Source organism: Haliotis rufescens, unplaced genomic scaffold, assembly GCF_023055435.1.
Source record: "Haliotis rufescens isolate VD_foot unplaced genomic scaffold, xgHalRufe1.0.p SCAF_58, whole genome shotgun sequence".
Taxonomy (NCBI): domain Eukaryota; kingdom Metazoa; phylum Mollusca; class Gastropoda; order Lepetellida; family Haliotidae; genus Haliotis; species Haliotis rufescens.
The window spans coordinates 1698619-1802602 of record NW_025964312.1 but is presented as its reverse complement, the minus strand read 5'-3'; the positions used below and the strand labels follow the sequence as shown (position 1 = coordinate 1802602).

The 103984-nt window shown below is 41.6% G+C and overlaps 1 protein-coding gene across 4 annotated transcripts; it reads right to left on the bottom strand.

Annotated features, from left to right (window-relative positions):
- Positions 1 to 7848: 7848 nt before the first annotated feature.
- LOC124149602 (trichohyalin-like) lies at positions 7849 to 85512 on the bottom strand. Of its 4 annotated transcripts, none has more exons than XM_046521294.2 (13): positions 85436 to 85512; positions 34332 to 34394; positions 32250 to 32388; positions 30825 to 30918; positions 28277 to 28433; positions 26812 to 26908; positions 21597 to 21714; positions 20164 to 20199; positions 18242 to 18394; positions 15911 to 16368; positions 14684 to 14862; positions 12416 to 12502; positions 7849 to 9308 (listed from the first exon to the last, which is right to left on the bottom strand). In XM_046521294.2, exons 1-13 carry the CDS (start codon positions 85437 to 85439, stop codon positions 9115 to 9117), a joined length of 1779 nt encoding a protein of 592 aa, XP_046377250.1. In that variant the 5' UTR covers positions 85440 to 85512; the 3' UTR covers positions 7849 to 9114. The 4 variants fall into 4 exon arrangements, with proteins under 4 accessions (XP_046377250.1, XP_046377248.1, XP_046377249.1 ...); XM_046521292.2 differs by lacking the exon at positions 85436 to 85512 and adding an exon at positions 81372 to 81557; XM_046521293.2 differs by lacking the exon at positions 85436 to 85512 and adding an exon at positions 81372 to 81557 and having other exon boundaries at positions 26824 to 26908.
- Positions 85513 to 103984: the final 18472 nt, after the last annotated feature.

Genomic DNA, 103984 nt, shown 5'->3' with positions numbered 1-103984 from the left:
GAAAGCCCGAAGTGATGCAGGTCTCAGACGTTTACCACTTCGGTGAAACCCACGAGCACGGGTATGGTGCTGACAAACCTAGAAACATAATTGGGGCGAAGTGGGATTCGAACCCACAATCATAGGTTTCTGGCGTGCCCAAGGGACGCACCTCTGCACAGCGAATCGCGGCGCCTTAGACGACTGGGCCACCCGTGCCCCCGGATGAAGGTCAAGGTCAGACATCCTACACAGCATTTGAGTGACATGATACACATATACATTATTGCTGGACTGAACTACAACTTGAAATTCATGTAGCAGACAAGAGTGAGTGAGTGAATATTGCTTAATGCTGCATCAGCAATTTTGCAGCTATTCGCGGCGACTAGCAGACAAGAGAATTACCTGATTAAAACGACAACATTTTTGACATTTTGACCATTACAATAAATTACATTATCTGTGTTTAACAACGCAAGGAGTTTCGGGGATTTCAAATCCTAAACAAGACCAACTTATTATCTTGATTTATCAACTTTCTTGGGCAATATATCTAAAGGTAGGTGGCAAATTTAGGTTTAAATATTAATATTAACACCCAAACATATCAAAATCAAATCATCTTTCAAATTTTTTTCATTTTCTAATCTTGCGAACTTGAGATCATTGGCAATACGGATAGAAATATACTGTTCCAGCCAATAATTCATTTTTAAATATTGCATGTATATTTCACATTGCTTCTTAATCAATTATGATGACAACAAAACAGTAACAAACATTGGTAACAAATAACATTAACAATCTTAAATTCATTGCTTTGTTCATAAATGCATATGTAAGAAAAATACTGAGACAAAATTTATTTGAACAAGTATTGGGCCCCTTTAGGTTTATACAGTCTAACTTGCTGGAATTGGCAAGGGAAGATAATTATGTGAATACTTTTGTCCATGTAAGCAAGGGAGACAATTATGTAACTACATGTACCATCATCCATGTAACCATGGTAACAGGCTCAACCAGTAGTAGGGACTAATTTACATGTTAGGATGTTTATTGTTTAAATCTAAAATGAACACCAAGTATAATTCAAAACAGAAAGATTTCCTAAATAAGTAGGATTTAACTTTTCATCTCATTATATCATGAAATAGTGAGCGAGTGAGTTGGGTTTAACACCGTTTTTAACAGTATTCCAGTCATATCACGGCGTGTCAGCTTAATGTGGGAGGAAAGCCCGAAGTGATGCAGGTCTCAGATGTTTACCACTTCGTTGAAACCCATGAGCACGGGTATGGTGCTGACAAACCTAGAAACATAATCGGGGTGAACCGTGATTCGAACCCACAATATATCATGAAATAACATATTCTGGTTCCATACCAACTTTGGTACTCATCGCCTTACCAGAGAAATGACTTTGTCAAGAATCAATCACATCATATATACTACTCAACTTTTGATAAGGACATTTATGTTTTTTCTTTATTTAAATATATGTCCTTATCAAATGTTGAGTAGTATAATACATTCTAATTTTAGTCCCATTCTACGATGGATCTGGAAAATTCTGCTTGATCAATCAAAGGTTTCAATTGACAATAATCCCTTTCAACAAACCATTCTACTTGGAAATTGTTTTACCATCAACACATTGCATTTAATTTGGCAGATACAGAATAACAAACCTTAAACATTTCTTGAGTGATGTGGTCTGACAGTGCTTCAAACATTATTTCAATCACATCCTGGCATGTCTAGTTAATGTTGAAAAAAGCCCACAGTGATGCAGGTCTCAGATGTTTACCACTTTGGTGCTGATAAACCTAGGGAAATGATAAAGGCATACCAGGATTCAAACCAACTATCATACGTTCCTGGCACACCTAAGGGAAGCAACTCTGCACCTTATTTTATTGGGCAACCCCCAAACATCTCTTGAAGCATGGTTATGAGAGTTGTGCAACTTGCCTATATTTTGTCTTCGTTGCATCTTTTCAAAATACGCTCTTCATCAGGCAGCCTCCATCAATAAAGACGTGTATCCCTATCTTATAAAACAGGACTGAACAATATACATTATTTACCTAGAGTTACAAGATATATCTTAAATGAGCCTGTTTGTCTATACATGTATTCTGTTCACTTAGGAAAATGAAGAAGCAAAATACATTTTTTCAATGTCCTTAATCAGATGCAACTTCAAATAAGGAGAGCTAACATGGGCAAGTCTGACAGCATGCAAGGTGCCCTCTCTACAAGTACAGTGTGTCAATCACTCAACTACTGCATGATTGACAATTGCATTGGGGTAACGAAGCTCACCTTCAGAGCATAATATCCATGTCGGCAGTCCACATACTTGCAATGGGTACACCTATGTATATTTTCATCCACGAGTGAGTTGGGCTTAGTCTATCTCTTAAAAGCAGTTAAATTTTGAATTTTATTATCAAAACATAAAAATACAGCATTCTGAAAAAAAAGAAAAAACCCATTTTCAACTAAATGATAACTTTCAGAATGGCATAACATTTTTAAAATTTGTGCACTTTTCATTTTAAGAGAATTTCACTGCAGGATCAATGATAAACTTTCAAAATGGGTGCCGTGGTGCCAATTATAATTGGTAATTTCAATGTGACCTTCTTGAATAAATCGTGGAACGATCCTTATTTGGAACAAATATCAAAAGGTCATCGGGCCACTGGTCTTCCAGGAGTGGGTGCTCACAGAAGATGCCAAGAGATACAGATGCTGAACAAGCAGGCCATGAAAGAAGCTCACCTGGCCTCATTCCAGGTGAGCTAAAAGTCACAACATGTTTATAGACACATTTACATATATACATGCTCATTGGTCAACATCTCTTTGTTATCATGAGCGTGACATTTGTCAACACAGCATCTGTACATAGGTTGCATACACGTGAAAATAGGTGTAAAAATATGTACAAAAACACATTTCGTCTTATAAATATTTTCAAATAAAACAACACTTTTCTTTCTCAAGAAAACCTTACAGATTAATGTTGGCAGGTCATGTATAGAAAATATTTGCTACTCCAATATTAATAAATGTTGCCAAAGTATTTACATTTCCTCACAGGAACCTAAAATACACTGATAGATTTTCAAAGAACCAAAAATTAATGTTTTTTGCTTATTCTGCAAAACGAGTTTGGAACTTAAATGACATAGAATTTTATTCCATTTTCAGTTCAAACAGCATGATATTGTTCTGAATAGTGACAGGAAATATAAAACAGACTTAGTCAGTATTTCAAGTATTAGGAATAGTACCGAATCGAGAGAACACAAGTATCCCGCCATTATGAAATCATGTGTTCACATTAAAATTGAGAAGAAGCATTAATGTGACGGGGATGACATAATATCATTGTCAGAGTGATATGTTACGAGTGACGAGAAACCTTGTGAAGAATATTGCACATAGAGAGAGATTTAATAATACACTTTCATGAGATTTTTGTTCTCAACCCTTTCAGGAAGCTATGAATAGTATTCAATGCCTTGCCTAGGTCTTGTAGAAAGTTGTGTTTGAAAGCCATGTTGAAATGTTTCAGTTATATCATGGTGTCTTAGCTTGAAAATCCATAGCGATGCAGCTCTCAAACATTTCCAAATTTGGTGAAACCCCCAGATGGGTTTGGTGGTGACAAATCTGGGATTCGAACCCATGATGAGTTTCGGGCATGCTTTGGGACACAACTTTCAACAGCAACGCAGTACCTTGGATGACTAGGCAACCCATGATGTATATTTCCGTGTCCACAAGACAATACTTCCATTACCGTAACCGACGTAATAAGCGCCCAGGGTGCTCTCATAATTAGAAATAAGGGGCTCTTATTAGAATATTATTTAGGTGAAAAAACAGAGTTGAAAGATAAATTTTGTGGTTTATGCTGACAGCCAGAAATGTTGATATACAACAGATATATTTTTCCGGAATTTAATTACCCATAATTAAGGGTGCATATAACACACAAGTGCATATTATACGTGAATAAATAAGTCTTGTGTACATTGATCAATCGGAAGGGGTGCTAATTGGGATTGTTCACTAGCTAATATATTAGCAAATATCGCCGTGGGCGCTTATTATGTCGAATACGGTATTTGTGGAATGTCTTCAGCCACATTATAACAAGGCTTTGCTTAATGAGTAGAGACAGGCTTCGCCATCATAGCAACAAGAAGATATGTTTCAATGACACTTGGGATCCAAGAACAAAGCCAAAGCCCAAACAAGGAAAACTTTACAGTTCCAACAATGCAGTAATGCCCATAGAATCTAGGATCATCCAAGAAACATCCAAAATATTATCCTGAAACAGGAGAGGAAAAATAGTCCTATTTATATTTTTACTAAAACAAACAAGAACAAATAAATGGTGAGGCTGTGGTTCCCTTGGAGCAAGAACATTGTTGTAAAATATCAAGCTGATAATTCAGGGAGGAACAACATGGAAAGGCGCGGTTGTTAACAGCAGGTTGGGAAATCACAACAACGAACACAGGCTTCAGTGGCCTAGATGACCATTCTACCCTTTCAACAACTTGTGAGAGTATGGTTGACATGATCTAGAACTAATGAACGAGTCACAACCTTATGTAATGGTGCCAAGCGGCAAGGGGAGATAACCCTGGTGTATGTAATGGTGCCTAGCAACAAGGGGAGATAACCCTGCTGTCTGTAATGGTGACTAGCAACAAGGGGAGATAACCCTGCTGTCTGTAACGGTGCCCAGCAACAAGGGCAGATAACCCCAGTTCTGTAATGGTGCCCAGCAACAAGGGCAGATAACCCCAGTTCCGTAATGGTGCCTAGCAACAAGGGGAGATAACCCTGCTGTCTGTAACGGTGCCCAGCAACAAGGGCAGATAACCCCAGTTCTGTAATGGTGCCCAGCAACAAGGGCAGATAACCCCAGTTCCGTAATGGTGCCTAGCAACAGAGCAGATAACCTAGCTGTATTCATGGCAGCTACCAGTTATCTCTGTATGCCAACAACTGACAAGACCAACAGAATTCAAAGTCAATAGTATTCAAAGCAATGTGAAAAACAAAGATACAAAATATATGTTGGAGAACTACAACCATGGCTTCACAATGACAATACCCTTCCACACCTTGTACTTCTGAAACACATTTTCAGATGTAGACACTTGAGTTTAATCTTGGCTGCAACTACACACAAATTCGCAATACATTGTTTCGATACATCTTGATAGGACACTTTTCTTGATAGTAGGGTTTTGATAGGGCACTTTTCTCGATTACAAGGTCATGAAACAATACAAATGTCAATAGCTGGTTGGTTTGTTGTTTTACGCCGCACACAGCAATATTCCAGCTATATGACGTCAGTCTGTAAATAATCAAGTCTGGACCAGACAATCCAGTGATTGACATCCTGAGCATCGATCCACGCAATTGGGATACGATGACATGCTTCAACCAAGTCAATAGTAGGTCACAAGATGACAGAAGATGACAGAAGATACACAAATACTCATCACTCTGGAGACATTCCATCATCAAATGGAGTGAAGACCAAACCCAAACATGGTTGGTAAGTTTTTGTCAAAAAATAAGAGCTGATTCATATCGCTTCAACCTACTGACAGAAAATAGACACAGTAACCCCGATTGGCTGATTAGTAGGTCCACCTGCTGTGATCTATGGAGAGACTATCATATCGGGCTCAAAGATTTGTCATTATGAGATTGGAAGACAGTTTTTTACAAGTCATTATCAAAACATTTTACACCTCACATTCATATAAACAACACATTCTTCGATAAACCCAGTCGCCTACACCTGACTTCACTGTTATCCACCGTGCTTCTTTCTAGTCCCGTTTATGTATTGAAATCTTTTTTTTTTAGTTTGTCTGATTTTTCAAACCATGACAGGCTCAAAACATTTCAGAATAATGAGATCCCATGCTCTCAGTTGCCCCCTTATGTTTCCATGGAAACTGAACCATTACGACCTCATTTCTTCACAAGGACGTTTTAAAAATACGTCTATTAGCGCATACATATTTCTATTTAAATATGCAACTATTTTTTATGTAATTTGATAATCCTGATATGATAATTCTACACCATATACATTTTCCTACAAACAAGGACTACAGTGCTAGGATATATTACAAATACATAGAGACCAATATACAGTTTAAATTATCAAATAAATATAAGGTGTCGTCAGATCTCCATGCACCAAAAATGGAGGCACATTTGTCTGCACGCCTCAGTGAGCATTTGTTTGAGAGTAACCAAGGCAACCTATTGTCGTGAATGCATAGTTCCCGGACCAGAACCCTGTCTATAATATGCAAGGAAGCAGAAACGAGGGCAAAACACTCCGCATGTCATCAGCACACATGAACTTGACCATCAATAGAAACAGGACCCATATCCTCCTTAAATATTGATCGGAACAAATAAGGGAATTACCACAACCAGAATCCTGCACTTGGCATGATATTTCACATGTACCCTGGAGAGTGAGTGAGTGAATGGACGAGAACAGTATTACACAGCTGTAGGGAATAGTGTGGCACCGCATTGCAGGAACACAAGAACCACTGTACCCATGTGGTAATCCAATTCCGGTCTTCGGTTGAACGAGAACGGTATTACACAGCCGTAGGGAATAGTGTGGCACCGCATTGCAGGAACACAAGAACCAATGTACCCATGTCAGGAATCAAACCTGAAACCCTATCTAGTCCACCACCCAAATACCTTGCCGACATCAAGAGATTACTTGGCAATGTAGTAACACACCAGACACTATCATATACAAGAAAACTCAGTCAGGAAAAACTGCCTTCTGGACAATCTTGTCTGGACATCTGAAGAAACATAATGAGTGAGTGAGTGAGTATGGTTTTATGCCGCTTTTAGCAATATTCCAGCAATATCACGGAGGGGGACACCAGAAATGGGCTTCACACATTCTACCCATGTCGGGAATCGAACCCGGGTCTCAAACGTGACGAGCGAACGCTTTAACCACGAGGCTACCCAACCACCCCTGAAGGAATATAACTTCGTATCGATGGTTTATTAATCAGAAAATTTGGTTATCTGGATTCCCTGGGAACACGTTCATCCCTATTATTGAGTTTCATTGCAGTCATTTTCTCTGAACACAACAGTCAAACTCATTCGGACGTATTGCCATACGTTCCCTTATTTGTTTCCCTCTGCACCCAGAACCTCTGTTGGATGACATACAGCTTATCTGCTTGACCACTTGAGAGTTTACTGGACTTCTACTGATCCCTATGGGTGCACACCACTTAAACAGCCCGTGCCAAAAACTTTTGAATCTACCAGCTCGAACTTGTGTTTGGAAAATATTAGGCTGGGACGATACACCAACTTTACGATTGGATATATTTCACAATATCTTGCTCACGATTTGATAAATATCACAGTACTTGCATGTGCTGTTATCTGTTGTCCTTATGCTATATTTTTCATAGACAGGATGGCCAAACACCTGGCACACTGACGATTTACAGTCTGCAGTGTCAAGTAGGGCCCAAAGGATGAAAATATTTACCTTTTCACTGCTAGTTCTCACTACTAATAAGCGTTTGGTGTAAAAGCAAACACTGAAGGTAAGAATCAATATTTTTTACCAAGCATGTGACTGTGATGAGTGAGTGAGTGAGTGGGGTTTAACGCCGCTTTTAACAGTATTACAGTTATATCGCGGCGTGTCAGCTTAATGTGGGAGGAGAGTCCCAAGTGATGCAGGTCTTAGACGTTTACCACTTCGGTAAACCCACGAGCACGGGTATGGTGCTGACAAACCTAGAAACATAATCGGGGCGAACAGGGATTCGAACCCACAATCATAGGTTTCTGGCGTGCCAAGGGACGCAACTCTGCACAGCGAATCGCGGCGCCTTAGACGACTGGGCCACCCGTGCCCCCATCGAGAAGTAGAAGATGCTTTGGTGTATCCTCCCACCACTAGTAATTAGTTTCTTAGTATATGGACTAGTACAAGCTGCTCTTACTGGATCATAAGATATCTTACTGGACACTTGCTTCACATTAGATGCTAAACTGCCAGGCTGACTGATTGACAGTCAGCCGGTCTTCAGGCTAATGGTTAAAGGTGCACAGCAACTGAAAGTCAACGTGTCTTCAGGTTAATGGTTGTCTGTGCACATCAACTGAAAGTCAACGTGTCTTCAGGCTAATGGTTGACTGTGCACATCAACTGAAAGTCAACGTGTCTTCAGGCTAATGGTTGAGTGTGCACATCAATTGAAAGTTAACATGTCTTCAAGCTAATGGTTGAGTGTGCACATCAATTGAAAGTTAACATGTCTTCAGGCTAATGGTTGAGTGTGCACATCAATTGAAAGTTAACATGTCTTCAGGCTAATGGTTGAGTGTGCACATCAACTGAAAGTTAACATGTCTTCAGGCTAATGGTTGAGTGTGCACATCAATTGAAAGTTAACATGTCTTCAAGCTAATGGTTGGCTGTGCACATCATTTGAAAGTAAACATGTCTTCAAGCTAATGGTAGAGAGTGCACATCAATTGAAAGTTAACATGTCTTCAAGCTAATGGTTGAGTGTGCACATCAATTGAAAGTTAACATGTCTTCAGGCTAATGGTTAAAGGTGCACATCAACTGAAAGTTTTCATGTCTTCAAACTAATGGTTGACTGCACATCAATTGAAAGTTAACATGTGTTCAAGCTAATGGTTGACTCTGCACATCAATTGAAAGTTAACGTCTTCAAGCTAATGGTAGAGAGTGCACATCAATTGAAAGTTAACGTCTTCAAACTCATGGTAGAGAGTGCACATCGATTGAAAGTTAACGTCTTCAAACTAATTGTAGAGAGTGCACATCAATTGAAAGTTAACGTCTTCAAACTAATGGTTGACAGTGCACATCAATTGAAAATTAACTGTTTTCAGCATGTTCAGGCTAGTGGTTAAAGATTCAAACGAGTCTTCTTCTCCTTCTAAACTCCATTGGTCCTCTTAAGCCAGTTTTAATCTCAACTCTTAAATGCACACATCAAGTCTCCAGCTGGTGTGATGTACCACATGTTACTGCTGCTTACAGCTTCCCTTCGATTCCTTCTTGGTCGGCCGAGCCTCTTGACTCTGCCGCTTGGACTTCCGAGACTTGTCCAGCGTTGACCTCTTCTGACCTTGAACCGGTTGCCATGGATTTATGACGGGTCCCTCAGGACCTGGTTCCTCATCCATCCGACTCAAGGTGCTAACTGTGCCTGTGGACTCTGCAACACATTACCAGGATGTCACTACATGAAATGAGCAAACTATATAACCATTTAATTGCTTCATCAGTCTGATGAGAGCACCCCGCTCGAAACTAGTCACTTAGATTGCTCTTGGGTTTTAGCCCCAAACTCTCTATTATCATGTAATTTTTATGTCTTAAAGTCAGATCTTGCGCCATTGTTTAGCACCACTGTCAGTCTAAATCTAGAAGTTGTCATTACTATGTCTGTGGAAGTAGAACAGCCACGGCATTGGAGTTATGGACCTACCATTTAATATTCAGTCAGGATGTGTGGAAAGGGCTAGGTAGGATTTTTGTTACAGAACATTTTGGCTTTAAGGAGTAAAGAAAACGATTCAGGACTCTCGTGAACATCAAGAGAGGCAAAAGTGTCTTTTAAAAGAAAGCCCTGGCCTCGCTCCCAAGAAAATCAAACAGTCGGTCCATCAATTAATTGAAATACTAAGACAAACTTGCTGAGACTGTCATCTGACTTGAGCCTAGATGCCTGAAGAGTTAAAACTTTAGTTTTAAATATGAGTTGTGACAATAGATCACAGACAGTCTACTATTCTTTGATTCAATATGATGCTTTACAACTAGACAGAGAAATAAAAAGAAATCTACCAGGTACCTAGTCGTTATAATGAGTTATTGGTTATTCAAGATTGCAAAATATTAAGAATAATTTCAGAATCCCTGAAAGTAGGCCCTGAAAAAGGATACATGAAAAAATAGTTCTGTGGGTGATTACAGCAGCAAAAGCAAAAGCTTAATCTCACTCCAAGCGAGTGGTTCATTCAATGCTAAAACAACGGCAAAAACTTGTAGTAATTAGATAGTGTCCCGATCCTTACTATGTTGCTGATATCCCCACCCTTACTACCTTGACAGTGTCCCCTCCCTTACTACCTTGGCAGTGTCCCCTCCCTTACTACCTTGGCAGTGTCCCCATCCTTACTACCTTGGCAGTGTCCCCACCCTTACTACCTTGGCAGTGTCCCCACCCTTACTACCTTGGCAGTGTCCCCACCCTTACTACCTTGACAGTGTCCCCACCCTTACTACCTTGGCAGTGTCCCCACCCTTACTACCTTGGCAGTGTCCCCACCCTTACTACCTTGGCAGTGTCCCCACCCTTACTACCTTGACAGTGTCCCCATCCTTACTACCTTGGCAGTGTCCCCACCCTTACTACCTTGACAGTGTCCCCACCCTTACTACCTTGGCAGTGTCCCCACCCTTACTACCTTGACAGTGTCCCCACCCTTACTACCTTGGCAGTGTCCCCACCCTTACAACCTTGACAGTGTCCCCACCCTTACTACCTTGGTACTGTCCCCACCCTTACTACCTTGACAGTGTCCCCACCCTTACTACCTTGGCAGTGTCCCCACCCTTACTACCTTGAAAGTGTCCCCACCCTTACTACCTTGGCAGTGTCCCCACCCTTACTACCTTGACAGTGTCCCCATCCTTACTACCTTGGCAGTGTCCCCACCCTTACTACCTTGACAGTGTCCCCACCCTTACTACCTTGGCAGTGTCCCCACCCTTACTACCTTGACAGTGTCCCCACCCTTACTACCTTGGCAGTGTCCCCACCCTTACAACCTTGACAGTGTCCCCACCCTTACTACCTTGGTACTGTCCCCACCCTTACTACCTTGACAGTGTCCCCACCCTTACTATCTTGACAGTGTCCCCTCCCTTACTATCTTGACAGTGTCCCCACCCTTACTACCTTGAAAGTGTCCCCACCCTTACTACCTTGGCAGTGTCCCCACCCTTACTACCTTGACAGTGTCCCCACCCTTACTACCTTGGCAGTGTCCCCACCCTTACTACCTTGGCAGTGTCCCCACCCTTACTACCTTGACAGTGTCCCCACCCTTACTACCTTGGCAGTGTCCCCACCCTTACTACCTTGACAGTGTCCCCATCCTTACTACCTTGGCAGTGTCCCCACCCTTACTACCTTGACAGTGTCCCCACCCTTACTACCTTGGCAGTGTCCCCACCCTTACTACCTTGACAGTGTCCCCACCCTTACTACCTTGGCAGTGTCCCCACCCTTACAACCTTGACAGTGTCCCCATCCTTACTACCTTGGTACTGTCCCCACCCTTACTACCTTGACAGTGTCCCCACCCTTACTACCTTGGCAGTGTCCCCACCCTTACAACCTTGACAGTGTCCCCACCCTTACTACCTTGGTACTGTCCCCACCCTTACTACCTTGATAGTGTCCCCACCCTTACTACCTTGACAGTGTCCCCACCCTTACTACCTTGGTACTGTCCCCACCCTTACTACCTTGACAGTGTCCCCACCCTTACTACCTTGGCAGTGTCCCCACCCTTACTACCTTGACAGTGTCCCCATCCTTACTACCTTGGCAGTGTCCCCACCCTTACTACCTTGACAGTGTCCCCACCCTTACTACCTTGGCAGTGTCCCCACCCTTACTACCTTGACAGTGTCCCCACCCTTACTACCTTGGCAGTGTCCCCACCCTTACAACCTTGACAGTGTCCCAACCCTTACTACCTTGGCAGTGTCCCCACCCTTACTACCTTGATAGTGTCCCCACCCTTACTACCTTGACAGTGTCCCCACCCTTACTACTTTGGCAGTGTCCCCACCCTTACTACCTTGACTCTGTCCCCACCCTTACCACCTTGGCAGTGTCCCCATCCTTACTACATTGACAGTGTCCCAACCCTTACTACCTTGACAGTGTCCCCACCCTTACTACCTTGACAGTGTCCCCACCCTTTCTACCTTGACAGTGTCCCCACCCTTACTACCTTGACAGTGTCCCCACCCTTAGTACCTTGACAGTGTCCCCACTCTTACTACCTTGGCAGTGTCCCCACCCTTACTACCTTGACAGTGTCCCCACCTTTACTACCTTGACAGAGTCCCCACCCTTACTACCTTGACAGTGTCCCCACCCTTACTACCTTGATAGTGTCCCCACCCTTAGTACCTTGACAGTGTCCCCACCCTTACTACCTTGGCAGTGTCCCCACCCTTACTACCTTGACAGTGCCTGTTCCCTTGCTACAACACAAGGCCAATCACAAGGCATTGTACTACCTTGATAGTGTCCCATCACTGGGTTCCAGTGTCCCTTGGGCCGACGGAGACTCCCACGGAGCCCAGGATCCCACTCTAGGTCCACATCTGAGGGTGCAAGTGCAGCAGTCACCACTAGTTAGTCAAGCTATAGCACACGTGGTTAGTGCACAAAAACAAACACTCACAGGGCTCACACTAGCACAGGGACCCGTTCCACAAGCGATCATAGCGCTAAGACAATCATAACTCAAATACTTTAACATGCACTTACGGCGGTCACAGTGCTAAGATGATCGTAACTCAAATACTTTAACATACACTTACGGCAGTCATAGCGCTAAGACAATCGTAACTCAAATACTTTAACATACCCTTACGGCAGTCATAGCGCTAAGACGATCGTAACTCAAATACTTTAACATGCACTTATGGCGGTCATAGCGCTAAGATGATCGTAACTCAAATACTTTAACATACACTTACGGCAGTCATAGCGCTAAGACAATCGTAACTCAAATACTTTAACATACGCTTACGGCAGTCATAGCGCTAAGACGATCGTAACTCAAATACTTTAACATGCACTTATGGTGGTCACAGCGCTAAAACAATCATAACTCAAATACTTTAACATACACTTATGGCGGTCATAGCACTAAGACGATCGTAACTCAAATACTTTAACATACACTTACGGCCGTCATAGTCAAGTTATGTTTTACGTTGCTTTGGACAGTAGTTTAGTGACATCAGGATGTCATGTAGGGAGGAAAGCCCAATAGGTCTTAAAAGCCAGGACACATTAGATCTGTCTGACACACTAGTTGAGCCCTGGAGTGGTAAGTACAAACTGATACAATGTTAACATGTTAAAACAGCTTAAGGCCCAGTAGCTCACCTAACTAAGGTGTGTGTGTGTGTGTGTGTGTCTCTGTGTGTGTGTGTGTGTGCGTGTGCGTGTGCGTGTGCGTGTGCGTGTAGTTTAACGCAATATTTCAGCTATCTTACAGACACCCGTAAATAATCTGAACCAGACAAATCAGTGATTGACCTTATGAGCAACAGTTCATGCTGACTAGGTACGATGACACGCCATCAACCTAATCACCGTGCCTGACCAGTCAGCCACCTCTTATAGGTTGACCTCACACATGATGTAGGAGTGAATGAGTGTGTTTAACACAGTATTAACAGTATTTCAGTTATGTCATGGCCTGGCAGCTGGATGAGGAATGTGAGTGAGTATGGTTTTACGCCCCCAGCAATATCACGGCGGGGGACACTAGAAATAGGCTTCACCCACTGTACCAATAAAGGGAATCGAACCCAGGTCTTCGGTGTGACAAGCGAACGCTTTAACCACTAAGCTACCCCACTGCTCCTGATATGGAAAGAAAGCGCAAACTGACACAGGAGTTTACCACTTCAGCGGAACCCACGAGCAGGGTATGATGCTGACAAACCACGAAAAATAATCAGGGCGAACAATGATTTGTATCCATGATTATAGATTTCTGACGTGCTGAAGGGACGCAACTCTGAACAGCGAATTGCAGAGCCTTAGATGATTGGGCCATCCTTGTCCCCACATTGTCTGCTTAGAGAAATGTTCTGTGCTTAAATCAACTGGAACAACCAAGCCCTAAGAAGGAAAGAACCGATTCAATCAGTCCGGGACATTTACTGTTTTGGTAAAAAAAACCCAGAGGCAAAGCCCTTTCCATAAGGACTAACATTCCTTAAGAGTCCATTGCATCATTTTCCATTTCCATCATCTGACAGAACAAGGATCATATGTGGATGGAATCAGGTACACTAACCCCAACCTGTGGATCCTGGCACAACAAAGGTACATAACTCTCCACACATGGGAACCTCAGATTTAACATGCAGATAATGATGATGATGATGATTTTGAACATGATTTAACTTATTACACACAAGTTTTAATTCAAAGCAACTAAAATTGTTCCAAAATCGATTTAAGTAACTGTAAGATTAAGTATCCGACTTGTGTAGACCCAAAGCATGTAAATCCAGCACATGAATTCATTGTATTCTGTATGAAACATAATCTATCAATGTGGTCATTCCTGATGCAATGCTTGATAAATCAAAGGGAATTTTAAAGCAGGGTTTTACATGATGCATTATTCCTGAGTATTTGACACAATAATTTCCTGAAATACTCGCAAAAGTCTTTGATACGAATCATAAAAAAAATCTTCACAAACATCTGACTAGTTTATAGGAGTGTGGTATTTCATCTAAAGCTGTAATACATACCATCGGTCAAAGGCAGTGATCTGGAAAGCGGTATCTGTGTTTTGACTTCGGTCTGGTCGGCCACGTGGATGTCTTGTTGTCGTCTCTTGTAGGTCGGGTCAATGGCTGCGGCAATATTAAACTGTACAGGCGTGCTGACAGCATGACTGGAACCCATGGATCGATCTGGACTAAATGATCTGTGGACAAGCAGGGTGAATATGTCAGTCAAATGTGTGAACAGTTTCAAAATGCATTTAACATATAAAACAAAATTCCTTTGCTGTTGTGTCTTCAAATTTTACCTGTCAATTATTTTGGTATTCATCAAAATAGGGAGGTGAGGCAAGCATTGGATACTGGAGACCCATTCTTCCCCGATTCCCTCGGGGGGACGAACCTGGGATATTGGATGCCATCTCTGTTCCAATTCCCCAGAGGGAAAAAGGAAGGGATACTGGAGACCTTTTCTGCCCCGATTCCCCAGGGGACAAACCTGGGATATTGGAGGCCATCTCTGTTCCAATTCCCCAGGGGGAGCAGGGAAGGGATACTGTAGACCTTTTCTGCCCCGATTCCCTCGGGGGGGGGGGGGGACAAACCTGGGATATTGGATGCCATCTCTGTTCCAATTCCCCAGAGGGAAAAAGGAAGGGGTACTGGAGACCCATTCTTCCCCGATTCCCTCGGGGGGACAAACCTGGGATATTAGATGCCATCTCTGTTCCAATTCCCCAGAGGGAAAAAGGAAGGGATGCTGGAGACCCATTCTTCCCCGATTCCCTCGGGGGGGGGGACAAACCTGGGATATTGGATGCCATCTCTGTTCCAATTCCCCAGAGGGAAAAAGGAAGGGATGCTGGAGACCCATTCTTCCCCGATTCCCCAAGGGACAAACCTGGGATATTGGATGCCATCTCTGTTCCAATTCCCCAGGGGGAACAAGGAAGGGAGACCCTTTCTGCCCCGATTCCCCAGTGGGGGGGTACATAAGCAATACTCACTTGAGACCTATTCTGAACAAATTCCTCAGGGAGGGTAAGCAAGGGATTCTCAAGGCCAACTCTGCTCCAATTCCCCAGTGGGGTGGAGGACTCACACGTGCTACTGGGGTCTTTTCAGCACCAGAATCCCATGGGGACCCAAGCAAGTACTGGAAACCTTGTCTACTTCTAACCTAAAGGAAAATGAAAAAGCTTCAAAGAAACTAAGAGAAACAGACTTCAACATACAAACACTGCCACTGACCTACTGCCATCCTCGTCGCTATGGTAACTCCCCGGCGGTGAGGGTGATGGCGCCATATGCTCCTCCTGCGACACCCGTCGACCGCGTTGGTGAGAAGGCACATGGTGCGGAGACATCCCGTCCAGCCATCGCTGCATGTCTCGCGCTTGATCCACCGGCATGTCCCCCGCTGGGGGGTACCTGACTCCCGCACCCCGCTCCTCCTGGATACGCTGATGGGTCTGGTAGGAGGGGGGTTCCCGCGGGGGGAGATTGGGGGGAGCAGACGTCTGCCTGGCGACGGCTTGGTGATGGACAGATTGTGATTCCTGTGCTGGTGTGTTGCTGTTTGAGATGGAGCGTGTGTAGCTGTCGCGGCGGTACCGGTGCCCGGGCGGGGACTCGCCGTTCGCCTCCGGGGTGATAGATTCTACTGCAGCAGTCATGTTCATTCCCGACGCCATTGCTTCCTGAGCCATCTGAATAATAAAATGAATGTGTTTGGCTATTACTGTTTACAGTTAAGTGGGCATTTCGGGTTGGTTTGTTGTTTAACACCTCACTCTGAAATATTCCAGCAATAAGATGGCTGTCTGTAAATAATGAAGTCTGGACCAGACAATCAACGTCAGCAAGGGTTGCATCGTCACAAGTGGGGAATTCCATGTAAAAACAAAGATCGCCAGCAACCTATGCTTGTTGTAACCTGATGAATGCTTCTTGGGTATCTACATATCACCTGTGTCTGATGTTTGTTTGTTTGTTTGTTTGTTTGTTTGTTGTTCAAGGCTGCACTCAGCAATATTCCAACTATATGACGGCTGTCTGTAAATTACAGCGATAGAAACTAACATTTTGGTCCACTACTCCTATATAGCAAAACCCTTAAAAATGGCAAATGTCTACTGGTCCTTATGATACCTTAACCATTGGGCAGTTTGGCAAGGACTAGTGCCAGTTTCTAACCCTGATTTGATCGAATCTGGACCAGACAATCCAGTGATTGACATGAGCATTAACCATCGTAATTGGGATACGATGACATACATCAACCAGGTCAGCGAGCTTGAACACCCGATCTTGTTAGCCACCTCTTATGACAAGCATAGCCGCCTCTTAAGACAAGCATGGGTTGCTGAAGACCTATTCTAACCCGGATCTTCACAAGTCGTGTCTGATGTAGGATGGGTCTACTACCCATGGAAAGTGTGACCACGAGGTCTGTTGTTTTTCACACAGTACTTTGAGTTCACCAAATGGACTAGAACATTAACAGGTCTTCTTATTGTCTGTTTGTCTTAAAGTCGACACGTATAGATGAATACTCATCTGTCTTGCAGGGAAGATTCGGGGTCAAAATAAATGTCTGTACCAACCTAAGCTTGCCGAGAGGCGACTAAATGGATCGGGTGGTCGGGCTTGCTGACTTTGTTGACTGCATGTCATTGTATCTCAATTGCAGGGATCGATGCTCATGCAGACAATCACTGGATTGTCTGGTCTTGACTTGATTGTTTACAGAAAGCCATCACATAAACTGTAATATTGCTGTGCTAAACATCAAAGAAGGGTTTGCCCTTCAAAATGTAGGTCATATTGTAGTGTTTGTTTGTTGTTCCCTTTCAATAAGGACTAGCAATACTTAAGTTGGTTGGTTGGTTTGTTTGATGTTTAACGCCGCACTCAGCAATATTCCAGCTATATGATGGCAGTCTGTAAAATAATCGAGTCTGGACCAGACAATCCAGTGATTAACATCATGAGCATCAGTCCACGGAATTTTGATTGATGACATGTATCAACCAAGTCAGCGAGCCTGACCACCCGATCCCGTTAGTCGCCTTTTACGACAAGCATAGTCACCTTTTACGGCAAGTATGGGTTGCTGAAGACCTATTCTCCCTCGGAATCTCCACGGGTCTCATATTGTAGTGTAGGCCATGATGCAAAGAATCAAAAGATATCTTGAACAACTTTTGCAACTCATAACGTTTAAGTACTGTTGTATTAATGCTTTCCAACAATCTATTGCAACAGATAATAACCAGACGATACTGTTTTGTATCCCCATTGCGTGGATCGATGCTCATGATGTCAATCACTGGATTGTCTGGTCAAGACTCAATTATTTACAGACTGCCTTCAAATAACTGGATTATTGCTAAGTGCCGCACAATACAGTTATTTATGACTAAATGACTTCAACACGGACACAATCAGAAACTTAATCACAGATTTCCAACATGAACTGAACGAAATTTGCAGCTTTCTAGCACCACAGTGTATGTAACGAAATCTTGTGATATTTTGATTAAATTAGCCTCAGAGCTAGCTTCAGTTCCCATAACCAACCTGCTGCTGTCGCTGCTGTTCCCGTAGTTGCTGCCGCCGCTGTTTGACCTTCCTGGCCTTGAGTTTCTCCTGTTCCTGGATGACCCTGGCCAGCTGCTCGTCCTGCACCTCGATCTCCCGCAACTTGCCCCGGTCAACCTCTGCTTTCGTCCGCTGATAAAACAACAACGATATATTTAGTGAGTGAGTGAGTGAGTGAGTGAGTGAGTGAGTGAGTGAGTGAGTGAGTGAGTGAGTGAGTGAGTGAGTGAGTGAGTGAGTGAGTATGGTTTTATGACGCTTTTAGCAATATTCCAGCAATATCACCGTGGGGCACACCAGAAATGGGCTTCACACATTGTACCCATGTCGAGAATCGAACCTGGGTCTTCGGCGTGACGAGCGAACGCTTTAACCACTAGGCTACCTGACCGTCCTAAGGATATATTTACAAATCAGGGACTGACATTTGGGGAAGAAGAGGGAACCAGGGAATATTTTTGATAAAATTGTTCCAGAAAAAAATGAAATTAAATATTGCTAAGGTTTTACTTAAAATATCATTGTTTTCTGGACATGCTGAAACTCCTCATTTAGCAGAATTATTTTCTATTATTAGCCAATCAGGAAACAGTAGTGTTATTAGGCATGGACCAGTCTTCAGAAAACCATTCATGCTGTAAAAGGCGACTGTATTGGTAAGGTCGCTGACTTAGTCTAATGATGCATGTCATTGTATCTGAATTTCATGGATTGATGCTCATGATGTCAATCACTGGATTGTCTGGTCCAGAACTGATTATTTACTTACCTCTGTCATATACAGTCAAGTCTCGTTAATCCGACAATGGGCTTTATCCGACACTAATGATGGGAACAGATTAAATCAGTGCTATTTAGACCCGTTAATCCGACAGTCTCGCACTCCAACTCCAACACACCTCATTTGCAACAAATTACCGAAATAACTCATTAATCAGTCTCGTTAATCCGACACAGTTGTCAGCATACTTCGTGGTTATCTGCTCGCAAGTACACAGCCCGTGTTTTGATGCGAGACTAGTCGGCTTGTAGCTGCATATTGCAACGGATGCAGAGATAAACTTGCTCAACAATAAACAATTATTTAATGCTTTAAATAAAGAAAACAGGATTAATCACATGCTTAGATTAACTCATTCTCATTAAAATCAGATACAAGTTCTCGCTATCGGCAAGGACATCCCTTTACAGGTCACATCAGAACAACCTTTCGCGAACTATGACCGACTAATGAAATGACTAACAGGAAGTCAACGTGAGCCACTAAGAAAGCAGCTTTCTTAAGCTTTGCGGTACCAGTTTCAAACTTGCCACTTCAATTCCAGACTATCCTTTTTAAAATATTTTGAATAAGTCATACAGTCTGTAACAGTTGTTTTGTGCTAGGCTTTAGAGGTTGCATGAATAGAAAACTGATGATTCCGATAACAATGTAGTATAACAATATGAATATTTCATTTTTTATTTTTTATTATGTGTTTGTATCGTAACCTATCGTACAGTTGGGGGCGGTCGGGTAGCCTAGTGGTTAAAGCGTTCGCTCATCACGCCGAAGACCCGGGTTCAATTCCCGACATGGGTACAATGTGTGAAGCCCATTTCTGGTGTCCCCCGCCGTGATATTGCTGGAATATTGCTAAAAGCGGCGTAAAACCATACTCACTCACTCACTATCGTGTAGTTGTCCGATTTTCGATCACGAACGTTGATTCTACTTAATTTCGTTTATCCGACATACTCGTTAATCATAATAATATGCAACCAACGATGTCGGATTAACGGGACTTGACTGTAGCTGGAATACTGCTGAGTGCGACTTTAACAAACAAACAAAACAAAAACAAAACACTGTGAACACACATCCACTTAAGGGAGATAACTATGTTTGCACGATATCTCACCTTGTGTTCTTGGTCCTGGAGTAGCCGTGCAAGTTCCTGGGCAAAACAAAAAGTAAACAAACCTTATATATGAAAACAAATAACCAGTTATCAAATTCTATGTTAGAGCCAGCTAAGGGAACATATGATAATCAGGAGGGGTGCAAGGGTGCACCCCTCATTCTTTAACCATACTAATCATTAGGGCTACAACGAATACACTATGAGGTGAATACGATTCATATCACGAATATAGGGTAACGAATACGAATATTTATACACGAATACAAAAACAAGTCAGCAGTTGATGTACAATATATTATATTCAATGAAAAATAACAACATTAATTATTTGACATGGTTGGTTAATTATTAATATATTATACATTCATATACTGCATTTATCTAGGTACTAGTATCTGCTCAAATACCACAATGACCGATGACCACAATACTGTCAAATCATATATTTGAGTGTTGTCTTTAAAGAAATCTCTGCATATAATATGTTCTTATGGATATTTTTAGGTACAGTGTATGTAGATGCACATGACTGCATATTCATAAATATTCGATTCTAGTGACCACGAATAACAAATTCAATTCATGAATGGATACGGTTCGATTCTTCGAATACACGATTGAATCGTAACAGCCCTACTAATCACATTAACATATTAAAAACACTTAGCTGAATCATCTGGTGACCTGAATTTAAATATCAATTATTTGACAAGTCTTTGGCTTTCAAACATGAATTGTTTCCTCAATGAATTATCTGCATTCATACATCACTGTTTTATTAAAGTGCACCCCCCTTTAAAAAAAGCTGAGCCCTGTTTCACATAGCATTCTCAGCACTATGACAGTCGTAAGTCTAGGTTAAAATATGGGAGTTACAATCACCTTAGCGATACGAACACTGTGGAAGGGAGCCCTTTGTCTGCAGTTCACAGTTCACAGAACACAGATAAAATAACTACTTGGTTGAAAAAAGAAAATATAATTCACATTGAATACTAAATGGTCATGTGACCTGTACAAATAATTGGCAAGATATCAAAGGGCCCGAGAATCTGTATAGCTAAGAGTGAGTGAGTTAGTTCAAATTTAACGTTGCATCGGCAGGGGTAGAAATTAACATTTTTAGTCCACTAATCCTTATAATGATAACATATAGCAAAATCCTTAAAAAAAATGGCAAATTTCTACCAGTCCTTAGGATACCTTAACTATTGGGCAGTTTGGCAAGGACAACAAGACTAGTGCCAATTTCAAACGCTGTGTGGCAATATTTCAGCCATATATCTAAGAAGATAAGGGTCATTTATATATTTAGGAGTCAGTCATCACTGCTCATCAGAAGCACAGTACAAAGACAAAATTTGGACCTTTTACCAGTGACAGAATGAGTCGGACACCAGTGGTTCCACTCAGATAAGAAGCGGCCTTACCTCATCTTGGAGTTCTTGTATTGCTCGATGTTCTGCAGGGTTGACTGTCCTATCACTGGGCACTGTGTAGAAGTCGCTGAAGTCACCATCATCCTCAATACGACCTGCAGGCGTTACCCTGAAACAGAACAGTCTGGTATTGACGTCTGCCTGTCTGCCAGCACTGGTCTCAGATGGTCAGACAGAACACTATCAACACAGGGCCTTCATCAGCTGGTCAGACAGTACACCATCAATACAGGGCCTTCATCAGCGGGTCAGACAGTACACTATCAACACAGGGCCTTCATCAGCTGGTCAGACAGAACACTATTAACACAGGGCCTTCATCAGCTGGACAGACAGAACACTATTAACACAGGGCCTTCATCAGCGGGTCAGACAGAACACTATTAACACAGGGCCTTCATCAGCGGGTCAGACAGTACACTATCAACACAGGGCCTTCATCAGCGGGTCAGACAGTACACTATCAACACAGGGCCTTCATCAGCTGGTCAGACAGAACACTATTAACACAGGGCCTTCATCAGCGGGTCAGACAGAACACTATTAACACAGGGCCTTCATCAGCGGGTCAGACAGAACACTATTAACACAAGGCCTTCATCAGCGGGTCAGACAGAACACTATTAACACAGGGCCTTCATCAGCGGGTCAGACAGAACACTATTAACACAGGGCCTTCATCAGCGGGTCAGACAGTACACTATCAACACAGGGCCTTCATCAGCGGGTCAGACAGAACACTATTAACACAGGGCCTTCATCAGCGGGTCAGACAGAACACTATTAACACAGGGCCTTCATCAGCTGGTCAGACAGAACACTATTAACACAGGGCCTTCATCAGCGGGTCAGACAGAACACTATTAACACAGGGCCTTCATCAGCGGGTCAGACAGAACACTACTAACACAGGGCCTTCATCAGCGGGTCAGACAGTACACTATCAACACAGGGCCTTCATCAGCGGGTCAGACAGAACACTATTAACACAGGGCCTTCATCAGTGGGTCAGACAGAACACTATTAACACAGGGCCTTCATCAGATGGTCAGACAGAACACCATCAACACAGGGCCTTCATCAGATGGTCAGACAGAACACTATCAACACAGGGCCTTCATCAGATGGTCAGACAGAACACTATCAACACAGGGCCTTCATCAGATGTATTGACGTCTGCCTGTCTGCCGGCACTGGTCACAGTTCGTCAGACAGAACACTATCAACACAGGGCCTTCATCAGATGTATTGACGTCTGCCAGCACTGGTCACAGTTGGTCAGACAGAACACTATCAACACAGGGCCTTCATCAGATGGTCAGACAGAACACTATCAACACAGGGCCTTCATCAGCTGTATTGATGTCTGCCTGTCTGCCAACATAGGATTTGTGACAACAACTTTGACATTTTCAGAACAAAGTGTATGAAGAAGTCTTTCATGACTGATGATGTTTTCTGTCAACTGTCAATGGTACATTAAAATGTCTGACAAATTGGTTGGATATGTTATTGCAAATAAATAAATGGATTCATAAAGACTGACAAATGAAGGAATGATTTGAATATAAGAGATGACCAATTACTTCTTCAAGTCCTAAGATGATTGCCATAAGATAAAAAAATGAAAATAATATTAAATGAAAAAGGATCGCACGTTATTTCATTTGAGGCATTCTCACAACAGAAATCTTCGAAATCCAGGTGTGTAAGATCTGCTACTCACACCACATCTCATCCTTACAAAAGATTAACATAACAAGTACCAGAAAATATGCACTTGGTTCCCCAGTATGAGCAAGAGGTACATTTACCGTAACTAAGTCATCGGAAATTGAATCAGAGTGAGTGAGTGAGTTGGGTTTAACGCCGCTTTTAACAGTGTTACAGTTATATCGCGGCATGTCAGCTTAATGTGGGAGGAAAGCCCGAAGTGATGCAGGTCTCAGACGTTTACCACTTCGGTGAAACCCACCAGCATGGGTATGGTGCTGACAAACCTAGAAACATAATCGGGGCGAACTGGGATTCAAACCCACAATCATAGGTTTCTGGCGTGCCCGAGTGACGCAACTCTGCACAGCGAATTGCGGCGCCTTAGACGACTGGGCCACCCGTGCCCCCAAATTAAATCAGAAGCAAATAGCATTGTCACAATGGTTTAGAAGAATCAAATGGTTAGAAGAATCAAATGGTTTAGTTTTCAAGGTGATTTTAATTCAAAGGCATGCACAACCATGTTAAACATGTTAGACGACAAACGACATATAAAAAAAATTTGTATATGAAAGTTCTTCCTGAAAAAAGGCTTTCCATCATAATTTTTTTTAAAAATAGTTCTATTTATAAGTTTCCATAACCTAAATAAACATAAATAAATAAATCAAGATTTATAAAAAATATTTCAATAAAAAGAAATACAAAAAATAAAGATTTATACAAATTTAAGAAATGTATCAATATTCAAATATATATATTTCAATTGAATACTTGTACTTCTCATTTTATATACTGCATTAACATTATAAATATTTGCTAACTCAACATAAATAGTTAGTATGCGTGAGTTGGATGAACATGGATCATAATCTGGACCAACCTGCAGATCCTGTTCACAAAGGGACACAACTCTGCACACAGTGAGGTCTAAGACCTCCACCATGCCCCAGTAGTTAGTATGGGATGAACAATGAAGGAACTAAGACTAGTTCTACATCTACAAGCAGTGCACAACCAGACAGGGGACTCAACACACAGGCACACTGACTGACTCACACCAGACAGGGGACTCGACACAAAGGCTCACTGACTGACTCACACCAGACAGGGGACTCGACACAAAGGCTCACTGACTGACTCACTCACACCAGACAGGGGACTCGACACACAGGCACACTGACTGACTCACTCACACCAGACAGGGACTCGACACACAGGCACACTGACTGACTCACTCACACCAGACAGGGGACTCGACACACAGGCACACTGACTGACTCACTCACACTCACTCACACCAGACAGGGGACTCGACACACAGGCTCACTGACTGACTCACTCACACCAGACAGGGGACTTGACACACAGGCACACTGACTGACTCACTCACACACTCACTCACACCAGACAGAGGACTTGACACCCGACTCACTCACTGACTCACATCAGACAGGGGACTCGACACAGGCTCACTCACTCACTCACACACTCACACCAGACAGGGGACTCGACACACAGGCTCACTGACTCACTCACACACTCACTCACTCACACCAGACAGGGGACTCGACACACAGGCTCACTGACTGACTCACTGACACACTGACTCACTCACACACTCACACCAGACAGGAGACTCGACACCCGACTCACTCACTGACTCACACACTCACACCAGACAGGGGACTCGACACAGGCTCACTCACTCACTCACACACTCACACCAGACAGGGGACTCGACACAGGCTCACTGACTCACTCACACACTCACACCAGACAGGGGACTCGACACAGGCTCACTGACTGACTCACACACTCACACCAGACAGGGGACTCGACACAGGCTCACTGACTCACTCACTCACACCAGACAGGGGACTCGACACACAGGCTCACTCACTCACACACTCACACCAGACAGGGGACTCGACACAGGCTCACTGACTCACTCACACACTCACACCAGACAGGGGACTCGACACAGGCTCACTCACTCACTGACTCACACCAGACAGGGGACTCGACACAGGCTCACTGACTGACTCACACACTCACACCAGACAGGGGACTCGACACAGGCTCACTCACTCACTCACTCACTCACACCAGACAGGGGACTTGACACACAGGCTCACTCACTCACTGACTCACACCAGACAGGGGACTCGACACAGGCTCACTGACTGACTCACACACTCACACCAGACAGGGGACTCGACACAGGCTCACTCACTCACTCACTCACTCACACCAGACAGGGGACTTGACACACAGGCTCACTCACTCACTGACTCACACCAGACAGGTGACTCGACACAGGCTCACTGACTCACTCACACACTCCTTCACTCACGCCAGACGGGACTCGACACACAGGCTCACTGACTGACTCACTGACACACTCCTTCACTCACGCCAGACAGGGGACTCGACACACAGACTCGCTCATTCACTCACTCACTCACTCACATATCTGGTGTAAGTAAACATGGCAGAATACAGTATTGACTGCTCTTCTGAAAACTATTTCCATATGGTGTTTATTGAGTAGCAGGGCATAACAGCTGGGTAAACACATGTATTGATGTCCACCACGTCTGGAGTGAACGCTACAAAGCAAAATGAAATGAAACTAAAAATTATTAAGTTCAAATCTGTTATTAATCACAGTGACTGACCATGGACCACTCAAGGTTAGGCTAAAAAAACCCACATAATCTTGGTTCTCAGGCACTGCCCGCATCATTATAAAGTTTGCTGCATGAACACCCCCACCCCCCCCAAAAAAAACACACAAAAAAAACACCGCCCACCTGAACTATATTTTCAAAAGCCATTGCCTGAGAACCAATTATGTGTTTCTTTGTAAGCCGTCTAATCTCTACCAAATGTTATAACATTAGGGAAACACAGGAAAGATGCTGACAGAAGTTCTCTGTTAATTGAATAACAAACAAAAAACAATTCCTCTTTGGAGAAAACGATATACATAAACATACCTCAACGTGTATTTCCTGAACTTATTTTCACCAAAGCCAAGAAAATGTATGATGAGCGAAAAGTATCCAGTAATAATGCACATGTTTCGGAATTTATCGTTACTGATGTAAATACGTTTTTGTGTGTCACACTTGTCTAATGTGCCTTATTCATCATTTGAAAAAAGGGCATTAGCAAGATGAGATAATTACAATGTGTATTGAACTTCTGATCATGGCAACACGTAGAAGCTGAGGTAGTTGCCTTTTTTTTTTTTCACAGATCAATAAAAACATATCTAGCAGGTCTAAAACATCAGGATAAAGAATAAAAGAAGTTGCTTTCCATAAAAAAGTGTCATGTATTCATAACATATCCAAATCATATAATTGGCATAAATTAAAATCCAAAATGAATAGTTAACCAGAACCAAAATTAAGAAAACCCAGCCCATCCCAGAAAAAACAAGAGAACTCTGTCAGGGTTAGTAAGAGCAAAGCACTACTACCTTCGTTTATACCTAGAATGTCCATTAGCAGTTGTCCCCCTTTGACCACCGCCGAGATTCATGTCTTCAACAGCTGAGCCGAGTTGGCGCAAGCTCCCTGAAACATCATACAAACAATCAGCTCAAATCTCGGCATCACGGGAACTCTAAAATACTCTCAAATTCAGTAAAATGACGGAATGAATATCAACACTTAAAGAATTCACTGGCAGTGCAGTGGGACTTTATACCATTTGTAAACCTATTGAAATACTACTACAACTACCAGTAATAATAATGGAAAATTAAAAAAAATAATTGATGTATAAAATGCCTAATATCTAACGTGTGCTGCTACCACTACCACTACTGCTACTGTTATTACTACTACTACTACTACTAATAATAATAATATTAATGGAAAAATAAAAAAATAATTGATGTATAAAATGCCTAATATCTGCTGCTCAGTTTCGATGTTACATATTACTGACAAAGTAGGCACAATTTATGGATAACAACTTCTTTAATACTGTAAAGGCGACGACATGTCGCCTTTACAGTATTAAAGAAGTTGTTATCCATAAATTGTGTCTACTTTGTCATCTGTCAACTTCTAAGTAATGCCTATCAAACAAGTTATTATTTCCTCAATTATGGATCAGTGTGCACTTCATATTTATTCTGGGCGTATACAACCCAAGCTAACTGTGAGGTGCTAGAAAGTTCACAGCCACATCACCATCTCATCCTACCGGGTACCCATTCACTGGGATGAACAGGGGCATATTACAAACAAAGTCACTTGCCTAAGATGACACAATGTGTTAGATGTTCAGTGTGAGGCAAGACAGACGCCCTTGAAACTCTCAGGGGTCAAGCTGATGAACACGGTTAACCGTCCAGCTACCAACGTTGGTAAACTTTACTTGATTGTGACCACGCGCATAGTATTTAACGTTAATGTGAGAGGAAAGCCCTATGTCATGCACATTGTAGACATCAACTATTTTGGCGAGTACGCCTACGGTGCTGACAAACCAAGAATCATCATCAGGGCGAATCTAGGCTTCGACCCACAATCACAGGATTCTGGTTTACTGAGGGGATGTAACTCTGAACAGTGAATGGTGGCCTTAAATTACTGGGCTATCTGCGCCCCATCTGGTATGAATCATAATCATCGGATACTGGCACGGCTAGGGATGTAACTCTGAGCAGTGAATGGTAGCCTTAGACTACTGGGCTATCAGCGCCCCATCTGGTACGAATCATAATCAACGATACTATCATGCCAAAGGGATGTAACTCTTAACAGCAAATGGTGATCTTAGGCTGCGGGGATACCAGTGCCTCCTCTGGTACGAAGCATAATTATCGGATACTGGCACGCTTAAGGGACACAACTCTTCATAATGAATGGTAGCCTTAGATTACTGGGCTACCCTTCCCCCCTTCTACCCAGAACTCCACCACTGTCACTGACCCCCATCGGCAGCGATGACGAGCCGCGCCTCCTCCGTATGCTGCGCCAGCTGCCGCTCCAGCTTCTCCCGCTGCTTCTGGAGCTGCTTCTCCTTCTTCTTCTCCAAATACTTCTCGTATTTCTTCTTCTCTCTCTCCTGAATCTGTCTTGCGATTTCCTGTAATGCAAGAGTATCATCAGTCACCATACCTATCATTATGTATGGCTCCGGGGGGGGGGGGTGTGTGAGTGAGTGAGTGAGTGAGTGAGTGAGTGAGTGAGTGAGTGAGTGAGTGTTGTTTGACGCCGCTCTCAGCAATATTACAGCTATATGACAGCGGTCTGTAAATAATCGAGTCTGGACCAGACAATCCAGTGATTGACGTCATGAGCATCGATCCACTGGCGCAAGTCTGTGTCCAGTATCACAGATTCAACAATCATATTGCTACAATCACTAAGTGAAATGAGGCTGACAAACCAGTGGTCAATAATGACAGCACCATCACAGCAGGGTTTGATGTCTCATCATTGTCAAGTTTGTTTGCTGTTTAACGCAGCTCTCAGCAATATTCCAGCTTTATGACAGTGGTCTGTAAATAACCGAGTCTGGACCAGACAATCCAGTGATTGACGTCATGAGCATCGATCCACGCAATTGGGATACGATGACATGGGTCCATCAAGTCAGCGAGGCTGATCACCCGATCCGGTTTTACTACACATTTAGCATGGTTCAAGCCCTGTCATGGCAACTTCACACATTGTAACCATGTGGAGAATCAAACCAGGGTCTTGTCAGCTTTAACCATTTGCCTAGCCTCAGCACCTGAGATGGTCTGCCAAAATGTTTTGAACACATCTGGGCTTCAAAAATCTATATAAAGCTCTGAAACAGTGTGCAGAGTGTCAAACAGCAAGGGATTTCTTAAAAATAGCTGTTTTTCTGTAATATTCAAATTAGGATTCACTAATAGAAATTACTCAAAAGTGTACCACAAAAAATATTATTGCATAATCTCTGCATACATATTACAATCTCGTTAAAATCAGATCTTTTACCCTGGTGAGATACCACCCTGTCAAGGTGGGGAACAAACCTCCGTATCTCCATACCTTATCAGGAACTGATGCCATCTTGTAGCAGGCCTCTCTTACATACCCTCACAGGACAGAGAGGTGTGGGATACGGCCCATATATCACTGTCCACATCAAGGTCAAGTTAGGCCCTGAGAGCTGGGATTGGTCTTTGAAGCTGACAAGTCTGACTGACCTGGTCTGTACAACTGTCATATCATTCAGCTTCTAGAAATGTTTCACATGTCAAATGCGTAACACACCACTTGTGATCCTACCCGTAACTCCGTATCTGTAGAGCCCTCATTTCCCCTTCATAACACTCACTCCACATTAGCCCCTATCTTCACACAGCTGAGTTCACCCCTTCCTTCATCTTCCCCAGGCAAGAGAGTTGACTGACTATGAAAGTCCAGTTTCCACCCTTGCCAAACTAGGCTGGTATTATGGCTGGACTAACAAGTCTATGCATAGTCCAATCAAAATCGCGCACCGAAATCGAAATCTGGTTCGTAAACTGTTGTGCAGCCTCTTTAAGGATGATGATAAAACTTTGAAGCTTTAAAAATATTTACCCGTATTTTCATAATGATGACTCCATCAATAGAATCCGACCTTGGCAATGTCGGATGTATGCACAGGTGGGTATTTCCCGCATATTCTCACAATCCTCATGTTGATTATCTGTATCTTTGCTCTCATCACTGATTGTCATATCTCTCCCGCTTTTCGAATCAATTTTTTGGTAATTGCGTTTATCTAACGTTTTGAGCAATTGAGTTTTTACTCTAGGGTTTCTATTCTAATTGGGTTGTTACATTTTTCATTGGGTAACCAATATTTTTTCACTCATCTATTTATCACTCTATTGGGTTTTTCCGAAAATTAGAGAACATTTTAAGATAGAAAAAAATGAAATAATGTTTTAGATGTATATATCTGTTCTACATATATAGGCTTGACTCGGAAAGTTAATTAGCTCGTAATTGTGTTTTGGAAATTAGCTCTTTTGTACGCATGCTGAAAAAGCTTCATTGGGTATTTACGCGTGCTGTATTTATTGTATGAGTTTTTCATTTAATGCACGTGTTTCTGTATGCGAGTTAATTGAAAATAATTGGGTTTTTAATATTTTTTGGGGGTATTTTATGCAAATACGCAGCTGATCTGCAGTTCTTAGTACACTACATCAAAACGATCTTGAAGCTTGGATATTGAATTTTCCAGGCTTGCACATGCACAGAGGGCAACGGAAGAAAGATGCTATTACTTGCACAACTAATTATGGATAGTTGATGGTGAAGAGACGTCTGTTGAAAATCTGAAGTGTCATGGCAAGCCCTATTGCAGGAATATTTCACTGAAGTAACAGATGTCGAGTTTTTACAAGAATAAGGGGTAATGTTGCTGCCTTTCACTGAATAGTTTTGGAATAATCACATTTCATTGCAATCAAAAAGGATGATGAAGCAGGTGGGGTCTAAAGCTCACCTGGTCCTCCACTTCACGCATCTTCTGTCTCTGAAGGTCCTCCACCTCCAGCTGCACCTTCATCCGCTGTGCCACCTTCTCATCCTCCTCCGCTCTGCAACATGACCACCTCATGTTGACTTCTTGATACAGCACAGATAATTAACCAATGTCACAGACTTCACTTATGTTCACAAATGTCAGTACTCACTGAGCACTGAGAGCAGGCAACATTGTGTTAAGGTGTTGGTGAATGTCGGTACTCACTGAGCACTGAGAGCAGGCAACATTGTGTTAAGGTGTTGGTGAATGTCGGTACTCACTGAGCATTGAGAGATGGCAACATTGTGTTAAGGTGTTGGTGAATGTCGGTACTCACTGAGCATTGAGAGATGGCAACATTGTGTTAAGGTGTTGGTGAATGTTGGTACTCACTGAGCACTGAGAGCAGGCAACATTGTGTTAAGGTGTTGGTGAATGTCGGTACTCACTGAGCATTGAGAGATGGCAACAATGTGTTAAGGTGTTGGCGAATGTCGGTACTCACTGAGCATTGAGAGATGGCAACATGGTGTTAAGAGTGTTGGCGAATGTCGGTACTCACTGAGCATTGAAAGATGGCAACATTGTGTTAAGGTTTTGGTGAATGTCGGTACTCACTGAGTATTGAGAGCTCTGAACATTGTGTTAAGGTGTTGGTGAATGTCGGTGCTCACTGAGCATTGAGAGATTGCAACATTGTGTTAAGGTGTTGGTGAATGTCGGTACTCACTGAGCATTGAGAGATGGCAACAATGTGTTAAGGTGTTGGCGAATGTCGGTACTCACTGAGCATTGAGAGATGGCAACATGGTGTTAAGAGTGTTGGCGAATGTCGGTACTCACTAAGCATTGAGAGATGGCAACATTGTGTTAAGGTTTTGGTGAATGTCGGTACTCACTGAGCATTGAGAGATGGCAACATTGTGTTAAGGTGTTGGTGAATGTCGGTGCTCACTGAGCATTGAGAGATGGCAACATTGTGTTAAGGTGTTGGCGAATGTCGGTACTCACTGAGCATTGAGAGATGGCAACATGGTGTTAAGAGTGTTGGCGAATGTCGGTACTCACTGAGCATTGAGAGATGGCAACATTGTGTTAAGGTTTTGGTGAATGTCGGTACTCACTGAGTATTGAGAGCTCTGAACATTGTGTTAAGGTGTTGGTGAATGTCGGTGCTCACTGAGCATTGAGAGATGGCAACATTGTGTTAAGGTGTTGGTGAATGTCGGTGCTCACTGAGCATTGAGAGACTGCAACATTGTGTTAAGGTGTTGGTGAATGTCGGTACTCACTGAGCACTGAGAGCCGGCAACACTGTGTTAAGGTGTTGGTGAATGTCGGTACTCACTGAGCATTGAGAGATGGCAACATTGTGTTAAGGTGTTGGTGAATGTCGGTACTCACTGAGCATTGAGAGCCTGCAGCTGCTGGTAGCGGTTTTCCTGCATCTGCTTCTCCTCCTCACTCTGCACAACCTTCGCCACTGGAATGTCTTCTCTCACCGTTCGCCGGTTCTTCCGATTCAACCCATAGTGGAAGTCAACTACAAGACACAGGTCGTATCATGTGAGACACAAAATCATTTTCATACTGTAGGCAAAACAATCCCTTAATGCTTGCCAAAAAACAAGTCATGACCTGCAGGTTGTGAGTTCTAATTCCCCCCCCACACACACAATGTGTTTTTTAGTATGAAACGAGTTCACTCTTCCATGCATCAGTGCATCTGTCCATCCACACAAGATATCGTTTCCGGAGCAGACCTTATAATATTTCTTGACCAAACTTGGCAAATACATAGGCCCAGTAGTAAACTGGTGCCTTTTGACAGTTTGGGATGTTTTCAGTATTTTCTTTTGACATGCAATCAACATAACAAACTGATGTACTGATGACACGCATTTACCAATGCGGGCATATCAATAACTCTGTCCTCTTGTTTTATCTGAAGATACCTCTAAATAACGTTAGATTGCAGGAGGAGAGTGATGGACGAATGTCTTGTCTCTGAACTACCACACCTACAGCCTCGTCACTGTGAACTACTGAGTGAGTGAGTTTGGTTCTACGCCGCTTTTAGCAATATTCCATCAAAATCACAATGGGGGACACAAGAAATAGGCTTCACATATTGTACCCCTGTGGGGAATCGAACCCAGGTCTTCGGCATGATGAGCAAACGCTTTAACCACGAGGCTACCCCACTGTCCTAATCATTGTAAATTACTGAGCCATCAGATAACTACCGACTTTGTGGTGTGGTGGATAGGGGGTCTGCCTCAAGAACAGATCTCTGGCTACTTCACACCAAACCATGTTAAGCGGTTGTTAATGTTATTGTTGGTGTTCAGCATTAAGGTTATAAAACAAGGACTAATCGGTTTCCAGTTTGGACCAATTGGGGTATCCATGTTTTATTGTGGCATGGTATCCATGTTAAACTGTGCCATGGTATCTCTGTGCGCAAAGTTTAGACAAAGGGCATTAGTCCCAATTTGCATGTGTGCCCACTCATTCACATATCGACGTGCAAGCACGCACACATGCTCGCACCTGCATATATATCACTTTATAAGTGCAATAATCTTGAACGCAACGTTAACCCGAATCACTCACCTCTGAGACAAGGTGATCGTAGCACTAAGACTGGCGCAAGTCAGTGTCCAGTATCACAGATTCAACAATCATATTGCTACCAACACTAAGTGAAATGAGGCTGACAAACCAGTGGTCAATGGTGACAGCACCATCACAGCTGTGTGGGTTTGATGTCTCATTATTGCAAAGATGTTTACTGTTTAACACCGCCCTCAGCAATATTCCAGCTATATGATGGCAGTGTGTAAATAATTGAGTCTGGACCAGACAATCCAGTGATTGACATCATGAGCATCAATCCACGTCACTGGGATACTATGACATGCATCAACCAAGTCAGGGAGCCTGACCACCCGATCCCGTTAGTCGCCTCTTACGACAAGCATTGTCGCCTTTTACGGCAAGTATTGGTTGCTGAAGGCCTATTTTACCCCGTATCTTCACGGGTCAATGATGATGATGATGATGATGATGATGATTAACAAACAGTTAAATGTCTGATTTTGTTTGTTTGTTTGTTGTTTAACGCTGCACTCAACAGTATTCCAGCTATATGATGGCAGTCTGTAAATAATTGAGTTTCGACCAGACAATCCAGTGATTAACATCATGAGCATCATGAGAATACTATGACATGCATTCAGCAAGTCAGTGAGCCTACCACGGTAAGAGTTGGGCTCCCTCAGTGTCACCTCGTCCTAACAGTAATAACTCTTCATGCTCTCTAAGCAATAGTAGGAGTTTCAGCAATCAGTCTTGGATGGTCACAGATATCAACCTCTGCAGCCACTGTGTCCAACCAATCCCATGACACGCATTGGTTACATCCTTGTATTACATGTCATGCACATATGTTGCCATAGTAACAGCTAGAAGTGAGCCACTTACACTCCTCGTTCTGCATCTGGTACGCCGTCACGCCATCTTCATGGACCAGCCACTGGCGGCACACTGAAACATACAAGGGACATAACAATGTACTTGCCGTCTCATGTACCCGGAAACATTGACCTATACACATGAGGGTGGGGGGGGGTAATAACACACTTGGTGTGTGATATGATGCTTATCACCCGGAAACATAGACCTATACACATGAGGGTGGGGGTAATAACACACTTGGTGTGTGATATGATACTTACCACCCGGAAACATAGACCTATACACATGAGGGTGGGGGTAACAGCTCACTTGGTGTGTGATATGATACTTACCACCCGGAAACATAGACCTATACACATGAGGGTGGGGGTAACAGCTCACTTGGTGTGTGATATGATACTTATCACCCGGAAACATAGACCTATACACATGAGGGTGGGGGTAACAGCTCACTTGAGTTGTAATAACACTTGGTGTGTGATATGATACTTATCACCTGGAAACATAGACCTATACACATGAGGGTGGGGGTAACAGCTCACTTGGTGTGTGATATGATACTTACCACCCGGAAACATAGACCTATACACATGAGGGTGGGGGTAACAGCTCACTTGGTGTGTGATATGATACTTATCACCCGGAAACATAGACCTATACACATGAGGGTGGGGGTAACAGCTCACTTGAGTTGTAATAACACTTGGTGTGTGATATGATACTTATCACCTGGAAACATAGACCTATACACATGAGGGTGGGGGTAACAGCTCACTTGGTGTGTGATATGATACTTATCACCCGGAAACATAGACCTATACACATGAGGGTGGGGGTAACAGCTCACTTGGTGTGTGATATGATACTTATCACCCGGAAACATAGACCTATACACATGAGGGTGGAGGGGGGGGTAATAACACACTTGGTGTGTGATATGATACTTATCACCCGGAAACATAGACCTATACACATGCGGGTGGAGGGGGGGGTAACAGCTCACTTGGTGTGTGATATGATACTTATCACCTGGAAACATAGACCTATACACATGCGGGTGGGGGTAACAGCTCACTTGGTGTGTGATATGATACTTATCACCCGGAAACATAGACCTATACACATGCGGGTGGAGGGGGGGGTAACAGCTCACTTGGTGTGTGATATGATACTTATCACCTGGAAACATAGACCTATACACATGCGGGTGGAGGGGGGGGTAACAGCTCACTTGGTGTGTGATATGATACTTATCACCCGGAAACATAGACCTATACACATGAGGGTGGGGGTAACAGCTCACTTGAGTTGTAATAACACTTGGTGTGTGATATGATACTTATCACCTGGAAACATAGACCTATACACATGAGGGTGGGGGTAACAGCTCACTTGGTGTGTGATATGATACTTATCACCCGGAAACATAGACCTATACACATGAGGGTGGGGGTAACAGCTCACTTGGTGTGTGATATGATACTTATCACCCGGAAACATAGACCTATACACATGCGGGTGGGGGTAACAGCTCACTTGGTGTGTGATATGATACTTATCACCCGGAAACATAGACCTATACACATGCGGGTGGAGGGGGGGGTAACAGCTCACTTGGTGTGTGATATGATACTTATCACCTGGAAACATAGACCTATACACATGCGGGTGGAGGGGGGGGTAACAGCTCACTTGGTGTGTGATATGATACTTATCACCCGGAAACATAGACCTATACACATGAGGGTGGGGGTAACAGCTCACTTGAGTTGTAATAACACTTGGTGTGTGATATGATACTTATCACCTGGAAACATAGACCTATACACATGAGGGTGGGGGTAACAGCTCACTTGGTGTGTGATATGATACTTATCACCCGGAAACATAGACCTATACACATGAGGGTGGGGATAACAGCTCACTTGGTGTGTGATATGATACTTATCACCCGGAAACATAGACCTATACACATGCGGGTGGAGGGGGGGGTAATAACACACTTGGTGTGTGATATGATACTTATCACCCGGAAACATAGACCTATACACATGCGGGTGGAGGGGGGGGTAATAACACACTTGGTGTGTGATATGATACTTATCACCCGGAAACATAGACCTATACACATGCGGGTGGAGGGGGGGGTAATAACACACTTGGTGTGTGATATGATACTTATCACCCGGAAACATAGACCTATACACATGCGGGTGGAGGGGGGGGTAACAGCTCACTTGGTGTGTGATATGATACTTATCACCCGGAAACATAGACCTATACACATGCGGGTGGAGGGGGGGGTAACAGCTCACTTGGTGTGTGATATGATACTTATCACCTGGAAACATAGACCTATACACATGAGGGTGGGGGTAACAGCTCACTTGGTGTGTGATATGATACTTATCACCCGGAAACATAGACCTATACACATGCGGGTGGGGGTAACAGCTCACTTGAGGTGTAATAATATACTTGGCATGTGATATGATACTTATCACCTGGAAACATAGACCTATACACAAGCGGGTGGGTGGTGGGTAACAGCTCACTTGAGGTGTAGTAATACACTTAGTGTGTGATATGATACTTTTCACCTGGAAACATACATGTTCATTGTTTGTTGTTTAATGCCACGCTCAGCAATATTCCAGCAATATGACGGCGGTCTGTAAATAATCGAGTCCGGACCAGACAATCCAATGATTGATATCATGAGCATCGATCCACCCATTGGGATACGATGACATACATCAACCAAGTCAGCGAGGTTGACCCCTGATCCCGTTTGTCGCCTCTTACAACAAGCATAGTCGCCTTTTACGGCAAGAATGGGTTGCTGAAGACCTATTCTACTCCGAATCTTCACGGGTCACATACATGTACACACATGAAGGGTGTAACAATACACTTGGCATGTGAAATTATACCTGTCATGGCAACCACCTAATCCTCGATTTAGTCGGCTCTTACCAGCATTGGTTACCACGGTGACTGGTCAGAGAGTAACGCAGTGAACATCCTAGATGTTATAGATCCAAACACTTCACCCAACGTCATGGTCAAGGTCGAATTATACCTTATGGTAGGCTATACCATACATTCTATTTAATACAAAGGCTGTATGTACCTTTCCTTTCAATACAGGCTATACTGTTATTGCTTGTAATGATTTATGCCAACGCTTGACACAAACAATGTACAACTGCAGGAAACGCCCTCCTGCTGCACGCAAAGTCACTCAGTCAGCACAAACGGCTAAAATCTATTTCAGCTGTTTAAAATTGAATTGGCAAATCGAACATATCTATACTACTACAAATTAAACAAAAAAAACCAGCATTATCACTATCCCCCGCCATGGTCCACATGAGAATATTGCCTGTTCATATACAATGATGTAGTCGTGAATATAAACTACAATAAGCCTTAAAAAGAGATAGGCACTAGAGTGGCTTTGTATCATCAGAAAAAATTATACTTGTGAAATAAATAGACACAAAATGCCCCTTTTCTGGAAAAAACAATTTATGGCACCAGTTCTCTTAGATAAGCATGCAAACTTTTATTCATGTAGCGTCATGTTTCTGTGAAAACTTGTCCCCATTTCACGCAGTATGAAAAGCATTGAGCAAGGGCCATAACTCTTTATTTAAAACATCAGTTTCCGAACAAATATAAGATCAAGAATATCAGTGTGTAAAGTTTTATTTCTCTGACTTAAATAGTTTGTGAGAAAATTTGTCCCCTTTGAGAAGCGAGCAGAGGGACAGATAATAACACCCACGAATGAAAGGCAGTGTGTTGCAATGCCCAACAAGCATGACAGCTTACCTATAGTCATATGAAAAATAACTGTGCTCTTTAACTTCTTTTGAGTAGTATATTTGAGAAAGCAATATCTTCTTTCTAACTGGACACTTTTCATGATGAACATGGTTAACATTTATACTAAGTTATCCTATAATAATTAGATCCACATCAAGTGCTTTTATGAGTTATCATGGTGTAATATTTATACATCATTTCATATAATTATAGTTTAGCAAGTAATATTTATCATCAGGTAAAATGTATATATAAAATATTACACCATGATAACTCATAAAAGCACTTGATGTGGATCTAATTATTATAGGATAACTTAGTATAAATGTTAACCATGATAATACCAAGTGAGTGAGTATGGTTTTACGCCGCTTTTAGCAATATTCCAGCAATATCACGGCGGGGGACACCAGAAATGGGCTTCACACATTGTACCCATGTCGGGAATCGAGCCCAGGTCTTCGGCTTGACGAGCGAACGCTTTAACAACTAGGCTACCCGACCGCCCCCCTGATGATACCAAGTGGGTGAGGTCCCTTTCAGAGAGTGAGTCAGTGATGCTTTTATTCCGAAAAGACATGAGTGATTGAATATGGTTTTACGCCGCTTTTAGCAATATTCCAGCAATATCACAGCAGGGGACACCAGAAATGGGCTTCACACATTGTACCCATGTCGGGAATCGAACCCAGGTCTTCGGCTTGACGAGCGAACGCTTTAACAACTAGGCTACCCGACCGCCCCCATGATGATACCAAGTGGGTGAGGTCCCTTTCAGAGAGTGAGTCAGTGATGCTTTTATTCCGAAAAGACATGAGTGATTGAGTATGGTTTTACACCGCTTTTAGCACTATTCCAGCAATATCACAGCAGGGGACACCAAAAATGGTTTTCACACATTGTATCCGGTTCTTTGGCATGAAACGAAATGATCAACATCAGTTCCATCAATCAGCCAGAATGTCCAGAAATACAAGGAATGATTGTTCACAGTCTTACTGATGGTAAGGGGGAGTGAGAAAGTCGGTTTTATCATAGGTTTCTGGCGTCCCCAAGGGACACAACTCTGCACAACAAATTGCAGGACCTGAGTGAGTGAGTGAGTCTGGTTTAACGCTGCTTTTAACAGTATTCCAGTCATATCACGGCGTGTCAGCTTAATGTGGGAGGAAAGCCCAAAGTGATGCAGGTCTCAGACATTTACCACTTCGGTGAAACACACAGGCACGGGTATGGTGCTGATAAACCTAGAAACATAATCGGGGCGAACCGGGATTCGAACCCACAATCATAGGCTTCTGGCTAGCCTAAGGGACGCAACTCTGCACAGCGAATTGCGGCGCCTTAGACGACTGGGCCACCCTTGCCCCCTGCAGGACCTGACCTGACTGGGACCTGAGATTTGAACCCAGATAATACTGACAGCAAAGGGACACAACTCTGCATGGCAAGCTGTGTAACTTTTGACATGAAGCTATCGTCGTCGTCACTGTGATCTAAAACCAGGGTGAGCTGCCAGTCAGGCGTTGGTTGAATGGCTGGGACACTACAGACCTTAATCCAGCTTAACAATAGGTACTGAATATCTTTTTCAACTGTCTACGAACTCGTCCAGTATGACAATCCTATTTCCCTGTGCTACGTGTCAATAAATATTCCTGTACACAAAGCCAAGCCTGACAATAGCTGTGACTCATCTCAATTTGATGACAATCCTATCACAGTGAACAGGTAGAAACCAGACCAAGTCTATAAACAAAGTTACATATCCTGTAAACCAGTCAAGCATGTGGGCTGATACGTGTCGTATACCCGTGTTTACATAAGCACTGGACGGCCTGGAGAAACAGGCCAAACTTGTTCCACCTGATGTTACACCAACTCACATTCAACACTGGTGAATGGATCTAAACACTCCCACGCTCCCAAACGTCACCCAGAGCTTGAAGTAGGAGATATGTGTCTTAATTGTCCATTAACAGTATGATCTTGAGAAAAGCCAAAAGGAAGAAAATATTATCAGTTTAACCACTTTAACTGCCAAAAAATTGTTCATTTTTAAGAATTATGAAACTGAAAAAACTAGGAGCGCCACTCTACATCATGCAGCTATGATGGCTGTCATTTACGTTTCGCCTGTCATGTGTGCTTGTTCAGTCCTTAGGGTTTGTTGCATCAGGGTTAGGGTAGGTTAACCCTTTATGATGCCCAGAGTTGGGTGCCCCTTGCCAGTCAAACAGTTACACAATCTTCAGGGTTAGGTGCACGTGCCCCTCGTCTATCAATCACCCTCTACAATCCTAAGGGTCAGGCGCCCCTTGTCTATCAAACAACTTCTACAATCCTTAGGGTCAGGTGCCCTTGTCTATCAAACACCCTCTACAATCCTTAGGGTCAGGTGCCCCTTGTCTACCAATCACCCTCTACAATCCTTAGGGTCAGGTGCCCCTTGTCTATCAAACACCTTCTACAATCCTAAGGGTCAGGTTCCCCTTGTCTATCAATCACCTTCTACAATCCTTAGGGTCAGGTGCCCCTTGTCTATCAAACACCCTCTACAATACTTAGGGTCAGGTGCCCCTCGTTTCAATCACCCTGTACAATCCTTAGGGTCAGGTGCCCCTCGTCTATCAAACACCCTCTATAATCCCTAGGGTCAGGTGCCCCTCGTCTATCAAACACCCTCTACAATCCTTAGGGTCAGATGCCCCTCGTCTATCAAACACACTCGACAATCCTTAGGGTTAGGTGCCCTTGTCTATCAAACACCCTCTACAATCCTTAGGGTCAGGTGCCCCTTGTCTATCAAACACCCTCTATAATCCTTAGGGTCAGGTGTCCCTCGTCCATCAAACACCTTCTACAATCCTTAAGGTCAGGTGCCCCTCGTCTATCAAACATCCTCTTCAATCCCTAGGGTCAGGTGCCCCTCGTTTCAATCACCCTCTTGTTTCTTCCAGTTAGTAAGGTAAGTTTTACCACCTGTTAACGACTGTTTCAAAATTAATCATATATATTCCAAGGGACATCTGCCATATTAATCATCAAGTTTTGAGTTTCGGGGTTAAAAGCAACTTAAGCAAATGCACACTTGATTGCTACAATTGTGTGCATGTGACTTAATCAGGTTCTAAACAGTACTGGGAATACAAGCACTGATTATGTGTGATAGCGCCCATGGTCCTATGTTAAGTGTATGTGACTCGTTAGTTTAGCCCAGTCAACACAAATCCACCTTCCCCTACACAAATTGGAATCAGAAAAGTGTGCATGGTCAAGTGCATTCAACAGAATAATTTTTTAACAAAAAGTAACTTTCAAAAACTTTCAAAACAATAACTATCGAATATTGTAGTTTGGGCCACTGTAAATACAACGCACAAATAAGCTGAGCTAATAAAAGATATGGCAAGACTAAAATCTACTGAAAGCCACGTTCGGACTAGTATACCATGGTATACTGACATGACAAACCCAAACATTTGCAACAAAGTAACACAACAAATCCAACAGTTACAATACGGCTCTGTGTCACTCTGGCTTGGAGCCCTAAGTATGGAGCTTCTTAGCTTTGTCTTCCTGTTATTACCCCATGTACCTAAGCTGAACAGTCCATAAACCAGAAAATAAAATAAACATGGCCAAAATAAAACATCCTTTGACAAAATCACATGAAGAAAATCTTCAATAGAAATTGCCATACCCATGGGATGAATCCAATAAAGTTAACCTCCACTGTTACTTGGACTGCCTCCGTGGTCTAGTGGTGGAGTGTCCACCCAGAGATGGGAAGGCCCGGGGTTCGATCCCCGGCCGCGTCATACCAAAAGACGTTAAAAGATGGTACTTGTTGTTACCCTGTCTCGCAATCGGCATTAAGTGGCTAAAACAAGGACTGGTCGGCTCGGAGTCAGTTTTCTGTGTCTGAGTGGGGCCTTGTATCTCAGTGGGCTAGCACTATAAATCGGCATCAGTCCGGTCTAGTACAAGCAGCCACACAAACACACACACGTGCATGCACGTCGCTATATAAGTGCAATAATCTTGGGCGTGACGTTAAACCCCATTTCACCTCACCTCACCTTGTATCTCAGTGGGGTAGCACTATAAATTGGCATCAGTCCGGACTAGTACAAGCAGCCACTGACACACACACATGGATGAACGTCGCTATATAAGTGCACTAATCCCATTTCATCTCATCTCTCATCTCAACTGTTACTCAAAAAGTAGTCCTACTAGACACATGCTTTGATAACCTTTCGACCCTCTGATTTCTATCACCAAATTCAAATTAAGTCTACCTGAGCACGTTCCAAAACTTAAACCGGGATGGTGGGGTAGCCTAGTGGTTAAAGCATTTGTTCGCCACACTGAAGACCAGATTCGATGATCCACATGGGTACAATGTGTGAAGCCCATTTCTGGTGCCCCCCTGCAGTGATAATGCTTGAATATTGCTAAAAGCGGCGTTAAACCATACTCACTCACTAAAACTTAAACCAACATCAAACTAACCTTTTCAAAACCTGCTGCATATCTCCATCTGTTTGATGAAAGTTTCATTTGTTTATGTCCTACATGCTTTATTTGCCACCATGTTCCCCCGAGTCGGGACAATCATGTGGTTTAAAGTTCGAGCCCATCATAACATTAACATTCTTGTCATGACATTCAAAGGTCAGACAGCTTGTAAACCCATCACAGACACTAATCCCTGCCGTGTCCTCCATCCCCCTCAGTCCCCACTGTATTTTAAACACCACATAAAACTTCTGCACTATACAGTATCAGTTTATATTCATATTCCAATTCCAATTCAGGTGAGGTGAGGTGAAAAGGGGTTTAACGTCGCGTCCAAGATTATTGCACTTATATTGCGACGTGCATGTACGTGTGTGTGTTTGTGTGGCTGCTTGTACTAGTCCGGACTGATGCCGATTTATAGTGCTAGCTCACTGAGATACCATGCCGCAGTTTAACATGAATACCCCACTCAGGCACAGAATACTGACTCTGAGCCGACCAGTCCTTGTTTTAGCCCCTTAATGCCGAGCGAAGGGTAACAACAAGTACCATCTTTTAACGTCTTTTGGTATGACGTGGCCGGGGATCGAACCCCGGACCTTCCGCTCTCCGGGCGGACGCTCTACCACAAGACCACGGAGGCGGTCCCCAATTCAGAAGATCCTGAGCTGGGGCAGGGGGAACAAGTGGGTATCAGTAAAATTTAGGGCTGGCTATCGATATAGATTATAGAGATGGATAATCGCTAACTAAATATCGATCAATTATCGATGAATATCGGAGAAGTAACTTTAAGCAAATATGCAAGAAAATCCCGAAAGGATTTAACATATTTCACACCACTGGTAAGCAGTGACACATTTATTCATAGATTACTATGTTGACATTTGAGATGTAACAAAAACATTGCTTTTTGTCTTCGACAATTGACATTATTGACAATAACAAGTCTGTTTGGGTAAATCTAAACTTTTTTCATCATAACAGTTTATGTTGTTTGTTCGTTCGTTGTTTTAGGCCGCACTCAGCACTATTCCAGTTATATGACAGCGGTCTGTAAATAATCGAGTCTGGACCAGACAATCCAGTGATTGATATAATGAGCATCGATCCGAGGTATTTGGATCGATGACATGCTTCAACCAAGTCAGCGAGCCTGACCACCCGATCCCGTTAGTCGCCTCGTATGACAAGCATAGTCACCTTTTACGGATAGCATGGGTTGCTGAAGACCTATTCTACCCTGGAATCTTCACGGTTCTAATAGTTTATGGAAGTTATTATTAATGACAGCAATTTCATAATGATAATCGTTAATATTTCTTCCCATCGACGATAATTCCAATTATTGATCTTTTTAGCCAGTCCTAGTAACATTTGGGGCCTTTAATCAGTTGTCATTATATTTTCAGTTCTTCAGAAACAACAGATGAATTGCGGACACTCCATCAAAATGCAATCTCATCTCGATGCGAATTGTCTATCTGTCTGAAAGGAAACATGGTGACAGCTGGTTCTGCTTTTGTTTTATTTCTGTCATTTGTATTTTGTAAACACCAAACACAGAGAGATAGTTTTGCATGACTCACGAGACTTTAGCATGATAACGTTGGTTTGTTGTTTAACGCCGCACTCAGCAATATTACAGCTATATGATGGCGGTCTGTAAATAATCAAGTCTGGACCAGACAATCCAGTGATTGATATCATGAGCATCGATCAACGCAATTGGGATACGATGACCTACATCAACCAAGTCAGCGAGTCTGACCACCCGATCCCGTTAGTCGCCCCTTACGACAAGCATAGTCACCTTTTACGGCGAGCATGGGTTGCTGAAGGCCTATTCTACCCTGGATCTTCACAGGTTAGCATGATAACGATAAACAGTCAACTCTTAATTTACACTAAACAGTTGATCTTCTACGACAAAAATTTGAATCATCTCACGTTTACGGAAATTTTACAATTATTGGTTGTTTTACGCCAAACAGTATTCTTCATCAGGACCCTCAATTCACCTTCACGAGACTTTAGCAAGATTACGAGAAACAGCAAACTTACATTAAACAGTTTTTTATATTTTACGATAAAAATTTGAATCATGTCACGTTTAGAATAGGATATTTTTCATTTATTAGTTGTTTCACGTCAAACAGCATACCCCATCAGGACCCTCAATTCATTGTCTGATGGAGAAGAGTGTGAGGGATGTTTACATATACTCCAGTGGCCGACTCGTACACTAGAGCTGTATTAGGAACAAAACCAATGGTATTGATCTGTGATAACCATATCACTGTCACTAACAGTTTCAACACCTTGCTTAATAACATACAGCTTCTGGCTGTCTAGACGGACCGCTAGGTATGGACATGGCTGTATGGTGCGTCTATCATCACCATGTGATCACATCATGACGGCTCTAATTGACAGATGAGTCGATTTATATCAAGTTAATCCTGAGAATATCTGGGATGGATGAAATGCTGAGTAATAGCGTTAGGAATGATGTGGTCTTGTTGTACAGCGTTAGCTTGGCCAATGGTTAATGCTCTTGGTCTATATATGGCTTAAATAAAAGAATTGGTTCTTAGACAATGACTTTTGAAAAAATAGAGTGGGCGGGCAGCGGTTTTTCGTGTTTTTTTCGCTTGTTCAAACCAAAGGGCCTCCCTACATAAACAAGCATACAAACTCCTATTGCCGCCATGACCATAACACGAGATGCACAGTAAAGCACAAGTCAGCGAACCTGACCACCCGATCCCGTTAGTCACCTCTTACGACAAGCACAGTCACATTTTACAGCAAGAATGGGTTGCTGAAGACCTGTTCTACCCCGGCTCTTCACAGGTCGGCTGGACTAAAGAGTCTATGCATAGTCCAATCAAAAACATTGTAATAGCCACTGGTGGCACTACAATAGAGCCCAGAAATTCCAGCCTAGTGCGGCAAGGGTGGAAGCTGGACTATAGTCTGTTAACACCCTTGCCTCGGTCAGATGAAAATCACTGACATGATGGCGACATGGTCTTCAACAGTGGACAAATAAATTTCACAGTTTACCTGCTTGTGGGCCAGTGAACGCCAGTTTCATTATCGACGTCCATGTACATGATGTATGCTATGGGGGATATACATGATATACAACAGGCTAGGGTCTAATATATTAGGTGTATATATATATAACGATGTATGGCCTGTTGGTATTTACTTTCTGTACGGTATGTCTTCATCGCAGCCATGTTTTTTAATCGTGTGCAGCGAGAGCAGCTGCCATAATGGTAGCGCCGGTGATGATGTCTCTCGCCCATGTCTGCGTGTCCTTGGCAACCTGTTAATTCACTGAACGTAGAAAATGCAAGCTAAGGGAAACACTGCATTATTCAAGGGCTTTTGAAATGTCATGTTAAATGTTGCACCACACATGTATTCTGTTGATTCTTGGCCCTCAAATCAACACAAACGCATGGCGCTTTATTGACAAGGCATGTGAACACTAAGACATGTGAACTATAAGACATGTGAACACCAATGCATGTGAACACTAATGCCAATGAACATCAATGCATGTGAACACCAATGCATGCGAAAACCATTGCATGTGAACACCAATGCATGTGAACACCAATGGCAATGAACCAAAATGCCTGCACAAAACCAATGCATGTGAACACCAATGTCAATGAACACCAATGCATGTGAACCCCAATGCATGTGAACACCAATGAACCCCAATGCATGTGAACACCAATGGCAATGAACCCTAATGCATGTGAACACCAATGAACCCCAATGCATGTGAACACCAAGGCATGTGAACACCAATGGCAATGAACCCTAATGCATGTGAACACCAATGGCAATGAACCCCAATGCATGTGAACACCAAGGCGTGTGAACACCATGGCAATGAACCCTAATGCATGTGAACACCGATGGCAATGAACCCCAATGCATGTGAACACCAATGCATGTGAACACCAATGCATGTGAACACCAATGAACCCCAATGCATGTGAACACCAATGGCAATGAACCCTAATGCATGTGAACACCAATGGCAATGAATCCCAATGCATGTGAACACCAATAGCAATGAACCCTAATGCATGTGAACACCAATGGCAATGAACCCCAATGCATGTGAACACCAATGGCAATGAACCCCAATGCATGTGAACACCAAGGCATGCGAACACCACTGCCAATGAACACCAAGACATGCAAATACCAATACATATGGCTTACTGAAGGCACTTTAAGCAACATCCAGGCACAGGGTTGTTATTTTATCAAGGACACATCACAGAAAGATGACATCACAGGAGTCTGTGAGTGAATGAAGTTTACACCACAGTCAGCAATGTTTGGGCCAGAAAAACCAGTGATTGACATTCCGAGGAGACGACACAGCCAGAGCAAGGTTACAAAGTTTTGTATTCTCACAATTCCATCGAGTCAAGATACACACACAAATGTAACAATAATTTTATTTTCAGCTCTTCATAATGTGTAGAAAGATGCTGAAAAGTGAAAACTGTGCTCTGGCTGAATCTAACAGAAATGTTTGTTTGTATGTTTGTTTGTTTGTTTGTTTGTTGTTTAATGCCACACTCAGCAATATTACAGCTATATGACGGCGGTCGGGATAAAATCGAGTCTGGACCAGACAATCCAGTGATTGACATCATGAGCATCGATCTATGCAATTGGGATCGATGACATGCATGAACGAAGTCAGCGAGCCTGACCACCCGATCCCATGAGTCGCCTCTTACGAGAAGCATAGTCGCCATTAAGGTTGCTGAAGACCTATTCTACCCCGGATCAGTTTAACAGAGTTAACATGAGTGACATCATCCAACATTACGTCAAGATGCTGTCTGTGTCATATAAACAATGGTCTTCCCTTACGTCAACAATACTTTTGAGCATGTAAAAATATTATAACACACTTAATTGACTGTTATAAACTCGCTTATAGTGAACCTCATGGTTACTAAAAGTTCTTATTTGACATGAAATAAAACTATACTGAACAAATAAAGTTAAGGATCATTTTGGGGATTTTTTTTAGTGCAGTATGAGCACGCAATTTCATAAAAAAAAAATTAAAAAAATTATTTGTGCTCCCTAACTTTCTTTGTTCAGTATAAGACCACACCAAAATTCAAACAACCTACACCAACTAAGGAGGAGTAAGTATGGTTTAACGCCGCTTTTAGCAATATTCCAGCAATATCACGGCGGGGGACACCCGAAATGGGCTTCACACATTGTACCCATGTCGGGAATCGAACCCGGGTCTTCGGCATGACGAGCGAACGCTTTACCACTAGGCTCCCCGACCGCCCCTACACCAACTAAGGGAGACAACTCCACTGAGCCTCCACTACACATGTTGCAGACAAATTCCTTGCCTGAAGTAGGTTCAGCTCTGATGGCAAGCAGCAGATGTCAGGGAAAAGTCAACACCAACAGATGTGTGGGCCTGCGCTATGCAATATCAGCTCGTTTTTGTCATCTTCATAATTCAGGCAGACTCGGCTGTCTGGTGATAACCGTCAAAACCCATTGCAAACACTGCCGACAACGCTTAGCTTGCAGCCATACAATAGGGTCATTGTTTACTGCAAAAGAACAGCCACGTTTACTGAACCTACAAATTTTACACAGATATAATTAAGTGAGTGAATTTTGTTTTATACTATACTATTCCAGCTATATCACATGGTCGGTAAATAATGGAGCTAAGGGCAATGACTGAGCAATGAGCAATGATTTCAACCATCAGTGCATGATGACTCAGCTTGGTCACATATTACCATATTTCTTCTATTAGATGCCTGGGTGTAAATTAATTTCCCACAAGCCGTTGACCCACGTCTATTAGAAGCGGGCACCTATTTTGTTTAATGTTGCATAGTGGCAACTCGCTACCAGTCACACATTACCGTATTTCTTCTATTAGATGCCTGGGTGTATATTAATTTCCCACAAGCCGTTGACCCACGTCTAATAGAAGCGGGCACCTATTTTGTTTAATGTTGCATAGTGGCAACTCACTACCGGTCACACATTACCGTATTTCTTCTATTAGATGCCTAGGCATACATCAATTTCCAACAAGCTTTTGACCCACGTCTATTAGAAGTGGGCACCTATTCTGTTTAAATGTAGCACAGTGGTAACTCACTACCGGTCACACATTACCATATTACTTCTATTAGATGCCTGGGTGTACATCAATTTCCAACAAGCTTTTGACCCACGTCTATTAGAAGTGGGCACCTATTCTGTTTAAATGCAGCACAGTGGTAACTCACTACCGTTCACACATTACCGTAATACTTCTATTAGACGCCAGGAAACGTTCATTAATAAGTGAAATGATTAATCACTACATACCATAGTTAATGTGATAATCATCAATTGAAGAACCTGTCATCCAACATCAAGCTAGAGATTTTTGTTTATTTTTTGGACACTGCATAAAAACCAGTGTCAATTAGTTGAAATACAGTATATGACCACCTGATCTGCATTTTGGTGCGTTTATAGGACCTTTAAATGTCTTGTCAAGAATTTGGAACAATGAATCTTTAATATTGTGCATACTGGATGCACATTTCTGCAGCGTGTACACCCTGGTAATACCCCTTGTCCAAGGTCCACAGTCTGGTGTTAAAAATATTCTAGAAATGTTCATGGAGTACTGGGAAAAATAGGTCATTGATTCCAAGTGTCTGGAATCTTCACATGAAATCTATTAAAAGAATAAGAGTTCAAATGGAACAACAGCGATAGAAACTAACTGTTTTAGTCAACTTGGGTTGTATACTCCCTAGGGAGCTGAGAATGAAAATCAAGTGCTCACTGATCCATTGACCGGGGTAATAATAGTGTAGCGCTATGAGCATGATGAGCATCCACTTGGTGAATGGAATCTGACGCACTATAAATGCACTTATTATTTTTAACTTGTCCTTGTAATGATCACATATAGAAAACCCCTTAAAAATGGCAAATTTCTACTAGTCCATATTAACTATTGGGCAGTTTGATAAGGACTAGTGCCAATTCCTAACACTGAACAAGAAACACATCCATGTCATCCAGTGAAACACCCCTGTCCTTCCATTTTTTCCAAACCGACATCACAGAAAACTGACAAGCTACGACTCAGGAATTACCTATCTCTAGCAAGTCTGGCCACAATCAACTCATCATGTCTAGGTATGCCTGGACAGGGTCGGGGAGTCCCAGTACGGAGACCTACTGGAGGACTGGGATCATTAGTGCCTGGAGCTCTGTGTATGAAGTCCATGTAATACAACACCCTCCCAGGAAAGTCGGACAAGATAAGGTATGCCTGGACAGGGTCAGGGAGTCCCAGTACCGAGACCTACTGGAGGACTGGGATCATTAGTGCCTGGAGCTCTGTGTATGAAGTCCATGTAATACAACACCCTCCCAGGAAAGTCGGACAAGATAAGGTATGCCTGGACAGGGTCGGGGAGTCCCAGTACCGAGACCTACTGGAGGACTGGGATCATTAGTGCCTGGAGCTCTGTGTATGAAGTCCATGTAATACAACACCCTCCCAGGAAAGTCAGACAAGATAACAAGCTGGCTAATTTGGAAGCCTTGTTTAAATATTGTAGTCCTACCTTCCTAACAACCATATCCATGTCAGTATTGAAAGTCAAGGTCAAATTGGGAATTCGAGCCTTTGTGATTTTGTTTTCATAAACTCCCTTTATGATCATATTCAAGTTAGATGATAAAAAAAAATTAATTGGTTTCTGGAATTTTGTTTTGTTCTTATAATGTCAGTGGTCCAAAAAATATATTAAAAATTGTCACAAGGCACATGAGTGTTGCCATTTTCTCACCTAAATGACTGCATATGCAGGTATTTCATATTGAGGGCTGTAACTCCATCTACACTGCTTTAAGCTTTGCAGTTAACATTTCACTATGTATTTGGTATTTGCAATGAATCAAAATCAGCATCAGGCAAAAAGAGGAGAGAAGTGTATTAGTGAGTGAGTTGGGTTTAACGCAGCTTTTAACAGTATTCCAGTCATATCACGGCGTGTCAGCTTAATGTGGGAGGAAAGCCCGAAGTGATGCAGGTCTCAGACGTTTACCACTTCGGGGAAACCCACGAGCACGGGTATGGTGCTGACAAACCTAGAAACATAATTGGGGCGAAGTGGGATTTGAACTCACAATCATAGGTTTCTGGCTAGCCTAAGGGACACAACTCTGAACAGCGAATCGCGGCGCCTTAGACGACTGGGCCACCCGTGCCCCCGAGAAGTGAATTATGTAATATAAGACTTCATAGACTATATTTTACAGTGTCCTATATATATACAAAAATACGCACTGAAAAAAAATAGGATGCAAAAAAAAACCATACACGAGTAAAAAGTTTATTTCACACATAACTTATTGTTGTTTTGTTTCAAGTTTCTCTCGCTCCCCAAACCCATGTGATAATGTGCATCCAATATTTGCTAGCCAGATTTCTGTGTGACCGCGGGAAACTGTGAAGTATCCAATGACGTTTCTCTTCCATGTCGTGTCCGTAATGGCATCGCTGATTGGTTTACAAGTCAGAAATAGAAATGTAAGCCAATCGCAGACCTTGTTAACAGTATTTGGTCACTGTCAAGGACTAAGGTAAAAATGGCCTCACCGAAACTTTGTCAAAAGAAAAATAGGTTTCAAGAAAGTTGGCTTGAAGAGCCAATGTACTCTTTCAACATCGTAGGCCATAGGCTTCATCTATCACATAAGAGTCTCTGGGAACTTGATGTCACAGCAGTTAAAGCTTTTGGTTGACTGGTGTTGAAAGAGTCAAGTGGCTAATCTATGAGGATTCAAAGATATTTAGTGTACACACATAAAAGCAGACACTTAAAAGTTTTAACCACATAACCACACATTTTACTTATGCTCAGAATGGTCTAAAGTTCACCATTACAGGTCCACATTTAACAAAATTTCTTTGGGCGGGGGCCATGCCCCCGAAACCCCCCTACATAGCTTCTCGCCTATGGTGCTGGTGGCTACCGCAACCAAGGGGACCCCATTATTTTGGAGATTCATGCAAACACTGTGTTAGTCTACCTTTTTCAAAACAAACTAATTTCAGTGATATTTAATGTTGAGTTTTTTAAAATTTATTTTGTTGAACCCTTAGAGTTCGTGGTTTTGAAAATATATCAGAAAAGTCATATTAATTTTATTTTCATTTTTCAATTCAGTGGATATATAAACCAACAACAAAATCAGTTGGGGAGCTGGGAATTTTAATTTTAATTTTAATTAGAGATGATATGTTTCTATCACTGTTTCAAGACACTCAAGGAGCAAAACTCTTTTGGGGGAACCCAAAATATTTTTCACTGAACCCAGCCAATAGTTGTTTTGGGGGTTGAAACCAGAGCCTAAATTATTTTTTTTCCCCCCAGTATTTTACCTCATGTACATCTACAAAAAGTTGGTGAAACAAAAAACAAACAAACTGTGTCTTCAAGGTCATAATAGCTGTAAGACACAGATGTCAGAGGTAAGATCACACTCATGTCTTGAGTCAGTGAGTGAGTGAGTTGGGTTTAACGCCGCTTTTAACAGTATTCCAGTTATATCACGGCGTGTCAGCCTAATGAGGGAGGAAAGCCCGAAGTGATACAGGTCTCAGACGTTTACCACTTCGGTGAAACCCACGAGCATGGGTATGGTACTGACAAACCTAGAAACATAATCAAGGCGAACCGGGATTCGAACCCACACTCATAGGTTTCTGGCGTGCCCAAGGGACGCAACTCTGCACAGCGAATCGCGGCGCCTCAGACGACTGGGCCACCCGTGCCCCCACTTATGTCTTGATCTTAAGATATGGAGTCATTAATCTGTGCCTTCTTACATGTGTCTCAAAAGATTATGTAATCTGCTCTCTCAACGTGCTCAATGTGATCAAGTTTCATTGTCTGTATAAAGTATCATTTTTTGACCAACTCCCTGGCATGGTTGTCTTGTATAATGATGACATCTGTTACTGAAGTTTGTCTGTTTGTTTGTTGTTTAACGCTGCACTCAGCAATATTCCAGCTATATGACGGCGGTCTGTAAATAATCAAGTCTGGACCAGACAATGAAGTGATTGATACCATGAGCATCGGTAGGTAGAAAGGTTGGTAGTTGGCTCGTTAAGAAGGTAGGTAGGGTGGACAGGTAGGCAGGTCAAGCAACTGAATCTGGACCAGACAATCCAGTGATGATTAACATGGGCATCGATCCACACAATTGGTATATGATGACATGCATCAACCAAAACACTGAGCCTGACCACCTGATCCCGTTAGTCACCTCTTATGACAAGCAAGAGATGCCAAAGACCAATTCTAACCTGGATCTTGACTCGGGGTTGAAGTATTGACAATGCAACAACTGCTGATGCCTGAATTTTTTTCTGTGAGTGAATAAAGACTAAAGATGCAGCACCACAAAGTTACACAGCACACAATAACCATGCATACATTCAACAGGACCACTTCAGTGTCTCGGACAGACATCACAGAAAGGATACAGGTAAGCCGCATGTCCCTCCCAACTTCAAACACTGGGTCTGGTGAGCAACAACTTTTGAAAACCTGTTATTCTAGTTTTTAGATCCAAGTTGACAAACCTGCAACAGCAAGCTGATCTCTCTGAATGTCACAACGTGATTTAATACTCTCAAACTTTGTTTTCGTTGTGCACGGATCCTTTTGGCGAATAAATATGCGGCAGTGAGATACAGGCGGATGTGCAACTCTTGCACTTCACAATGAGCAGTCCACACCAGAGTTACTCTTGAAACAATCCCATTTATCCGGAAAAAAAAAATTCAACAAAACTTTGGGTCCATTTTCAAAAATTCAACGTCAGCGTTTGATTTTATCCACAAGCAAATCATCCCATTGCTATGAAGTGAGTTGGGTTCTGAACAGTATGTCAGTAAAATCACAGCGTTCCTAACACTAATACAGTATTTCAGTTATATCACAGAGTTCCTAACACACCATACAGCTGATACAGTATTTCAGTTATATTACAGCGTTCCTAACACCCCATAGTATTTCAGTTAAATCACAGCGTTCCTAACATCCCATACAGTATTTCAGTTATATCACAGCGTTTCTAACATCACGTACAATATTTCAGTTATATCACAGCGTTTCTAACATCACGTACAATATTTCAGTTATATCACAGCGTTTCTAACATCACGTACAATATTTCAGTTATATCACAGCATTCCTAATGCAAAAAAATTGTTTGGTTAAACACTGTTTTGTAAAAGTCTTTCAGTTATATCACAGAGTTCCTAATGCTCAATGACTGTTCACTATTTATAAAAGTATTTCAGTTATATCACAGTGTTCCTGATGCTAAGGAAGTGTGTTTAGCTTAATAAGTCTTTGAATAGTATTTCAGCAATAAATATTAAAGACTTCTTAATGCAGAGTGAGTGAGTGAATTGGTTTTAACACTGCTTTGAACACTACTTCAGTTAAATCACAGCACTGAGGGTCATACATAGAAAAGGCAGGCCAAGCAAATCGTCTGTTCATTTAAACCTCAATCTTCAACATCAAACCTCCAAATCAAACTTTGACTGAAGCTTATTGTTTGAACTGCCGTAAACATTTAGGAAGACTTCAAAGTTCACCTGTCCTGGATAATTGTGGAGTTTCTTTGACAACCTCTTTACCCCCAGGCCTGAAGTAAATGTGAGGGTTTGGTGATGTTTGGTAAAGATTGGTTCAGGGCAACCAGTAGTCTGTCATATCTAATACAGCCCATGCAAGTCTATAATGTTTGGCAAGTCTAGATTACTGCAGTATCTGAAAAGTCTCTGGGCTCCTTTTTATTATATTTTATAACTATAATTTAACAACTCAGTGGTTTTAGCTATAATGTCCTTTTTTTTAAAAATATCCTGAAGTTCAGTAAACTAAAAGATTCACTTAACCATTGCCCCATTCAATTGAATTGAAAATGGCTTAAATCCACAGATCTTTGTATGATAAACAATATATGGAAGTTAAGTTTAGCTGTCAGGGATCCACTCTCTTCCACCCCTTATCAAGTGACTCAATATAAGTCATATACCCTTCCTTACATAACCAAATAACAAACTGTAGTGAGTGAGTGAGTGAGTGAGTATTGTTTTACGCCCCTTTTATCAATATTCCAGCAATAGCATGGCGGGGACACCAGAAATGGGCTTCACACATTGTACCCTAAACTGTCCTGAGGTGTTAGGTTTACCATCTACACACAAACACACTATTCCCTTCCAATGATTTGTCCACTGAGACGAAACATGTCAGAGCTCGAGTTGATGTTTACGTTCTTCATCAGTAAAAGTAAGCGATGTCAATGAATCCCATAAGACAATTTTCCTGGCTTGTTTGAACAAATCACTTCAAAATTCTGATTATTATTCCATGGTCATCAGTTCTCCTTCCACAAAGGCTGGCGACTTCTTCAACAGCCTATGAGCTGGGCCCTTTCCCTGTGTAATATTTCCACACTGAACATGCTTCCACACAATCAACGTACAACGTATGAAAACACCTTTCTGTTACATGTTGCCTCGACTCTGCAAAATATGGGGCCAATGTTCATCCAAAGCATCATTGATGCAATGGCAGGATTCGTTCACATGTAAATATTGCAAAATTCATATTATTCATTATCAAAAGGTCTCCAAACGTAACCACCGATTCCTACAAAGAGATACCACCGTCAGACCATGTCTCCTGACTCCAGTTAGCCTTCTCAGGTCGATTTACAGAAAATATCAGTGATATTTTTCATTTCCAAATTTGACAAAAATCTGTCTAAAGTGGGTGACACTGTTATTAAAACCAAATATAATAATCTGTTCCAATCCTGAACAAGAAATTTCCCGCAGAAGAGCTACCACTGTCAGACCATGTGCCCTGTCTCCAGTGAGTCTTTCTCAGGTCGATTTACAGCGAATATCAGCGATATTTTCTTTTCCAAATTTGACAGAAATACGTCCACAGAGGATGACACTGTTATCCAAACCAAACATAATCTGTTCCAATCCTGGAGAAATATCCAGAAGTGTCCACACACCAGATAGGTAGGTATCCGAGAGACAAGTATCCAAATCTTGACACGATCGTATCCCCAAGAAACTGCAGGATGCTGTCTTCACAGGAGGCTCTCATCAGAACAGTTGCTTGCACCAACCAGAGAAGCTGCCCCCCCCCAACCAAAGCCTTACCCCCTCCACATACTTCCTCACCCCGTTCATGTTCCAGCCTGGTTTAGATTATCTCTCTTGTCAAAGGTAGCGGCATGTGTGCCATCTCCCTGATTTGCTAACAACATAATTACAATGGATCCCCCAGACAGAGTCCCTCATGTAACGCAGTTTATATCCTCCTCATGCGCCACCCCCTCTTACAAATTAAGCAGGGTGCCAAAGGTTGTGGGGAGCGTCATGGTGGGAAGTGGATCAACCTGGCGGAATGTGCCAGCTTTATATCACACCACGTTTTGTCATTTTTTACACAAATACCCAGGGCTCCAGATAATGTTTGTAAGCCATTGAGTATCTACTGCCATGTTTTTGTCATTTTTTACACAAATACCCGCGCTCAAGATTACTTATTAAGCCATTGGGTATTTCCTCGTATGTCTTCATTCACTTTGGGTATTTGATAGTTTTCTGTTGGTATTCAATATTTTTACTCCCGTGTTGGGTATTTTCAAACCGATGAGGAGACATGTCTAAAAATAACTCTGCTTTGGAATATTGCAACAAACAAACAAGTAAAAAACAAACTCATTATGCTGTTTCGGGTAACTTCTAATTTTCTTCTGTTCATGTGATGTCCTAAGTTTGTGACATGTAAAACAAGCTGACAACAGTGATATGTGTCTCTGTCACAACAAGCTAGACGTAGCCCTCTTGTATTATTCACTGCAGTAGAGTTATGAATAGACCATGACTGCATTCGATCAGTGAAAAAAAATGTGTAAAGATATTCTGGTATGCAAGCTGAAAAGGCTACATTAGTTAATCAAGGCCTAGGTTTTTTTGGTTTTAGTTATCTGGATTTTGAAGGCTGTTTCTTCATGGAATGTTATGCAATAAATAGCTTATCTTTTATCATCTGATCATATTTTTATCTATATATTTATACATCGATTATCACATTATACTTATCCACATATAGCTCTGCCTTACTATCCACCATTATAATCTTCATCAATTTGTTGCCATTAATCTGATGTTTTTAAAGTTTATCAATATTTATTGTTTCTATCATTTTGTTCTTTTTATTATTTATTCATATATTAACCTGGTTACATTTTACGTTTTAAATCTTTAATTACTTATATTTTATATTTACACTTTTACAGTGGTATTTCCTTTTGTATCCTTATCAATTTCTTATCCTCAAATATGTTCTTGTTTTGTTTTTTTGACGCCACACTATATGCAATATTTCAGCATTATGACGGTGGTCTGTAAATAATTGAGTGTGGACCAGACAATCCAATGATTGACATCATGAGCATCATCTTTTTAATTAGGATACAATGACAAATATCATGAATATTTATTAAATCTGTAAATATACATAACAGCATGATGCCTTGAAGTATGCTAAAAATAATAATTAACATAAGGATTACAGAAAATATCATACAGCATTCTTTATTCCCAAATCACCAATCATCACTAACCATCATTCAAATATCAGTGTCAAGTTATCTCCCTTGACAGGGCTAAAGTTGTCCCATGAATCACCCTGAGAGAACAGCTGGTCATGCCTTCTGCATCTGTAGCCAAGGATGCTTCGGCAATTAACATGGAATCATCTCCGTCATGCTCAAAGTGCACATATGTGTTTGTCATTACCAAACTATCGTATTTCCAAACAAATCGTCTTTTGAATATCTCAGACCATGGTTGAGTTATGAAACTAATCCTTGTATTGTGTACCGACTTGCAGTGTAGTAATATATGTGCAATTCAATAAGAGGGAGAGTGACTGGATAGGTGTAAGCCCACAGTATGAATATGACATAAGGTCAATAAGGTTCACGACCTATGCACCCTGTGCATATATTGGAGGTGTGATGATGTGGTGGGGGTGCGATATGATACGTATCCTGATACTCTGGGTGTGATATAATTTGCATCCCGATACAGTACTTTTATTTCATCAGTTGATATTCTTTCTTTTTGCAAATGAATCACAACCCTGAATCATTTGTATTTGATATTTCAGAGATTGAAGATGGGCTCAAGTAGGGCAGAAACATTAGGCTACAGTGTACTGTCGATTCTGTGCTATTTCTAGCAAAACCAGGAAATACAAGAGAATCTGTGTAGGCTGGTTGTTGAACATGTTGAACGGTTTCGTTTAGCTTTTTAAATATGTTATCATTGACATGTATTTACACCAAAGGGCCAGTCGGGTAGCCTAGTGGTTAAAGCGTTCGCTCGTCACGTCGCGGACCTGGGTTCGATTCCCGACATGGGTACAATGTATGAAGCCCATTTCTGGTGTCCCCTGCCGTGATATTGCTGGAATATTGCTAAAAGCGGCGTAAAACCATACTCACTCACTCACTCACTTTTACACCAAAACAACTTGTAATTTAACATAATGTATCGTGATTCAGGGCTTGTAAATTGATGTATTGTATCATGGGCCTTGTATCAGGATACCATACTGTATCGCCGTATCGTTACACTACTAGTAGGATGGTAAGTACTCACTCACTTGAAGGGATCACGGCAGAACAGGATTCAAGAACCATCATGTTCTAGAGTGAGTGAGTGAGTATGGTTTTACTATGGTTTTACGCCGCTTTTAGCAATATTCCAGCAATATCACGGCGGGGGACACCAGAAATGGGCTTCACACATTGTACCCACGTCGGGAATCGAACCCAGGTCTTCGGCGTGACGAGCGAACGCTTTAACCACTAGGCTACCCGACCGCCCCTCATGTTCTAGAAGCTGACTGACGACAATTAGATGGTCCCAATGGGCGCCCAGGATGACTCTTGCAATAGTCATCTGATACCTTTGGCGAACTTTGATTTACGTTTAAGCTGAGACCCTTGAAGACCCGGGGTAGAATAGATCTTCAGCAACCCATGCTTGCCGTAAAAGGCGACTGTGCTTGTCGTAAGAGGTGACTGACTGGATCAGGTGGTCAGGCTCGCTGACTTGGTTGAAGCATGTCATCATATCCCAATTGCGTGGGTCGATGCTCATGATGTCAATCACTGGATTGTCTGGTCCAGACTCGATTATTTACAGACCGCTGTCACATAGCTGGAATATTGCTGAGTGCGGCGTTAAACAACAAATAAACAAAACTTACAAGCTGATTTTTCTACAAATGCAAGAGTTGGCAAAGTTCACTCAGGCGAATCTTTCTTTTGTTGTTTATCACTGATCTGCCTGGTCGACAGGTCGCTGTGCTAAAACTGAATACCCCTGCTTAAATCTGTGTGCAGACATGGATCAATGAATAATGTGGCCACAATGATTCTAAACAACTGTTTTGTAGGAGGTGAGGTGAAAGGAAATGGGGTTCAATGTCGTGTTCAAGATTATAGCACTCATATTGCGACGTGCTGGCACGTGTACACACGTGTGTGTGGCTGCTTGTACTAGTCTTAACTATGCCGGTTTTATTATGCTAGCCACTGATATACCCCAATCAGACACAGTATACTGACTCCAGACTGACCAGTTCTTGTTTCAACCCTTAATGAGACCACCAGGCAGGGAAACAAAAAGTATTATCTTTTAATATCTTGGGTATTTGTAGGATGAATGCAGCCTTATAAACTCACATTAAATAAAGATTCTTCCATTGAGAAACTTATATATATATATATGGATATTTTGTATCAACATGTATCATGATACAGGTCTGTATGTATCACGAATCGTGAGTTTCTGTGTCGTTTCCCTCTCATAACAAAATGAGGGGCGGTGGGGTAGCCTAGTGGTTAAAGCGTTGTTCGTCACGCCGAAGACCCGGGTTCGATTCTTGACATGGGTACAATGTGTGAAGCCCATTTCTGGTGTCCCCCGCCGTGATATTGCTGGAATATTGCTAAAAGCGGCGTAAAACCATACTCACTCACTCACAACAAAATGCAGATACTAAGTGACCTGTAGTACATATGTCTGTGTGTGTGTTCTTCAAAGCAGCATTCGACAATATTCCAGCTTATGTTCAATTCTGGACCAGACAATCCAGTGATTTATATTGTGAGCTATGATCCATGTCATAAATGAAGTGACGACTCTGTTTACTTTTTCATAAATATAATAAAAACAGACAATTTAACTAAAAAATCTCAAAACATTTTCAGTTAAGCTTTTTCATATCAAGAGACAATTTAACAAAACAAATATCACAATATTTTCTCTTCAGTGAGTAAACATTGGCCTAGTGCAACCTAGAAATCTGAAAGAGGTCTTGTCATCTGAACAAACATCTGCCGAAAATATATATAACAGCTTGGGCATCGTGACTCTACTCAGATACAAATATACATATATACATAACCTATCTCAAACATTGACTGATCCGACTGCGATCTAACTGATCTTGACATTAACTGATCTGAGTGGGATCTAACAGATCTTGACATTGACTGAGCTGATTCACATCTAACCTATCTCAAACATTGACACCAGCCATGCAGAGATCAAAACGGTTCACCATTAGTACTAGCATAACACAGATGGTCATTGCTATTCCATGCAGAGAAAACTACGGACAATAAATGGAAGTTATGAGAACATAAATCAGTGGTTTTCTTTGACTCGTCAGCTGTTGGGAATAGATAAAAGAATGTCTGTCAGACAGTCTGAGAAGCTGAGTGTCTCCTAAAAACACTCTCAAGCCAAATGTTTACGAAAAGATTTCACGCTCTGCTTCTGTGGGTGATTGAGATTTCTTGGAATTTATTTTACATGATTTACAATAAATACTGTTTTTTTACACATGGTAAAAAACTAATCATCCTCAATTTAACAAGGTTTGAAGACACAAATATTGATAACATGCAATTTGTCAGTTGCTCAAATACTGAGCACAACATGACAGAGAAGTTAACATGAAACAATCATTATCTGCATCATTTGACTCCATAACAACAACTCCGGGGAAAACAGAAAAGTATTCCTACCCATACCTCACTGAATAGCACAAACCTGAGAAGCTGCTTGACAACTACATTACTGTCGGGACATTCAACAGGGACGAGTGAGTGAGCTGGATGCAGGATTTTAAACAGTTTTGAACAAGCCACCAGCCTCCATCCCTCTAGCCCGAGAGGATGGGGCACCTGCAATAAGACTCTATCCTTCTGTAGCCTGTGATAGTGGGGCACCTAGTTGCCAACAATCCCCATGTCCCAATAGCCTGTGACAGAGGGGGCACCCACCTACAGTCTCTATCACTCTGTAGCCTGAGATTCAGGGGCACCTGCCAACAACCCCCATGTCCCTACAGCCTGTTACAAAAGGGGCACCTGCCAACAGCCTCCATGTCCCTACAGCCTGGGACAGAAGGGGCACCTGCCAACAGCCTCCATGTCCCTACAGCCTGGGACAGAAGGGGCACCTGCCAACAGCCTCCATGTCCCTACAGCCCCGGACAGAAGGGGCACCTGCCAACAGCCTCCATGTCCCTACAGCCTGTGACAGAAGGGGCACCTGCCAACAGCCTCCATGTCCCTACAGCCTGTGACAAAAGGGGCACCTGCCAACAACCTCCATGTCCCTACAGCCTGTGACAGAGGGGGCACCTGCCAACAACCTCCATGTCCCTACAGCCTGTTACAAAAGGGAGGAACCTGCCAACAACCCCCATGTCCCTACAGCCTGTTACAAAAGGGAGGAACCTGCCAACAACCCCCATGTCCCTACAGCCTGTTACAAAAGGGGCACCTGCCAACAGCCTCCATGTCCCTACAGCCTGGGACAGAAGGGGCACCTGCCAACAGCCTCCATGTCCCTACAGCCTGGGACAGAGGGGGCACCTGCCAACAACCTCCATGTCCCTACAGCCTGGGACAGAAGGGGCACCTGCCAACAGCCTCCATGTCCCTACAGCCTGTGACAGAAGGGGCACCTGCCAACAGCCTCCATGTCCCTACAGCCTGTGACAGAGGGGGCACCTGCCAACAGCCTCCATGTCCCTACAGCCTGTTACAGAGGGGGCTCCAGCCAACAACCCCCATGTCCCTACAGCCTGTGACAGAGGGGGCACCTGCCAACAACCTCCATGTCCCTACAGCCTGTGACAAAAGCAGCACCTGCCAACAACCTCCATGTCCCTACAGCCTGTGACAGAGGGGGCACCTGCCAACAACCTCCATGTCCCTACAGCCTGTTACAAAAGGGAGGAACCTGCCAACAACCTCCATGTCCCTACAGCCTGTTACAAAAGGGGCACCTGCCAACAGCCTCCATGTCCCTACAGCCTGGGACAGAAGGGGCACCTGCCAACAGCCTCCATGTCCCTACAGCCTGGGACAGAGGGGGCACCTGCCAACAACCTCCATGTCCCTACAGCCTGGGACAGAAGGGGCACCTGCCAACAACCTCCATGTCCCTACAGCCTGTGACAGAGGGGGCACCTGCCAACAGCCTCCATGTCCCTACAGCCTGTTACAGAGGGGGCTCCAGCCAACAACCCCCATGTCCCTACAGCCTGTGACAGAAGGGGCACCTGCCAACAGCCTCCATGTCCCTACAGCCTGTGACAAAAGCAGCACCTGCCAACAACCTCCATGTCCCTACAGCCTGTGACAGAGGGGGCACCTGCCAACAACCTCCATCACTCCATGTGACATAGAGGGCACCTGCCAACAACCTCCATCACTCCATGTGACATAGAGGGCACCTGCCAACAACCTCCATCACGCTGAGGCCAGAGACTATGCCAGGGATACTTCATACAAGTTCTACTGGCTTTAAAGAATGAAGGTAAATACCAAATATTTGCCCTGTCAACGCATCAGGTCAAGCCGGGTCAGGATCCCCTGTCCTGGTAGCTACTAGTAGGTTGGGGTCGGTGACAGTTGCTGCCGTCAGGTCAAACAACACTGAGAGAAGGGCTTCACTACCACAGCAAGTATTACCTCAATCACCTCACAGCTGCCTGCTATGTGGGACACTGTCGCTCAGTGAGGTGAGGTGAAATGGGGTTTAACGTCGCGTCCAAGATTATTGCACTTATATAGCGACGTGCATGTACGTGTATGTGAGTGTGAGTGTGAGTGTGAGTGTGTGTGTGTGTGTGTGTGTGTGTGGCTGCTTGTACTAGTCCGGACTGATGCCGATTTATAGTGCTAGGTCACTGAGATACCATGCCGCAGTTTAACATGAATACCCCACTCAGACACAGTGTACTGACTCCAGGCCGACCAGTCCTTGTTTTAGCCCCTTAATGCCGAGCGCCACACAGGGTAACAACAAGTACCATATTTTAACGTCTTTTGGTATGATGCGGCCAGGGATGGAACCCCGGACCTTCCGCTCTCCGAGCGGACGCTCTACCACTAGACCACAGAGGCGGTCGTCGCCCAGTGAGGAAATGCCGAGTCAGCTTCATCCCCATCAGGGTCTATGTGTTTGTTGTTTAACGCCTCACTCACCAATATTCCAGCTGTATAGTGTCAGCCTGTGAATAATCAAGTCTGGACCAGACAATCCAGAGATTAACATCGTGAGCAATGATCCACGCTGTTGGGGTCTGATGACATGCCATCAAACCAAGTCACCCGCCCTATGAAACAACACTCACTTCAGGAATTTTGTAAAGTTTAAAAATCTCTCTTTTCTTTTTCACCCACATCAAATAATTGTTCAGAATATGTTTCAAGAAAAAGAGAACAAGAGTTTGCCACTAGCGTGGCTATATCCCCCGCCCCTGTTGCAGAATTTATGACATAATTAAATCTAAACAAACCCTAACCTTTTTTAACCGAGGTGGAACTTGTCATGGAAAAATTGTAAATAAAAGAAGAGTTTGGAAGTCCATCTTGTTGCCATGGAAACATAAAAAATAAACATTTCTAAAATTTCTAAATAGCAAAAGGCACCAGTTCAGCATGTACTTGACAGACCTGCAAAGTTTCATGAAAAAATATTGAACGGTTTCTGAGTTATGCTCCGGAAACGAAACATGACGGACGGACGGACGGAGCCCATTTCTATATCCCCCGCTAACTTCGTTGTGCGGGGGATAAAAAATTAAACCTGAGAACAAAATATTTTTCCAAGCATTTTGGGGAACAGATTTATTTTTTATCAAATGCCCACCCCATTCCATCTCCAAGAATATCAAATGGACTTCCTGTTATGTAAGTTCATGCTTATTGTCACAGCATAATAACCTTTAATAAACACTGGGTCTTCAATAAACACTGGGACTAGATTAAAGATCTGGTTGTTTTTATGCACGGAATTCTCATTATTCTTTTTGCGACCCAAATGCTGTGGGGGGAAAAAAGTTTCTAAAAGAAAAATAAGCCTGGGCATTTAATCAAGGAAATACAGTACTTAAGGCAATCCAGAAGCCTCAAACTCAAGATGATCGGAATACATGACTCAACAAGGCTTCTCTATATTAATATCAGTACTTGTATGTGTACACAAATACTTTACATAATAGTGTTTGAATAATGTAAACAATTGAAATGAAATATCCCAATTTTAAAATCTGTTTGCTTAATACTCTGTATTCACCCCCTTGTATATTTTCCCTTAAAAAAACACCCTTAGACTAACATATAGTCTCTGAAATGAACATATCATACAGAAAAAACAGTTATAAATCTTAATAAAAATATAATAAAAAGGAGCCCAGTAATTCTCTTCATTTTCTGATACTGATACTGCAGTAATCTAGACTTGCCAAACATTATAGACTTGCATGAGCTGTAGTTGATATATTTGTATCAGGGTCTGTAAGACAGACTAAACCACCCTGAACGCCTTTCTTTTCAATGTTTCAGCACTCTCGTGACTTCTCCTGTGTCAGTCGGAACAAGATGTTGTCGACATATTCAACTTCATACAAAGATTACAAAAACATTTCCCTGCGTCATTCCACACGAATGCTGTTTTACATGTTTTATATGTGACGCTCAAAGACACGTCAGACACAAAGCAGTTGTGCCAGCCTGGGGCTACACAATTTAAATATGGGGTCATTAATCACAGGTTTTTCTTTTTGTTTCAAACTATTTTGAAACTTTATGTCACGATTACGTAGAGGACCTTAACTTCAAATCAACCTATTCTAACCAGGGGAATCAATACTCTAGTATATTCTTGTCATATCATCGTGATGCCGGGAACTAGTCTCTCATAGACGTATATTTGGTCCCAGAAATAAAATTATCTTATTAACAAGAGTCATTAGGAGATGAGATATCCCCCCGGTCTGGTGCAGTTCGGAAATGGAGTTTAGCTACTTATACCCCCTGATCAGTAGGGCAAGTTTCATCCAGAAATATTCTGTGGTTTTGGAGTTCTGCTCCAAAATCAAGCACTGCCTTCATTTTCAGTCAAGTCCATCTTGTTGTCATGGAAACAAAAAAAACTTAAACAACAAAAGTCCAAAATCACAAGTTCACAAGTAGACTAATCTGTATAGCAAGTTTCCTCCAGAAATATGAAACAGTTTGGGAGTTCTGCTACTCTTTTTTAGTCTAAGTCCAACTTGTCCTCATGAAAACAAAAATGAAAAAAGAGAGAGAAAAATACCAAATCATCAAAAGGTACCAGTTCCCAACTAGACTGATCTGTATAGTAAGTTTCAACAAAAAATATTTAAAGGTTTTGGAGTTCTGCTCCGGAAATGGAAAACAACTTGTTTTCATCATGAAAAATCATGAAATAAAACAAAATAAAAAGAATAAAAATCCCAAATCATCAAAAGGCGCCAGTTCCCAACAAGACTGATCTCTATAGAAAGTTTCAATAAGAAATATCTAACGGTTTGAGAGTTCTAAGGAAACAGAAAACGGACGGCTGATGGACAGACATTCTCATCGCTACATCGCTATATCCGCCCACACCCCGACCCTCATTTTTTAAACCGGGGGGAATAAAAATATATATCTACAAAATAAAAGTAACATCCAAATGGAGCCCAAAATGATGCTTAATTTACAGCTGAGGCAATCTTGACTTGCCAAATCATTTAAGACTTAAGTTGGATTCATGTCATGAAATTATTCCCCAGTAGGGTGAGGGAAGTAGGCTAACAGACCATGAAACAAAAATATCAGAAAAATTGCCAAGCAAATCTACATTACTTTGGCAAGGCTAGATTTCTTCAGTTTCCAGAAGAGATGCTCTGGGCTCCTTTTAATCTATATTATGAGACAATTACATACAAAAAATCTATAAATATTTCAATGTCAGAGACTAAATATTGGCCTCGTCGGCAACTTCCCCTTTCAATTTCGTTCAGGATTGTCAAAAAATCCCCAGGTTTTGCCAACCATCATTAGTCATATTCAACCTGCAGACACACCAGTTCCCCATCTCCGCATCTCACCAGGAAGTGAACACGCCACTGCCTCTGTTTGTATTACTCTGCTTGTATTTACAGGGAAAACATTCTTTCTTAAAATACATACTTTTGATTTTACAATAAGGACCAGCTCTCCATCGCTGTGTCTTCCAACTGATGCTAGCTGATGTATGTCTGAGGACGTCTTAAGACTTATCCCAGTGAAGATTCCAGTCAGATTTTGTCTTCAGCAACCGATGCTTGTGGTGAGAGGCGACTAATAAGATCGGGTGGTCAGGCAATTACTCTTTTGTCGACCCGTGAAGATCGAGGTCAGAATAGGTTTTTAGCAACCCATGCTTGCCGTTAAAGGCGACTATGCTTCTTATAAGAGGCGACAACAGGATCGGGTGGTCAGGCTTGCTGACTTGGTTGATGCATGTCATCGTATCCCAATTGCGTAGATCTGTGATCATGATGTCAACCCCTGGATTGTCTGGTCCAGACTCGATTATTTACAGACCGCTGTCATATAGCTGGAATATTGCTGAGTGCAGTGTTAAACAACAAACAAACAAACAAAACAGTTTAGAATATAGCTGAAACTATGGTTCTGCATGTTCCAAACTAGTTTCAGATCAAAGGTTAGTGATGCACAATCAAAATGAATTTGATCACCAAATACAAACATATTGCTGTTAAATGTGTCGATGATCAATCGTAAATGTGTCCTTAACTGAATGTGGAGAAAATACGATTAGTTTTTTTCAAATGTTTAACGACAAATTTACGGTAATAAATTGGACTTCAGTCATGTCGCTAATGACACATGTCTAACCTACAATAAGCAAGACGTAGCAATCTTGCGCATTTTTCACTGCAGTGGAGTTCATTTTCGCGTGATGCCAGCATTCTATTACAAAACAGAGATCTGTAAAAAGACATATGTGCCCAAGTGGAAACACAACATGGGAAATTACGCTGTGTTGTTCTACTATTGGGTTCTTGAAGTTGTTCATGCATATTTGTCAGAAAAAGACCCAAAATAAATCATGATGTAGTGATTTATTTCGCATGTTTTACGCAAATGCTCCGCTAATCTGGAGCTCTGGTAGAATTTGTAAGTCTCAGGCCCTGTACACATGATAGCAGCGGTAGAAACTAACATTATTAGCCCCCTTGTCCTTATATAACATATAGCACAACCTTTAAAAAAGGCAAATTTCTACTGGTCCTTATCATGCTTATGATACCTTAACTATAGGGCAGTTTGGCAAGGACAACAGGACCAGTGCCAATTTCTAACACTGTGATAGATAATTAAGTGATGCGTGAGTATTGTTTTACGTCGCTTCCAGCAATATTCCAGCAATATCACAGCAGGGACACCAGATATGGGCTTCCCACACTGTACCCATGTGGGGAATTGAACCTGGGTCTTGAGAGTAACAAGCGTACACTACAACCATGAGGCTACCCCATCAGCCGATAGATAACTGAACAAAAAAGGTAGACAATTTATGGATAACGACTTCTTTAATTACTGTAAAGGCGACAATTCGGTATAGATCCTTATACCGTTGTCAAGTTGTTATCCATAAATTGTGTCTACTTTAACATCTGTCAACTTCTAAGTAATGCCTAGCAAACAATTTAACTGAACAAACCTTGAGGTGATGTCGCCATATATCAATAATCAGATCACAGCAATAACTCCTGGCTATAACACCCGTAATTTAACAAGCTTATTGCAGTCACAGCAAAGCTGGCCATCACAAGCCAATTATGTGCCATTCATAAACCTAATCACTGACAGAGTGCAGAGGCTGGCATTAATATGACATTAATCTATCTCTGTAGATATTAAGTAAGACTTCCAAGAATGCATAACAGCTGTACACTGCCTTCATGAACCACTGTCACAGTTAACCCTTGAGGTGAGGTGAGGTGCGGTGAGGTGAGGTGAGGTGAAATTGGGTTTAACGTCGCGTCCAACATTATTGCACTTATATAGCAACGTGCATGCACATGTGTATGTGTGTGTGTGTGTGTGTGTGTGTGTGTGTGTGTGTGTGGCTGCTTGTACTAGTCCGGACTGATGCCGATTTATAGTGCTAGCCCATTGAGATACCATGCCGCAGTTTAACATGAATACCCCACTCAGACACAGCATACTGACCCCTTATGTTTTAGCCCTTTAATGCCGAGGGCCAGACAGGGCAACAACAAGTACTATCTTTGAACGTCTTTTGGTATGACGCGGCCAGGGATTGAACCCCAGACCTTCCGCTCTCCGGGCGGACGCTCTACCTCTAGACCACAGAGGCAGTGTTAACCCTTGAGCATGTTGACGTATAATCACTAATGCCACAAGAACATTGGCAGCATGTCGGGAAGTAATCTCATACAAAAGATGGTAACAGTGAGTGAGTATGGTTTTACACCACTTTTAGAAATATTCCAGCAATTTCACAGTGGGGGACACCAGAAATGGGTTCACACATTGTGCCCATGTCAGGAATCGAACCTGGGTCTTCGGCATGACGAGCAAATGCTTTAACCACTAGGCTACCCGACCACCCCTAAGATTATAACAATGGTGTCAAAGTGGCCATAACAATATTTACAGCGCTAGAAATTAACATTTTTAGCCGTCTAGTCCTTATAATGATAACATATAGCGAAACGTTTAAAAAGGGCAAATTTCTAGTCATTGTTATACCTTAACTATTGGGCAGTTTGGCAAGGATTATAGGACTAGTGCCAGTTTCTACCGCTGATTCATTACCAAAAGGTGACACAAACTGCCAAAGCTTTCAAATAATCTCCTCAATGTCCATAAATACATGTAATATGTACATAGGTTGTTATTCAAGACACACTTTCCCGTGAAAGTACCACTTACACAGGGATTGTCTAGACCTGCTCAGAGGCCGATATTCAGCCCCAAGTCTGCAGCAAATGTCAGTAAAAATTCCCAAATTCGAACTAAAAAATTTCCAATTCACGTTAATATGTTATGGCTTGTAGAGGTTAAACTTGCATATCACTGACAACGGGGGCCAATAAAGTGGAACAGGCATTAATGCTTACTCCTTCATTGCAATATTCAAGTTTATACAACGAAACATTGTGTTCCTCATAATAAAGAAGTTGACATCTATAAATTATCTTCCTAATGTGTATCACTTCCAAATGCCTTTCAAAGACTTGACACATTATTATATTCAGGATTTTGTAGCAAGAAAGTTTTCAAAGTGCCATGTTTTATGATAGTTTGTCTGAACGATTTCCAAGCATCAAATTTAACCACCATCACTAAGATCACATCCCATCCCAATACTGCAGTTTTTCAACCAATAAGAACGGAACACGCTCACATTTGTTTTCCAAATTGTTGCGGCCTAAACTCTACAAAAAGTAATTAGGTTCAACACAGGCAACAGTGAAGCACAACTGTGAGACCCCAGCTAGGAATTCCACAGGGTTGTCCACTTTCCCTGCCTCTGTTAATGTTAGAGTGTAAAATGTCCAGTACCAGACAGGCAAGTCGTTCTCACAGGGGTGTTACTGTTAACACGGTCCCACTGCCTCATCCCCGTGGCATCCCCCGAACCCCGGCCTGGTTCAGCCTACTTTCTAGCACAGGACAAGACAGCATATAAGGAGGGTATTTACCGAAAACGTCTCGTGTCAATATTTGCCTATATGATTCATTCAGGGGGACATGGTTAAAAAAGAAACTGCTTCTAGGCTACCAAGATATTGGGGACGCCATTTCTTTCGTCTATCTATGTGTTTCTGTCTATTTGGAACTAAATAACTAGGCCATAAAGAACCTTCAAATAAGTGCTTTGTTTGTACACGGCAAAGGTTAACATGCTTAAGTCTTAAGAGGTGTCCGAGTTAGTCACTGAGTAGAGTTACACATCACTTGAAGCAGCTTGGCACAAACAGCTTAATATAGGGGATCCCCCAAAGAAATTATTGTCATAAATTGGTAACAACAGCTGAAAGCTGAAATTGATGACATTTCTGATAATTGACAGGTGAGGTGAAATGGGGTTTAACAACGCATCCAAGATTATTGTACTTATATAGCGACTATTTAGTGCTCAGACACAAGTGGTATACTGACTCCAAGCCGACCAGTCCTTGTTTCAGCCCCTTAATGCCGAGCACCAGGCAGGGTAGCAACAAGTACCATCTTTTTAACGTCTTAAGGTATGACGTGGCTGAGGATCAAACCCCGGACAATCTGCTCCCGAGATGGATACTCTACCACTAGACCATGGAGGCGGTCGAGAATTGACAGAGCTGGTACCGATGATTGACAAAACAGGCCACTAAACGTCAGTACTACTGGGTCATCAGCAAATATTTACCTGCACAAAATTTCATAGAAGTCCCCAAAAATATTCATGATCCTGAAAAAAGATTTTTCACTCACAAACATTAGAAAAGTTCTCCATAATTGTTTCATGCCTTCTGACAAGAATTTGGTCAACTATTATAATGAAACAACACTGCATCAACTGATCTATGTTAATTGTACAACATGGTTCAGCTTTAATTAAAGTTATGAGTGAGGGAGATAGTATGGTTTAACACTGCTTTGAACAGTATTGCAGTTGAAATATCCTGGCGGCCCAGCTTGGTGTGTAAGGAGAGCCCAAAATGTTACATATCATTTACAAGTACTGCACGGTATTACTGGTATGAGTGAGTGAGTGAGCGAGCATGGTTTTACACTGCTTTTAGCAATATTCCAGCAATATCACGGCGGGGGACAACAGAAATGGGCTTCACACATTGTACTCATGTCGGTGAACGCTTTAACCACCAGGCACCAGATCGCTCAGTCGGCGTATTGTCTCAGCCCAAGGTAGCACAGTGGTCAAAGACCCGAAACCCGGGTTCAATTCCCCACATGGGTACAATGTGTTATTTCTGATGTCCCCCTCCTTGAAATTGCAGGAATATTGCAAAAAGCAGCGTAAAACCCTACACACTCACTAGTACAGCTCAACGCTGCATTAAACAGTAATTAAAGCAAATATATCATGGCATGGCAGCTTGATGAGGGAGGAAAACGGGAAGTAATTCAGCCTGTTTACTGCACGGAACGGTGCTGACAAACCTAGAAACATAATCAGGGGGAACAAGACTTGAACCATAATCACAGGCTTCCATCACACCTAGGACTGCTGAGGGATGTGTCTCTGCACAGCGATTTACGACCAACCATACCCCTCAACTTTAGTTATGACATCAAAGTGCACGACTACATACTCGTGTAATAACAGAAATTCAATTATGAAATGATCCCAATTCTTCAGCAGGATCAGATTTCAAAGGAAATTCAATTCTAAGTTCAACGTGCCTCCTCCGTTTGTCCTCAGGCACTTTGCCAAGTTTAATTAATTTGGTACAGAGTGTGCTTCTGCGCTTGGCTGACTGAAATGAAATTACAGTCAAGATGAAGGAATGCGTTTAATGCACATGTAAAGCATGACACATTGAGACTGTTACAGGCGTGGATGTGTCACAAAGAATGTTTGCATTTCCGGGGGGAAAAAAGCAGGGTGGATATTTGTCATAGCTGACATAAACGCTGTGGCAATTTTTAATCCAGTAAACCCTTTCAATCTTTAGTGTTAACATTGGGCGGTGACAAGGACCCTATTCAACTTACATGCTTAATCTTGAACGCTGTAATCACGATAAATAATTCTTAGGAATATTCCGGGCGTATCACAGCTGAGAACACGTGAACAGGGTTTCACACATTGTACTCATGTGGAAACATCAACCAGTGAGCTGTCCCTCCTACCCAATGAAAGCTGAAAGTGTTGACTCAAAGAATTCCAACTGTCAGCACAATACATGTAACATGCAGTGTAGGAAGTACAGGGCACTGTGCCAGTCAAGGCTGACTGAACATGATTACAATAACACCATATTGAAGTGAGTGAGTGAGTGAGTGAGTGAGTGAGTGATCCAATAACACATCTGGGCATATTGTGAGTGAGTGAGTGAGTGAGTATGATCCACTAACACAACACATCTGACCATATTGTGAGTGAGTGAGTGAGTGAGTATGATCCACTAAATACATCTGGCCATATGGTGAGTGAGTAAGTGAGTGAGTGAGTGAGTGAGTGAGTGTGATCCACTAACAATACATCTGGCCATATTGTGAATGAGTGAGTATGATACACTAACACAACACATCTGGGCATATTGTGAGTGAGTGAGTGAGTGAGTGAGTGAGTGAGTGAGTGAGTGAGTGAGTGGAGTGGAGCAGTGCAATGCAGAGTGAACAAGGGTCTCGAAGGAGGGAAGGAGGCAGAAAGGGGAAGGATTAGAGCGGGAGGGATGGATCCACCAGTGCCGGGTTCTGGGAGGAGCTGGGTTGGGTTTATCACTGCTTTGGTCAGTACTTCAGTTATATCACAGCACATCAGCCCAATGTCAATGGTTCATGAAGAACATGCTGACTAGTCACAACCAGTGAGTGTTGCCATTCTGGAGATCTTATGACATACCTAATTTGTCAGGTGTCAAAAAATGTCTATAAAGAAACCTATATATTGTCCAGTATCTGTAACAGCAACAACTCCATGTCTTCATCCACATCCCTACTACCACCATGTTAAATGTGTCTTGTTCCCTTTCACAGGGTAAAAGGCGACTAACGGGATCGGGTGGTCAGGCTCGCTGACTTGGTCGATGCATGTCATCGATCCCAATTGCGTGGATCGATGCTCATGATATTAATCACTGGATTGTCTGGTCCAGACTCGATTATTTACAGACCGCCGTCATATAGCTGGAATATTGCTGAGTGCGGCGTTAAACAACAAACCAACCAACCAACCAACCTTTCACAGGCAACAGAATTAGAGGTTCCAACCTGAGCAGCTTACTTCATGCTGGAATTAGTTGACAGGAAAAGTGTTTCATATCACAGGCATTTCAGACAGGATGACAGCTTTGTAACAGTGAGGTCCCCCAGTGCAGTTTGGTCTATACCTCTACCAGTGCCTGATTCTGCATCACCTGGCTCCCCCACACACACGGCAGTTCGCATCTGCTCTACACTCTTGCATACACACATAGCAGGAGAGTGGACCAGTCCATTCATTAACTAGGTGTGACCAGCATGGCCCAATTAATTAGTGAGGTAATTTTAACTGCTTTTTGGGAGATCTGCATTTTGGAGGTCTACGTTATGGGAGGGAACCACACCCACACCCACACCCACACCCACCCACACCCACACCCACACCCACACACACAGACACACACACACACACACACACACTCAAGCAGAGCTCCAGATAAGCTGTGTATCTGCGTAAAATACGCATCAGAAATGCAGAAATACGCAGTAAAATCAAATCCAAGCGTATCAAATACGCAACGAACATTACAGATACGCTATAAAAATAAAACTTGTGCATATCATCAATTTATTGTGAAGTAACCCTGCGTATTCAACAACTTATTTTGAAATTATAAACGGGCATTCCGTCAACCTTGCCAAACTCCACGATGACAGTTACATCACGATCATGTGCCATCACACTCTCTTGTGGAAGTATCGTGGTATTTGAGTCCTATAAAGCTCTAGAAACCCACACAACACCAGTTTGCAGGGACTAGATGAATAGTGTTTTTAAATATTTAACTTAAATACCCACATGTGTAAAAACTAGTGGGTAACAGAAATTTGAATACCCAGATAGAATACTGATACCCAATGATTTTAAAATGCATGGGTAAAATACCCACAACACCAAAAGCTTATCTGGAGCTCTGACTCAAGTATGGCAACATTTTCGCGGCAACAGAAATCCATATCGTTCAGTCTCAATCCACACAGAGACAATTGATGATATTTAAGTGCCAATGGGACGATTAAAATCAAAATTAAAATAAACTCCCTGTGCTTTAGGGCACTATCAGAAATCAGTTCTTGTTTCTAAAATAGTTTTTTGAGACCATTATATATTTTGAAAAACCAATGAGAAATGTACTCAAGTAAAGGGGGCAAGTGAGTGAGTGAGGAGGTTGAGGAGTATGGTTTTACGCGGCTTTTAGCAATATTCCAGCAATATCACAGTGGGGGACACCACGAATGGGCTTCATACATTGTACCCATGTCGGGAATCGAACACGAGTCTTCGGCATGAAGAGCGAACGCTTTAACCACTAGGCTACCCGACCGCCCCGAGTGAGTGTGTGAGTGAGTGAGTGAGTGAGTGAGTTGGGTGAAATTCAGCATTGAACACTATTCCAGTTATATCACGGCATGTCAGCTTAATGTGGGAGGAAAGCCTGATGCAGACGTTTACCACTTTGGTTAAACCCACAAGCACGGATATGGTGCTGACAAACCTAGAAAAATAATCAGGCGAACCAGGATTCGAACCCACAAATATAGCTTGCTGGAATGCCCAAAGGACTCTTCACATAGAATTGCAAACAAATCAGGTTAAGCAGTTTCACCCTGCGTTTTTCCCATCTAACACTTCTGATGATTAATGCAAACAGCCGTCATTGACTTAAGTAGAATACACATTCTTCCTGTGAGAACTGACACAATTATAATATACACTTCCTGCAATCTCCTAATACCAACACAACACAGGCCAAGACTTGGAGCAAACACAAACGTACACAAAACACTGGCAACAATTCAAGAAGGTCCACAATTCCCCAGGATCAGAGAGTTCAGACTTATATGTAAAACAGGTCACACACTGTCTGACATACAGCCCTGTCAAGTGATGTCGGCTCTTACAGGTTGTCTGCTGGGAGATTTTAATGAATCAACCATTTCATTTACCAGGGTGCGGCTGGGATTTTTGCTGAAAAATATTGAGACCGTTTTTTTATTTCTCTATACATATACCCCATATAGCATGTATAGTAGTGAAAACACAATAATGTGCCCTTTTTCTCTGAAATTTATGTTAACGTGCCCATTGATCACAGTTCGTTATTTTCTTTTTTAAATAATAATTGAGCACATGTTTATGTTGGGAAAAAATGAGCTCCTAAAAGTCCTGATCTGAAACCAAATCTAACGGACCCCCTGCAGATCAAATGGACGCTCACTCAGCTTCAGGGATGCGGCAAGATGCAGATCATAAAAAAGAAAACGTGTACGATGTAGATGAAAGTAATGACAACTTAGGCGACTAACAGGATCAGATGGTCAGGCTCGCTGACTTGGTTGATGATGCAAGTCGTCGTATCCCAATTGCGTGGATCGATGCTCATGATGTCAATCACTGGATTGTCTGATCCAGACTTAATTATTAACAGACTGCCGTCATATAACTGTGATATTGCTGAGTGCAGCGTTAAACAAACAAACAAACAAAAATCTATCGTGAAGTGCCATGTTTTTAGACTAGTGCCATCAACTGCTTTGGCAATCCCTGGTCACTATGGGATATCACCACAATTACTATAGTGATTTATTTCAAGATATTGTTTCATTCCTCAGGATTCAGATCAATGTATAAATGAGGAGCCTTATATCTATATAGAGAATCTCACCCTCGTGTCTTTTGATATCAAATATATCAACACGAGTTGATAAAAGTGGAACAATACTGAGGCTTGCCAAGGATTTTTGCCACTTTTATCAACGAGTGTTGATATATTTGATATCAAAAGACACGAGGGTGAGATTTTATTTATCATCCAACATCATTCTTCCAGCTTTTTCAATTTGTAGACAGTAATTAGCAGTGTCTGTAGCGTAAAAAGTACTGCTAACAGCTTCAGTAGCAGAGCCATCAGTGATGTCATTTGATTGTGACATCATGGTAACCAGTGACGTCACAATGGTCTGCAAAGCATTGTGATGTAATTTCATTGCAGCGAGCGATATCTACAGTGTAGATATCGCTTGATCTCATCCAAGTGATATCTCCTGTGGGAGACAGTTTTGGATGATAAAATGCAGTATCATCCAAAGGCAGCTATAGGTTTGGGGAAAAGGAAGTATGCATTTTGTGAATTGGAAATTCTTGTATAGTACTAGTGTTGAAAATTTAACCCCAACTGAAAAAGTCATAGTGTTGTCAAATATTTAATTATAGTACATCTGGTCGCCTGTAACATTTTCAAATGTTTGAACTTCAGTATGTTGCAAAAAAGAAAGGGTGTGCACCCCCTACCCCCATCTCCCGGGACCCAAGATACAACACCCAATCGGTGCAAGAAACACAAATGCTGTTCACATCAAATTTGAAAAAATAAGGGCAGTGTTTGAAAATGAAAGTGGTGTGGTTCAAATTACCCAACCTTCTCATGCTGCAAACATTTATATTAAACGTTAACATGGGGTATGTCTTGGTCATGTTTTAGCTGCATATAACCAGGATGAAACACAACTGGTAATAAAACGTGATTTATCCAATCTTATTGATCCTTTAACATTCATATTATCATGATTATTAGGGCTGAAGTTAATCATAAGTAGTTACTAAGCGTGAATAAGGTGATTGGAATGTTATCTTGTTGTCGGAAAGCACACGTGTTGGTCACCAAGAATGCCTGAGGTTAAAATGGTACGCCTGAGGTTAAAATGGTACATACATTAACCACATCACAGATTCATTACTTTGAAAGTGGCTACATGTATGTATTTCAAAATATTATGAACAGGTGAGGTGAGGTGAAATGGTGTTTAACGATTTATAGTGCTAGCTCACTGAGATACCATGCCGCAGTATAAAATGAATACCCCACTCAGACACAGTATACTGACTCCGAGCTGACCAGTCCTTGTTTTAGCCCCTTAATGCTGAGCGCCAGACAGGGTAACAACAAGTACCATCTTTTAACGTCTTTTGCTATCCACGGCCGAGGATCGAACCCCTGACCTTCCGCTCTCCGGGCGGACGCTCTACCACTAGACCACGGAGGCGGTCCTATTATGAACAGAAACAAATGAGTGGTTATACCATACTGACTACATGGACTAGCCCTGACTTGTTAGGACTGTCAAACAAGAAAGATATTTTTAAAATTAAATGGTGAGGTGAGGTGAAATGGGGTTTAACGTCGCGTCCAAGATTATTGCACTTATATAGCGACGTGCATGCACGTGTATGTGTGTGGCTGCTTGTACTAGTCCGGACTGATGCCGATTTATAGTGCTAGCACACTGAGATACCGTGCCGCAGTTTAACATGAATACCCCACTCAGACACAGTATACTGACTCCGAGCTGACCAGTCCTTGTTTTTAGCCCCTTAATGCCGAGCGCCAGACAGGGTAAAACAAGTACCATCTTTTAACGTCTTTTGGTATGACGCGGCTGGGGATCGAACCCCGGACTTTCCGCTCTCTGGGCGGACGCTCTACCACTAGACCACAGAGGCGGTCCTATTATGAACAGAAACAAATGAGCGGATATACCATACTGACTAGCCCTGACTTGTTAGGATTTTCAGACAAGAAAGATATTTTTAAAATTAAATTATCAAAATACTACAAATTTAGTTCAATACATCTCAATGTAGTGTAGTCTTAGTCTAGCGTTGCAGCAGTTATGAATGGTAACTCATAGGGGTGTTACGATAAATCGAAATATCGACATATTACTATTGGTAAGCACTTTAAGTCAATCTATCGATTGTTTAATCAGTTTCCAAACAATAGTATCGATTTCAGTTAGGAATATCGATAGTTTCGATTGTATTTACCTTATTAATAAAATACATGCAATGCTGTACAAATCTGTTTTTCTTTTTATCATGAGTGGTAGTAATTTACACATGGTAATGTGGAAGTTTCTTTTTCTTAAATTAGAGTAAAGAAAAAACAAATCAGTCATATCTCAAACTTTACTTTTTATTTGTTGTTATGGTTATCACATTCAAAGGAAACTTCAGTTCCAAGGTTTAATCCAACTCTAAAATTCATCTAAAATGATACACTGAAAACTATCGATATTTATCGCAATGGTTGCTTGCAATATCAATAGTCATCGCGATAGTTTCTTTCAATATCAATAGTTATCGCAATAGTGCTTTCCAGACAAATAGTCACCCCTAGTAACTCATAGGAATATACTACTTTATCAAGTTTGAATCAGCAACATTCAATGTGTGTAATGTGTTGTAAACATAGCTGTTTGAGGTATGACCTGCACCAGTCCATATCCATGTTCCAAAAATGGCAGAACAGAAACTAAAACATATTGTGTCCATCTAACCTTGCCCAAGAAACCTTCAGTTTGGTCCGTGGTAGCTTACTTCAGTCAAAGTTGAGTGAGCGAGTTCGTTTGTTGTTTAACGCCACACTCAGCAATATTACAGCTATATGACGGCGGTCTGAATATAATTGAGTCTGGACCAGACAATCCAGTGATTGACATCATGAGCATCGACCCACGCCATTCGGATCGATGACATGCATCAACCAAGTCAGCGAGCCTGACCACCCGATTCTGTTAGACGCCTTTTACGACAAGCTTAGTCGCCTTTTACGGCAAGCATGGGTTGCTGAAGACCTATTCTACCCCGGATCTTCACAGGTCCAGACAAAGCTGAAGGGATTGGATATCAATTCTAAGGGATCTACACATTCAAGATAAACAAGCATCACCCGTTTGTTAGATTAACATAAAGTCCCTGAAATACTGTTAAATAAAGTTGAATTAAAATAATTCTATAAAGGAACCCCCAAGCATTAAAAACCCTTAAGTCTGTAAATTTCAGGAAAACCTGAACAGGGGATATGGCACTGTCTGCTGGAGATGACATGGGGATGAGAGTGGAATAGAGTTAGTATATTAAGTATATGCTCTTGGGGTGTGAGAGATATTCAGTAAATTGAGAGGCAACTATGACTGCCGTAAGAGACAACTAACGGATCCGGCGGTCAGACTCACTGACTTAGTCATTGTATCCAAATTGCGTGGATCGATGCTTATTATGTCAATACCGTATTCGACGTAATAAGCGCCCAGGGCGCTCTAGAAATTAGAAATAGGAGGCTGTTATAAGAATATAATTTGGGTGAAAGAGTCGAAAGATCGTAAATTTTATGGTTTCTGCTGACAGCCTGAAATGATACCAAAGAAAAGTCTGTGCGTATTATACACGACAGATATATTTTTCCAGAATTTAATTGCCCCTAATTAAGGGTGCATATAACACACGAGTGCGTATTATACACGAATAAATGCACACGAATTGTGTAGATTGATCAGTCGGAAGGGTGCTAATTGGGATTGTTCACAAGCCAATATATTGGCAAATATCGCCGTGGGCGCTTATTAGAGCAGGGTGCTTATTACGTTGAAAACGGTAACTGGATTGTTTTGTCAAGACTTCATTATTTGCAGACCACATCATACGTAGCTGGAATATTGCTGAGTTTGTCACCTCTTATGAAAAGCATGGGTTGCTGAAGACCAATTCTAACCACTTCTTCACAAGTCAACAGTGGGACGTAATCCAAACAATATCTGGATGGTGATGAAAGATATGGTAAAACTATAGAAACACAGGACAAATGGATTCAGTGGCAGGACTCCAGATTTGGGTCGGGAACATATTTTGAGGGCGGCCTAATAGTGTCACCAGGACGAAAGCAAGGGGAAGTGGCAGTAAGTTACACACGAGGAAGAGATTACCCAGGACTGAAGACATTCACCTGCTGTTGTCTGGGAGAGGACATTGGCATCCTTGTCTATAAATACTGCTGAGCAAGGGAAAACAGCTAAAATGAGCACTTCATGAGCAGGAACCAGCTAACAGGAGAAACAAGTTGTGTAATATACTCTACTTGTTGTAAATTGCTGAGTATCAGGTGACAATGCCCAACCCCACTTACTGTAATTGATCTTATTAACTTTCAACACAGCGCCAGTCTTGCTAATTGGCCTATTGATTAGCATGATAGCATAATGGCGAAATAGCTATCTTTCATTACCTACAATTTGCATGGATGCGATCTTGAGGGAGATGTGGTGTTGTATATTGTTGTGAACTATTAGATGAACAATTAATTATCTGTTCTGTTGAACTTGGAGTGTAAAATACTTAACAATCAAACAGTTTTCTAATGGTGTTAAATAGTCAATGCATCAATACAATATATCACTAGTCATGACTTATGCAACTAGTCTGAAGCCCGAGTCTTGTAAAACTTTGAATGCTCAACTCAATGTTTTACAGCCCATATATTAACACTAAAATACATAGGGAAATAGATGCCGCGATACCATTTCAGGCAAGTAGATTCAGAAAAGTTGGGCACAGACTGTGCAATTGATGCATTATTTTATTTACGTGGCCCCAATATTGTTTCAAATTAATTCTTACTGATTTTATTAAGTGTTCTAACCGATTCTTGTCATAGAGGATCGGTAATGTTGCACAAAGAAATTGAATGGCGTTGCAGAAAGGATGATTTTCTGCCCCTTAAAAGCTAAGTCATAAACACCACAGACATAACTGATTTTACATTAGCCATGGAGACAACGTCCTTGCTGTCATTGTGTCCCAGAGTGCCACAACACTGTTGTCTTATTGAACACGTGGCTGACAAATGTGAATTGTAAAACCGAACACGCTAACCGGGTGATGACATAATCACCTGGTACTAGTCTGTAAACATGGTAAAAGCAGACGTCCTTTCCCACAAATATTAATTACACGTGCGTTCATGATCGATATAATTTACATTCCCGTGTATCAAACAGTAAAAAAACACTGCTTGGTGTACGTTAATATGGACAGTGGAATGTCGTTCATGACAGCGGTACGGCTACTGCTGCCACAGCTAAAACCACTGATGCAAATCCACAATTCAGCTGATCGCCTTATACATCTTACCACGATATGATTCATAATTGATTCACCGATACACCAAAATGTCATGATACGCGTCTTGATACAAAGTTAACACGAGCTGACATTTTATAATTTCATTAAATCCCCGAAGGGTTACGCTTGACACTGACAGTGTACACACAAACAAAGACCCCCTCGGTCACGGCAGGTGCCCGTTGAGGTTTTTAGCTCACCTTGTTCTACCTTTCCCCTTTGGGGGAGCGTGTCCGACCCTTGTCTTGCCTCAGCCATGTTAACAGGCTGTCGTCAGTTCATCAGCAAGTAAATCCACTCTCCGTTAGCGATCATTTTGTTCACCATTGAATCAACATGTTGTCATCGTACGTCCAGCCTTTCCATCTCGCGCAAAATACAGGAAGTGAACGGAACACTACTTTCCTAACGACGTCTATTAATAATCGCGGCTAAGACGCACGTCTGTTGAAACCGTTGCAATAAACATTGGATATTATCGCTATCTCAATATATTTGTCATGTCTGTCGAAAGGAAAGTGTTTTTGCTTAATTTCGGTTTAGAATCATATTAATGATTAAACAACACTGACAATTTGAAAGATGTATACAAGGATATTAACACAAGGCAAATGAAGCTACTGAGAGCGCGAAGATATCAAATTGGAAGACCTGGTGTGATTTGGCACGTAAAACACATCTCATCCAACTGTTTTGCTACTTAGGCAGTTAGCGAATGGATGTTGTCAATATTTTATTCATATCAACGCAAGATGTTATAAATAGAACCCGAGCTGCTACTCAGACAGGCTCCGACACATTTTAAACTATGACACCATGACTAAAATGGAAAACATATTAGTGTCCAAGTGTCTGAGCAAAAAAGATGTATTTCTCAAAATATTATCCTTATTTATTGTTTTTTACAAAAAATAAATTAATGTACCATTTTGTTCTGCAGTCCACAAATAGGTTTCAGATAGGCAAACAACATTTCAGACATACACGCTGCATTCATGTTTTTTTTAAATTGCGTAGACCGATGCTCATGACGTCAGTCACTGGATTATCTAGTCCAGACTCAATTATATTGCTGAGTGGGGCGTTAACAACAAACAAACATATTACTGAGTGGGGCGTTAACAACAAACAAACACACATTCATGAAGTTTGGAGAATAATATCAGTATCTGCTATTAAAGGTATATTTTAATAGGAAACAACATTCGCCTTATACTTTTGCATATAATGTCCATACTATAAAAATATATATTTTTCATCACTCAGTCACTCAGAGTTACTCTTAGTTCCATGCTTGACCTAGTTTATATATGACAAATTTATACTCAGCTTTCAACCCGTTACTAGTATGCGTTTTACGTTACCATCGTTGACACACAACATTTCAACTGAATTTTGAAGAATTACAATGATTTGAAAATAAACAACTTCCTAATTTGAATACAGAAATATCAACATGCACCACGCACGCCATAAAAAATATATATTGAGAATGACGCATTAGTGACCGAGTGAATGAGTTTTTATGCCGCTTTCAGCACAATTTCAGCTACATTACGGCACTGGGCACCACAAATGGTCTTTATATATTGTACACATGTAAGTGGGGAATCGAACCCGGGCCTTCGACGTGTCGCGTGAACGCTTTATCCAGAAGGCTATCCCACCGCCCATGTTACCTTAATTTGAAGAGTGGGTGAGTGAGTTGGGTTTAACGCCGCTTTTAACAGTATTCCAGTTATATCGCGGCGTGTCAGCTTAATGTGGGAGGAAAGCCCGAAGTGATGCAGGTCTCAGACGTTTACCACTTCGGTGAAACCCACGAGCACGGGTATGGTGCTGACAAACCTAGAAACATAATCGGTGCAAACCGGGATTCGAACCCACTAACATAGGCTTCTGGCGTGGCCAAGGGATAATTTGAAGAGACTCAATGGGGACATAGAAAGAACACTGGGCATCAAAACAACACACACTTGTCTCGTCTATTTGACAAATGATAGATAATGACTTCCATTCATCAGAAAAGGAACAGTGTAATATGCACCATTTGAAACAAACCCACCAAGAATCAACCAAGCGACACTTATACAATAGTATCTCACAGCACCATATTGGTAGCTTGTTTACTATGTGCGTTTTACCAGTTTTATCAGGACATCTAAGTCCTTTCATTATTATTCATAGGTAGTAGTAGTAGTGAGAGTTGGGTTTATCGCCGCTTTTAACAGTATTCCAGTTATATTGCGGCGTGTCAGCTTAATGTGGGAGGAAAGCCCCAGGTGATGCAGGTCTTAGACATTTACCACTTCGGTGAAACCCACGAGCACGGGTATGGTGCTGACAAACCTAGAAACATAATCGGGGCGAACCGGGATTCGAACACACAATCATAGGTTTCTGGCGTGCCCAAGTGACGCAACTCTGCACAGCGGCGCCTTAGACGACTGGGCCACCCGTGCCCCCTAGTAGTAGTAGTAGTAGTAGTAGTAGTAGTAGTAGTAGTAGTAGTAGTAGAAGTAGTAGTAGCAGCAGTAGTAGTAGTAGTAGTAGTAGTAGTAGTAGTAGTTCTTTTATAAGAAAACTTTATAATGTCACCTATTGAACATTCTTTTAAAGGATTAACCAACAGCATTGTAAAACACTTAATACTTAAAACGCATTACAAGAATCTTACTGGCCCACATTCAGAACTTCAAATCATACATCACTTACTCATTTAAACCGGAAGATGGAAGAATGTGTCTTAAACTGAACGGACAGGTATTTTGTGCGCCCTCTATGATGTCGGTGACGCATTCCATGATTTATTTGTCTGTCCTTAAACACTTTTCCCACCAGCATGTACAAAATGAATCCTTTTTAAAAGATTGAATTGACAAAACCTTTCAAATTTTGCAAAATAACCATGTCTACGTTTAAACATGCTAATGAATTTTAATTCTTTAGATGTTAACTGTGTACATATTCCTCGTAAACCATGTTGACACCCAGATGTACCAATGATGTGATGCACGTATTCGTATCCCGGAAACAACAGCAACCCATGCTTGTTGTAAGAGGCGACTAACGGGATCGGGTGGTCAGGCTCGCTGACTTGGTTGACGCATGTCATCGTATCCCAATTGCGTGGATCGATGCTCAGGATATCAAACACTGGATTGTCAAATAGCTGGAATATTGCTGAGTTCGGCGTTAAACAACAAACAAACAAAACATATTTGTATATTGTTGTACCTCTATGCCGCCGATTGTGACCTGAGTGAATAAAGCTCAACATTCCTTGTTTAGTGTGTACGTATTGCAGTGTTTCGCACATGAGTGAGTGAGTGAGTGAGTTGGGTTTAACGCCGCTTTTAACAGTATTCCAGTCATATCACGGAGTGTCAGCTTAATGTGGGAGGAAAGCCCGGAGAGATGCAGGTCTCAGACATTTACCACTTCGGTGAAGCAACCTAGAAACACAATCGGGGCGAACCGGGATTCGAACCCACAATCATAGGTTTCTGGCGTGTTTCGAAAAAAATCTTTATTTCTGTATAAATTACCACCAAAGACAATAAATAGATCTTAATTGTGCACCCCCCCCCCCCCCCCCCCCCGTATCCGCCCATGACTATAGTAGGTGAGTTAATATTTAACGTCGCATCGGCATTATTTCAGCATTTTTCTGCACACTAGGCTTTTAAACGTAGTATCTTCGTTATTTTAATCTAAGGCTTAACTGGTACACTGTCGCCAGTGACTGAAGGGATGATATAAATCCTGCCGGGGTCAATGCAGGAAGCAAAGGTACTGTAAGTCCCCATGGTCCCCAGTATGGTGATCTCACTTCAGTTGCTGACGATTTCTAGCCCATTTTTAAATTGTGGTGTTCATTAATGCTTACTGCCTTTTACTATTCTCAACTAGTTTTAAATCAAGTCTGTGATATTCTAGTTATTCTACTGTCCTTCGTTGACAGCTTTTTATTCAGTTTAAATATATGTATCATAAATGTATCATAAATGTAATTTCTCGTCACGATATGGCTGAAATATTGCCCATGTGACGTTAAATAATAACTCACTCACTCACCATTATTTCAGCCATATAGCGACAGTAGTATAGACCATTAGTTTAATACATGGCCCATGAACCTCTCAAACAGAAGCGTGTCGCCTTCTCAAACGATAACGAGCAACGAGAGAAACGCTAAACAGAATCAATATGTGTATAAATATATGAAACACAAGAAAAACATTGAAAATAAATGTCGACTTACACATACAGCTGGATTAGACACGCGTTGAGTTTGACACTGGTAATTTCTCCGTCGTTTTCTGTCGCTAAAAGCGGCTGTTTTGGCCTCAGTCATTTAAAGTTAACGGATATCTTGTCGATCAATATCCTTATCACGGGGAAATAGTCCCTTTTATCAGATTCACTGTATTTCAAGTAACTTCCTGTTACCACTGAACTGCAATGTCAATGTGATTCACCATCTTGAAGTCACGTGTGTACAATGATTAAAACGCCGATTTTATAGTACTTATTTCACAACATCATCGACAGCGTTCTCTTCGTTCACATTTACTTTGTAGGAGGCGTGGCTGAAAAGTACGGAGTCTAACTACGAGTGAGTGAGTGAGTTGGGTTTTACGCCGCTTTTAACAGTATTCCAGTTATATCACGGAAGGTCAGCTTAATGTGGGAGGAAAGCCCGAAGTGATGCAGGTTTCAGACGTTTACCACTTCGGTGAGACCCACGGGAGCACGGGTATGGTGCTGACAAACCTAGAAACATAATCGGGGCGAACCGGGATTCGAACCCACAATCATAGATTTCTGGCGTGCCCAAGAGACGCAACTCTACACAGCGAATCGCGGCGCCTTAGACGACTGGGCCACCCGTGCCCCCTTCTAACTACGAAGGATGTATAATACACCCTTAACAGATTGCATGCATTAAGTACAATATTTCCCGTACTCACAGGCTGCATTGGAACCAAGACCGCCTCCGTGGCCTAGTGGTAGAGCGTCCGCCCGGAGAGCGGAAGGTCCGGGGTTCGATCCCCGTACGCGTCATACCAAAAAACGTTAAAAGATGGTACTTGTTGTAACCCTGTCTGGCGCTCGGCATTAAGGGGCTTAAATAAGGACTGGTCGGCTCGGAGTCAGTATACTGTGTCTGAGTGGGGTATTCATGTTAAACTGCGGCATGGTATCTCAGTGAGCTATCACTATAAATCGGCATCAGTCCGGACTAGTACAAGCAACCACCCACACACACGTGCATGCACGTCGCTATATAAGTGCAATAATCTTGGACGCGACGTTAAACCCCATTTCACCTCACAATGGAACCAAATACAGAGCTACAGATAAGCTGCGTACTTGCGTAAAATACTCCCAAAAATATTCAAAACCCAATTACTTTTAATTAACTTACGTACAGAAACGCATGCATTACTTTCAATTAACTTGCGTACAGAAACGCATGCATTGATGAAAAACTCAAATGTATAAAAACAGCATGCGTAATTAACCAATGAGACTTTTTGAGCATGCGTACAATGAAGCTAATTTCCGAAACACAATTTCGAGCTAATTTACTTTCCGAATCAAACCTATAGTTAGAACCCTTATATACATCTAAAGCATTATTTTTTATATTTTTATTTAAATCTATAAATGTTTACACATTTTTTGGGAAAACCCCCCAATAGAGTGATGAATAGATGAGTGAAAAAATATTGGTTACCCAATGAAAAATGTAATAACCCAATAAAAATAGAAACCTTCGAGTAAAAACTCAATTGCTCTGGAGCTCTGCACATACACAACCAGGCAGCATATCTAAGCAGGCATCAAAGTGACTATACGACAAAATTGGCTCGCATATGACCGAAAAATAATAAATTGACCCTGAAAATACTTGAAAAATTAACAGTTACGCTTCAGCATTGTTGCACGTTGTTTTTTCTTTTACAATAATATAGGGTTTTGCAGCTGTTGCCAGACAACCCCCCCCACCCACCCAACCCCCCCACACACATACACACCCATACATTCATAAACATATATATCCTCAAAAAGTGTATTTCAACAGCAGACTCCTCACCGAGTCATTATCTGTAGTAAGTTGTAAGGATACTAGTATATATGCATTGCCGATTTACACGGCACTTGATTTCCTGTGTGAAGTTCCGAATTAGAGAGCTGTTGCCTTTGACTCCGAATGAACTTAACTATGAGACATGTTAGTTAACACAACGGATATTGTTCTTGACACTATATCCTAATGAGATTGAACTTATCGCGGTTTTAAGTGAGAACAAGGAACGCTTCCGTGAAAATAAATACATTCGCGAACCGGTTTTAATTATCTCAAAGATCACTGAAGTAAAATATAAAAAAGAAACGTCAAAATATTTACTTTCATTTTGTTAAAGTTAAAATTTAACGTCGCATCGGCATTATTTCAGCCAAATAGCGACGATTCATTTTGTTAACATTATATAAGACTTTACCATTTGATTTCTATTTAAGAAATATATTTTTCGTTTAGTTCTCCTTTCAGTACACATTTGCATATTTATCCAACACATTTTCCCCAAAACGAAATAATGATACCTAAGAAATACGTGAATTATTTATTCATTTCAAAATAATGATTTAAAAAACACGAACAAGATAACAATGACTCTCATGAATAGGTCTGTATTAAAATAATGAGAAAATAGTGCAAGTCATGTAACCTACAGCACAGTGCCGACATTTGTTTTTCAAAAGAGTTTTTTGTTGTTGGTGTACGTGTTGGGGTGACACATCTCCCAGAATAAACATTTCAAGCACGACGGGCGACAAGGTAATCTATTTTTATCCGTGTGACCTATTTGTTCGGCCAGCCGTGTCTACCCGTACACCAACACTGTGTTCCGGTGTCATGGGGCTATATAGTAATTTAAGGGCTATAATCCCCACACTCAGTTCAGTTCTGTTCAGTTTATTTCTCTGAAAAAACCCAACACCAACGATGGTACAAGAATATATATATAACTTTAACGTAATAATGTGTTCAAATGTACAATGAACCTGGACATATGTTTCAAAGCGGATATATTTTGAGGTGGTAACGTTTTACGCAGTTTACACATATTTGGCAGATATTACAATTCTTTGGGATGTAAAGAAGTCGTTGTTTGAGAAGAGCTTCACACCTAAAAAGATGGTGAAACTCGTCTCCAACAGCAGATGAATTGCATAGTGTGCAGACAAGGTCTCCTCTCAGTAACCCTCGCCATCGGCCTGTTTCAATGGGCAAATGATGACTGGATGTGCGAAATTGTAAAATTGGCAAGTAGATAATTTGGTAATTCTTTTAAATGTTGGTAAGATACATTTGGAGACCCGTGAAGATCCGGGGTAGAATAGGTCTTCAGCAACCCATGCCTGCCGTAAAAGGCGGCTATGTTTGTGGTATGAGGCGACTAACGGGATCGGGTGGTCAGGCTCGCTGATTTGGTTGATGCATGTCATCGTATCCCAATTGCGTGAATCGATGCTCGTGATGTCAATCACTGGATTGTCTGGTCCAGACTCGATAATCTACAGACCGCCGTCATATAGCTTGAACAAATAAACAAACACTACCCCGGGTGTTTGGCCTCGTCTGTTGCAGGGACTCAGAATACAATACCAATTACAAAATAAATATCCCAACCGTAAAAGAGAGAGAGAAAAAATGTCGCTTTCTCTTTTTTGTGGGATTAAAACCGAAGTGTCTGCCCCTTTCACTAAATATATACATGAGTTCAAGCGTTCATATTACCGCCGTGGGGCTATAGTGAGTGAGTGAGTGAGTTAGGTTTAACGCCGCTTTTAACAGTATTCCAGTTATATCGCGGCGTGTCAGCTCAATGTGGGAGGAAAGCCCGAAGTGATGCAGGTCTCAGACGTTTACCACTTCGATGAAACCCACGAGCACGGGTATAGTGCTGACAAACCTAGAAACATAATCGGGGCGAACCGGGATTCGAACCCACAATCATAGGTTTCTGGCGTGTCCAAGGGACGCAACTCTGCACAGCGAATCGCGGCGCCTTAGACGACTGGGCCACCCGTGCCCCTAGTGGGGCAATAGGGTTAGAATTGGTTCCCAAACAAGCTATAGATGTTTCAGGAGGCAATGTATTAGTGTTACGCAGTAGATACTAATAGTAAGGTTGATATTAGAGGATATAATGGACTCCGATCTTTTTTAAAAATTGGACACTGACATTTACACTCAACCCACTCACTTTCTGTACTGAACCATCTAAAATGTTTGCTATAATGACATCAAAACATAAATTTGAGTAAGCAAGACCTGTGAACGTATAACATCAAGATCGAAAGTCACTTGTTTTTCTTGTCTTCTTGTGTGGATAGTTTGAAATTGACAGATGCTGGAAACTGGGGACATTTTACGTTCGCTTCAATCATTTGCTTGACATCACACTTTTGGGTAAGGTGAGGTGAAATGGGGTTTAAAGTCGCCTCCAAGATTATTGCATTTATGTAGTGACGTCCATGCACGTGTGTGTGTGTGGCTGCTTGTACTAGTCCGAACTATTTCCGATACCATGCCGCAGTTTAACATGAATACCCCACTGAGACACTGTATACTGACTCCAAGCCGATCAGTCCTTGTTTTAGCCTCCGGGTTCGACTCCCGACATCGGTACAATATGTGAAGCCCATTTCTGGTGTCCCCCTCCGTGATATTGCTGGAATATTGCTAAAAGCGGCGTAAAACCATACTCACTCACTTTAGCCCCATAACGCCGAGCGCCAGAAAGGGTAACAATAAGTACCATCTTTTATCGTCTTTTGATATGACGCAGCCGGGGATCGAACCCCCGACCTTCTGCTCTCCGGGCGGATAATCTACCACTTGACCACGGAGGCGGTCCAGAAATATAGAAGTTTGTAAATTGTTAAAGAAAGGTATTGTCATTGTCTATAACTTTGTTTATCTCTTAGCCTAAGCTATATCTACAACGTCGCTTTTAACAGTATTCCACTTATACCACGTCATGTCAGCTTAGTGTGGGAGGAAAGCCCGAAGTGATGCAGGTCTCAGACGTTTACCACTTTGGTGAAACCCACCAGCACGGGTATGGTTCTGACAAAACTAGAAACATAATCGGGGCGAACCGGGATTCGAACCGACAATCATAGGTTTCTGGCGTGCCCAAGGGACGCAACTCTGTACAGCGAATCAGCGAATAGACGACTGGGCCACCCGTGCCCCTAACCATTACGCGGGATAAAGAAATATTAAATTGTATATTATATTTTATCCCCAATCCTTTTTATTTCACAGCTGAATATTGGATATACATATGTGGTCATACACACACAACTTAATTCTTTCGAAAGTACTCGCAAACCAGTTCAAAGAGCGATACGTGAAGATCCGGGGTAGAATAGGTCTTCAGCAACCAATGCTTGCCGTAAAAAGCGACTAACGGGATCGGGTGGTCAGGCTCGCTGAATTGATTTGGCTCGCCCAATTGGTGGATCGACGCTCATGATAATAATCACTGGATTGTCTGGTCCAGACGCGATTATTTACAGACCGCCGTCATATAGCTGGAATATTGCTGAGTGCGGCGTTAAACAACAAACAAATCAAACAAAAAGAGTACTGATAGTCCAAGATTAAAAAACAGTATGTTGCGCATATTGAAAGGCCTCTTCAAGAATCACAACTGCAGCTGCACAGAAACTTCGTGCATTCATATTGCGTTTAATATCTCGCCTGCGTGTCAGTCTGCACGTGTAGCCCGATGTTTACGTGGTCTCTGCACGAGACCGGCGAAATACGAGAAATGCGGGTTTACATTCACAGCTGAATGCACGTCTCAAAGGATTGTTCGAGTCAGTGGATGGACTATCTCAAAATGGACCAATGCCAATTTTCGGCTGATTCAAAAATTAGTGAGTGAGTGATTTTGCTTTAAAGCCGCTTTGAATGAATGAATGTGTTTGGTTTAAGTCCGCTTTGAACAAAATTTCAGTTATATCACGGCGTGTTAACTTGATGTCGGAGAAAAGTTCGAAATAATGCAGGTCTTTGAACAGGTTTCAAAGGATTCTGGCACGCATAAAGGGCCGCAACTCTGCGAGGCGGCTTTACGTCACTGTGAACTGTTAACGTCAAAATCCTGACAATCCGAAGTTTTCGAGTCATGATGAATCTGTGCTATGAGTAGGTCATATATAGGTCATAATCCAGCAACATCACGGTGGGGGACACCAGAAATAGGCTTCACACATTGTACCCATATGAGGAATCGAACTCGGGTCTTTGGCGTGAAGAGCGAACGCTTTAATCAGTAGGCTATCCCACCGCCCCAAAAGACGTTAAAGATGGCACTCGGCATTAAGTGAGTGAGTGAGTGAGTGAGTATGGGTTTACGCCGCTTTTAGCAATATTCCAGCAATATCACGGCGGGGGACACCAGAAATGGGCTTCACACATTGTACCCATGTCTGGAATTGAGCCCGGGTCTTCGGCGTGACGAGCGAACGCTTTAACCACTAGGCTACCCGACCGCCCTCTCGGCATTAAGGGAATAAAACAAGACCGTGGTCAGTATACTGTGTCCATGTGGGGTGTTTATGTCAAAATGCGGCATGGTGTCTCAGTGGACGAGCTGATTAAACCGGACATAAGTCCGCACGCTCGCACGCATACACATGTACAATTATCTTGAACGCGACGTTAAACCCCATTTCACATAATCTCACCATAAATCATCGCACTTGTAATGTGAAGTCAAAGGCCCATTCACACAAATCGATGTTGCTACATTGTATATTGAAGGCCAGTTTGACACAGAATTCTGTACAATAGTTGTACACCACAAACGTCGCTTTGTGAATGCGACCCGATGACCACGTGGGTTGTAGTAAGTTCATATTAACACGCCACAAACTTACATGTCGCAAAACATCCCCCCCCCCGCCCCCCCCCCCCCCCCAATGAACGTGGTTGAATCTTTTCTCGTAAATGCTAATCTTTTGACAATATTTGACAATAATGGAGTCACAGGGAAATATACGTTAGCAGTGTCAACTATAACCAACCTGTTCCTGCTTGAGGCCCATCGTCATGGCGATCTGTCATGTCAAATACAGACTCACACGTATCCAACAGTCCTACTGACTGTGCACAATCTGTTGTCACATAGCGGGTCATAAAAGGCTATCAATTTACAAGTTCACTTATCAGGTGAACATTCCGTGCGGGCTGTCGAATGTGTTCTACACGAGCCTTATCAGGCAACCGTCTCACGACGGGAAACATGGAGCTGCCTACACAAAGAAGATAACTTGATCGAGATCAACACGGCGAAAAATACATTTTGTTGCATTCCTACCTAGTGATGCAAGTACCGACACATTAATGTGGCCCCAATCAGCGTCTAGTTATTAAATATCTTTTTACTTAAAAAATACATTGAGGCAACAGTTCTTTCATTATGATTTAATTTTCTGTTTGTTGTTGCACTCGGCAATATTCCAGCCATATGAAGCCGGTCCGTAAATAATCGAGTCTGGACCAGACAATCCAGTGATTGACATCATGAGCATCTTACGACATAGTCGCCTTTTACGTCAGGAATGGGTTGCTGTGGACCTATTCTACCCTGGATCTTCACGGGTCTTTCAATATAATTTTATATCACATATGGTATCAATAGAAATGAGTTATTTAAAATTTACTTTACTTTTTAAGATGTAAAGCCATAAGAAGTATTTTTGAACACTTGGTCTCATTCATGACCATCTCGTTCCATTCCTGGACAAGCCGAATGTAGACATGTGCCCCATTCGTGACCAACTCGTCCCATTCCGGGACAAGCCGAATGGAGACATGTGCCCCATTTCATTCGTCACCACTCGCCCCTTTCCGTAACCTGGTCACGAATGATTTGTGACCATCTCGTCCCATTCCGGGACAAGCCGAATGTAGACATGTGCCCTATCTGTGACCATCTCGTCCCATTTCGGGTCAGGCCGAAAACAGGCTCGTGCCCATCTCGAAGGCTTCCATATTGATCCCGAGAAGATTCGGGTTAGAAGAGGTCTTCAGTAACCCATGCTTGCGGTAAAAGGCGACTAACGGGATCGGGTGGTCAGGCTCGCTGACTTGGTTAATGCATATCATCGGATCCCAATTGCGTGGATCGATGCTCATGATATCAATTACTGGATTGTCTGGTCCAGACTCGATTATTTACAGACCGCCGTCATATAGCTGGAATATTGCTGAGTGCGGCGTTAAACAACAAACAAACTAACCAATTACGTAGATCTATTGTCATGATGCCAATCACTGGATTGTCTGGTCAAGACTCGATTATTTACAGACCGCGTCATACAGCTAGAATAATGCTGAGTGCGGCGTTAAACAACAAACAAACAAACAAAAGCTTCCACATTGGTGTGTAACACTACTTCAAACAAGAACGACAACTCTTATTCTACCCGCGTCTTATAATAAAATTAACGTAGCCGTACAGAAGCGCTCGCTTATTCCGTTTGTTAAAACACTGAACCTCTCTGTCATAAATATACCCTCTGGAAAACGTATTTTTGATGAGCAACTCAACTCATCAATTCTCAGCGAATTACTGATTCTTGAATAAGATTATATAATTAAAACTGCATGACAAGACGAAGGTGGTTTTCGGTTTTAAATAATTTCAGCAATAAATTTCTCGGACATAGTCAGTTGACAGTGGCAGTGTTTGATTTTGTCTTTTGCTTGCTTGAAACGGCAATTTAAGTTTTGTTTGTTTGTTTCAACAAATTTAAAGACCATACAAACTATGTGCTCGATATAAAATATACAGCTTTGGTATAAGTTGGAATTTAACGGAATACATTGTGAGGGATTAATATAACACATGAATATGATATTGTGGGAATCGTTCTATCGAACTCTTGTCAGAGATTTCTTTTGATTATGGAAAGGATTTTGTCGCTCTATTAATTATTGATATTTTATCCGTAAGAAATAAATAGTATTAAACAAAAGATAATGTTCTTTTATGGCAAATATAAACGTCAACGCCAGGGGATTACCAATGTTGATCGCCCGACAAAATATATTCCATTGGTCATAAAAACATAAATAGCGGTGACAAATAAATGAATTGATCACTGTAAAATCCGTGATGACATCAAATGTTTGCGAAAAAGGACAGCATGTCCTGCTCTACTGGTACCACAGCGCATTTACTGTTTTTGTTGATATGCTGCTTATGAATTAATGTCTGCTGTGTACAAGTTCAGAGAGTCCGCTACTGATAAGTACAGAATAAACGTGAAAAAAACCAAACATGTTCAAAGAAATTATATTATACTCAAGAAACACACGCACTAAATTTCTCATATGAATATGTACATTTATATATATGTTACAGTTAATGTGTAAAATCACTGAACTTTTCACGTGGTCAGTTAAGAAAACGCCTAAATATTTCAGTAATTTCACAAATTGGCAACAAAATATGTCCATCTATTTCATTATCACAACGAGATGATAATGATAGGATTAAAGGAAAACGAGAATCAATGAAAACATGTGACTTCTAACTCAAGGATAATATATTTGCAAATGGCTGAAATAGTTAGGCATTTTGTAAATTGCTCAAGTGAATGACATTGTACCCATTGACTGTAACATATATAACATTGTACCTGTCTAGTTACAAAAGTATTTTTCTTGTTTGTTCAGAAAATACGAGAGCCAGGAAACAATCACTGGGAGATGTTTGGCCTCAAACATCCGCGAATGATGCGGTAATGCGATATATTTTACGACGCTTCACTTGACTTATGCGGACAACACATCGGCGAGGCAAATGAACGTTCAAACCATAGCACCTTTTTCTTTGAAAATGCATTAACGAACGGAGTTGATAGTTCAACACCACTTAGCAATGATGGAACACCCCCCCCCCCCCCCCCCCCCCCCCCTCCCCATCCCCCTTCCTTCCTTTGATTGACCTTGATGACAGAACAATTGCACGAAAAACGTCGCCAGCGGGATTCGAACGAATGAAGCCTTCTGTCACATTGACATGGGAGAATTCATGTAGAGTTAACAACGACATATTTACTGACACCAAGACAAATAGTTAATCCGTATAATAAACGGGTATATTTGGGATTTACTCTGTATGTTTATATTATTTATGTGATCGATAAATGTGCTCCAGTTGGTTCAATATATTTACCTTTATGTGCAGTTCATAACCAGAGACGTCATGGAGCGATACGCCCCTGCCTGGGGCTCAAACTTACCGATTCAAAGATTAGACACAAGGCTCTCGTGCTTTAGCCTATGGGTATGGAGACACGGTATTGTATAGAAAAAACGAACCATATCCTCCTGACAATCTGTTGAATTAGATGGATGTTCAACTTGAAGGTGTAACACCGCTTTTATCGGTATTCCAGTTATATCACGGCGTGTCAGCCTAATGTGGGTGGAATGAGTGAGTGAGTGAGTTAAAATTTAACGTCGGATCGGCATTATCTCAGCCACATAGCGACGAGACCAAGTTGATATATTTACAATTTAGTCATAAATGCAAAGGATTTGTTGAAAAACAAGTTGTAAAACATATTTGAGAATACTATATTTAGAAATAATTCATGAAACATATTTGAGCATAACAATATTATATATACAGTTTTAAAACACGGGCTATAGGCCACCAGTAACCACAGCTAGGCCACCTCACTGAGGATCATGGGGACTTACAGTACCTCTGCTTCCTGCATGATACCCCAGCAGGATTTACGTCATCACTTTAGCCACTGGTGTTGTGCACAATGCTAGCCAATATTAAAAAATATTTATCAATGAGTTGGCTTAAAAATACAGGTTTATGATAGTTACATTGATTATGACGCAGGGGGGCAATATTTTAACGGTACTTTAACCTCCCGGACAGAGCCTTTAATAATGTCTGTTAATAGTAGCATCACACCAAAGTTAAAAACAAGCATTTACTTATTCACATACATATTTAAAATTTATTATACAGACCAATTTCTTTCAAGTAATTTATGATGAGATGCCCGCTGACACGGGAAAAGAGATCTTTCAGATTTACACTTTGATAATGTGAATCTCTTGCGATTGCAAAGTCCACACAGTCAAGCAATATATGCTTGACGGTGAACCTTTCATTAATGTGGGAGGAAAGCCCGAAGTGATGCAGGTTTCAGACGTTTACCACTTTGGTGAAAGCCACGAGCACGGGTATGGTGCTGGCAAACCTAGAAACATAATCGGGGCGAACTGGGATTCGAACACACAGTCACAGGTTTCCGGCGTGCCCAAAGGGACGCAACTCTGTACAGCGAATTGCAGCGCCTTAGAGAGACTTGATATATGTACAGGCCACCACTATATAGCTGTAATAATGGTTAGTGAGGCGTTAAAACAACACATATAGCTGGAATATTGCGACAAACAAACAAGCAAACAAATAAACAAACACTGTTTAATGAGACATGGGAAGCAATCAACATCTGAACTGGACTCGCATTACACATCACAACCTGACGACAGTTGTGGCCCTCGTAAAGCTGTTATTAAATTGTAGATCTTATTTATATTACTGTAAACAATCTAGCCCTTCTTAACGTTGTTGTGACTTGAGAGTTTGCGTTAGTGTGACCTCAAATACGTCTCTGTGGATGAAGGTAAAACACTATAAACACTGTATAGCTTACAGGCGTCTTGGCCAAGGAGTTTATGAGTTTTTAGACGCCTGGATCAAATATGCTGGAGTAAATTAGCATCCTCACAAATGTTTGGTTCTGTATCACATGGTACATCAATAAAATATCACAGGATAACAAATGCTGAATAAAACAAATGTTGGCCTATCAAATACCGCTTTAAAATTAGAGGCATTAAAATTTCATTTTTTTAACATTTTGTTGTTAAATTTCATGAAAACATTAATTAAATATTCATAAACTATTAAATACATTCTCACAAATAACATATAACTTAGTTTCCAATAGGGGACACGGGTGGCCCAGTCGTCTAAGGCACCGCGATTCGCTGTGCAGAGTTGCGTCCCTTGGGAAGGCCAGAAACCTATGATTGTGGGTTCGAATCCCGGTTCGCCCCGATTGTATTTCTAGGTTAATTTATTTAATTATATGTGTGTGTACTTATATTGCGCTGGCCTACATACGCAAGGTCTATGCTCAAAGCGCTTACATTATTACCTCGGTCAATTGATCAGTGTGCACTCGATTTTTATTCTCAGCTCCCTGGGGAGTATGCAACCCAAGCTGCCTTGTTAAGTGCAAGAAGTTTACCCATTTTACTGCTTGGTGAACAGGAGCATATTTCGAACAAAGTTCGAACAAAGAGACACCACTTTTGCTACATGTTATTCGGTGGGGGTCATGATCGTACATAATAATAATGACATGTAAGTTGTTGTTTTAGACGGGAATATGTTACTTTTACGTTCTGATATTTTGACGATGATTCACTATCCCACAATGCCACTCACAAATCACTAACCACTGACAAATCACATGCACGTGGGTTTCAAGCACCTGTTGTCAAGGTGTCATAGGTCATGGACATTCACCTTGATCTACTAACACCTGGTTATGCTCAGTTTCACAATAGTCTGTTTTGTTCATATTTTTACACACTTTTACGTGTAAAAAGACATAAAAACCTTTGATACGCTGTATTTGTGCCAAGGCCCAATTAGTACTTATTGAGTTGTTTGAATATTTATATATTTTGAATATTAACTGCATTTATTTAAAATCTGAGATCGAAAAAACAGGGTTTTTTTCATTTCCGTGAGTACTTTAGTATGTTGTAGACAACTCCCAACACACACGCTGAGAGTGAGAGAGGATTTTGATATTTTCTACCCCTCCCTTTTAAAATCGCTGTACCCATCCTTGCCATCTTCCCGAGGCAAGAGAGTAAACTGACTTTATAAGTCCAGTTTCCACCCTTGCCAAACTAGGCTGGAATTCCTGGGGTCTATCGTAGCGCCACCAGTGGCTATTACAAGTTATGTCCCTTCTAAGGCTCTCCTATGGACCAATCAGATTCCACGTCTTGTATCACTTGCGTTTGCTTCACACAAAATGGTGGCGCCCGGTCAGTTCGATCTGATCGACAATCATCATCACATCACCCGTCACCAACTAACTTATCTTATACCGGTGGCCAAGTGGACCATGATGGCTTCATATAACAATAATAACGTAATAACTGTCATCTTAACAATCGTCAAGTACACTATCGCTTATGGTTGCATGCAGGTTATTACGGCATAAGTATTCTTACCCCGTTTATGGCTGTCAGTGTGGTGAGCGTCTGGGGATCTCCGAGGCCCTTGACATACTGAACCATTCATTTTATAACCTCGCGAACACCAGGTGTCATACATAACTAGTTGATAGTGATTCATAAACACACGCTAAAGATTTAGTCGGAATCGTACAATCAACTTTGCTTATAAATATGGAAAGGGTTTTGTCGTTTTTATTAAAACATTCAAACGTTATAAGGGGAACACCTCACTGTGCCCTCACCTATTGTTATAGGGTACAGGTGTAGTCAGCCCTGGTTAAGTGGGTAACAATATAAGCTACTCGATTAAATTTTCACATGCGACATTTGTGTTTTTTTATTCATTCAAAAAACACAGGAACTTTGACGTTTCTAGTTATTGCCCAACTTGCTGTTTATAAGATTTTGTTGTGTACAGACGCACATCTACGAAACATTTCGGGCCATTTGTTTTTTTATTTTTTTCGATACTATCTTGAAATTTCAAGATACTAAGTTGAAATTTCAAGATAGAGAAGTTGAAATTTCAAGATACTATCTTGAAATTTCAAGATACTAAGTTGATATTTCAAGATTATTCACTTCAAACGTAATTTTACATCTTAGGATGTTAAAAACTTATTATCTTGAAATTTCAACTTAGTATCTTAAAATTTCAAGAAAGTATCTTAGTATCTTGAAATTTCAACTTCTCTATCTTGAAATTTCAATATAGTATCTTGAAATTTCAAGAAAGTATCTTAGTATCTTGAAATTTCAACTGCTCTATCTTGAAATTTCAATATAGTATCTTGAAATTTCAACTTAGTGTCTTGAAATTTCAACTTAATATCTTGAAATTTCAACTTAGTATCTTGAAAAATCAAGATAGTATCGAAAAATATAAAAAAACAAATGGCCGTAAAAGGCTTCCGTACATATCACTGCTAGACTCTATGTGTAACATATTCACTTCTATTTTAAACAATCGGTTACCACAGAAACAAGCAGGATTGAGATCAAATTATTCCACTGCTAATCATATATTTTCACTCCATGCAATGATCCAGAGATATGGCTACAAAAAGAAAGGGAAATTCTACTGTTTGTTTATTGATTTTTTAAAAGCTTTTGATACTGTTAAACATGATGTATTACTGTCAAACCTTAAACATGTGGGTATAAATGGGAAAATCTTCAATATTCTTTCATCAATGTACTCACAGCTATCAGCCTGTGTACGAACTTCAAATGGATTGTCTTGTTACTTCCATTGTAATGTTGGTACTCGTCAAGGGTGCATCTTGAGTCCCCAGATGTTTATTATTTTCATCAATCAACTTCTTGATATGATGGAAGAATATGGTGGACAAGGAATATATATATCTCCTGATGCGAAGAATCTATTTGCTCTCATGTTTGCTGCTGATGTTTCTGCAGTCGCTGAAAGTGCATCACAGTTACAAAAAAAGATAATTGGTTTGAAATTCTTTTGTGAATTAACTGGTATTAAAGTAAATTTGAAAAAGAGTAAAGTTGTGGTATTTCGTAATAGCGGCCCACTGCGACACTATGAGAATTGGTCTCTTCACGGCCAGAAGCTTGAGGTGGTGTCATTTTATAGATATTATGTATAGTATTTACACCCAGACTACTTTGGACTAAAGCACAGTCCTGCCTTGCATCACAAGCAAATAAAGTCATATACAGGTATCAAAAGAGAGAAGGTGATATTAATTGTAAAGATCTGATCTTTTCAGGATTTTTGATGCAGTGGTTACACCAATATTGTGCTATGGGTCAGAAATCTGTGGAACAACATATTGTAGAACTACTGAAAATGTTCAGATAAGAATGTGCAAATATTTACAGAAAGTTGGTAAAAGTACATGCAATAGTATGGCACTGGACGACTGTGGGAGAGCTCCACTTCAGCTAACATACATGTCACAGGCAGTTACGTACTGGTGTAGACTAATCCATCTAGATAGAAATAGGCTACCTCCTCAATGTTATTTAATGTTAATGCAGCTGCTCTCACTGTGAGTATTGATCCTACCAGATATAAACATATTATTGAACAGGACCAACAGCCCCCTTGGTGGGACAAGGAACTAAGCGAGCTAAAACACAAGACATACAGAGCTCTTAGAGGGCATAGCGATTTTATTCAGGACATAAATGATTTAGACTTTTAAGAATACATTTAGAATTAATATTTAAATTCTCAGATATAAATAAATAAATAAGCAGCAGCTAGTGAGGACTCTGAACCATTCTGGAGAATACCTCAACAGTGTAATAGGTCTAGTGGAACTTTAGTCAATATCTAGTCAGCAGTGAGTGGATCACTTCATGTCACTCCTGTCTGTGGAACCAGTCGATGTATTTCCCTCTGATATTGATGATGATTTGCCTTCTTCTACAGAAAGACCCACTGGAGAAGTTAATCAACCAATCACTGATCAAGAAGTGTTATTTAATGTACTTTATGCTGCAAATAACAAATCACAAGGACCAGCTGGTATGGCTGCCGAAGTTTTAAACGTTTCTAGACATGTTACTGTACCTTATCTTGCTCACCTTTTTAATCACATGTTTGACAGTGATATATTCCCAAGTTCCTGGGGTAAGGGTATTTTATGTCCTTTTTCAAGTTTGGCTGTAAAAATGACCCCAACAACTGTAGAGGTTGTTCTCTAATAAACTCAACCTGTAAAGTATTTCATCTATTTTGAGCAGCCGTCTACAGAAGTGGTGTACCGTGTGGGAATCGTAATATTATTAATGAACAAGCTGGTTTTAGGGCTCATTACCTCCCCATTGACAATATTTTTTTCATAACAGGCTGTGTTTAAAAAACCACTTTCATTGACTTTTCTAAAGCATTTGACACTGTAAAGCATGATGTTCTCCTGCACATATTGCGTGAACTTGGTATTAAGGGTAAATGTTTGGATATAATCACATCAATGTATAGCGATTTATCTGCTTGTGTTAGAACCTCTAAAGGTATATCTAAGTGATTTACCAATAACATTGGCACCCGTCAAGGATGTGTTTTACGTCCACAAATATATATTATATTTACAAACAAGTTATGTGAAAGAGAGGGTGGTCAAAGTATTACTGCTACCCCTTCTATTAATGATTTGTGTTTACGTTTGCTGATGATGGCTCTGCAATGTCCCGACACAAAACAACTGTAAAGAAACATAACTGTACTAGAATTTCTTTTTGTAAACATACTGGCAGGAAAGTAAATCTGAATAAGATTATTGTGTTTAGAAATGGTGGTCCCTTAAGGTCATATGAAAAGTGGTTTTAAGCCGGTACACCTATAGAAACAGCATCTCTACCTAAATACCCGGGACTTGTATTCACCCTACGTTACTGTGGAGCAAAGCTCAGACCTGTCTTGTATCTCAAGCAAATAAGGCAACATTTTCAGATACTAATTACCAAAAGGAAACTTGGTAACGTCAGTTGTCCTTATCTATTTAAGATATTTGATTGAATGATTTGGTTGGTTAGTTGGTTGGTTTGATTGGTGATTAATATCATGAGCATCGATCCACGCAATTGGGATCGATGACATGCATCAACCCAAATCAGCGAGCCTGAACACCCGATCCCGTTAGTCGCCTCTTACGACAAGCATGGGCTGCTGAAGGCCTATTCTACCCCGGATCTTCACGGGTAGATATACGGCATTGATAAAACACCAATCGGCATCGTTAAACACTAATACGACATTGATAAAACACTAATACGGCATTGATAAAGCACCAATACGGCATTGATAAAACACTTATACGGCATTGATAAAACACCACCACGGCATTGATTAAACACTAATACGGCATTGATAAAACACCAATACGGCATTGATAAAACACTAATACGGCATTGATAAAACACTAATACGGCATTGATGAGACACCAATACGGCATTGATAAAACACTAATACGGCATTGATAAAACACTAATACGGCATTGATAAAACACCAATCGGCATCGTTAAACACTAATACGGCATTGATAAAAAACCAATACGGCATTGATAAAACACTAATACAGCATTGATAAAACACTAATACGGCATTGAGGAGACACCAATACGGCAGTGATAAAACACTTATACCGCATTGATAAAACACCAATCGGCATTGATAAAACACCAATCGGCATTGATGAAACGCCAATATGGCATGGATAAAACACTAATACGGCATTGATAAAACACTTATACGGCATTGATAAAACACTAATACGGCATTGATAAAACACCAATACGGCATTGATAAAACACTAATACAGCATTGATAAAACACTAATACGGCATTGAGGAGACACCAATACGGCAGTGATAAAACACTTATACCGCATTGATAAAACACCAATCGGCATTGATAAAACACTAATACGGCATTGATGAGACACCAATACCGCAGTGATAAAACACCAATGCGGCATTGATAAAACACTAATACGGCATTGATAAAACACCAATCGGCATTAATAAAACACCACCACGGCATTGATAAAAAAAAAAATACGGCATTGATAAAACACCACCACGGCAGTGATAAAACACCAATACGGCATTGATAAAACACTAATACGGCATTGATAAAACACCAATCGGCATTGATAAAACACCACCATGGCATTGATAAAACACCAATACGGCATTGATAAAACACTTATACGGCATTGATAAAACACCACCACGGCATTGATAAAACACCAATACGGCATTGATAAAACACCAATACGGCATTGATAAAACACTAATACGTCATTGATAAAGCACTAATACGGCATTGATAAAACACTAATACGACATTGATAAAACACCAATACGGCATTGATAAAACACCAATACGATAAAATGTGACAACAATATATCATGTTACCCAGCTGGAGAAAAAATGAACCGGAAAATTTTTACAGCGCTATGACCTCACTGACCTCCGCCGAGGTTTGTTCAAGTCGCGTTGTAATCTTCCCCTTTCTATATGGCCGGTACTGAAACTATGTGTTTGTGCTGATTCCTCTTCAAATCACATCTGTTGGTACTCATAAATAGAATATTACACGCGTTTCAATTAGATATAAAGTTTATGTTCCCCGTGAAAATATTTATAGTTTGCTCGAAGGCAAACTGAAACATATTTCAAGGGGAACATAAACGTTATATTAAATTTGAACCTTTAATGGTGAAAATAATGACCCCTTAAAAGCGTAAATTCTACCTTGTAAAACGAAATGAGAAATATAATGCGTTCCTTCTTAACTATAATAGCTCGGAGCAGAACTATATTTTATTATACTTAACATAGCAATATTTCTTAAGGCAAGAACCCGTGAAGATCCGGGGTAGAATAGGTCTTCAGCAACCCATACTTGCCGTAAAAGGCGACTAACGGGAT

Bases quoted from the DNA above. Each gene is read 5' to 3' on its own strand.
- LOC124149602 (XM_046521292.2), bottom strand. From the start codon at position 81,429: ATGGCTGAGGCAAGACAAGGGTCGGACACGCTCCCCCAAAGGGGAAAG. The intron at 20,200-21,596 runs GTAAGGCCGCTT...TGTTTTGCCCAG, and splicing joins TACAAGAACTCCAAGATGAG to GAACTTGCACGGCTACTCCA. The intron at 12,503-14,683 runs GTATGTATTACA...TTGCACCCTCAG, and splicing joins ATCACTGCCTTTGACCGATG to ATGTGGACCTAGAGTGGGAT.